This window comes from Pelodiscus sinensis, chromosome 1, assembly GCF_052426305.1.
Source record: "Pelodiscus sinensis isolate ZL-2025 chromosome 1, ASM5242630v1, whole genome shotgun sequence".
Classification (NCBI taxonomy): Eukaryota; Metazoa; Chordata; order Testudines; family Trionychidae; genus Pelodiscus; species Pelodiscus sinensis.
In genome coordinates this window covers 345,665,245-345,809,423 of record NC_143052.1, presented here as the reverse complement: position 1 = coordinate 345,809,423, position 144,179 = coordinate 345,665,245, and the positions used below count along the sequence as shown (strand labels likewise).

Below are 144,179 nucleotides of genomic sequence, written 5' to 3'. Positions count from 1 at the left end.
GACAGCTGTTGGAAAACAGAATACAGGACCCTGGGTCTGACCCAACCACATCTATGAGCAAAGAAAATCCTCCCCAGTTGCTTCATCATTCCTTCCCTGTATGTTGATTCAGAACACTCAATCGCCTATTTCTAACTTAAGAAAACAATCTTTTTTGCCAGTTGCACTATTATCTGTGGTATTCCCAAATCCCTGGAACACCTCTCTGATCTAAATAGACTATTTTCATCCATCTCCCAGCAAATGAGGAAAAACCCCATCTAGGGAATAAATCCTTTGTTCAGCAGCATTTCCAGCAGTGCCTCAGCCGGAGTTGGACCACCACAAAAAATTATATCTGATGCGTTCTTCCCCTCCCCCACTCCAACTCAGGCTGAATTTGCTCACATGCCCTTTCAATTCCACATTAAACCATTGTAGCGATCACATCTCTGCAGCACATCCTTGCTTCTGTTTCCATGGAGATAGGAGGCACTGAGTGCAGAGAAATGTGATGGTTTCAGTGCAGGAAGCCGCAATTGCTGTTTATGAGCTGTACAGGGAAACAAAAGCCTGACCTGGTAATGTCATTCTAGGACTGGTTGAAATTAAGGGAGATAAAAACAGTGGGGATATCACAGTTGTGGGTGTAAGAAATTCATGTGTGGGGGTGGGGCGAGAGACAGAGTAGGAAGAAAAGAGAATTGATCAATGCAGGGTGGGTGGAAGAAAGGAACAGGACAAAAGGAATGTGAAAGCCAACAACTGAAATGTGAGGCAGGCAGCTTCAGTTAAATAATATGCACCAAGATAACAGCAGAGGCTATTTAAAAGCTTAAGGTATAGCAGAGAGCTAGCCATCCCATGAAAAATGTTGAACTAATTTTACAGTGGTTTCCATAAGTCTCAAGAATTTTGAGTCAGCTTCCTGAGACGCCCTGTTTTCTGGCCTCAAGCACACAACTAATTCCCATTTCAGGCAATGAGAGTTGGTACCCTATGGCAATGGAGGCAGGCCTGAGGATTTTGGTCAGCTGAAGTTATGAATCCGGGGGAAGTCACCACACACAGCCTACAACCAACTTGACAACACTCAGGCTGCTGGAGTGCTGAGACCATTGCCTGTCATTCTGACTCCTTGTGCTCCCCATCTGTTGTCTCCTGTCTTGTACTTGGACTGTGAGTTCTTTGAGGGACAAGGACTTTCTTTTTATTTTGCCTACTACAATGGGGCCCTAGTATATGACTAGGACTCCTAGGAGCTACAATAATATTAATAACAATTAATAATATAATAATTACAGGTTGCACCTTTAAAATCTGGGATTCTCTGGTACAGCAACATCCATGGCATGACCATAGATGTTCCAAGACCAGAGAGTCCCCTCCTGCAGCAGGATGGGGGCCTGGGAGCTGGTGTGCAGCTCAGTTGGGCTGCGAGGGGGGAGCCAGGAGCTGGTGTGGGCTCAGCAGGGCTGCCAGAGGGGCAGAGAGCCCACGCATGGGCTCAGCTGGGCTGCTGGGGGTGGGAGGAAGCTGGTGTGGGGAGAGGAGGGTAAGGGAAGGCCCTGAAATGACCTCCCCTGGTCTGGAAAAATCCCTCATTCGGGACCAGTCTGGTCCTGAAAGTGCCATACCAGGGAGATGAGTTAATAAAAATACAACTGTAGGAAACTCCAGAAATCTAGACTATCTCCCTTGATTTCTTGCTCACAGAGCCCAGGGTGACATATCTACACGTGACAGTCACCTAGAAAACAGAATGTCATTTATACATAAAATAACTAAGTGGAAGAGGAAAACTCTGATTTATTTTTAATTGCTCTGTGGACATCTGGGTCTCACAGCACTTACCAATAGCAGCCACAGCATCTAGGGTCATGTCTGGAATTCATGGGAGCCGCTCAAGTCTATCCAATGCTTGAACATGGCCTTTGGCATTGTTAACAGAGCAGTGGTTTCTTTCAAGAGAGCTTTGGTTAGGCTGCATGGGAAGTGCTGTGCACAGTTTGGGGCTCATTGGTAGCAAACAGATGAAAGCTGCCTGGAGGGACTCCAGAGCAGGGCAATAAATACAAGGATTACAGGCTGTAGCACTTGTAAGGGATTAAAGGGATTTTATATGTTCAAGAGAAAATAAGACAATGTGGGATATGACAACTGACCCACTATACATCACACTTCATGGCACAAAAAGCAAGGAGGAATTGATGAAGTTGGTTAAGAGGAGTCATACAAAGAAGCTAACCTAAAGCCAGATTGCATCTGGCCCTATGTAGATGTGCAAGAGAGACAGAAGATGTAGCATTCCCATTGTCTGGCTTGTGCTGCACAAGAGCCAGACACAGTCTCAGTCCTTGCACTCAGAATAAGGACTGCCTCAGGGACAGTGACTATATTGATATTAGCCTCCCCAAACAGAGAAGAGACATCCCTAACCGGACCCCATTCAGGGCAGTGTATTCTGGGTGACTGTCACATCTTGTGAAAAGGTGTAGTAGAGGCAGCCTGCATGTTCTGGGGGAGGGGTCAGTCAGAGGAGAGTAGTGCTGCCCAAAACGGGTGATGCTGGCCAGATAGGGTATTCAGCTGAGAGGGCTGGGATCATGTTAAAACAGTATATCTCTGCCAGGCCCACACACATGTGTCGGGTGTGTGTGCTTTTTTTGTAAATGTGGACTGCAAGGGTGTGAATGTACCCCTTATGGTCACCCAAGTAAGCAGGGAAATTAGCCCTAGCCTTCCCCTGGCCAGCCAGAGCATGTTTACTCGAGGAACCATGGGGGGGGGGGTGCACCTCCTCCCCCCTATGCAGGCCTGACAGCTACAGCCTCAACCACTGGAGTTTCAGTAAAGAAAAGCTCCTTGCCCTATCCCCTGTGTGGTGCATGCAGTCAGTGGTGCAGAGAGATGCAACTGGCTCTCATTTTAACCCAGTGTTACAAACTCTCGTAATTTTACCAGGAAAGGATAAACACTAAATATTCAGAAACAAAAAGGCAAATAAAAAGAGCTCAACTTTTGTTATTTCTGTAAATCTGATGGGGTTTAATCTAATCTGACCATTTTTTGAGTCAGGGGCGTTGTTCTGAATGTCTAACATCAGCAATCCTATAAACCTGTAAAACTGACTCCAAGCCTAAGAGGAAAATGTAACAGTAAAGTCCATTGTCCAATGGGGCAATTAGCTGATAAAGGCCAAGAGTGCAACATCACTGGAAATCATGAACAGACTAATAGGTGTGAAAAGGCTTGTATGGTCTTGCCTGATGGTTAGAAAGTAAAGGTTAATTGACTCTCTGTCCCAGAGCAGAATATAGAGCTGTCAACTCTCATTCACCTGGGATTGCCAAGGAGCAAAAGCCACAGGGGGTATGTGACTGAGTTTAGCTAGAGTGAATTACTCTAATGCTCCAAGGAATTGTAAAAAAAAATGTGTGTGAGAGGTTTTGTTTTCTGTGAGTTTGGATTACTTTGGTACCAAGCACCCTATTGCTAGCTACTCTGGTAAAAAGGGAGACTGACTTATTGAAAGAAGCCTTGTCAGGATGCGCAACACCACTGAAAATTAAGCTGCAAGTATTTTGTAATGAACTGATTTTGTGTGTATATCTGTGTGAGTACGTCTTCCTTCTAGTGGATGGAATCAGAACTGCTTGACTGTGTAACATAGACCCTATATTGGTAGCAGCTCAAGGAGCTTTTCTATCCACTTGAGTGGCAAGTGGCTTGCATTTTTGGAATAGGTGCATGTGAGTTCTGTCTTTGTTGTCATGAAACTAGGAGTGGCCATGATGTGTAGCATAATGACAGTTGCAGAGGGGTAGGTGACCACTAGGCCAAAAAACTTGTTTTAAAATACAGAGAAAATAATATCTTTTGGCAAATGAAAGCTAACAAGTGGTTTAAAATAATAAACTTCAAGGTTTGCAAGTATATAATCTAGTGAACAGGAGCCCACCACTGGTCCTAGGTCAATGGGAATTTTATCATGACTTCAGTGGGACTACAATTAGGCTACAAGGTATCAGAATCATAAACATACGAATTCTGAGAGATGATGATTTTAACTCTCTTTTTAATAAGTGTAATACATATTAAATACTCAGCAATATGGTCACTGTCAAAATATAGCTGTACATACCGTAATCCTGCAAATCAGTATTATCGGCTGGCTCCCTACCTCATCTGGTGTAAAGAGGCTAGCACCATTGACTTTAATGAAGCTTATTATGGGTTACATTAGAGGGGTCCCTTTGGGACTGTCACCTGATATCACGGTTATGCCACTAAGCCTTCCTTCCTGCCACTTGGGACATTCCCACCACCCTGTCCTGCTGGGCCAGAAGCTCTGGTCTCCCCCACCCAAGGCACAGAGTTGAGGTAACCACCCCCCAGCAGAGCAACACAGAAGCTGAACCAGCTCAGCTCTGGGCAAGCTCACGTAATGGTATAAGGCCACTGACAGTACCCAGGAATACCACCCCAAATAGGGCCAAAACCCCAGATCAATATGTCTTACCCCATGTGCAAGGTTTAGAACATAAGACTATAAGAACAGCCATATAGGGTCAGACCAAAAATCCATCTAGCCCAATATCCTATCCTGTCTTCCAACTTTGGCCAAAGCCAGATGCCCCAGAGGGAGTGAACAGAACAGGTCATCGTCAAGGCTACGTCTACACTGGCATGATCTTGCACAAAAACTCTTTAGCGCAAGAGTTCTTGCGTTAAAGTAGTTGTGCAAGAGAGTGTACACTGGCATGTGCTTTTGCGCAAGAGATGTGCTTTTGCCAGTGTAGACGCTCTCTTGCGCAAGAAAGCTCTGATGGCCATTTTAACCATAGGGCTTTATTGTGCAAGAAATTCATGTTGACTGTCTACACTGGCCTCTTGTGCAAGAACAGTTGCGCAAAAGGGCTTATTCCTGAGCGGGAGCATCATAATTCTTGTGCAAGAAGCCCTGATTTCATACAGTAGAATGTCAGCTTACTTGTGCAAGAACACACGGCTAGTGTAGACAGGCAGCAAATTTTTGTGCAAGAGCAGCCGCTTTGGCACAAGATCGCGCCAGTGTAGACACAGTCCAGTGATCCTGTAACAGGGCATCTGCCCTGCACTAGCCTTTTAAGGACAAAACCTAGTGAAGTCCCAGCTGAGGCAGTTATTGCTAATTAAGGCCCAGCTGGGGGCTATATAAAGAAGGGCTCCTTATCTCTTACCCTAACCCAAGATCAAGTGGCTTTATGGAGATGGAGCAAGGGTAGTGAAGGCCAGGCTAATGCCCAGGCTGAAGGGCCTAGGGCTAGACCCAAGTACAGGAGGGCTACAGAGAGCCACCCAGGGTAGGCAAAGGCAGCAGGTCCACACACCCTTGCCAATGATGAGTGGCTATTATGGACTGCAGTTTTCTCTGGAATGGGCTAGATGAAGACTGGCAGTGGGTAACCAAGACAAGGAGGGTAGAAGGGAGCTGGATGTTCCCTGGGAGGAGCGGGCCCTGGAGCACTCAGACTGACAAACCCTGCAGAAGGGGGTTGAGACACACTGGAGTGGGCACTGCTGGAGGACAGTGTCTGGAAGAGAATGCTGTGGTTTGGAAGCATATGGGGTGAGGACATAGGGAGATGCCAGCCAGAGGAGGGGGCCCTGTGTGCATGTGAGCTAATTCCCCGTGCTACTGGAAGGAGGTGCTGTGGCAGTGAGTCTGCCCTGGGACAGATCCCGCTCCTGTCATCCATTTCCAACCCCTGACAAACAGAAGCTAGGGACACCATTCCTGCCCACCCTGGCTAATAAGCAGGGCTTGCCAAACCGCGGTGAGCCCCACTCGCCAGCTGCGCTGTCTGGTGATCTGTGCATGCACAGATCACCTGAACCCAGCTCTTCCGGGTTGCAATCTACTCGCCACGGGCAAGTAGATTGTATTATTTGTTAAGCCCTTCTAATAAGTATTGATGGACCTAACCTCTATGAATGTATCCAGTTCTTTGTTGAACCCTGTTAAAATCCTGGTCCTCATAACATCTGCTGGCAAGGAGTTCCACATGTTGACAGTGTGCTGTGTGATGAAAAACTTCCTTTTGTCTGTTTTAAACCTGCTACCTATTTTACCCAGAAAGCTCATAAAGTCTGCCCCCTTTATCAAAGGAAGAGAGATCCATAATGGTTACTCCCTCCCCCAGCTAAGGCAATACTGGATTGAGGATAATAGTGTTTTATTAAGTATATAAAGTAGGATTGAAGTGGTTGCAAGTGAAAATAGATCAAAGTATGTTAGTAAGCTAAAATAAAACACACTAGCTAATCCTAATACACCAGGGGTGTCCAAACTTTTTTCAAAGAGGGCCAGATTTGGTGAAGTGAACATGCATGAGGGCCGACCATTTTGCCTGACATTCTTTGAACCATTACAATTAAATGCAAATTAACTATTTTATGCAAAGTTTATTGCAAACGGCATACTTTTCATTTCGTCACATGGATGACAAATCTAAACAGGTGTTAAATCACTCTGCCTTTCATATCTGAAGGCCAGATGAAAAAAAAAATCCAGGAAGCTGAAATATGTCAGGAACATTGTAAAGTACATTACATATTATTGGTAATAAAGGTTGTCTGTCAACTTTTAAGTTCAAAAAATATGAACAGGAACATAACACCAAGTATACATGTTGTGTCCAAATATATTCATAGCTGATTTAGACCAACTGACATTAACTGAGATTTTACAATGTATTCATCTCAATACATATGGATTCGTTGGGGGCCATAAAAGATAGATATTGCCAAATTACCTGGGGGGCCGTATTAAACCGGAACACGGGCCGCAATTGGCCCGCGGGCCGGACTTTGGACATGCCTGTAATACACTAAAACTTGTTACATGCAAATTCTTATCCTACCAGTTCTAATAATCTCTTTCACAAGCTAGAATACTCCTTGTTTAGACCCAATATTTTCTCTTGTTCAGTCTTAGATGTTTCCAGCAGGCATCTTTGGTGATAATGGGGGGTGGGGCATGTTTCCTGGAGTCTGGCCACTCTATTGTTTGGTTTCCCTCCTTTATATCCCCTTTGTCCAAGGTGGGAATTCTTTGTGTTCAGTTAAAACTTCTCACCTTGAGTGGAAAAGTACCAGCTCCAAAATGGGTTCCAGTATCAGGTTTCCCTGGCCACATGTCTTTGCAGAACCAACCACAGTTTGGGTTTACAGGAAAAACAAACTCACCTACAGAGCACCAGGCCATTATATGTCTGGGATATTACGAATGGACCTCATTAGCACATCAAGCATTGCAAATGGATTCACATTTCATATATCTAACTTCACATATAAGAATGACGCATGCCCAAAAGCAGAAAGTGCACAGTCAACAGATCTTAATTTTAAAAATTATGTTACATGATGCCTTTAACCTAAAGTGTCTTTGAGTTATGCACGTTCATAAGCCAATTTTCGTTAAGCACAAGGGGCATGACAAAGCTGCTCTGACTTAAGCTGAAAATCTGGTTCTGAATTTACCGGGTACTATTTTAGTGTTTTTATTAGAGTTGCACTGCATGTAATTTATTCCAAATCATCTTTAAATCTTGCTCACTACTGGGCTCCCAGAATGTTTCCATTTACTGTCCTTCCCATCTTCTAATTTTCTTAGCAATCAATATTATGCAAAATGAGCACAGCAGGAGAGAGATTACATGGCAGCAGAGTCAGCAGAACTATACATATCCATACCCTTGTTCTGCAGTGCTTTTTTGTCTCATCATTATTTATTTAACATGTGTGCCCCCTGCGCATTCTGTGCCTCTCAGTTTACATGGTAGTGATACTGTGGTAACACATTTCCATTCTTTGTCTTACAGGAATTCATTTTCAGAAACCCAGTGCAACATTAACCCACAGTAACAGCATCTCAGCCAAATGATTAGCATGCTGCAGGGAGGAAAGAGGTCATTTGGTTTCTGAATGAAGCTTCTAATCTGATCTGGGCATACATCATCAGGGCTTTGTCAGAATGAACCAGTGACTGCCTGCAGGGTGCATCACAAAAAAAAGGAACAGGCAGGGAAATGTGAAGGACTCTACAGAAACAGGAAGAGGAATTAGGAAATAGCTTTAGAATGCTGCAGTTTAATTCTGATTGGCTATTGATGATGTCAGCCTAGTAAAGACCTAATCCTGCCTCTGCAGTGAAGCTCATGACAAAACACTCAGTGACTTTGCCAAAAGCAGGATCGGGCCCTAAATGCACCAATCCAGCAAAATAAGCGAGGTGCTGTTTTGGCCCACCAGTTAATGTTATGTCACCAGATTGCAAGAAGGGTTGGGGTGATTTCCCTGCTTCTAAGTCACTTGCATCTGTTTTCTAGATACTGATAATCACTGTCCCATAGATGATATCACCTGGCAGCTCATATCAATGCTTCTCAAGCTAATGTGAGTGGGGAGGAGGGGTTTGCTTTTCTTCAGGTGATTTGCCACAGAGACGACATCATGTGTCCCATTCTGCTCTTGTGTGCTGACCTGCCAACAGAAGAATGTGGCCCTGACTCAGCAAGTGAAGGAAATTTAGAACTCAGGGTCCTACTGCTTTTTAACCCTTTGCTCTAACCATTAGGCTCAATGACATTCTAAAGGCTAGCAGGACTGAATACTTAACCTAGGGTTTAATCAGTAGCTGCATATATGGGCTAGAAGTATTTACAGGGATCTAACTAGTGCAGTAGGCAAATGTTCATCTCTGGAAACCTCAATGAAGGCTTAGTTTTGGTAAAAAATGAGTCCCGCTGTTACTAGCCACCTAGTTCTTAATGGCTGTTTGTCCACATCACAGACACCACACAATTCAGCATGAGACCTCATCTCTGCTGAAGAGACTGAGGACTGGAAGGGCAGGGACTAATGTAGGTTATATGAGCAAAGTGGATTGGCAAAGCAAGGTGGTAATTCAGAGCTGGGTGTTGCAGAGCTTGGCAGGTGACACAATACTTCCGTTTCCTTCCTACTCAGTTTTTCATCTTCCCCTCTCTTTGCTTTGTGCCTTTTATCAGGTTGCCTCTGGGCACAGAGCAGTCTCCTTGCAGAGCTGCACTGGTGAGATGGTAAAAGGCAGAATTGCTTGGAGCCAAATTTCCCCGCACTGCCCAACTCAACAGGGGCAAAAAATGCTACTGAGAAAGCAGGCTCTGCTTCAGCATAGCCAGTCCTCAGCAGCATCGACTTCCTGAGGAAGCCTGCTACATTCTGTATCTTTGACAGCTGTAGATGCCAGAAGGAATGCTCTGTCAGGCATGTCCAGCATCCCTAGTTTCCCAGTACAGGCTATTGCCTGGGCTAGCTTCTGGTGATGTTACAGACTGGGGGTGGGAAGAAGAGACACCTCTCTCATACAGGCATAAGCAGCTTAGTTTTCATAATTGTTTACCATCAAGCATTTAGAAACACTTTGACAGCCCTGGCTATGATGTGGCTTGACCAGATTAGTGCAAGTTTGGGCCCTGGTTTAGAAGGCAAGGAGAATGTTCAATGTCCTGGAAACTCTCATGAAGACTAACTGAAAACACTGAAAGGAGAAAGGAGACTACAAAAAAAGGATATGACAAATGTCTGTTAACTAATGAATAGCCTAATGGATGTAGGGACTTCTTTTCTCCCTATCTCATAACATAAGGATCAGGGAACATTTAATGAAACTAAAAGATGGGTAGCCTAAAGCTGTGTGATTGGACTGTGGAACTCATTGCCACAAGAAGTCACTGAAGTCCAGAATTTAGCAGAATAAAAAAAAATGGATTGGACATTTCTATGGATCTCACAAGAATAGCCAGAATATTTTGGAAGAGATTGCAAACTTCATGACTCAGGGTTTAAAGCAATCTCTATTGGAGACCAAGACCAGGCCCAATCTGAGGGACAGATTATCCCATAGTAGGGATTGTATTCACTCTTGTAATCACTGTATTCACTCTGCTTGCTTTGTTGTGTTGTATGTGATTCTACTGTCTGGATGTTCTGTAGTAACTGAGTTTGTGCCTCAGTTTCCCTGGGCACTGCAACACTATCTGGATGAGGAGGGAAAGGTTGGGCATGACTCACTGTGGAAGTATGGTGATAGAAATGTAGCCGTGTTAGTCTGGTGTAGCTGAAACAAAAAACAGGACTATGTAGCACTTTAAAGACTAACAAGATGGTTTACTAGATGATGAGCTTTTGTGGGCCAGACCCACTTCCTCAGATCAAATAGTGGAAGAATATGGTTGTGACAATTTTCTTCCACTATTTGATCTGAGGAAGTGGGTCTGGCCCACGAAAGCTCATCATCTAATAAACCATCTTGTTAGTCTTTAAAGTGCTACATAGTATTTTGTGGAAGTATGTTCAGTCTCCCACACACTGAGGACCAGGTGACAGCAGATAACACCTTTGGCCTGGGAAGGAGAACAAAGGGGTAAACAGGGCTGACTCCAGGCTGGGCACTAGGGTCTGGGGGGATGAGTCAGTCTCAATGGGCTGAGAGAGGAGGCTTAGAGCAGGACGGGGGGGAACAGGGCCCAGAGCCCCCTCTCCCCGAGAGGGATGGTATTGAGTGCTCCAGGTCCATGTGTTAACAACAATCCTGTGCTACGCGGTGTCCCTGTGAATCAATAATCCTTTTGTACTACCTGCTGGCTGAGAGTCACGTCTGGCTGCACATGGGGGTACAGGGCCCAGTGACTCCCACTCTCCACTCCTTGGTGACATGGGGTTCTTAGGTCTTTCACTGACGTATCTGATGCTGAGTCATGATATTAGGCAAGCCTTGAGTCCGATCAAGTCTGGCATTCCTGTGTCTCATAGGTTCCTATTGATTATTTATATTTATAAAGCACTTTTCTCTTGTATCAAAGTGCTGCCCAGGGAGTAGTGACACCAAGCAAATATCTATCACCCACATGACAAATGACATGGAAAAAAGAAGCTGTTTCCAAAGAAGCTTGGACTGCAGAGACAGGAGTGCTGGTGTGAATGTTGTACCGTGTTGACAGCGGAGCGCCAACGCCTGGTCTCTAAATCTTGCAGAGGGCACAGATGGTAGAGAGCACTGTCAAGAAATCAGCTGTGGGACACAAAGTGCTGGCTGGAACAGACAGTGAATGAAATTTTGCACACAAGGAAAGGCCAGAGTACGACACAATTCCAAACAAATGCTACTGAATTAAACTAATCCCCAGGTGCCCTGGGAATCCAGGCAACTGCCTGAGTAAACACTTAAATCATGTCTACACAGCAGGACTTAACTCAAAATAAGCTACGCAAATTGAGCTACATCAATTGCGCAGCTTATTTTGAAACAAATTGGGAGCGTCTACACAGCACTTACTTTGAAATAGAGCACTCTTCCTCTGACTTCCCTTACTCCTTGTACAATCAGGTTACAGGAGTCAGAATAAGAAGTACTCTAGCTTGACAAATATCTAAAAGGGTGTCATAAGGAGGAGGGAGAAAACTTGTTCATCTTGGCCTCTGGGGATAGAACAAGAAGCAATGGGCTTAAACTGCAGCAAGGGAGGTTTAGGTTGGACATTAGGAAAAAGTTCCTAACTGTCAGGGTGGTCAAACACTGGAATAAATTGCCCAGGGAGGTTGTGGAATCTCCATCTCAGGAGATATTTAAGAGTAGGTTAGATAAACGTCTATCAGGGATGGTCTAGACAGCATTTGGTCCTGCCATGAGGGCCGAGGACTGGATTTGATGACCTCTAAAGGTCCCTTCCAGTCCTAGTATTCTATGATTCTATAACTTAGTCTGCATCTACACAGCAGGCAGTTATTTCAAAATAATGCTATTTATTTCAAAATAATGTTGCTGTGTAGATGTACTTAATGAGAGTGATAAGGTGTGGGGGAGATTAGATGCTAGACCATAAACTATCAAGAGATAATGAGGAATGTGAACCACAAAGCTGCTTACCCTAGATCTGCCTCCTTCACACAAAAGGCTGGATTCTCTCCTAATTTAAAATGAGGTAAATCTAGAGTAACTTTACTGTCCTCTCACACAAGTGGGATTCCATTGACTTTAATCGGGCCTCTTGAGTAGTATCTTACTCTGGGCCTGATCCAAAGACCATTCAAATTATCAAGAGCCTTTCCAGTTACTTCAATGGACTTTGGACCAGGCCCCCAACATTCCAGCAGGATCTCTTGCAAAGTAATTTATTGCTTAATTTAGTGAATCAGTGTAACAGATGTAGTAAAGGGTGACAGAATTAGGCCCTTTTGTGAGATAATAAAAGCCCTGATATGAGCAATAAATGATACAGAGAAAAAATATACTTAAAGCCTAATAATAATAAATAATAATAATAGACCACATATCCAGCATCAATGGAAAAATATTGATATAAAGAAATAAGTCCTAATCTCCTAGACAGGGACATGCCTTTTTTGCAGGTGTTTCTTCGGTGTCTGGTACATTGAAGGGGCTACCAGGCACAGCATGTCAGACATATCCATATGCCCTGAGTGTTGTGTGCTTTTCCAGCAACACAAAGCAGCTGTAAAACTGGTTTTAACTAGCCACTTGAAGGTTCTCCCTGTGTATGGGGAACATTTGGATTGGACATAGGGACCATAGTGGCCTCTAATTCTATGCTCAGTGTACTGGAGTAGGCTGACCCCCTAAGACTGCCCTCCTGGGTAAACAGGCTGCTCTTCCCACAGCAGGTTTGACAAATCCCAAGTTTGTTGGGGTACACACTGCTTCAAGGCTCGTCTGTTTTCTAATTGCAGTTATTTCCTGGAGGTGATAGTGATCGGAGTAACGGATCTTACTGAGACCTTTATTGGCTTTATTGGCAGATTTTATTGAGATCTTTATTGGCTTTCTAGACGAGTCCTTTAGCTGACATCGGATCAACTTGCTAATTGCTACTTTAGCTAACGAGTTTCAGTTTTTCCCTCTCAGAAGTCTAAGTGCATTTTATCAACCCATATAAATAAACAAAAGGACAGGATGTTGGGATGAATTCGTTGCAACAAATTGAAAACTGGGTATTATTAATATTGTTACACGATCGCTGGGCCTAGCCTTTTCAAGAGGTGCAGGACTGATTTAAAGGGCCAACCAGACAAGCTGGCATCATAATCAATTCATCCAAGACAAAATATCAACCAGCATCAAGAAAGAAGAGGGCAGGCACTTCAGGGCTGAGAGACTTCAGAAAAACAGCAAGAGTGCAGGAGCAAGAAGGAGGAGGAGAAGCAAGTGCTGTGACTAGGGAGAAACTTTAATCTTGACAATTAACATGATTCCACCTGAGGTGTGGGAGGCTGGGTCTGAGCAAGAAATTAAAACTATGAAACACTTGCACTGAGATAAGGCCTGAATTCTCAGCCAAAGAGAAATAAAGCTGCTATCAAGGAGGCCACTTGTGCCGCTTTTCCAATGATATCATCTCACTAAACGAATAGACTTGTAATGAGGTGCTAATCCAGAGACTCCATGATGTCTTCTAGGGACTCTGCCATTGCTATTGATTTACATGGAAGCCACTCAGATATGAAAGTGATGGGCCTCAGTATAAAATCAACAGACCATAGAATCATAGAATACTAGGATTGGAAGGGACCTCAAGAGGTCATCAAGTCCAGTCCCCAGCCCTCATGGCAGGACCAAATACTGTCTAGACCATCCCTGATAGACATTTATCTAATCTAATCTTAAATATCTCCAGAGATATATCACCCCTCTGATATATGGCCTGTATTGCCATATATCTCCAATGGGATGCATGTGTGTGTAATGGACAGGAGGAGTGCTGAACAGCACCTTGTGACAAAGGGTACATCTAGACTACATGGCTCCATTGATTGAGCCATGTAAAGTAGTTTACTCTGCATAGTCAAAGAAGCGGGGATTTAAATAATCCCCGCTGCATTAAAATAAAAATGGCTGCCGCGCTGTGCCAACGATCAGCTGATCCAACACAGCGCAGAAGTCTAGACGTGGTGCGGTCGACAAGAGAAGCCTTTGTCAACCACTCCGGTATGCCTTGTGAGCTTCTGAAAGACAAAAGCTGAAGCCTTGGTTTCTCTGCAAACAGATTTTTGCATCCACTGGGACATGCTGCGTCTCCACATGCCAACTGCAGATATGGGGGGCGGAGAAGAGCTTCACCCCCAGCCCATGCAGGGGGATGAGAGTGGGTGTAGAAGGGCAGGAAATGAGTGAAATCTTTGTGTTGCTTCTTACCCGCAATACAAAATGCTTAATTATGTGCTTCATTATCTTTCTGGCCACTGAAGTTAAGATGGCCTCTGCAGTGGGGATAGTGGGGTTACATTTTTCTCTGAGCAAAGCTTGTACTTCACCATGTCTTCCAGAGAAGTATGCAGCTCCATCAAATGCCCTAGCAGCCATCTGCTTGAGGTCCAATTTACAAGCATTTAACTCTCCTAAGATGTGGGTTGTCACAGATGCAGCCGACATGTCTCCTGTAAAAGGAACATCTAGAAATGCATCTGTGGCCTACCCCTCACATCAAAATATCATACACAGTAACTTAAAACTTGATGCCCAGTGCATTCCTCAGCCATGTGGTGAGAGTTTCTTGCTTTTTCAACTGCTGAGTCTGTCACTGTTGCATCGCGTGATTCTAACCAGTCTGCTGAGTTTCTTGCAGAAAGATAGTGAGCATTTGCCAGTCTAGTTTGGAATCAGTTTCCAACATCAGTTTCCAACATCCACTTAACATTGGTCTCCAGTTTGTAGTGGGTGGTATCTTACTTAATAGAAAGTACGATGTGCCAGCATGTTTGTTCCCATAAACTGCATTGTATTTCCAGCATCCTCAGCCTCATTAAGCTACCAGAGGAGAAGCTGTTCTGGATTTGGTTTTAACAAATAGGGAGGAACTAGTTGAGAACTTGAAAGTGGAAGACAGTATAGGGGACAGTGATCATGAAATAATAGAGTTCATGATCTTAAGCAAAGGTAGAAGGGAAACCAGCACAATTGAGGTAATGGATTTCAGGAAGGCAGATTTTGATAAGCTCAGAGAATTTGTAGGTAAGGTCCCATGGGAAGCAAGACTGAAGGGAAAAACAACTGAGGAGAGTTGGAAGTATTTCAAAGGGACGTTGTTAAGGGCCCAAAAGCAAACAATTCCGCTGTGTAGGAAAGATAGAAAATATGGCAAAAGACCAGCTTGGCTTAACAAGGAGATCTTGCATGATCTCAAAATAAAAAAGGAGTCATATAAAAAATGGAAACTAGGACAACTAACAAAGGATGAATATAGGCAAGCAACACGGGAATGCAGGGGCAAGATTAGAAAGGCAAAGGCACAAAATGAGATCAAACTAGCTACAGGCATAAAGGGAAACAAGAAGACCTTTTATAAATACATTAAAAGCAAGAGGAAGACCAAGGACAGGGTAGGCCCACTGCTTAGTGAGGAGGGAGAAGCAGTAACAGGAAACTTGGAAATGGCAGAGATGCTCAATGACTTCTTTGTTTCGGTCTTCACCGAGAAATCTGGAGGTGTGCCTAACGTAGTGAATACAAGCAGAGAGAGGGTAAGTTTAGAAGATAGGATACACAAAGAACAAGTTAAAAATCACTTAGGAAAGTTAGATGTCAGCAAGTCACCAGGTCCTGATGAAATGCATCCCAGGATACTCAAGGAGCTGATAGAGGAGGTATCTGAGCCTTTAGCTATGATTTTTGAAAAATCATGGCAGACAGGGGAGATTCCAGAAGACTGGAAAAGGGCAAATATTGTGCCCATCTATAAAAGGGGGAATAAGAACAACTCAGGAAACTACAGACCAGTGAGTTTAACGTCTGTCCCAGGGAAGATAATGGAGCAGGTAATTAAGGAAATCATATGCAAACACTTGGAAGGTAATAAAGTGATAGGGAATAGCCAGCATGGGTTTGTGAAGAACAAGTCATGCCAAACTAATCTGATAGCTTTCTTTGATAGGATAACGAGCCTTGTGGATAAGGGAGAAGCGGTGGATGTCATATACCTAGACTTTAGTAAGGCATTTGATACGGTCTCGCATGATATTCTTATTGATAAACTAGGCAAATATAACTTAGATAGGGCCACAATAAGGTGGGTGCATAATTGGCTGGATAACCGTAGTCAGAGAGTTGTTGTTAACGGTGCTAAATCCTGCTGGAAAGGGATAACAAGTGGAGTTCCGCAAGGGTCTGTTTTGGGACCCTTACTGTTCAATATCTTCATCAATGATGTAGATATTGGGATAGAGAGTACGCTTATTAAGTTTGCAGATGATACCAAACTGGGTGGGGTTGCAACTTCTTTGGAGGATAGGGACATAATTCAAAATGACCTTAGCAAGTTAGAGAAATGGTCAGAGGTAAACTGGATGAAGTTTAATAAAGAGTGCTCCACTTAGGAAGGAACAATCAGTTCCATACATACAAGATGGGAAGCGACTGTCTAGGAAGGAGCATGGCGGAAAGGGATCTAGGGGTCATAGTGGACCACAAGTTGAATATGAGTCAACAGTGTGATGCTGTTGCAAAAAAAGCAAATATGATTCTAGGTTGTATCAACAGGTATGTTGTAAGCAAAACTCGTGAAGTCATTCTGCCGCTCTACTCTGCGCCCGTTAGGCCTCAGCTGGAGTACTGTGTCCAGTTCTGGGTGCCACATTTCAAGAAAGATGTGGAGAAATTGGAAAGGGTACAGAGAAGAGCGACAAGAATGATTAAAGGTCTAGAGAACATGACCTATGAAACCAGGCTTCATGAACTGGGCTTGTTTAGTTTGGAAAAAAGAAGATTAAGGGGGGACATGATAGCGGTTTTCAAATATCTAAAAGGGTGTCACAAGGAGAAAGGAGAAAATTTGTTCCTCTTGGTTACTGAGGACAGGACAAGGAGTAATGGGCTTAAAGTGCAGCAGGGGAGGTTTAGATTGGACATTAGGAAAAAATTCCTAACTGTCAGGGTGGTCAAATATTGGAATAAATTGCCAAGGGAGGTGGTGGAATCTCCCTCTCTGGAGATATTTAAGAACAGGTTAGATAGACATCTGTCAGGGATGGTGTAGACGGAGCTTGGTCCTGCCTTGAGGGCGGGGGGCTGGACTCGATGACCTCTCAAGGTCCCTTCCAGTCCTATTATTCTATGATTCTATGATTCTAAGTGCGTTTGACAGTGATGGGCTTATAAGGATTTCTGCAGTCTTGGTGTTTTGCAGCCTTTTCACGCCGTTTGTCAGCACTGGCTTTGCGGATTGGTCTGGCACACCAAGCTCCTCCAGTTTTACCAACTGTGGCAGTGAGAAGTTTTCCTCCTTTGTGAGCTTTTTTGCATGAGTGACCATCTTTTGTAACTTCAGTAAATGGGAGGAGTTTGACTGACAAACATCAGGAATTGCCGTTGGCTTGCAAAGACGGTAGGTAGCTGTGGCAGTGCTCTGGGCTGTTGGAGGGAGACCTGTTGGTCTGAGTTCTAGGCATGTTCTTAATCTCGGTTGGTTTGCTGCTTGGGAGGATGATGGGGGAGTTCAGGAATGGGGAATAGGGAAATCCCCGGCGTGCCTGGAGAGAATGTGGAAGCCACAGGAGAACATTGATATTTATGCTTCCAAGCGAGAGCAGCTCCAGAACTGTGCAGATTGATACGGATGGAGTAATGCTGGATTCTATGAGGAAGAAAGTGGGATGAGGAGGGTGATGTGATTCCAGGGGAGCCAGATTCTCTGAGTTTGGTGCATCCAGCCAACAGGGAGCCTGGGTAGCTGAGTTACAACATGTCCTGCCTGCAGCAGGAGGAGGATTAACTCAACACTTACAGCAGCTAGAAGAGGGAGTGACTCAACTAGCTTCACCAGCTGATGCTGTTTCAATTCCCCAGCAACCACAGGGACCATGGGGGGTTGGGGAGGAAGAAGTGTCTCACAATATATGACTGTTATCTCTTATAAACACAAGTATCAAATATTGTACTTATAAAACAGTGCACCATTGCTATGTCAGAGCTTGAGTGATAGTATTTATTTCACAATGTGGAGCATTGTTGTGTGTGTAAATACAGCTAAAATGTGTTGCGACATTCCTTCAAAAGAGCATCATCTGCATTTGCTGCCTGGGGGTTGTCTCTGGCAGTTCAGTCATTCTCAGTAGCCCAGTGTGGGCCAGTCTCACAGTTGTCAGTTTTGCTTGTTGCTTAGTGAAGGTCTCTCAGCAACCTGCAACAGCTGTTCTGCTGTGTTACAAACTGTGATCCCGAAGAGGCAGACCCCACAAAGAATCTGTATTGTGTTGGACTGGAAAAATGTGGTGAGAGGTTTTAACACGACTGTAAAAGAAGAATCACAAGTACTTGTAAGATTAAGATTGTGTATTTATTGTAGCCTATTACTGTTAAAGTAATAGTAAAGCCCTGATTTTCAAACATCTACATGTTTACACAAATTGATGGCCTGTGTGAAAAGGTTATGACTCAAACCAGACTTCACTCAGTATCAAGGAATAAAGATTTTCATAGCTTCCCAAAAATCAGTGCATTTCTTCTCTATTGAATGTGCGGGATGAGGGGAGTGCCAAAGTCATGGCTCACCTGGAGTGTCAAATACCCTGGAGCCAGCCCTGATGACAGGAGAAACAGTTCCTAATACTGAACCAGTTTTGTAATACACTAGAGTTGAGGTCCCTCCACCCCAGTATGAACACAACACTGACAAGCCCCGGTATAAACAGGAGAACCAGGTGACTGTCACACCCTTGTATTTCTAAAGCTCTCCTGTGATGGTGGAGGTCATGATGCCCTCAGAGCCTGTATTCCTCTGGGAATCTCTGGCTGCTGGAAGAGGAATGGCAGCTTCCATTTCTCTCTACCACACGATGCTCCCCCTTCTGCTTCTTAGACTGTAGTGAAATCATTGCTTGGAGCGGGCAGAACAATCCAACACTAGGGATAACTGACTGACTAGCCCACTCCCCAATGGGAGTTGTATTTCTGGATCCTAGAGCTTGGTTCTCATTACAATAAGGCCTCTTTCCACTACTCTGCCAGGCATGCATCTTTCTGACTCCATAAGAATGGAGAGGGGTTAAAATGGGACCCAGCTGTGGTCATCCCTCTGTACCCATAATTGTGCAAAGGAGACACCCCACAGCCATACTCTAGGCCCATCTGGGGTTTCTCCAAAATAGGGCTCTGCTCTTGGTGGGATCATAGGCATTATACTAATAAAAATGTTAAAGTCACAGCAAGGACTTACACTTTTTAAAATGTAAGCTTAGATTCTGCAGACGTCAATATGCCAGACCACCATAGCCCACCCCATCCTGTGCCCTGGTTTTGTCCCATCGAGTTTTAAGTGTCTTGAGCCACTGAGACTCACACTATGACTCACAGTGAGTCATTAGCCCCAGGGGATTACACAGGGCAGGGTCGAGAGACATTGGAAATTGTATTATAGCCTAAAGCAAAATTAATCTTGCCCCCACTCCTCCCTGCACACGGTTGCCCTTGAAGGTCAACTATTCTCAGAACACACGTGCAGATGAATTCTGCAGGGCTATCAGTGTTAGCAATGACACATTTATAACTCGTATAGAAAGTGTAAAGGGGATCATCTTTGACTTTCAGTACGAGGTGCCCAATCTGAAAAGTACGAAGAACACAGATTTAAGGAATGGAGCTACCACCGCTTCCCTTGCCGGAATTATCTGGTTCTTCCACTCATCATGAGCTCCTAGCTGCTTCCCCATGCTGCTGCCAGCAGCAAAACAGGATCTGTGACCTGAATCCTAATTGCAAGAGCACCAGCCAGTACTATTCAGCCATATATGGCTGGCTGATGTTCATGCTATTGGACAAATCTATTATTTGGTTGGCCCCACATAGTACAGTGAGCCCTGGTATTTCTTGAGGCCTGTGCTCATTCATTTTCAATCCGAGGGCACAAGATGTTTATTGTGTAATGAGTCAATAACATTATGCAAGAAAGAAAGGGGGCAGAGGAGGTGACTGGAGTCAGAACTATCTTCTATTCCCTGTTTTGCCAATGACCAGTTGTGTGACTGGGCAGCTACTTCAGCTCTCTGTGCTGGGGTTTCTATAGCAATAAGCATGGTACTAGTCATTTGGAGATCCTCAGCTGAAAAACTCCATAGAAGTGCAAAGCAGTCGGATTCAGAGTCTCTCTCTAGTCTTGTTTTTTAAGGAATCCCCAATTTGATTCTGAATTCTGATTTGTATCACACCAATCTCCCTGACATTGGGTGTTGGTGGCTTATTTCTCCACATCACAGTTTCCTTCATTGAATCATAGAGCTGGCAGAGACCTCAGAAGGTCATTGAGGCCAACCCCCTGCCCAAAGCAGGACCTACCCTAACTAAATTATCCCAGCCAGGGCTTTGTCAAGCCAGGACTTAAAAACCTCTCAGGATGGAGATTCCACCACTTTACTAGGTAACCTGTTCCAGTGCTTCACCACCCTGGGTATGTCTACACTACAACGTTAATTCGAACTAACTTAGTTCGAATTAGTTAATTCGAACTAAGCTAATTTGAACTAACGGATCCAGACTAAAAAACTAGTTCGAATTAGTGTTTTGCTAATTCGAACTAGCATGTCCACATTAAGTGGACCCTGAACCGGGCTTAAGGATGGCCAGAAGCAGTGCCGGCAGGGCATCAGAGGAGGACTTAGAGCGTGGAGCTGCTGTCTCAGGCTAGCCGAGGGCTGTGCTTAAAGGGTCCTGCCCCGTACCCCGGACAGACAGTTCTCAGGGGTGCCTCGCTTGCAAAGCAGTCCTGGCTTGGAGTGCCCAGACTACCCACACTGGGCACATCACAGCACTCGGCCATCAGCCCGGCTGCACTTGCCGCAGGCTGCCATCTGGGGAGAAGGGGCAATTGGGGGGCTGCAGGAGAGCTTCCACCCCCAGAAGCCCGCAGAGCCAGCCCAGTCCTCCCCATCGGGGGCTCGTGCCCCATTCCTCCCTCACCTCCTTCCACTTGCCCTTCCCTAGCCCCTCTTCTTGATGTACAAAATAAAGATAACGTGTCTTCCAAAATGGAATCTGTCTTTATTGAATAAAACTGGGGGAGATTGGGAAAAGGAGGTGGGAGAGGGGAAGAGAGAGGCTGGGAGAGGGGAGGGCAACTAAAATGATCAGGGGTTGGGAACAGGTCCCATATGAAGAGACGCTAAAGAGACTGGGACTTTTCAGCTTTGAAAAGAGGAGACGGAGGGGGGACAGGATAGAGGTCTCTAAAAGCAGGAGTTGGGTGGAAAGGGTGCATACAGAAAAGTTCTTCATTAGTTCCCATAAAGAAGGACTAGAGGACACCAAAGGACAGGAATGGGTAGCAGGCTTCAAACTAGTAACAGAAAGTTCTTCTTCACAAAGCAAAGAGTCAACCTGTGGAACTCCTTGCTGCAGGAGGCTGTGAAGGCTAGAACTAGAAAAGAGTAAGCTCAGGGCTCAGGGTCGGCGGTCCCAGTGGACCCCCTTGATTCTCTTGCACACCTGCTCCTGGGTGGCCAGGCTGGCAGCTCTCCTGCCCTAGACGGCCACTTTCCTGTGCCTAGTGCGGAGATCGTGGACGAGGTCCATGATGTCTGCACTAGCCCAGGCGGGTGCCCGCCTCTTGCGGTCCCGGGCAAGCTCCCGGGAGCCGCCAGCCTGGTTCCAGGAAGAGGGGGAGGGCTGGGAGGCATCGGGTGGGTGGCTCGATCCGTGCCAGGTGCAGGGTCTGCTGGCTGGGTGCTGGCAGGCTTGCACCTGGCATGGGCACCATAGCCAGCCCGTGCCCCTTTAAGGGGTCTGGGGCCGGGAGGGGGGCAGACGAGTTTCCCTGGTGTTGGCCAGAGTGGCCACCAGGGCAAGCTGGGGAGGGCTAGCCTCCCACTAGTTCGAATTAAGGGGCTACACACCCCTTAATTCGAACTAGCTAGTTCGAACTAGGCTTAATCCTCGTAAAATGAGGTTTTCCTAGTTCGAACTAAGCGCTCCGCTAGTTTGGATTAAGTTCGAACTAGCAGAGCGCTAGTGTAGCGCCTATGAAAGTTAATTCGAACTAACGTCCGTTAGTTCGAATTAACTTTATAGTGTAGATATACCCCCTCCTAGTGAAATAGTTTTTCCTAATAGCCAACCTAGACCTCCCCCATGTAACTTAAGACCATTGCTCCTTGTTCTGCCATCCATCACTACTGAGAACAGCCTCTCTCCATCCTCTTTGGAACCTCCTTTCAGGAAGTTGAAGGCTGTTATCAAATCCCCCCTCACTATTCTCTTCTGCAGACTAAATAACCCCAAATCCCTCGGCCTCTCCTCATAGGTCATGTGCTCCAGCCCCCTAATCATTTTGGTTGCCCTCTGCTGGACCCTCGCCAATGCGTCCATATCCTTTCTATAGTAAGGGGCTCAGAACTGGATGCAATACTCCAGATGTGGCCTCACCAAAGCCGAATAAAGGGGAATAATCACTTCTCTAGATCTGCTGTCAATGCTCCTCCTAATACACCCTATTATGCCATTACCCTTCTTGGCTACAAGGACACACTGTTGACTCATATCCAGCTTCTCATCCACTGGAATCCCCAGGTCCTTTTCTGCTGAACTGCTACTAAGCCAGTTGGTCCCCAGCCTGTAACAGTGCTTGGGATTCTTCCGTCCCAAATCCAGGACTCTGCACTTTTTCTTGTTGAACCTCATCCGATTTCTTCAACTCTCCCCTAATCAAGGATCAAGATATAGATTTCCAGCCCTACCCAAAACAAACCATGGGAATCGAACCCAATCAAGCCAACAAAAGGTAACTCTACCCAGAATACAGATACTTTAGTCCAAAAAGGGAGACATGCCAGTGTTTCCAGGGATTCCACCTGGAACTTTGCCATTGCTCTTCAGTTTTAGGTGGAAGGAGCTCAGATACAATGTTGATGGGCAGCAGCATACAACCCTATGAGAGACAGGCCATGTCTTTACTTTGGTTTAAATGAACTGTGTTTTGGGCACCAGCCAGCCCATGGGTGACATCTCAGGGTATGTTTGTTCCTCTTTCACCAGCAATGACAGTAATTTCTGTCTGTCTGTCTGTCTGTCTGTCTTTCTAGTCCCAGATATCTCAAGCATGGAGTCTCATAGGGAACATAAGAACGGCCATACTGGGTCAGACCAAAGGTCCATCTAGCCCAGTATCCTGTCTACCGACAGTAACTAGTATCAGATGCCCCAGAGGGAGGGATCACAACAGGTAATTCTCACGTGATCCTTCCCCTGTCTTCCACTTCCAGAGAAACAGAGGCTAGGGGCACCATTCCTACCCATCCTGGCTAATAGTCATTGATGGACCTAACATCCATGTATCTATCTAGTTCTTTTTTCGAACCCTGTTAAAGTTCTAGCCTTCACCACATCCTCTGGCAAGGAGTTCCACAGGTTGACCATGCACCGAGGCTATGTCTACACTGGGCCACTTATTCCGGAAAATCAGCCGCTTTTCCGGAATAAGCTGCGAGCTGTCTACACTGGCCCTTGAATTTCCGGAAAAGCAACGATGCTCTACTGTACAAAATCAGCCGCTATTCCAGAAAAACTATTCTGCTCCCACTCGGGCATAAGTCCTTATTCCGGAACACTGTTCCGGAAAAGGGCCAGTGTAGACAGCCCAGTAGTCTTTTCCGGAAAAAAGCCCCGATCGCGAAAATGGCGATCGGGGCTCTTTTCCGGAAAAGCGCGTCTACATTGGCCACAGACACTTTTCCGGAAAAAGGGCTTTTCCGGAAAAGCAGCCTGCCAATGTAGACGCTCCTTTTCCGGAAAAACTGAAAACGGAATAGTATTCCGTTTTAAGCAGTTCCGGAAATTCATGCCAGTGTAGACACAGCCCGAGTGAAGAAAAACTTCCTTTGGTTTGTTTTAAACCTGCTGCCTATTAATTTCATTTGGTGACCCCTAGTTCTTATATTGTAGGAATAAGTAAATAATTTTCCTTATTCCCTTTGTCCATACCAGTCATGATTTTATAGACCTCTATCATATCCCCTCTTAGTCTCCTCTTTTCTAAGTTGAAAAGTCCATGTCTTTTTAATCTCTCTTCATATGGGACCTGTTCCAAACACCTAATCATTTTTGTTGCCCTTTTCTGAACCTTTTCCAATGCCAATATATCTTTTTTGAGATCAAATGACCAGGTGGAAGAGATGGATGAGGCCTTTTTTAAACAATTAACAAAACTATCCAAAGCCCAAGATTTGGTGGTGATGGGGGACTTCAACTATCCAGACATATGTTGGGAAACTAACACAGCGAGGCACAGGCTATCCAATAAGTTTCTGGACTGCATTGGAGACAACTTTCTGTTTCAGAAGGTTGAAAAAGCTACCAGAGGAGAAGCTGTTCTGGATTTGGTTTTAACAAATAGGGAGGAACTAGTTGAGAACTTGAAAGTGGAAGACAGTATAGGGGACAGTGATCACGAAATAATAGAGTTCATGATCTTAAGGAAAGGTAGAAGGGAGACCAGCACAATTGAGGTTATGGATTTCAGGAAGGCAGATTTTGATAAGCTCAGAGAACTTGTAGGTAAGGTCCCATGGGAAGCAAGACTGAAGGGAAAAACAACTGAGGAGAGTTGGAAGTATTTCAAAGGGACGTTGTTAAGGGCCCAAAAGCAAACAATTCCGCTGTGTAGGAAAGATAGAAAATATGGCAAAAGACCAGCTTGGCTTAACAAGGAGATCTTGCATGATCTCAAAATAAAAAAGGAGTCATATAAAAAATGGAAACTAGGACAACTAACAAAGGATGAATATAGGCAAGCAACACGGGAATGCAGGGGCAAGATTAGAAAGGCAAAGGCACAAAATGAGATCAAACTAGCTACAGGCATAAAGGGAAACAAGAAGACCTTTTATAAATACATTAAAAGCAAGAGGAAGACCAAGGACAGGGTAGGCCCACTGCTTAGCGAGGAGGGAGAAGCAGTAACAGGGAACTTGGAAATGGCGGAGATGCTCAATGACTTCTTTGTTTCGGTCTTCACCGAGAAGTCTGGAGGTGTGCCTAACGTAGTGAATACAAGCAGAGAGAGGGTAAGTTTAGAAGATAGGATACACAAAGAACAAGTTAAAAATCACTTAGGAAAGTTAGATGTCAGCAAGTCACCAGGTCCTGATGAAATGCATCCCAGGATACTCAAGGAGCTGATAGAGGAGGTATCTGAGCCTTTAGCTATGATCTTTGAAAAATCATGGCAGACAGGGGAGATTCCAGAAGACTGGAAAAGGGCAAATATTGTGCCCATCTATAAAAAGGGGAATAAGAACAACCCAGGAAATTATAGACCGGTCAGTTTAACGTCTGTCCCAGGGAAGATAATGGAGCAGGTAATTAAGGAAATCGTATGCAAACACTTGGAAAGTAATAAAGTGATAGGGAATAGCCAGCATGGGTTTGTGAAGAACAAGTCATGCCAAACTAATCTGATAGCTTTCTTTGATAAGATAACGAGCCTTGTGGATAAGGGAGAAGCGGTGGATGTCATATACCTAGACTTTAGTAAGGCATTTGATACGGTCTCGCATGATATTCTTATTGATAAACTAGGCAAATATAACTTAGATAGGGCCACAATAAGGTGGGTGCATAATTGGCTGGATAACCGTAGTCAGAGAGTTGTTGTTAACGGTTCTAAATCCTGCTGGAAAGGGATAACAAGTGGAGTTCCTCAAGGGTCTGTTTTGGGACCCGTACTGTTCAATATCTTCATCAATGATGTAGATATTGGGATAGAGAGTACTCTTATTAAGTTTGCAGATGATACCAAACTGGGTGGGGTTGCGACTTCTTTGGAGGATAGGGACATAATTCAAAATGACCTTAGCAAGTTAGAGAAATGGTCAGAGGTAAACAGGATGAGGTTTAATAAGGAGAAATGCAAAGTGCTCCACTTAGGAAGGAACAATCAGTTCCATACATACAAGATGGGAAGCGACTGTCTAGGAAGGAGCATGGCGGAAAGGGATCTAGGGGTCATAGTGGACCACAAGTTGAATATGAGTCAACAGTGTGATGCTGTTGCAAAAAAGCAAATATGATTCTAGGTTGTATCAACAGGTGTGTTGTAAGCAAAACTCGTGAAGTCATTCTGCCGCTCTATTCTGCACTAGTTAGGCCTCAGCTGGAATACTGTGTCCAGTTCTGGGCGCCACATTTCAAGAAAGATGTGGAGAAATTGGAAAGGGTACAGAGAAGAGCGACAAGAATGATTAAAGGTCTAGAGAACATGACCTATGAAGCCAGGCTTCATGAACTGGGCTTGTTTAGTTTGGAAAAAAGAAGATTAAGGGGGGACATGATAGCGGTTTTCAAATATCTAAAAGGGTGTCACAAGGAGGAAGGCGAAAATTTGTTCCTCTTGGTTTCTGAGGACAGGACAAGGAGTAATGGGCTTAAAGTGCAGCAGGGGAGGTTTAGATTGGACATTAGGAAAAAATTCCTAACTGTCAGGGTGGTCAAATATTGGAATAAATTGCCAAGGGAGGTGGTGGAATCTCCCTCTCTGGAGATATTTAAGAACAGGTTAGATAGACATCTGTCAGGGATGGTGTAGACGGAGCTTGATCCTGCCTTGAGGGCGGGGGGCTGGACTCGATGACCTCTCGAGGTCCCTTCCAGTCCTATTATTCTATGATTCTATGATTCTATGATTCTGTATGCAGTATTCAAGATGTGGATGTACCATGGTTTTATATAGCGGCAATAAGATATTTTCTGTCTTATTCTCTATCCCTTTTTTAATGACTCCTAACATTTTATTTGCTTTTTTCACTGCCGCTGCATACTGAGTGGATGTTTTCAGAGAACTATCCACAATGACTCCAAGATCTCTCTTTTGACTAGTTGTAGCCAAATTAGTCCCCATCATATTGTACATATAGTTGGGATTATGTTTTCCAATGTGCATTACTTTACATTTATCCACATTAAATTTCATTTGCCATTTTGTTGCCCAATCACTTAGTGTAGTAAGATCTTTTTGAAGCTCTTCACAGTCTGCTTTGGTCATAACTATCTTGAGGAGTTTGGTATCTGTAAAAAGGGAGGAGGATGGATATGAGTAGCATGGCTGTGCTATGGAGGAAGCCCTGCTCTTGCTGGAATTGTAGAGGAACACTATTGACTACTTCAATAGCAAGAAGGAGGTATAAACATTCTCCCTCTAATCTGTAAATGAGTGTGCCCTTGCATTGTCCATCCTAGCTGCCCTGGGTCATCCCAGGAGATTTATCACATAGGCTATGTCTAGACTGCAAGCCTCTTTCGAAAGAGGCTCTTTCGAAAGATACTTTCGAAAGAGCCTCTTTCGAAAGAGAGCATCTAGACTGCACGTTGAACTTTCGAAAAAGTGGCTTGCTTTTTCGAAAGAAAGCATCCAGTGAGTCTGGATGCTCTCTTTCAAAGAAACCCTATTTACATTGAAGAACGCCTTCTTTCGAAAGAGGAACTTTCGAAAGAAGGCGTTCTTCCTCGTGAAATGAGGTTTACCGCCATCGAAAGAAAAGCCGCGTTCTTTCGATTAAATTTCGAAAGAACGCGGCTTGAGTCTGGACGCAGGGGAAGTTTTTTCGGAAAAAGGCTATTTTCCCGAAAAAACCCCTGAGTCTGGACACAGCCATAGGGTCTGACCTCTCTTCAAACCCTTTGCTTACAGTTCTCGTCCTTTCTTCTTTCACTTCATACAGTCCAGCCTCTGGATGGTTTTCTTATTATACATATTAGGTGCCTTCTGCAGAAACATCCGACAAACTCTGTGGAGAGCTTGTGCCCCGTTTTTCCTGTGCCCTGTTTTTCTGATTTTCAGGGCTTTCCCACCACTTTGTGCTCACTTCAGTAGACTCTTGTCTGGTTCCTCCCCTGCCACACACTAGCTGTTGGGTCTCAAGAATGAAACATGTGCACTCAAAGTCTCCCCTGGTGAGCACTCCTGTCTCAGACCTTCACTGACTAAATAAATGGATCCAGCTTTGAAGTTAATACACATGGTCACACTAAATCTGGCTACTTGTCCCACAGAAAACAGGCCTTGTATGGAGTCTCATTATTGTTCTGCTTGTTTGCCTTGAGCCAACCCTTCACTGAACAAGTAGCTCACACAGTCAGGTCCTCCACAACCTATCATTCGGCTAGAAGCCATTAGAACCCTTCACAGACTGTCAACTCCTGGGCCTGCATCTGCCTTTGTTTGCAGATGGAGCCCTCTCTACTGTGGTGGTGTCAAGATACATTATCACCTTAAACTCACCCCAATTTCTGTTCCTGCCAATGCAGGGAACAGTGTGATTGTAAAGGAAAGAGTTTATTAATTGCTCTGCAACATTGTTGAGTCATCTACCAGGTGTTCCATGTAGAGAAAATTTGAACAAATGTACAGCACTCTACCTGATGATATTCTCTATCTAAGTCCTTTCCATCCTGCTGTGTTTTTTCTCCTTTGGTTCAGGATGTCATTATGGAAAAAAGTTTCTTAAGACTCTTATCTGTCCTCCACAAGACCACCGACTGGTGTAACACGGGTGAGTTTTTTATTCACACCTTTGCATCAGATACTGCAGGAGCCATAGTGCTGTGTAAATAAGATACGTTGGGTACACGTTGTTGGTTGCAAAAGACTGATGATTTCTGTAGGGAACGTCTCGCTGCTACACCCACAATGGGGTCAGTGGAATCTGGGGACTTGTAAAGAACTTTGTTGCATACACTGAAGCAATTGTTTCAATGTGTAAACCTGAGCTCAGCGCTGATTGTCTGGAATGATTAGTGTGCACGGACGGGGGGATGCTGGTCAGTGGGAAGTAGGAGATGGATGGATAGAGATGGATGAGGAAATGAGTGAATGGATTTGTGGATGAGTAGAAATGGATGAGATCTCTGTAGAGCAGTGTTTCTTAAACTGTGTTTCGTGGCACACGGGTGTGCTGTGAGGCAGTCGGAGGTGTGCCGTGGAGAACAAAAGAATTCAAAATGGCCACTTTATTTTTTGACCAATAACTTTCCCCCTGACTTTTTTTTTTTCTTTTTTGCTCAACAAAAAATTGGTGGTGTTCCCCATTAAAAAAATATATTGTTTGGTGTTCCTTGGTCTTAAAAGGTTTAAGAAACACTGCTGTAGAGATACACATTGGCTGAGTAGTTTCATGATCTGGGAGCTCCTCAGTCAGAAAGGAAGATCCTGGGTTTCAGCTGGGCACTGTGTTACTTTTGGGATGCCTGATGTTCTTTTAGCTGGGGATTTATTGGAGACTGAGGGGAAGCCTGTGGCTGATTTAAGTTTTTTGGAGGCGTCCCGAGTTAGCTGTGATGCTGGGGCTTTGTATAACCCCCTCAGTGAATGCTGTGTGGGGGAGCAGGATTGGCGCTGGGAGCACTTGAACCACTTGTACTATGTTTGCCTCCTTTGTGACTTACAGGGGATGGTTAAGAAAGAGCCCAAGAGACTCCAGCACCATCCATCTCCCGGCCATGGCTACCATTACTGACCTGAGGTAGTGTGACATCTCATTTGACTGCCCAGCCTGGCTTCTCACTCCATGCTTGGTGGGAGCAGAGCTTCCAAGTGCAGTCCCTCACCTCGTGCTTTTTTCTCTGTAGATACTGAGGGCTCTTTGGGGAGGAGCTAAGGGAACTATTACATGGCTGACTGATGATTTTCTGCCCAGTAACAACATAATCCTCTTGGTTCCAAATGCTGATCCAAGCCAAGAGTCTCTGTAAACATTGGAGATGATTTTTTTTCCGGCGGCGCCAACTGAGTCATTTCCTTCACTCTTTTGTGTAGTGTTTCTAAACTGGATTTACTATTCGGATCTCCTGTCCCTGCCTTCCCACACTGCTCCTGTATCCTGTTAGTCTTTGCCGGAGTCTGACTGTCCTACATTGTTACTGTTCACATGGTCTTATTCTCCGCATCATCTCAATGTCTCTTTCAGATCATCTCAATCAGCTCAATGTCTTCTCTTCCTGCCCTCAGCTTCTGTGTCCCCATTATAGCCCCTCAAAGTCCAAACCCTGCTTCTTTCCTTTTACCAGCAAAAAGCATGTAGTGGAGGCCTTGAGCTCCCACAAGGGAAGGATCCTACTGAGAACACTCTTCAGCTGTGTCTACACTGGCATGAATTTCCGGAACTGCTTAAAACGGAATACTATTCCATTTTCAGTTTTTCCGGAAAAGGAGCGTCTACATTGTCAGGCTGCTTTTCCGGAAAAGCCCTTTTTCCGGAAAAGCGTCTGTGGCCAATGTAGACGCGCTTTTCCGGAAAAGAGCCCCAATCGCCATTTTCGCGATAGGGGCTTTTTTCCGGAAAAGACTACTGGGCTGTCTACACTGGCCCTTTTCCGGAACAGTGTTCCGGAATAAGGACTTATGCCCAAGCGGGAGCAGAATAGTTTTTCTGGAATAGCGGCTGATTTTGTACAGTAGAGCGTCGTTGCTTTTCCAGAAATTCAAGGGCCAGTGTAGACAGCTCGCAGCTTATTCCGGAAAAGCGGCTGATTTTCCGGAATACGTGGCCCAGTGTAGACACAGCCTTCAAGAGCACATTTTGCCTGCCACTTCTAACAATACTGCAGGTACAAGTAGTAAGTGCCCTGAACCCAAAGGTAATTTAAGAAAGGTTTCCCATTACCAACTTTTGGCCCAAGGTTGGTGATATGTGATTCTTTCATCAGCAAAATTTCTCATGGAACAACATTGTGGAGTATCAGTTGGGGACTTCAGCCCCTGGAGATGTGGCCCTGGTCATTTATCCCCTACATACAGAAAATAGTGGCCACTGTCCCGATTATGAAAATAATCCCTCAGTTTTCAATTGACTAGGGAACACTTTAGGATTCCATGCTGAGTGGTGAAGCTAGAATGAGGCATGTTGAAAGAGGAAAGCATACTTGGTACTTGCTCTAGAAGGGTATGTCTACACTAGCCCCCTAGTTCAAACTAGGGAGGCTAATGTAGGCATTCGAAGTTGCAAATGAAGCCCGGGATTTAAAAATCCCAGGCTTTATTTGCATCTTCCCGTCTGGGCGCCATTTTAAAATCCCCTTAGTCTGAACTAACTGCCTGCGGCTACACATGGCAGTCAAATGTTAACTCAAACTAAATTCAGACTAAGGGGATTTAAAAATGGCACCCGGATGGGAAGATGCAAATGAAGCCCGGAATATTTAAATCCCGGGCTTCATTTGCAACTTCGAATGCCTACATTAGCCTCCCTAGTTCGAACTAGGGGTATGTCTACACTACAATGTTAGTTAGAACTAACGGACGTTAGTTTGAACTAACATTCATAGCCGCTACACTAGCGCTCCGCTAGTTCGAATTTGAATCAAACTAGTGAAGCGCTTAGTTCGAACTAGGAAAACCTCATTTTACAAGGATTAAGCCTAGTTCGAACTTACTAGTTCGAATTAAGGGGTGTGTAGCCCCTTAATTCGAACTAGTGGGAGGCTAGCCCTCCCCAGGTTTCCCTGGTGGCCACTCTGGCCAACACCAGGGAAACTCGTCTGCCCCCCTCCCGGCCCCGGACCCCTTAAAGGGGCACGGGCTGGCTACGGTGCCCGTGCCAGGTGCAAGCCTGCCAGCACCCAGCCAGCAGACCCTGCACCTGGCACGGCACAGAGCCACCCACCCGATGTCCCCCAGCCCACCCGCTCTTCCCGGGACCAGGCTGGCGGCTCCCGGGAGCTTGCCCTGGACCGCAAGAGGCGGGCACCTTCCTGGGCTAGTGCGGACATCGTGGACCTCGTTCACGATCTCCGCACTAGGCACAGGAAAGTGGCTGTCTAGGGCAGGAGAGCTGCCAGCCTGGCCACCCAGGAGCTGGTCTGCATGAAAATCAAGGGGGTCCACTGAGACCCCCGACCCTGAGCCCTGAGCTTACAATGGCCGTCCTGGGTCAGACCAAAGGTCCATCTAGCCCAGTAGCCTGTCTGCCGACAGCGGCCAACCCTAGGGACCCTGGAGGGGATGGACCGAAGACAGTGACCAAGCCATTTGTCTCATGCCATCCCTCTCCAGCCTTCCACAAACTTTGGGCAGGGACACCACTCCTCCCCCCTAGCTAAGACTACTCCATGGACCCAACCTCCATGACTTGATCTCACTTCCCTTTAAACTCTGTTCTAGTTGTAGCCTTCACATCCTCCTGCAGCAAGGAGTTCCACAGGTTAACTATTTGCTTTGGGAAGAAGAACAACTTTCTCTTACTAGTTTCAAGCCTGATACCCATTCCTTTCCTTTGGTGTCCTCTAGTCCTTCTTTATGGGAACTCAGGAAGAACTTTTCTGAATGCACCCTCTCCACCCAACCCCTGCTTTTAGAGACCTCTTTCCTGTCCCCGCTCCATCTCCTCTTTTCTAAGCTGAACAGTCCCAGTCTCTGTAGCCTCTCTTCATCTGGGACCTGTTCCCAACCCCTGATCATGTTAGTTGCCCTCCCCTCTCCCAGCCTTTCTCTTCCTCTCTCCCACCTCCTTTTCCCAGTCTCCCCCAGTTTTGTTCAATAAAGAGAGAGGCAATGTTGGAAGAAACGTTATCTTTATTTTGTACATCAATAAGAAGGGGGGTAAGGAGGGGTAAGTGGAAGGAGGTGAGGGAGGAATGGGGTACGAGCCCCCGATGGGGAGGACTGGGCTGGCTCTGCGGGCTTCTGGGGGTGGAAGCTCTCCTGCAGCCCCCCGATTGCCCCCTCTCCCCAGATGGCAGCCTGCGGCAAGTGCAGCCGGGCTGATGGCTGAGTGCTGTGATGTGCCCAGTGTGGGTACTCCGGGCAATCCAAGCCAGGACTGCTTTGCACCCCTTAGAACTGTCTGTCCGGGGTGGGGGTCGGGACTCTTTAAGCGCAGCCCTCGGCTAGCCTGAGACAGCATCTCCACGCTCTAAGTCCTCCTCTGATGCCCTGCCGTCACTGCTTCCGGCAATCCTTAAGCCCTGTTCAGGGTCCACTCAATGTGGACTTGCTAGTTCGAATTAGCAAAACGCTAATTCGAACTAGTTTTTAGTTCTAGACGCGTTAGTTCGAATTAGCTTAGTTCGAATTAACTAATTCGAACTAAGTTAGTTCGAATTAACGTTGTAGTGTAGACGTACCCTCGGAGGCTAGTGTAGACATACCCAAAATGAGCTTGGCTATTGAAGATGTGTGGCACAACAATCAAGGGCACCAGTTTTGGAGGTTAGGGGGGCAGTAGTCCCCCCCTCCCCGTTTCTGAGTTTGAACCCCCTGCATTTCATACTTCAGGTTTGCTTAAAGTTGCATGGCCTGACTCCAGAGGCAGTTCTTAAATGTAACAGGTTTTGAGTTGCTTGCAGCTTTGCCTTTGGGGCAGATAATTTGTTACAAAAAGAGGAAGGCAGGGTGATTAAGAATAACAAAAGGCTGGGCATTCTAGTAATGGAAGAATCATTAGATCATCATGAAAACATTTCCAGTGAATTAAGTGTTAAGTGCAAAGTAATGCATATGGAAAAATATTATCCTAACTATAGATACAGAAAGCAGTTTTACTCAAGAAAGTATCAGAGGGATAGCCATATTTGTCTGAATCTGCAAAAGCGGCGAGGAGTCCTTTGGCAACTTATAGACTAACTGAAGTGTTGGAGAAGTGATCTTGGAATCCTGGTGGATAGGTCCCTGAAAATATCTGTTCAATGCTCAGTGGCAGTCTCAAAACTAAAAAGCTAACAGAATATTGGGAATCATTAGGAAAGGAATAGATAATAAGACAAAATATCATATTGCCTCTACATAAAGTCATTGTATGCCTGCATCTTGAATACCGAATGCAGATCTGGTCAGTCCATCCAAAAAAGATATTGTATTGAAAAGGTACAGAAAAGGCAACAGAAATTATTAGGGGTAAGGAACAGCTTCCATAAAGATTAACAAGACTGGGACTTCAGCTTGGAAAAGAAATGATCAAAAGGTAGGGGGATATGTTAGAGGTCTAGAAAATCATGAACAGTGTGGAAAAATAGAATAAGGAAATGTTATTAATTCCTTCACTTAACATAAACCAAGAAGCTGACCCAATTAAATGTTCAGGCAATGGATTTAAAATAAACAAAATCAATTATTTTTTCAGAATCAACTTGTGGAACTCTTTGCCAAGAGACGGTGAAAAGGCCCAAACAATAACAGGGTTCCAATAAAAACAAAATAAGTTCAAGGGGGACAGGTCCATCAATGGCTATTAGCCAAAATGGGCAGGAATAGCGTTCCTAGCTTCTCTTTGCCAGAAGCTGGGAATTGGCATCAGGGGATGAATCATGATGATTGCCTCTTCCGTTTATTCAGGAGTGGGCAATAATTTTTGGTGGGGGGCTACTCCAAGATTTTGGAAAGTGCTCAAGGGCTACACCTTTCTGTGGAAGGGTGCGGTGTCTAGGATGGAGGTTGGGCGGAGAAGGCTGTACGGGATAAGGGACTGGGGTGCAGGAGATTGTGCGAGGTCTGAGAGGAAGTTTGGGCAAAGGAGGGGGTTGTGACCTGGGTCAGGGGATAGGGGTGTACGGTCAGGGAGGGGATATGAATGCCGGACAGGATTCTGGCCTGGGAGAGGGTCACGAGGGTATGTCTACACAGCAAAGTTATTTTGAAATAACGGCCGTGATTTCAAAATAACTATCCTAGCGTCTACACAACCATTCCATTATTTCGAAATTAATTCAAAATAGCGGAGGGCTTATTTTGAAATTGGTAAACCTCATTCCACGAGGAATGGCGCCAATTTTGAAACTGCTATTTCAAAATAAGTGCTGTGTAGATACTTATATCGAAATAAGGGGCCTCCAGCCCTTACCAGGGTGCCCTGCTGGCCTCCCTGGCCACAAGGTAACTTCTGACCTGATGCCCTTCTGGAACCAGTTCCAGCTGGCCTCCTGGAATGAGGTTTAACAGCTAATTTGAGTTAAGGGCTTTATTTCGTACTCCTGTTTCACTGCCGCTTGTAGACGCGGGCAGTTATTCCGGACTAGTTAATTTCCAAAACGGTGACTATCTGGGACCATGGTAATGCAGCACGGGATATTTAAATCCCACGCTTCATTTGCAATTTTGGTCGCCCTCATTAGCCTCCCTAGTTCGAACTAGGGGGCTACTGTAGACATACCCCCAGCTCCTATTGACTGGTTGTTTCCAGCCAATCGGAGCTGAGAGATTGGCTGAGGTCAGTTCTTTTTGGCTGGTTGTTTCTGGCCACTACGAGCTAAGAGCTGGTCTGGGGAGATTGTACGTAGCTTCCCCCCTCCCTGCAAAGGAGAGAGCCGCAGAGGCTGAGCTTTAAACTGTACAGCAGCTGAGGGTCCCAGCAGTGTGATTTGTGGGCCGGATGCAGTGGCTTGGCAGGCTAGATCTGGACCCCAGGCTGTATTTTATCCAACCCTGTGTTTATTCCTTCTCGAGCACCCGGCATTGGCCACTGTTGGAAGACAGGCTACTGGGCTAGAAGGACCTTTGATCTGACCCAGTATGGCCATTCTAATGTTCTTATATAGAGCTGAAATAGAGTTAGTAACAAAGTAAGAATATACATTAAAATGTTAAGGCTAACCAATGTCCCTTAAGTGACTTGTCACAAGATGTCAGAATATGCTAGTGTTAGAGCTGAGTGAACCTGATATTTATTTAATTGTATTTCATAGTAGACTAGGACTGGAAGGGACCTCGAGAGGTCATCGAGTCCAGTCCGCTGCCCTCATGGCAGGACCAAACACTGTCTAGACCATCCCTGATAGACATTTATCTAACCTACTCTTAAGTATCTCCAGAGATAGGGATTCCACAACCTCCCTGGGCAATTTATTCCAGTGTTTGACCACCTTGACAGTTAGGAACTTTTTCCTAATGTCCAACCTAAACCTCCCTTGCTGCAGTTTAAGCCCATTGCTTCTTGTTCTATCCTCAGAGGCCAAGATGAACAAGTTTTCTCCCTCCTCCTTATGATACCCTTTTAGATACCTGAAAACGGCTATCATGTCCCCCCTCAATCTTCTCTTTTCTAAACTAAACAAACCCAGTTCCTTCAGCCTTCCCTCATAGGTCATGTTCTCTAGACCTTTAATCATTCTCATTGCTCTTCTCTGGACCCTCTCCAATTTTTCCACTTCTTTCTTGAAACGCGGTGCCCAGAACTGGACACAATACTCCTATTGAGGCCTAACCAGCGCAGAGTAGAGTGGAAGAATGACTTCTCGTGTCTTGCTCACAACACAGCTGTTAATGCATCCCAGAATCATGTTTGCTTTCTTTGAAACAGCATCACACTGCTGAGTCATATTTAACTTGTGGTCCACTATAACCCCTAGATCCCTTTCTGCCTTAATCCTTCCCAGAGAATCACTTCGCATTCTGTATGTGTGAAGCTGATTGTTCCTTCCTAAGTGGAGCACTTTGCATTTGTCTTTATTAAACCTCATCCTGTTTACCTCTGACCATTTCTCTATTAAACTTTATCCTATTTATCTCATACCATTTCTCCAATTTGTCCAGGTCATTTTGAATTATGACCCTATCCTCCAGATTAGTCGCAATTCCTCCCAGCTTGGTATCTTCTTCACACAGCGTGTAGTCAACCTGTGGAAGTCCTTGCCAGAGGAGGCTGTGAAGGCTAGGACTATAATAGAGTTTAAAGAGAAGCTAGATAATTTCATGGAGGTTAGGTCCATAAAAGGCTGTTAGCCAGGGGATAAAATGGTGTCTTTGGCCTCTGTTTGTCAGAGGCTGGAGAGGGATGGCAGGAGACAAATCGCTTGATCGTTGTCTTCGGTCCACCCTCTCTGGGGTACCTGGTGCTGGCCACTGTCGGCAGACAGGATACTGGGCTAGATGGACCATTTGTCTGACCCAGTATGGCCGTTCTTATGTTCTTATGTTCTTATATCATCTGCAAACTTAATAAGCGTACTTTCTATACCAATATCTAAATCATTGATGAAGATATTGAAGAGAGCCGGTCCCAAAACAGACCCCTGAGGAACCCGACTTATTATGCCTTTCCAGCAGGATTGTGAACCATTAATAACTACTCTCTGAGTACAATTATCCAGCCAGTTATGCACCCGCCTTATAGTAGCCCCATCTAAGTTGTATTTACTTAGTTTATTGATAAGAATATCATGCGAGACCGTATCAAACGCCTTACTAAAGTCTAGGTATACACCATCCACCGCTTCTCCCTTATCCACAAGACTCGTTATCCTATTAAAAAAAGCTATCAAATTGGTTTGACATGATTTGTTCTTTACAAATCCATGCTGCTGTTCCCTATCATGTCCGCTCATTCGGGTTTGTCCGGGGTCCCTGAGGTTCGTTTACAGGCGTCTCGCCCACTCTCGTCAATCGTCTCCAGGTTCCGGCTCACAGGCCCTGGCTATTACTCATGCCACATTACCCCAGAGTGGCTGAGGTAGGTACAGGGGCTCGGGCCCACCCTCATTCCGAGCCCCGACCCAGGGCCCCAAGGACTGGAGTCTGTGACCCTCGTCTGGTTGATGGGGGAAGCCTCCCTCAATACACCAATCCACAGATCTTTCCATCGGCCGTGCCCTGGGTCACTTCCTACCTCCTCACTGAATCGGTGTTTGCCCCGGGGTGTGCCCCCAGTATCCTCACTGAATCGGTGTTTGTCCGGAGGTGCGCCCCCCGGTATCGGTGTCCTGGGAGCAGGAGAAGCCTGTCTCCGCTGCCTCCATGCTCTCCCCCTTCTGGCATTGGCAGCACCTTCTTTAAACATCCCGCCGTGCCTGTGCAGAAGTCGCCGAGGCTGCCCTGCTGGTGCTTCGACCCTGCCACCACCTTCCTCTGCTGGGCGGAGCAGAAACTGGAGCCAGCTGACAGCCACCGAGCAGGCTCCGCAAAGCTGTCCTGGCTCATGCAGCGGCTTTTCACCCCAGTACGCCAGGGTCGGCGCCGCGCGAGTGCGGGACCCAGCGGGGTCCCCGTCACAAGGAGGAAAAGACAAAGACAGAGAGATATATTTATGACATAAATGGTTTTCATTTCTAATGTTAAACGAATCATTTCATTGTAGGATTTTCTTTAGCTATAAAATGTTCCTCGTTCTCTTATAATGGCTTTGCTTCATGGTATCTTCCCAAGGGAGGCAATGATCAATTGAACAACGAGAAATCCTGTGGCACCTTGTAGACTAACAGATTTATTGGAGCATCAGCTTTTGTGGGCAAAGACCCACTTCATTACATGCATCTGTTGTTTATGCAGGACTTCTCATTGTTTATGCAGATTTAGACTAACACAGCTACCCCTTTGATAATGATCAATTAATTACATAAGAACATAAGAATGGCCATACTGGGTCAGACCAAGCCCAGTATCCTGTCTTCTGACAGCAGCCAATACCAGATGCTCCTGAGGGAGGGAACACAACAGATAATCCTCACATGATCCCTCCCCTGTAACCCACCTCCAGAGAAACAGAGACCAGGGACACCATTCTTACCCATCCTGGCTAATAGCCATTGATGGACCTAACCTCCATGAATCTATCTAACTCTTTTTTGAACTCTGTTAAAGTTCTGGCCTTCACCACATCCTCTGGCAAGGAGTTCCAGAGGTTGACTGTGCACCTAGTGAAGAAAAACTTCCTTTTGTTTGTTTTAAACCTGCTGCCTATTAATTTCATTTGGTGACCCCTAGTTCTTATATTGTGGGAATAAGTAAATAACTTTTCCTTATTCACTTTTTCCACACCATTACATGAGATTTGGGGGATGATTTGGAAGACTGATTATAATAAAAGTGTCATTTACACTGCAAATGTCATTCTGTTATCGGTCCCCTTTGGTTTATAATGGAAATGATGCTATTGCACGGATGCAGCTGGCTTTTTGGGTCATTGTCAAGAGCACAGCTGTAAATCTGATCAGACCAATATCAGTTGAAAGATGAGGCCTGTTTTTCTCCAGACTCATGAAGGATTCATTGCCCAGAACAAATCTACACATGAATTCTCTTCTGTTCATGGCACCCACAGTATTAAATAAGTGAAGTAGCTAATTATGTAGCCATTATTGTTACAAGAGATATGGGCCAGACCTTTCGCTCCTATGAATTAGAGTAGCTTCACTCAGGTTCATGAAGCTATGTCAAGACATACCTTTTGAGAATCTGTCCTTATTACTATAGACATTGTCCTAAGACATAGTCTGAACTTTTGAACCTATTTGTCTATGTCTTGGAAGCCAAAAAGGACCATTAGCTCATATAGCCTGATTTGTTGTATTATACAAGCCAGAGAATTTCACTCTCTGATTCTTGTCTCTAGCCCATAAGATACATTCTTTGTATAATCCTGGTTCTGTGGCACTAAGCATGGTGGTTCCCCTCTTTTCAGGCTCTCTTCATGAGAACATTGCAGACCCTCAGTGAGATGCTCCAGAGTCTGATTGTGGAAAATCCAGTTTTGTCTGAGCTGGAGAGGATCTTGCAGGATCCAGAGATGCAGGTTGGAGGATGAGAAGGTAGAGGAGAGGCACGAGGACTGGCCCAAAGTCTGCAATACTGAAAGAACAGAGATTTTCCTCCAACTACTCTTGAATGAAATGCTGGATTGTGTAGCTTTTCCAGAGAAGACTTGGTCCTTTCCCTTCCTTACATAGGATCCTATCCTACACCCCTTAAGGACTTGACTCAATGCCCATCGAAATCAATGAGGGCCTTTCTGTTGACTTCAATAGATGTTAGATCCATTCCTAGATTATTGTCACAACTTTCATCAACTTTAGTTGATCCGGGGCAGGAGAGTGGGTACAGAAGTCCTCTGTGCATATGAGTCCAGTTTCACAAATTAGGGTGAAACTGGAACCAAACATTGTGGCTGGATGGAGTCTCATGTATGAAGGAGACCCCTGTTCTGAATGTAAAGTGAAGAATTCCATGTGTGCTTTGAGCCTGCACAGAGCAGAGGTAGCAGGTGTCATAAGAGTAAGATGATTCAGCCAGAATAAAGACCATCCTCTAGGGATCACTTCTACCTGTATCTGAGCACCATTCTGATATGCTGTGCAGCCTGGCAGTTTGCTTGGGACAGGAACAGACCAACTTGCAGAGTAGTTCTACAGTCCTCTATGCTCTGGCTCCCACCCCCAATGAGGTTCCCACCCCAGACCCCTGTACACACAACCCAGGGCGATTCTGGGGACACCCCTTGTTTCAGAACAACAGCTTCAGGAAGCCGTCAAAGCTCAGAGAACGACAGAGCCAGCTGTGGCCATAACGTTTTCAGCCCATCAGCGTATTGGATTGAAACTAATTCTCAGGTTGAGCTCTGTTTATAACTGGTACCTTCATCCCCTCCAGCGCTAACATAACTCTGCTTTGGGGGAGAGTAAGGACAAAGGCCACTGATCCCTAATGATTAGAGATCTTTGGGAGGTCTGTCTGGGTGACATTCTCTTACTGTGGGGTTCTTATAACTTCCTTCTGTCCATCTGGTGCTGGCTACCATCAGAGACAGGGTCCTGGACTATCTGGAACTCAGTTCTGATCCAGTTTGGTAATGCCAGTCGATATTCCTCCCCAAGTCAGTTCCAGGCTCCCTGAACCAGCTCCTCGGATGGTGCAAATTGGCTTAGTGCCATGAAAGGCAATGGGGCTCTGAGGATTCACAACAGCGGAGGCTTTAATGACTGTGCCTGAAGAGGCTTTGGAATTGCAAAGGAAGGCACTAATCACGCCCCTCCGATGGAGATTCTCCAGGGGCTCACTGCAAGGGGCACACTGTTCCCACTTAGGACTGTATTGCTCTTCCAAAAATTTGTGCTCATTAGACGCTACTCCTCCATCCCCTTCCCACCCAGACCCCCCACTCCCACTTCGTTCCTGCATCCCCTCCTGCCCAGACCCTGCACCTCCCCCTTCACTCCTTGCATCCTAACTCCAGTCCAGACCCTACAGCGCAAGCACACTTCATGGCAGCTCCCTCCCCCACACTAAACTCCTCATTGTTGGCCCCACCCCAAAGCTTAGGGAGACCCGCAAAATCTATTAGCCCGGGCCCCTCTAGGTGTGTGAGGGGATTGTGGGGAGTGTCTTTGCTTATCCTTTGGGGGACACATCAGTGAAGTGGGTTTTTTTGCTTCTCACTTTTGTGTGGCCCCCGTACTGATTTTTCTGTGGGTCAGTGGCCTCCGACCCAAAAAACATTCCCCACCCTTGCTTTAGAACAGTGTTTCCCAAATGGTGATCCGCGAAACCCCGGGGTTCCATGAAGTGAAAATAAGGATTCCGCGAGAAAATTCCATTACAATAACATTTTATGATTTTTTTAAAAATTAATATTATGTGATTTTTATTTTTAAATCTGTGCAGTTCAACTAAATATTGATCTCATGACCTGGTTTAGCATTTGTTTATTATTATCCTTACTTATTTGTGGTCTACTTTTTCAGCTCCGTATATAAGACTGTTATTAGGGGTTCCGCAAAATTCTTTCAAGTTTAAAAAAGTTCCATGGGCAAATAAAATGGGGAAAAGTAAGGCTGAAAATCGTCATGGAAGCTACTCACCACTCGGTGGCACTCATGCTTTGCCTGCCATCAACTTTGCTCCTAGTTCTCTTTGCAGCAGTTCAGCTGCTATTTTCTGGGCGGGTAATTTTAAATATTCCATAGGTGTGGAAGAAAATATATTAAAACAAGGGATAGTTAACAAGGAGCAATGTTTATGATGTAATTTAATATGAAATCAAATAAGAGCCCCAGGACTGCTTTGCAAGCGGGGAACCCCTAAGAACTGGGTGGGAATCGGGTCCCTTTAAGCACAGCCCTCAGCTAGCCTGAGACAGCAGCTCCATGCTCTAAATCCTAATCTGATGCCCTGCCGGCACTGCTTCCAGCCATCCTTAACCTCGGTTCAGGGTCCACTCAGTGTGGACATGCTAGTTCGAATTAGCAAAATGCTAATTCGAACTAGTTTTTAGATCTAGATGCACTAGTTCGAATTAGCTTAGTTTGAATTAACTAATTTGAACTAAGTTAGTTCGAATTAGTGCTGTAGTGTAGACATACCCTCAGATACTATGCCCATCTGGATATTGAACAGTGTAAGTGCATAGCCAGCGATATCCGGTTGTGGCTGTCCCTTACATAGATTATCCAAGTGTATATGTAGGTGTGTAGGCATGTGTGTCCCTCCCTCACTGTAAATCTCTGAGGAAGACCACATATCATTACTGTAATGCCCCTATGAGAACAGTTTAAGACAATAGGGAAGTTAGCAGTCTTGGCTTGGAGTGCCCTAAGTGCCCACATTCGGCACATCACAGCACTCGGCCATCAGCCTTGCTGCACTTGCCACAGACTGCCATCCGGGGGGGGAGCACTCGGAGGGCTGCAGGAGAGCTTCCACCCCAAGGAGCCCGCAGAGCCACCCCAGTCCTCCCAATCGGGGGCTCATACCCCATTCCTCCCTCACCTCCTTCCACTTACCCCTCCCTAGCCCCCCTTCCTGATGTACAAAATGAAGGACACGTGTGTTCAAAAATAGAAACTCTCTTTATTGAACAGAACTCGGGGAGACTGGGAAAAGGAGGTGGGAGAGGGGAAGAGAGAGGGTGGGAGAGGGGAGGGCAACTAAAATGATCAGGGGTTTGGAACAGGTCCCATATGAAGAGAGGCTAAAGAGACTGGGACTTCTCAGCTTAGAAAAGAGGATACTGAGGGGGGATATGATAGAGGTCTATAAAAGCATGAGTGGTGTGGAGAGGGTGAAAAGTTCTTCATTAGTTCCCATAATAGAAGGACTAGAGGACACCAAATGAAATGAATGGGTAGCAGGCTTCAAACTAATAACAGAAAGTTCTTCTTCACAAAGCAAATAGTCAACCTGTGGAACTCCTTGCTGCAGGAGGATGTGAAGGCTAGAACTAGAACAGAGTTTAAAAAGAAGTGAGATAAAGTCATGGACGTTGGGTCCATGGAGTGCTATTAGCCAGGGGGTAGAAATGGTGTCCCTGGCCTCTGTTTGTGGAAGGCTGGAGATGGATGGCACAAGACAAATGGCTTGGTCATTGTCTTTGGTCCATCCCCTCCAGGGCACCTAATGTTGGCCGCTGTTGGCAGACAGGCTACTGGGCTAAATGGACCTTTGGTCTGACCCAGTATGGCCATTCTAAGCTCAGGGCTCAGGGTCGGGGGTCTCACTGGACCACCTTGATTTTCATGCAAACCTGCTCCTGGGTGGCCACTTTCCTGTGCCTAGTGCGGAGGTCGTGGATGAGGTCCATGATGTCTGCACTAGACCAGGTGGGCGCCCGCCTCTTGCGGACCTGGGCAGGCTCCCGGGAGCCGCCAGTCTGGTCTCGGGAAAAGGCAGAGGGCTGGGTGGCAGCGGGTGGCTGGCTTATGCCATGCCAGGTGCAGGGTCTGCTGGCTGGGTGCTGGCAGGCTTGCACTTGGCACGGGCACCGTAGCCAGCCCATGTACCTTTAAGGGCTCCGGGGCGGGGAGGGGGGCAGACGAGTTTCCCTGGTGGTGCCCAGAGTGGCCACCAGGGCAAGCTGGGGAGGGCTAGCCTCCCACTAGTTCGAATTAAGTGGCTACACAGCCCTTAATTCGAACTAGTTAATTCGAACTAGGCGTTAGTCCTCGTGGAATGAGGTTTACCTAGTTCGAATTAAGCGCTCCGCTAGTTCGAATTAAGTTCAAACTAGCGGTTTGCTAGTGTAGCGCCTATCAAAGTTAATTCGAACTAACGTCTGTTAGTTCGAATTAACTTTGTAGTGTAGACATACCCTGACTGGCCAATACCAAGTGTGATTAGTGAACAGAACTGGTAATCATCAAGTGATCCATCTGCAGTTAACAAGTTCATAGCTTCTGCCAAACAGAGGCTAGGGACATCATCCCTGCCCACTCTTGACTAATAGCCATCGATGGATCTAACCTCTCTGAATTTATCTAGCTGTTTTTTGAACGCTGTGATAGTCTTGGCCTTCACAGCATAGTCTGGCAAGGAGTTCCGCAAGCTGATGGTGTTTTGTGAAGAAATCCTTCCTTTTGTTTGTTTTAAACCTGCTACATATTGATTTCATTTGGTGACCCCTAGTCCTTGTATTCTGACAAGGGAGTAAATAACACTTCCTTATTCACTTTCTCCATCCCATTCATCATATACCTTCATAGTCACCTCTTTTCCAAGCAGAAAAGTCCCAGTCTTACTGATCTCTCCTCTTATGAAAGCCGTTCCATACTCCTAATAATTGTTGTTGCCCTTTTCTGAACCTTTCCCAATTCCAATATACATTTTGAGATAGGCTGATCATATCTGTACACAGCATTCAAGATCAGGGTGTAACATGGATTTATATAGAGGCAATTTGTTATTTTCTATTTTATTCTCTATCCCTTTCTTAATGATTCCCAACATTCTGTTCCCTTTTTTGACTGCTGTTGCACATTGAATGGATGTTTTCAGAGAAAATGGATTATTCTTAGCCTTTCCAACCTGCACATTTCCAGCATTTTTCTAAATTCTGCAGTCACCTCCTCCAGCGGTGTTTTATCATGAGCCTCCCCATCGTTGGGGGATTGCTAAAGATCCACCTGCTGGAATCGAGAGATTATATGACAATTTAACTTTCTTGTTTTCTTTTAAAAAATAGCTTCTATCCCCCCTGATTGTGGAGAAAAAGATGAAAAGATGAAGCATGTCTCACCTACAAGCCAGAAACTAGAAGGCAAATAAAAAGAACCTGAACTTTGTAAAAAAAAATTTAAATTGCTTGGTTGGTGCTATAAATGCCTCCCTGCTGACCCAGAGGCGAATCTCAGGATTTTGGGGACTTGTGATTTTGAAATGCCGGAGGGTGGCTATTGTTGGTAATCATGTTTTTTACGTAATGCCTAAGGATAACCCAGAATCAGAGCTCCATGGTTCCAGGCATTGTGCAGGCATAGAGCAGTAGACAGCCCCGGCCCCAAATGTAAATTATACTGAGCTCTCTAACCAAGTTCTCTTCCGGATGGAGAGATTTAAGTGACTTCATTTTTGCCAAAGATTAAGTTTACTCCTTATTCTGTGCATCACAACCCCACGTTTCCTACACCGTAAGCTTGGATAACTGCTGCCACCACTAAGCTTGGCACTTGGGGCTGGGGCCAAAAATGAGGGGGTCAGTGGGCTGCCAGGAAGCAAGCTTGGCGTGTGGGGTCCAGGCGATGGTGGGGCACTTACCTCACACAGCTCCCCAGGGATGCACATGGCTCTGTGTCCCCTGCAGCTCCCAGACACCAGCTTCCCTTGGCCATGTCCCTTTTGCGTGAGGCCCTGCCCCTTCAAGGAGCTCAGCACTGCCCCCCCCCCCCCCAGCCTTGCCAAGGGACCTGGATATAGCTGTCGGTTGACGCAGATGACGACTGTACGCTTTATGTACTTCCTGCCTGTGTCACACACCATGAAGTTATACTTCTGTCACATGGCCAGACTCAGTATCATTTGACATCAGTAGTGTCTTTTGCAGTGGAGAGCCAGAATAACTGTATTGTCTCGGACTTCAGATATGATCAGTTCTCTTCTCTCTAAGGGTACGTCTAGACCCTAGACACGTCTCGCATGACCTCCTTATCAATAAACTAGGGAAATACAACCTAGATGGGGCTCCTGTAAGGTGGGTGCATAACTGGCTGGATAACCATTCTCAGAGGGTAGTTATTAACGGTTCACAAACATGCTGGAAGGGCATAACAAGTGGGGTTCTGCAGGGGTCTGTTTTGGGTTCTGTTCTGTTCAATATCTTCATCAATGATTTAGATGATGGCATAGAAAATACGATTATTAAGTTTGCAGATGATACCATGCTGGGAGGGGTTACAAGTGCTTTGGAGGACAGGGTCAAAATTCAAAATGATCTGGAACTAGGGTTTTTCAAAAGTGAAAGCGCCATCTAGACATACTGAGGAGATGTTTTTCGAAAACAGGTTGTTGGTTTTTTTGAAAGAACTGCATCTAGACGGCGCTTTAACTTTTGAAAAATCGTTTTTCTAAAAAGCGCTCAGACGCCATTATGAAGTGCAGGATATTTAAATCCCCACTTCATCTGCACTTTCAATTTGCCTAATTTATATCCCTCTTTCGACAGAGGGATGCAGTTTAGACATACCCTAAAAGTGCTGTCATAGGGATGGAAATCGGGTAAATATTGCATTTTATTAATATCAGAATAACTGACTTAAATGGGGACTGTGTGTTGTGTAGTCTTGTCTTAATTTTTTTATTCATGCTCGTCAGTGTGAAAGAAGCTATTTGCATATATTTGCATGTATATGCAACCGCACTTAAATTGCGGCCCTTGGCATGTGCTGTGAGTATCATTGTGTCCCAGGGCTTCCAAAGTTGAGTAGCCCTGATCTAGACAGTTCTTGGTCCTGCCATGAGGGCAGGGGACTAGACTTGACCTCCCGAGGCCCCTTCCAGTTTTATGACCCTATGAGTCTAGACTGCGGCACTATTTCGGGATACCGGAAGTATAACAAAATAGCAGTGCTGAGTCTTTAAACACTCCTGCTATTTTCCAAAATAGTGGGTGTGCTATTCCGGCATCCCTCTAACCATCGTTCTAGGAGGGTTACGGGATTTGTCGGAATAGTACCTTATTTAGAAAATAAGCTCTTTCAACCCAGACTCAGAATAAGCTATGCAATTTGCATAGCGCAATTTGCATAGTGAAAATTGCGTAGCTTATTCCGATAGAAGGGTGCTGTCTAGACGCACCCTGAGATACATATTTTCATAACCTTGTCAGCAGAGAGATGCACTTTTATAAATGTTTTCAAATATTAGTGCTGCCTTCTTTAGGAATACAGCTCAGAGGGTCTCTCTTGTGCAATTCCAAGTTTTTTCTTGACCCAAAGCCTTTCAATATCATTAATATCATCAACTATCTGGAAGAAATTATTGAATCATTTCTGGAAACATTTCTAGATGACAGAAACATTGGTAGAATGGTAAATACAAATGACAGTTCAGTTATTTGTAATGATTTGGATCACTTGAACAATACAGGCTGACCCTCTCCAGTCCGGCACTCTCTGTTCTGGCAACATCAGTGGTCCAGCATGATTTCAGTTAGCTGGATATCCACATATCATGACTGTCGCCAAGTTTCCCATGGTCCCACAAAGTTTGTTTACAACCACCATCCTGGATCCTAGTGTTCTGTGCTGTTATTTAGCTCTAATTTACCCCTAAATGTCTTGTAAGAGTCTAGTAAGCAGTGGAAGTGCTGGGAATAATGCTGAACAATATTTTCTTCCCATGGTTCTGCAAATTATCTGGTTCAGTGCCAGTCTGGACTAGAAAGGTTCAACCTATGTATGTTTTTATACAGTCAACTGAAATGACTTATATGTACGAATAAAGCATGTACAGCCGCTCCCCGAGTTGCGAACGGTCAAGTTACTACCATTTGCACTTACGATCAAAGCTCCCATGGAGCGGTTGTAAAAGGCAGTCCCCGAGTTATGAACGTGACCCACTCTTACAAACAGCGCGGTCGTGTGTAACTCAATGGAGTCCGAGTTACAAACAGATCGAGTTATGGCCAAGTGTTTGGTCCGTAACTCGTTCGTAACTCAGGGAGAGGCTGTAGTCATGCTTTTAGGATGAGGGCCCATATCCTGGAAAGCAATTACTTTGAAAATGACATAAGGTTCATGGTGAATAATCAACTAAACATGAACTCCCAGTGCAAAGCTGGTCTGAAAATGACTAATGCTCTCTTTGGATAGATAAGCAAGATAATAAGATTAAGGAGGTGGTATTACCTTGATACATGGCATTAATGAGTAGAGCCCTGCAAATCTAGATATCCACTTTATATCTGCATGTGTCTACATCCGTGGATGTGGATATCTGTGGATCATTTTTGCAGATGTGGATGCTAATTTTTTATCCATGCAGAGTTCTATTAATGAGACCATTAATTCTGGAAGTCTGTTGTCTATACTTCAGAAAGGTTGTCAAAACACTGGAGCGGGGTCAGAAAAGACATAAAATTTATTCGAGGGCTCCTAAATCAAGCCCACAAAGGCATCCGAAGATCAAATACTAGAAGCTGAAGTTCAGATTAGAAATAAGGAACTTTATTTTAAATGAAGGTGCTTAATCATTGGAACAACTTTACCTAGAGACAGGGTGGATTCTCCATCACCTGAAGTATTTAAAGCATGACTAGATGTGTTTCTAAGGCCACCTCTATACTTACCAGTGGATCAACACTCCAGAAATCGATCAATTTAGTGGGTCTAGTAAAGACCCACTAAATCAAACTCTGAGGGTATGTCTACACTACAAGCAGTTGTTTTGACATGATGTCAAAATAATGTCGAGTTGGAGGAGTTCTTACTCCGACTCCTGTAACCCTCATTTTACGAGGTCTACGGAAAGTCGAAGGAAGAGGGCTCTTCCTTGGACTTCCTGCTGTGTAGACCGGGGCAAAAGCTGAAATAAGCTATTTTGACTTAAGCTACACAATTTACGTTGCTGAAGTTGCATTGCTTATTTCGGCTTTAGCCCTTCTGTGTAGATGTGCCCTGAGGCTGACCCCATTGGTGCCAGTACTCTGACTCATCGTGAGGAGTAAGGGAATGCTCCTCAACAGGAGCATTTCTCCCGTTGGCCTCCCACGGTGGGGACAGCGCCAAAATTCGAATCAAGGTACATTGGCTCCAGCTATGGAATTCACGTAGCTGAAGTTGCACATCTTGAGTCAAACTTCCGGTAAGTACAGACATGGCCTAAAAGACACTTACCTCTTTTATCCTGAGTGTTTAGACAGTGTTAGGAGTCTTACAGGTTATTTCAGTGAAGAGGAGAGATTGATCGAGTTGGGTATTTCTTTGATGCAATCCTGAATATTTACAAAGAATGTGCAAAATTCTGTTTCCCTGAGCACAATAGGAATCAAACAGCTAGATACAGATTCTTTGCTCACAGTTCCAAGCCTCTTTCTCTCTAGGCTTTCCCTTAGATCCCTGCTCCCTATGCTTGTTCTGGCTGTCCCCTTGGATTTCTGCTGCTTCTCTCTTACATGCACAATCACATAGTTGCAGTGAAATCAATCCCCAACCCCAACATTTGTTAACAGACTCCAAGGAAAACACTTGGCACACATAACAGAGCTGCTGCCCTAGGCTGCATGTGCTCCAATTCTTGGGTGGTGGTTTTGCATTGTTTCATCTATCATTAAACAAAGGGGCATTTTTAATTGCTCTGTCGTTTAGCATGAATGGAAGGCCGCTATCCTGCCCAGCTGTTCCAACAAGGTGGTGGTGTGGCTGTCCAACCCCCCCAGCACAACAATATGCTCTAGCTTAACCAGAATATTTGGGCTTGATACAGGAACTACTGAGTTAAATTTTGGCCTCTTTTATATAAAACATCAGATTAAACCTTCATGGCGGTTGTTAGAGCTGTTCCCCACTCTGGCACTCTGAGTGCAAACGATGGGAGCCCGCAAGAGGCCTTAAATACTTTGCCTCTATAGGCTCTGCTTACAAACCTCCACAGACTTTGGGAGGTAGCTGCCACCATCAAGTGATTTAAACCCTGAAAAACAGGAAGAAACACTTGAATTCCTTCCCTAGGGGTATCCCAAGCTCTTTTGCCACAAGAGAGCTTGAAAAAACATCAAAAACACAGAAAAAACCCCTGTTTCTCTGATAGCTGACTTGTCAGGCTAGCAGGCATACACACACAGAGTCCTCCTGTTACCTTCCAGGACACAAGAATCAAATCATCGCCTTTAAAAAGGGTGATTTTATTAACAAAACAAAAAGATATCCTTAATAAAGCATACTTGTTTGCTAGGTGTTACAGAACAACTGAGAAAAATTAAAAACACAAAGTACATAGTGTTTCTCGGTGCAGCTTAGATAGTGAATGCGGGGGGCAGAAGGGAGAGCACATAGATTTTGCACAGAGAAGCTTTGCGCAATCCTTCATGGTCCAGTCCACTCACATGCCCAATATTCCTTGTAGGCATGGTAATTCTGATTACTGCATGTTGTTCCTTCAAGCCCTGAACTTAGAAGTCACACAAAGAAAGAGCAGACCAGGTATCTATATCCAATTCAGATTTCAGCGCTGTATCCCGTTCATTCTTCTGGCCCCCTGCCAACTACCTGAATTTAACCCTTTAGTCACCGAGTGCGGGTCAGCACTCCTCCTGTCCATCACAGTGGTGCCTCCTGCCTTTGAATCTATGAAACTTGGATTGTAAACCCTTTGGAGCAAGGGCCTTGATGCACATCCTCTGAGGTGAATGAACTACTCTGAGTATAGTACTGAGACAGTGATACATGAATGGTGGCTTTAAGATACCACTCTGCTCCCCTGACACTGGGCAGTGCAGGGTCCTGGACTGATCTCCGGCATAAGTCAGAGAGACCAGCACATATAAATGCTCCATCAGTCCTCCCTTTGCCTGGCTGTGTTCCTTGTATTGGAAGCTGGGGTAGCAGAGAAGTAGAGGCCGAGGAATGCAAAGCAGCTGGCGTGCCCACCAGGATCTCACCCTAAGTCCTTCTCTATTCTTCTGTGCCAGGCACATGGAGTATGTGGTAGAAGTAATAGCATTGACTTGGCCACCATTGACTCCCCAAAGCATTCCAGCAGCCTTGGGAGAAAGGACAACATTATCCATATTTCACAGGAGAGGAAACTGAGCCACAGAGTGCTATGTGATTTCCAGAAGGGCAAACAGGGTATTTGTGCCTAAGCCAGGAATGAAACTCACTCTCTGGACTTTCAGTGCACAGGCCCCATCTTTGATAGGAACAAAGCAACTAGTGATGAAAAGACCTAGTAGAGCATTGATTTCCTCTTGGTGTGCTGAGCCACAAATATTGTGGTTTATTGTGTGGGCAGGCTATGGCTTCCTCATAGGGTCCCAGGAAAGACAGGCAAGTTCTCCCACAATGGGAAACAATTTCAAGAGTGGCACATCTCAGTGCAGCAGCAAGAACCAAGCCCCAGAAATCCAAGCACCTGAGAGGTTAATGCAGCACCAGCATGGGTGCAGCTACCCAGCTGTGATTTGAGCTTGGCTTAGCAGAGTCGACATTCACACCCAGGGTTGGCTCGGCTGGGTGCATGTACTTGGGTAAACTGCAATGAAGACAATCTTGAAAGCAGGATATGTTTCCCCTGCTGTGGACACATCAGATGTGAAACTGACCGTACAGCCTTTGGTGCGTTGTAAGAAACTTTCCATATATATTTTTCACCCACCAAAGGGATAAGGTATTTGGGGGGAAGGGAGAAAACTGCACGGGTGGGGAAAAAAATCCTAGGAATGTTATTTACCATGACGGGGTGGGGGGAGATATCCCTGGGAAGGCTGCAGAAAGGGAGGGGTTAAAATGTTTCAACTCTTTCCAAATCCTCCTCACTGAAACCACTCCCCTAATGCAACCAAGAAGCAGAGGAATTTCACCAAACTTGAAAAAAATTGTGGGAAATAAAAAAAAAGTGCTGATTTTTTTTTAAAGTAGCAACTCATAAAGTTCCTCACTTTCCCCAAAAGGAGGCGCCTTTGATGAGACTAAAATAAACTGCTGCTGGGAGCTGTGTGTAAAGAAGGAATTAGCCGTGTCCTGCGTGTGTCTCATATGCTGACTCTGTGGTTGCTTGCTGCTGCTCTTAAGTAGCTTTTTGGATATTGAATCCATTTTAAACTTTCTGCAAAGCAAGTGTTTGGGGTTTTGGTTTTTCCCCCCCTCCACTCCCCTGAAAGGAAGAATGATTCCTGAAATCAGAGAGCTTTCCTTTTGCCTGGGATTTTTGCTGCTTTTTATTGCCTCTGAGATTGAAGCCAGAGCTCGTAAGTAAAGAGTGATTAAAAAAAAAATATCAAGGAATGATGAGAGATATGGGAGGGGAGGAATTGAATGATGGGGACCAGGGGATGCAGTTGTCTGCTGGAGGGATTTTTCACCAAGAGATTCTGTGTCTGGAAGGAATGATCATAATTGATAAGTAGGAAAGGCTGCATTTGGCAGGAATAAGTGCAGAGATGCATGTATTACTAGCATGTGATCTCCCTTATGCTGACAGCAGAAGGTACCAGGTAGGAAAGCATAGGGTCAGATTATAATCTGGATCCCACCTGTGAAACTTCTCTTTGCTGGCTCTACTGCTGCTCTCCATTGGGGTGGCTGAGATCAGAACCTGAGTCACGAGGTTGTGAACAGTTCAGTTACTAGAAAGTCTCCAAGGGGTAGCCAAGTTGCTAGTGACAGCTTTGCCATAGAGAGTGTGAATTTTTGACTGATGCACCAGCTCATACTGATCTGGCATCCCTCTTCAGGGGATGGAATGCAATGTCAGCTTTGTGTCTCCCCCTAGAGAAGACTTCCAGGTGCGGGGAGTTAGGATTTTTGAGCTATCCATTTTGGCATGGATAGTGTTCCCAAGAGACACAAGCAACACCACAGCAGCCCTGCTTGTGACAAGGCAGCAATCAGGAACTCAGAGCATAGTGGTCAAATGGATTGAAGCTGGGAGGCTTGTCCGTACAGCCATGGAGAAAAAGAGAGAGGTGAAGGTCTTCTGATTCGTTTGCATTATTAGCACACAGGAGATCTGATTCCTATTTTCAGTGCTGCTGAAAGCTTTCTACATGTGGCCGTGGGTAAGTCTCTTAATCCCTCTTTTTCCCCATCTGTGAAATGGGTCCAACAACACAGTGGTGTTCAGTGTTGGAGGTATAAGTCATTACAGTCTCTGAAATGCTTAGAGAGGCTGTCATTAGAGGATTGGCTTCATACTTGTCTGTAGAGTGCCTTGCATGCAGGCATCAGTGATCATCGTAAAGGTGCTAACCAAGTGCATAGGGTTGTTAATAAACAGATAGAAGCATTTGATGCATTCTCTTCTGCCTAGCTCCTCAGGGAGTTGTTACCGGTAATACATTTGTTTATCATTTCTTTGCTCTCCCTCTCGTCCGAAGTGAGGATGGTCCAGGTTCTCATTAAGTGCAGTGAACCACTGAGGCTGCTTTGAGAGTCTCATTTTCAGAACCCATGTGCATCTGGTCCACCTTCAAGCATTAGCTCTCCTAGGATAGCCTCCTACTCAGCCTCCATGTCGGCATCTTCCTCTCATGGCAGATACAGGGTGGTCAGAAAAGTTTGCCAGGCAAGCCCAGGTAACTAAGTCTCATTCCACTTTGTGGCAGAGCTAATCAGAAAGTAAAGTATCACTAACAACTCAGAGAACCAATTCCTAGCATTGTGATCGTTGGTGCTAACCAAGGGGTTTGAGAAGAGATTCAAAGCCTCCTGCTTAAAACAGTCCTTCTCTGTCAGGAATTGGGATAAGAGTTGCATGAGAAGCAGATTCTCCCATATCTGCCCACTGTGGGGTTTCTTGCACCTTCCTCGGACACATCAGATGCTAGCCACTGTCAGAGGCAGGATCTGGTCCAGCTACACTTCAGCACTGATCCAGTCTGGCAGTCCCTACCTTGCTCTTCCTTCTAGGTGGCAGGTAGGAGCCACCAATTTCTGCTGACTGACCGGTATCCTTTAGAAACAATTGTCCAAATTTCTCCAGGGAGCAACACCACAGAGATCAGTCATTAAAGATGAGTTTGTTACCAGGCACAGGTAAGATTCTGTTACTTACTTTGCAGATCTTCCTATCCCCAGTTGGTACCTCCCTAGGAGATATTTTCTCGGAGCAATTGTTCCAACTAGAAGTGTATGTCTCAGCCTCGTTAATTGCCTATCTGTCCTTTACTACTAACAAGCTGATTTAGGAACAAGGGCAGGGCTGACTTCTTTTTCTAGTTTGCCCATCTTCACCTTTCCTCATAGCTCTCTTTGTACTGCAAGCCTATTCTGTGCCTTTTTCTTAAGCCCATCGGGAAGGCTGCTTTGCAGTGGGACATATGCACAGGCATCTCTCTGCTGGCCATGAAGCAGGAGGAGCTGCTTTGGCATCTTACTGTTCAGAGAGTTGCTCTGGCGTGGGAAAGCTCTATACGCCAATCTCAGCAGCTCCTCGCATTGCCTCTGAGTTTCAGTGAGTCAGGCAGCGTTGCTGGTTAGGAATGCTTCTGGCTAGGGAGTAAGGAGATTATTTCATTCACGGGTATTTAAAACATTTTCTGTCAGAAAACACCTTAATAACAACAATTCTGGAGACATACACCCCATTGCAGAAAGGATGTGGACACGTTGAAAGTCCAGTGGAGGGCAACAAAAATGATTAGGGGGATGGAGCACATGAATTATGAGGAGAGGCTGAGGGATTTAAGCTTATTTAGTCTACAGAAGAGAAGAGTGAGGGGGGATTTGACAGCAGCCTTCAACTTCCTGAAGGGGGTTTCCAGAGAGGATGGAAAGCGGCTGTTCTCAGTGGCGACAGATGACAGAACAAGGAGCAATGGTCTCAAGTTGCACTGAGGGAGGTCTAGGTTAAATACTAGGAAAAACTGTTTCACTAGGAGTGTGGTGAACACTGGAATGCTTCACCTAGGGAGATGGTGAAATCTCTATTCCTAGAGGATTTTAAGTCCTGGCTTGACAAAGCCCTGGCTGGGATGATTTAGTTGGGGTTGGTCCTGCTCTTAGCAGGGGGCTGGACTTGATGACTCCTGAGTCTCTTTCAGCCCTAGGATTCTATGATCCCAACATGCTATTTGGAAATTGGTGTACTACAGGTAATGCAGCTTATCCTATTGAAATGAACACAGGGAGTTTTGTGGGCCAAGTCTATGGCTTCATCTGTTTCTTCTTCTTACTGTTCCCCAGCATATAACTTGCCAGGGCTTAATCCTGATCTGAAGTGTGTGAGTGGCCGTGACTCAAATCAGTCACTGTGCTGGGCCACTTCACACATGCCTTCCAGCTGGTTTTGCAAGGCACTGGGCAAGTCTCTGAGATCTGTGCTAAGTCAACTGAGAGCCTGATAACGGTGATTTAAAGGGCTGGGAAGATAGAGGGTAGCTGGAGTCGCAGCCCTTAGCTGGAGAGCTAAAAGAAAGCAGGGCTGATGTTGGCATAACTCTCCTCTCTTGGACCAGTAGAGGTCTCTCTTATACGCAGCTAGACAGCAGCTACTCCAGCTTCTGCACCTGTTAACTTGTCTGCTTTTCACTGTCAGCAGCGAACACGCTCTAGAAGGCATCCTAGCCAAGGGCTTCGAAAGTGATTCAATGGCAGCACAGGCTGAGAGATTTGAGTTCGAGGGGAGACACGCCAAAGGCACCAGTTCTGATTGTTTTTAAGTGCACTGTGTGGCCAGATTCTGCTGCTCTTCCTCCCACCGAACTCAGTGGCTTGGATTATTCCCTCCCAGATGAAGCGGGTGAAGGGGATTCCTTGGGAGGAAGCCTGCACAGGAATGTCTGAGATGAGATTTTTCCTGCATCATCCTTTCATGGGGCAGTAGGGTTTGCTCCCTTGTGGAAAAGCAGCCCCTAGGATCTGCATGAAGCATTGTACCTCTGTGGTAGCTCTGTCCCCTGCCTCCCTGCAAACATGGCATTGCTACCATCAGATAACAAATGGGCAGGGATAGGGTCCAGAGTGAACTGGACAGATTAGAGGATTGGGCCACAAGAAATCTGATGAGGTTCAACAAGGACAAGTGTAGAGTCCTGCACTTGGGACAGAAGAATCCCAAGCATTGTTACAGGCTAGGGACTGACCGGCTAAGTAGCAGTTCAGCAGAAAAGGACCTGGGGATTTCAGTGGATGAAAAGCTGGATATGAGTCAACAGTGTGCCCTTGTAGTCAAGAAGGATAATGGCATATTAGGGTGCATTAGGAGGAGCATTTCCAGCAGATCCAGAGAAGTGATTATTCCCTTTTATTTGGCTCTGGTGAGGCCACATCTGGAATATTATGTCCAGTTCTGGGCCCCCCACCATAGAAGGAATGTGGACGCATTGGAGAGGATCCAGCGGAGGGCAACCAAAATGATTAGGGGGCTGGAGCACATGACCTATGAGGATAGACTGGGGGATTTGGGTTTATTCAGTCTGGAGGAGAGAAGAGAAGAGAAGAGAAGAGAAGAGAAGAGAAGAGAAGAGAAGAGAAGAGAAGAGAAGAGAAGAGAAGAGAAGAGAAGAGAAGAGAAGAGAAGAGAAGAGAAGAGAAGAGAAGAGAAGAGAAGAGAAGAGAAGAGAAGAGTGAGGGGGGATTTGATAGCAGCCTTCAGCTTCCTGAAGGGACGTTCCAAAGAGGATGGAGAAAGGCTGTTCACAGTAGTGACGGATGGCAGAACAAGGAGCAATGGTCTCAAGTTACAATGGGAGAGGTCTAGGTTGGATAGTAGAAAAACTATTTCACTAGGAATGGGTTAACTGGGGAAGTGGTGGAATCTCCATCCCCATAGGTGTTTAAGTCTCAGCTTGACAAAGCCCTGGCTGGGTTGATTTAGTTGGGATTGGTCCTGCCTTGGGCAGGGGGCTGGACTTGATGACCTTCTGAGGTCTCTTCCAGCTCTATGATTCTTCCAGTGATTAATGCCCGGCTGCAGCAGCTCTCCAGGATCCGCAGTAGGACCCATGAACAAACATGGCAGTGTATTGACTTTTGATCATCGATCTGTGGGATTGGAATGTGGGCTATCCCCTCCCTCCCCCCGCCCCCATCCTCCACAAATTCTGTCCCTGGCCCATTCCCCAGTCTGCCCTGACTCCACCTCCTCCCCTGCAAGGATCCCAATCAGCAAGGGGGGTTTCTGTGTGTGGAGTGCTATGCACTAGAGGCCTGGAGACCCTCTTCTGAGAAGAAGGATGGTCCAGAGGATGGTACTAGACTGGGATGCATCAAGTCCATGATCTGCCATGTTCTGTGTCACTTAGTTTCTCAGTTCCTCATCTGCACAGTGGGGACAACAGCACTGAGAGGACAAATACACTAAAGACAGAAAGGTGCTCAGTTATTGCAGTGTTGGGGCCATATAAGCACCTTAGCTAGATTGATTCCATGTGAAGGAAGAAGGCTCAGCATATATCTGATTAGGCCTCAACTGGAGTATTGTGTCCAGTTCTGGGCACCACATTTCAAGAAAGATATGGAGAAATTGAAGAAGGTCTGGAGAAGAGCGACAAGAATGATTAAAAGTCTAGAAGACGTGAGTAATGAGGGAAGACTGAAAAAACTGGGCTTGTTTAGTTTAGAAAAGAGAAGACTAAGAGGGGACATTGTTCTCCTTGACCTCTGAGGATAGGACAAGAAGCAATGGGCTTAAACTGCAGCAAGAGAGGTTTAGGTTGGACATTAGGAAAAACTTCCTTACTGTCAGGGTGGTTATAAATTGCCTAGGGAGGTTGTGGAATCTCCATCACCTCTGATATTTTAACAGCAGATTAGATAAACATCTGTCAGGGATTATCTAGACGGTGCCTGGTCCTGCTGTGAGGACAGGGGACTGGACTTGATGACCCCTCAAGGTCCCTTCCAGTTTTAGTGTTCCGTGATTCCACTGATCTAGCAGGGATGATCTGGAACAGTAGTCATGGAAAGGGAGGTGTTACTCAGAGGAAGGGTGGCGGGTCTGGCAATGATGACATGGCAGCCCAGCCCAATGCATTGCGCACCGCACACCATGTAAACCCCACGCCAACCCAAACCCAGCAATAGCAAAGTCAACTAGATGTGTGTGTTAACGAGCAAATCTACAAAGAGCTTGGCTGAAGCTGGCCTCACAGAGACCCATTTTTCAGGGCACGGCTGTGGCGCCTCGAACTGGAATGTGCAGATTTCGCCAAGCCAGGAAACATTCGATTGACTGCAATGGAGGTTCATGGTGGGTCCTGAGAGCCCTCCGAGCTCACACATGTAGCCTGGCAATGCGCACAGAAGAGGAGGGATGAGCCAGGCTTTATGATGCTGGCTTGGGCCTGGGGCCAGAGGGGTGTAGTTAGTTCCCTGTTACACGACACAGTGTTGCAGCCAAAGTGGGCAGGGCTGGCCAGCCTGTGGCTGTAGCTGGCATCTCAGACGGTACGTCCTCGGGGCAGCCTGCCTCTGCAGTTATAAACCAGTCAGAACTAGCTCCTCCAGCCAGAATTGACCCCTCCGGCCCATGCCCTTAGGCCTGCTTTACCCCTCAAACTGACCCAGCTACATGGCTCAGGCATGAGGAATCCTGAGAGACATAGTTAAGCCAACCAAAGCCTCAGGCCGAGCACTTAGATCCGATGGCCTCAGGGGCCCAGAGAGGTAAATACAGGCCATCGTGCACCTGTCAGCTCCGGCACCCTGCAGCACGCGGCACAGAACACAGTGCAGTGACTTGCCCATCACCGAAATGGGGTTCACGCACAGTAATTCATCGCAAACACGGCCGTTCAGGGCAAGAACTGAAGAGCGGCATAGTCATTAGTGCTAAGGACAGGCCCGCCGAGGGGGGAGCAAAGGGGCAAGTGCTCTGGGGCTTGGTGATTCAGAAGGGCCCCAAGCTCTGGCTACTGGCAGTGCCATTGGAGCCCTGTGTGGCATGCTCCAGACCCCTGTGTGGCATGCTCCAGACCCCTGTGTGGCATGCTCCAGACCCCTGTGTGGCATGCTTTGGGCAGCACTGAGGGCTGCCTGGGGTATGCACAGCATACTCTGGGCAGTGCAAGGGCTGCCTGGGGGGAGCTAGCTCCAGCCCTGCCTCTTCCATCCAAGGCCCTGCTCCTCCAGGCGGTGCATAGCCTAGTTACCCCCTGCCTTGGCCAGGGGCCTGGTGAGTCTGCCAGCCCCACTGAATGAAGGCAGTAGGTGAGCGGAGTGCAGTCACCCGCAGTGAGGTGAGACCGGGCCACCAAGGTTTGTACCCTTGCTGTTACAGAATATGCCACAAGATTTATAATGACCACATGTGGCCACAGCCACCATTTCAGCCCTGCTTTGAAACGGGATATCTCCCCAGTACATGGCGCCCCCTGGCACCACCCCAAGCTGCTGCTTCAGTGTTGACTCAAGGAAGAAAGTGTCCACTCATGAAACTCTAGCGTTGCTTCCTGCACTGCTCTGGGTTACCTTAGTCATCTTCTCACTGGTACAAATCCAGGCCACACTATCGTAGTGTAACAGAACCGACAAGCTCACACCTCTGTGTGCATTGTCATCAAAGTAGTGCTCACACTATTGTAGTGACCGGTTGCGTGGCATGAGAATGTTAATCTATGCTGGCACAAGTCGTGGCTGGAACACATAGCAAACCGAGACTTGGTCCAACGAAAAGCAAGACAAGATGTGGAAAGATTCCCACATGGGGAGAGGTAACATTGTTGAGGGAGGTTCAGAATAGCAAGGCAATGTGAATGAGGTACATGAAAAAGAAGAGGCAAAGTGCTCCAGGACAAGGTGCTAGACTGCACGTTAGCAGGTCTGGGTTGTGTTGTCTGCTCTGTCACAGCCCTGCGGGGTGACCTTATGCAGGTTACTTCCTCGCTGGCTCCCTTTGTCTTGTCTAGTTACATTATAAGGTCTACATTATAAGGTCTAATAAGATGCTGTTGCAAAAAAAGCAAATATGATTCTAGGTTGTATCAACAGGTGTGTTGTAAGCAAAACTCGTGAAGTCATTCTGCCGCTCTACTCTGCACTAGTTAGGCCTCAGCTGGAGTACTGTGTCCAGTTCTGGGCACCACATTTCAAGAAAGATGTGGAGAAATTGGAAAGGGAACAGAGAAGAGCGACAAGAACGATTAAAGGTCTAGAGAACATGACCTATGAAGCCAGGCTTCATGAACTGGGCTTGTTTAGTTTGGAAAAAAGAAGATTAAGGGGGGACATGATAGCGGTTTTCAAATATCTAAAAGGGTGTCACAAGGAGGAAGGAGAAAATGTGTTCCTCTTGGTTTCTGAGGACAGGACAAGGAGTAATGGGCTTAAAGTGCAGCAAGGGAGGTTTAGATTGGACATTAGGAAAAAATTCCTAACTGTCAGGGTGGTCAAATATTGGAATAAATTGCCAAGGGAGGTGGTGGAATCTCCCTCCCTGGAGATATTTAAGAACAGGTTAGATAGACATCTGTCAGGGATGGTGTAGACGGAGCTTGGTCCTGCCTTGAGGGCGGGGGGCTGGACTCGATGACCTCTCGAGGTCCCTTCCAGTCCTATGATTCTATGATTCTACAGGCCTGGAACTGTCTGTTTCTACAGCGCACCTAGCACAGCGGGGCTGGAATTCTGCTGGGGCTTCTAACTGCTACTGTGCTAAAATAAGGTTTGGCAGGGGCACTGGGAGAAGACCCACAGCTCCCTCAGTTTTTACCTGCTGTAAGGACGAGCAACGTCGGGGGGAGGCAAGATCTTGGTGAAGGGGTGGTGTGAGGGTGGGTCTTGGGGAGGAATAGTGGCACGAGAGCAGGAGCTAAGGGAAAGGGAACAGTCATGAGAGGCCAAGCCATGGGGAGCCAGGCCACAGTTCAGGTCCCTGTGGCCCCTCCCCCTCTTTTAGGGTACTTCCACCATTCCTGTCTGGACTAGAGGAGCTCAAAGGGGAGCTCTGTTTTAGCCTTCCTCAATCCACAATATCAAGGGGGCATCCAGTGAAACTGAAAGTCAACACACTACAGTCTGATACTGTTCGCAAAGAGCAGGATTAACCTGTGGAACTCCCTGCCCAGGGATATCACTGAGGCCACAAACTCAACCAGAATGTTACTGTGCTCACAGGCACTGTGCTAAGGTAGAGAGAAACAGGACCTGTTGGGCATCAGTGTAACTGGATGGGAGAATCTGGGAACTATGATTTTATCGGCAGCCTTGAAGTCATCCTGGCATGGTTTTTTTAAGGGCCCCTTCCCATAAGATCTGATCCAGCTTCATTGAAGTCAACATCAAAATTCCCAATGACTGCCATAGGTACAGTTCAGGCCATCAGCTGTCCACTGGAATGCTCCAGTTACAAAGATTTCACTTTACACGAACACATCCATGTCTGGGGGTGCAGGTTGTGAGGCCTCATTAGTGTGCTGTAAGATCCTCCCATGAGAGGGGCTGTGTACAAGTTCAAAGGGAAATTATTTCCAGGCATATGCAATAGCTCCAACCCTCTAAAAACCCTGGAGATGTTCAGCACCACCAGGACTTAATGCATGTGGAGAAGTCCGCCCTGATGTGAGGAGCTAAGATGCAGCAAAACAAGATTCCGGGCTGTTTTAACACATCTCATTCATAGCTTTTTCTCTTCTTTTTCTCTGAAGCCGTCCATACACACAGGGCTGTCAGAGCAGCTCCTGGACTTTCTGTCCTGGACATTGTTCTTGACTTTATATTTACAACCGCTCTTGAAGTACGGATGCTCATTGACACACACGGAATAATGTTAGCTGGTGAGGGTGTGAAACTGATCAAAGCCTGAAGCCCTGCTTGGAAAAGCAAAGACCCATCTGGCATGAATCCACCACTTATGGGCCGAACAAGGATTGACACGAAAGGTTGAAAAGGCCCAGAGGAGGAGGGATTCTATGTGAACCAGTGACTATAAGGCCCGATCCAGTACAGTCAGTTGAAATGTATCCATTGATTTCAATGGGAGCAGGATCTGGTCCATAGTTAGTTACTCTGGATTTACTCCAGTGTCACTGAACTTGCTCCATTGATCAGATGAGTGTTACTTTTATGATTCTTAGAGATTCCATAGCACATTTCACAGGACTCTGAACCCCAGCTGAAGTCTGTTAGCCTGCTTACCTAGAATTCTTTCCCATTGGATATAGTATTTTTCTTCTACACAGGTTGAGTTGCTGCCCACTGCCTAAAGGCTGCTGTGATTCCCCCCAGAAGTGTGGAGGGGAAAGTGAATCATGTAGCTATAGTAGCTTGTAAGCTGTAAAGCACTTCAGGATGAATGGGGCAAGAAAAATGTAAGATTGTTGCTACCCTCTATTTGAGAAGTTGGAGGTAGAGGAGGTAACCCCCTTCTCCCCAGCTAGGAATTCCCCTGTATCCTAATGGGTCTAATCCCTTTGCAAGAGCAAGAAGAAAGTGTGTGGATGTGGTGGTCCTGGTGTGGACAATAGATTTAATGGGCAGTTATCTTTTCCCTCACACCAATGTGATCCTGGAGGGGGAAGAGAATCAGGCCCCCGTTATCTGCGAGTGAGCAAGAAAATTCTACAGTCGGATACTGGAGAGGCTGGGAATGTAATACAGTATTTCACATATCCCAGCCAGCCCTCTTGCCAGTGCTTGGAGGAGGCAGAGTCAAGGGGTTGTGCAAGTGTGTGGGTATGTGTGGGTGACGTGGGCCTTCTGTAAATTGTATGCTTGATCATTTAATATGCCCAGACAGAAGTAAAATGAAAACACGGCTCACCCTGAATAGGTTGACTCTTTTTATAGCCATAACATTATGTTTCAATAACAGTCACACACACTTTTTTTGTTAATAACCTGGCATGTGGGCTTGGGAACCTGCCCAACAGGGCCTCTCCCCTAACCGCCTGGCTGTGTCTAAGGGCTTTCAGTCCAGCCATGCCACTGTCAACTCAGCACTTACTACAATGACAGACAAGTACACAGGCTGACCAATAAATGCACATTCTTAGACAGTCACTTTCATTTGGCTGGCCCGGGCCATACGTCGCTGGATACAGGAGCCACATTGGAAATGGAGACACTGCATTGGGTCTACTGGAACCCCTGGAGCTAGGCCATTTAGACCAGCTAAAAGTCTGGTCCATTATGCAGGACTGTTGGATTGCTGCCCCGCCATTAGCTGGGTCCTCACATTACAGACTGTTGAGGGTCTGATTGGCAGGCCTTAGCCTCACAGACATGTAGGCCTGGAAGAGACCTCAGTGAGTTATCCACGGCCTTCCCCTGCACTGAAACAGAACTAAATAGTATCCAGAGCAGGGATATTCAAACTTCATTGCACCTCAACCCCCTTCTGGCAACAAAGACACAACCCCAGGAGGGGGTCTTAGCCCAGGTGTGGGAGGGACAAAACTAAAGCCAAGGGCTTCAGCCCGAGGCAGGGGGCCTGTAACCTAAGCCCCCACAGTGGTGAAAGGAAGCTGGTGCACCACACTGTGATGCACCGGTAAGAGAGTGGCCGGCTGGGGGGGGGGCCTTTGAATGTTGTCAGCCACCATGCTGCTGCTGCTGTTGGCCCACCCCTCCCGTTTTGGCCCCCATCCTCCACAGTCCAAACTACTCCCCCTCAGCCCCAGCCCTACTGGGCCTGAGCCAGCACCCACAGCCCCTGGGCAGCAAGGCCACTGCTCACCCAGGCTGCAGCCCCAAAGCTCAGGTGGCCGGGGATCTAGCAGAGCATGGTGGCCATGCTCCCAGCCCCAAGACTCCCCACAGTCCTTGCCCTGAGGCCCCCACCCAGCCCCAACCTCCTCCCCTGACTCTTGCACCCCCCATATTTCTGCCCTGAGCCCTCACCCCTGCCCTGAGCCCCCCATACCTCTCACCCCCCTTCCCTGACTCCTGTGTCTTCCACACTCTGCCCTGAACTCCCCCACACCCACCACAACACTCTGCCTGAGCCCCCAGCACTCCAACCTACACTTAAAATTGCTTACAAGTACTGTGGTATCACAGCCCCTCCAGCCGCCTGCCCACCCACTCTGGGGATGGGGTTTGGGCTTCCCCTTCGGTCCTGGGCCCAGCACGTCTAAGCCAACCCTGGTGACCCCACACAAAATGGGGTTATAAACCTCTTTGGGGTCCCAACCCGGTTTGAGAACCTCAGATCTAGACCATCCCTGACAGGCATTTGTCTAATCTGTTCTTAAAACTCTCCAGTGACTGAGATTCTACAACCTCCCTAAGCAATGTGCTTAACTACCCTGACAGGGTTTTTTGAGGCGCTAACCTAAGGTTCCCTTGTTGCACTTTAAGTCCATTACTTCTTTTCCTATCTTCAGTGATTAAGGAGAACAATTTATCCTCCTCCTCTTTGTAACAACCTTTCACCTACTTGAAGACTTTTATCATGGCCCACCTCAGTCTTTCCTTCTCCAGACTAAACAAACAAAAGTTTATCAGTCTTGCAGGTCGTGTTTTCTAGACCTTTAATCATTTTTGTTGCTCTCCTCTGAACTTTTTCCATTTTGTCCACATCTTTCCTGAAATGTAGTGCCCGGCACTGGGAACAAGACTCCTGTTGAGGCCTTTTAAGCTATGTCTAGACTGCTTTCTTCTGCAGAAAGAAGATATGCAAATTCAGAACTAATTTGCATATCTTCTCAGAAGGGGTTTTGTGAAAGAGAAAGCAGTTTAGATGCAGCTCTTTTGGGGAAAAAACTCTTTTTCAAAAGAACCCTTCTTCCTAAAAAAATGAGGTGTGCAGGTTTCTTTCAAAAAAGGGGTGGTTTTTTCAAAAGAACCGCATCTAAACTGCTTTCTTTTTCGACAAAATCTCTGCCGATAACGCAATCAGAAGATATGCAAATTAGCTCTGAATTTGCATATCTTCTTTCAGCAGAAGAAAACAGTCTAGACGTAGCCCCAGTGCTGAGCAGACTGGAATAATCTCTTCTTGTGTCTTGCTTGCAACTCTCCTACTAATACATCACAGAATTTTGTTCCCCCCCTTTTTTTTTGCAACATTACTTGATTAACTCATATTTAGTTTGTGATCCATTATAACCCCTAGGTTTTTTTCTCTGCAGCACTCCTTCCTAGGTAGGCATTTCCCGTTTTGTATTTGTGCCAATTATTTATTCCTTCCTAAGGCTAGGACGTGGCCATTTTTGTGACTTAATTTTGTCCTGTTTAGTTCAGATCATTTCTCCAGTTTGTCCAGATCGTTCTGAATTCTATCCCCTACTCCAAAATGCTTGTAACCCCTCCCAGCTTGATATCATCCACAAACATTATAAGGAGACTTGCTGTGCCATTATCCAAACCATTTATGAAGATACTGAACAGAGCTGGACCCAGGACAGATCCCTGCGGGACCCCACTCAATATGCCCTTCCAGCTTGACCAGGAACGGTTGGTGACTACTCTGTGAGGATGCTCTTTCAATCCATTATGCACTCCTCTTACAGTAGGCTCATCTCTAGGCTGCATTTCCCCACTTTGTGTAGGAGGCAGTCGTGTGAGATAGTATCAAAAGCCTTACTAAAGCCAGGAGATCTGTTCTAATGGGCCGGCAAAGCTGAGCTCAGAGTTAATCTGTTGCCTCCACCTCAAGTCAGGGGTAAGGTGACCAGTGTTCCTTTGAATAGTTCGGACTCGTATGCGGAATGAATGCTGTGATGTGCACCAACATGGTGGTGATGGGTGACGAATCACTTCTGTATTGGTGCATGTAACAAGCTTAATGGGACGAGGCCAAGGGGTTTGGGTTGTGGGAGGGGGCTCGGTGCTGGGTCGGAGGATTGGGGTGCGGGGGCATGAGAGCTCTGGCTGGGGGTGCGGACTTTGGGGTGGGGCTGGGGGTAAGAGGTTGGGGTGTGGGAGAGGCAGAGGGTTGGGAGGTGAGAGCTCTGGCTGGGGGTGTGGACTCTAGGGTGGGGCTGTGGATGAGGAATTTGGGATGCAGGCAGGTTGCCTGGAGCTGGAGCCAGAGGACTCCCCTCAGCTCTCTCCCCTCTGGCAGCATGGAACTTGGGGGTGAAGCAACCAGCTCCAGGCTTGGGGGAGAGGTCCACAGCAGCCTTGCATGCCCCAACTTGATCCCCTTCCTCAGTTCCCACCCATCCCCCTCTCTCTTCCCCAAGCCCCTGTTGCACGGCTCTGGATTGCTGCTGCTGACCTTGCAGCTTAGAAGGAACTGAGAACGTTACACAAATGTCCAATCTTCAGAGAGTTGGTGCGGAGACACGGCTGAGAGCTGGGATCAGGGCTTTGCTAACCTAGATGTACCTCATGGCAGAGGCCAGACCAGGCAGGACCAGCTGTGGGATGGTTCCCACTAACTTCCCTGCTAGCCGCACTGCCTTGGAACTGATGGTTCTGGGGGCGCTGACTGGCAGCCCTGCCAATAAGCTTGTTCTCCACTCCAGACCAGGTGCTGCTTGACTGCAGGTCATGCACCTCATGCTGCTTGCCCTTGTTCCACTCCCTGCTCTTCTGCAGCCTCAGCCTCCTGGCTCGGCCGCTGGCTTATGACTCTAGCTGCCCATCTAGTTCTGGCCTTTGGTTTTGGTATCTCCAAGGGAGATCCCTGGCTCATCCTTTGCTTTGCGACTGGTTTAACCCCCAGCTCTGGCATTTGGCCTTAGTCACTCCAGTACTGGCCCTCGGCTTGTTTCCTAAACACTGACTGGTAACCAAATTCACTTCCATCGCTAGGCCTAGCCATCAGGGCTCAGCCTGCAGCATCGAGCTCTTTGGGATCAGCTCGTATTTCAGAGGCAAAAGCGAGGCTGAGATTCACCTGCAGGGAATGGTTTAGGGGATGAAATGCAGAGGGTCCATGGCTTCGTAGGTTGTTGCTCCTGAAAGACAGGCAACAGCGCAGGCCAGACCTTCAGCTCCGGGGAAGTCAAGGAATCCTGCCCATTTGTATCATCTGCAGATCTGATGATCATGCAACCTTCAGCTGCCCAAAAAAGCAAGGCATGGAACCCAAGCCTGCTCTAGAGAGAAGAGAAAATCAAAGTAGATTCTTTCCGTGTCAGGAATATGAACATCCTATTGGTGGCTGAGGGACAGTTTAAGCTTAGGGAAAGCTCCGTTCTACCACTGCCTTTGAAGGGCTTGTCCCGGAGAAGATCCCTTGGTGCATTAAGCAGTCTTTCCCAACACAGTCTGTGATTATGCAACAAGGACTCTGCCAATGCAGCAGCACCAGGATAGCTCTGGAGACACAACCCTTCGTGTAGATACAATGTGTGCCAACAGGAATAGTAGTAACACCATCTCCCTGAAGGACGGTCGCTACCCGACAGATGCAACCATCTAGTGAGCGAACCTCCCTTGGGTGGAGTGCTTTGCCCTAGGGTGCTAAAACCAGTGGTAGACATTTGGGCTCTCAACCCTAGGGAGAGGTGCGGGCTTCAGAGCCTGATCTCCAGCCCCAGCCCAACATCTGCAGAGCTATTTATTGTGCAGTGGCGCAAGCCTAAGTCACTTGACCCAAGCTCTGAGGCGTCCTGTTGCTCACAGTGTAAATGCACCCTTCATGGCTAGGATAGCAAGGGTCGATCAGACACACTGAGTTGAACTCTCAAGTGGCACAGACTCGTTCTGCTTGCTGTAGCTGTCCGTCATGCAAGTGGAAAACAGCAGTGGGAGCCCCCCACCTTGTTTCAGACTTCACAGGCTCTGGATACATTCACTGCAGGAGGGACTTTTAGTGGTACTTTCCTGACAGTTTTACCTGGGTGTAGAGGGAGGCCATTGCTTGCTCTGCAGATCTCAAGTGCCTTCTCTTTGAAGATGAAAAGCACTTCAGCGAGGCTCAGGAATGAGGATTTTCACCTCCCCTGCTTTAGAGCTGGGGGACTGAGGCTGTGAGTCACATGAGATTACGCAGAGCTGGGATTAAAAGCCAGGGCTCTTAATGTGTAGGGCTGGGCTTGAACCACAAGAGCAGTCTTCCTCCCGTAGAAAGCAATGAATAGTCTAGTAGCACCTTAAAGACTAACAAGACATGTAGCTGCTATCATGAGCTTTCGTGGGACAAACCCACTTCTTCAGATGACTGGAGTATTGGAAGTCCTTTGCCCATTAAAGTTCATGATACCATCTACAGCTGTGTCTAGATGGCATGATTTTACGGAAATGCTTTTAATGGAAAAGTTTTCCGTTAAAACATTTTCGGAAAAGAGCATCTAGATTGGCATGGACGCTTTTCCGCAAAAGCACTTTTTGCGGAAGAGCGTCTGTGCCAATCTAGACGTGCTTTTCCGCAAAAAAGCTCCAATCGCCATTTTCGCGATCAGGGCTTTTTTGTGGAAAACAAATCTGAGCTGTCTACACTGGCCGTTTTGCGCAAAAGTTTTGCGCAAAAGGACTTTTGCCTGAACGGGAGCAGCATAGTATTTCCGCAAGAAGCACTGATTTCTTACAGTAGAAAGTCACTGCTTTTGCGGAAATTCAAGCAGCCAGTGTAGACAGCTGGCAAGTTTTTCCGGAAAAGCGGCTGATTTTCCGGAAAAACTGGCCAGTCTAGACACAGCCCAGATGTTTTGTTCATCTTTAAGGTGCTACTAGACTATTCGTTGTTTTTTAAGTTTTTCCTGTTACAGACTATCTCAGCTCCCCCGCTGAAGCTTTTGGTTTTATTTAATCAGCCCTTTCTCCAGGAAGCCTGGGTCTAAAATAGCAGGGGTTATAGTGTCTTTGTTTTCCCCCTAGGGTTAATTATCTTTCCTTGGAGGGCACAGGGACAAGCATGGGCATGATGGAGCTCTGGGAATGGCTCATTTGACTTAGGATGTTTAAAACATGGGGATACATGGGAGCACGTTGGTGGCAGTTCTCTTGGTCTGAGAGAAGGGTTCATCCAGCGCAGTCCTCCAAAGCAATGCCCCTCTCAAGCTGGCCAGTCAGGCTGTGTTCTGACCAAGAACTCGCCCAGTCTGGTGGCAGCTAAAATTCCACCTAGAGAGAACCAAAGGCGCCCATCTTACAAGCTACCACAGGATGATTAAAAGGGCCAGCTTGTGCATACTGTTCCTGGGATGACCATCACGAGGAGCCCTGAGCCACTCCCAGTGAAATCAGTGGCCTCAGTGAGCTCACCAACGGGCTAGTAAAGGAATGCACTACCCCTTAAAGGACAGGCTGATGCACGCCAACATGACTGCTTGGGGTGGAATGGAGGATGCCCTGCCTTGTTCTGCCCTGCCCTAGGGCTGAGCTATAGAAGAAGCAACTGAGTGAGAGACGCACATGTGGATGGTGGGTTCTCTCTCAGGCTCCCAGAAACCAAGCTGATCTAACTCAGAGACTTCGTTTGGTGGGTGTTAAGTGTAAACTCCCTGAGACGAACTGTGTATTGTGATGGATTGCTCCTGTCCAGAATCCTCATTAGAAGGGGACCAGTTGTTTTGTTGGTATGTGGTGGCTTCTCCTTACCTTTGGGTAAGGAGTGCTAAAATGAACCCATCGCCGCCCAATCTGGGGAAACTGAAGTGGAGCACACTCATAGCACCACACTGAGACACAAAGGGGCATGCAGGGATGTTACGTGACTTTACGTGGCTCCGAAGTGTCACTCTCAAAAAAACACAAAACCCGATTAAAAAGACAATTGAAGGACCTAGGACTCGTAGGCCTAGTCTACACTACCCTGCCCCCCCGCTCCGGCACTTACTTCAGCTACTCAAAAAGTGTAGCTGTAGTCAACACACTACTCACAGTGTCTTGCATGCAGTATAGTCAGCAGGGGTTGCTCTTCCGTCAATGCTGCTGGCTACTCTTCTCAACCTGACAGAGTACCGGTGTCGATGGGAGAGAGCTCTGAGATTGATTTATCATGTCTACACAGACATTATACATTGACGGATCAATTGCTGATAGCCTGCCCTGGGCAAGGTGGGCGGGATGTTCCACACCCCGGGAGGAGCAGGGCCTCAGGCAGCAGGGTTGGGGCCAGGACTAGGCAGTCCTCAGTGCTGCCCAGAGAATGTAGCACAGTGGTCCCCAACACGGTGCCTGCGGGGCCATTTGTGTGTGCCCGCCAAATGCTCGGGGCTGGCCTGACCCCGGGCACGTGGTACATGCATGGTGCCGGAGCCGGCCCGGGCGCATGGTAAGCGCCAGCCCCGGGAGCGGCGCGAATTGGCCGCTCATGCCCCGGGCGCACGGCGCTTGCAGGGGGGGCGCACGGCGCTTGCAGGGGGGGGCGCGCGGCGCTTGCAGGGGGGGGCGCCGGCTCCAGGCGCGCGGCATTTGGAGGGGGCGCCGGCGTGCAGTGCTTGGGAGGAGCGCTGGCCCTGGGAGCACGGCGCTTGCATGGGGGGGCCCGGCTCCAGGCGCGCTGCGCTTGGGGGACGGCGCCAGCCCCGGGCCTGCGGCATTTGGAGGGGGTGCCAGCCCTGGGCGCGCGGCGCTTGGGGGGGGCGCACCCCTGAGCACGTGGCTATGGGGGGCCCCGCCCCCGAGCACATGGCTATGGGGGGCCCCACCCCCAAGCACGCGGCTATGAGGGGGGGCTGCCCCCGGGCATGCATGTGTCCCCGCCCTCTGGCGCCCGGCAGGCGAACAGTCACGCCCCCTGGCGCCCGGCAGCCTCTAAAGGTTGGGGACCACTGATGTAGCACCTCTTCCAGGCAGCCTTAGCACTTCCCAGAGAACACTGAATGTAGCCCTGGCTGCACGTTAACGAGCCCAGGGATCTAGCTACCGCTGCTGCAGCTCCAGGCCCCTTTGCATCACCAGACCCCAGGGGTAGTTGCCCCCTTTGATTCCCCACATGGGCAGGCCTGTACAGTATGGAAGGGATCGGATGCACGTAAGGTGATCTGTAAATGCTAAGGGCCTGATTCTGCTGTCTCTTACCACTGATGTAAATCCAGAGTAACTCCACTGAGCAATACCCTGTGAAGCTGATGTAAATGAAAGAAGGCAAGTCAGTTGTACCCTTACCTTTTGACAAGGGGGCTTGACAGACATTGCTTAGAACCTTGTGTTGCGTAGTTTACATTGGCACAAAATGCTCCCTTATATAATGTGGCTGCTGTGTGGCTCTCCATGGTGCTACTCAACAGGAACACGGGGAGGAGAATCTGGCCCAAACTCTTTGTTTTTCATAAAGATCTGTCCTCCTCCCAGCTCCGGTTTGTTTGCGGCTGGACTCTGACCTCCTAGCATAATCCTTCCGGGAGGGGGGGTCAGCAAACAGATGCCAGTCTGGGCACACCACAGCTGTGGCATTGGGACTTCTCTGCAGGAGGATGCTGGGGCATGACCATATGTGAACATTAGCCACACAGGGAATTAGAATCCCTTAGGTTCCACGCTACCTTCCTACAAAAGCATAACACAGCAAGGTAGCAGGTATCACGTAAAGACACAGGTTCTCCTTGCTGGTGAGGAGGGAGGATTTGTGCCAGTTATACCAATGAATGTGCTGAGAAGTCCCCATAGAGCAACCTGGACCCTGGCACACCACTGGGGGAGAGTCCCTGACCCTCACTTCACCATGAGGGGCTGGGATTTGGGAGACGGAATCATGAGTCTTCAGTGTGTGAGTTTGGGCAAGTCACTTAACTCTTCTGCGTCTCAGTTTCCCTATCTGTAAAATGGGGCTAGCGATGCTCCTTTGCTAAGTGCTTTGAGATCTATGAGTGCTAAATATTATTCTTGTTCTTCTTGCTGCACAGTCCTATTGGCTTTGGCTTCCGTGACTGTTCCATTCTACCCTTTCTCCCAGCTGTGCTGTGAGCATAGAGGGGAGACGTCCACATCTGCAAAAGGGAGCTTTGCCTGTCCAACTATGCTCTGCAGCTCTAGAACTTACGTGTCACCTCCACACTGATGCAGTCCCACAGTGGTGCTCCTACTTGTGTAGATTTAGGGGATGAAGGCTTCCCGGTTTTCTCCTCCTTCAGAGGAGAACACATGGGCCACCATCAGGAAAACCAGTGAAAGCCGTTGGAATGAGAAACCAGGTTACGGTTTTTCATTTGGTACTTAATATCCAAAAGTCTTCACCGTGCAAATCCTCTTTTTAGAAAACAACATGACTTTTGTGAGCGTGTTATTGCTGAAGACGGCAATAAATAAGGAGACTGGAGCTCAAGTGGCAATTTAAAGCTACAAATGGCTTTTCGCTCAGAGCAAATTGGGAAGATCTCCAACATTTGACCTATGAAAATGAAATTATTATACTGGCATGGGAAAAAATGATCTGCATTCTGATGCTTCTAAGCCTTCTCCTTCATTACATCTCTGGATCACCTTTAACCAAATAGCCATCTGCTTGGTGCCAACTATGCACCACAGTGCTGCTGAGATGTGGACAAGTGTCTACGGGTGCCTTAAACTACCAGGTCTTTGTAATTTTAATGGCAGAACATTTGCAGACATTAATCAGCTTGCTTTCTAGGGCTGGATTCAAACCAGGGTTCCACTTGTGAAAGACAAGTGATTAAACATTGAAACCACCCAGCCAACTGGCATGGGGAAGTGTGCTAGCTTAGCAAAGCTCTGTCATATTAAGGTAACTATATTTCTTCATCTTCAGCATAATTCATTAAGCAGGGAAAAATGAAGTCATTATTCTCCCTTTTGAAAGTTATTATTTTTTCACTCATTTCCTGCAATTGCGTAGATAAACACAGTCCTTGCGCGACTGGCCATTTGCTCTAAGCCTTGGTCATTCCGAACCATCAGGGGCGGGAACAGATGAGTTTGTTGATTTGTCTACTTTGGAGTGATTTATATGAGTGGCTTGGGGAATTGAGCGACCACAGACTTGGAGAGAATGGAGACCCCCATGGATCCACCCAGAATGCCGTGCAAACGCCTGCATCGACACTGAATGCCATTCTGTCTGTAATGGAATTTTCTGCTGCGATTGACAATGCTGCCATTGTGTCACATTAACCATGGAACGTAAGGCCTGTGCTTTGCGCAGTCACTTAAGGGACTAACAAAAGGTGGCCTTAGCACAGAGGTGGGTTTAATCCTCAGGAAGCTCTTAAATCCACGGTGGCTCCCGCGGAGACGCATTCAGATGGCAACAGAGACAGACGTGGGGTTTTTAAATGGATCTACAAGCCGAGCATCACCCTCTTGCACCACACTGAATTGCAGCTCTGTTTGGTTCTGCTCTTGCCTGTGTAACTACAGGGCTGTATATACCAGCTATTCCCATTGCCCTGTGGAGTTCAAGGAATCGGCGGCAATGGCAGCTCTCTTTCTAGGGTGCGGTGCCATGGATAGAGTCATCCACTTTTACCCTTCACTAGCGTCAGGTCTCAGGAGCCGGTCAGAGGGGGAATCGCACCATTTTACTAGCAGGCCGCTATTGTGCGTCCCAGCAGTGTCTGGAGGCCCCATGGCGATGGCAGCCATCATAGACGTGCTGAGAGACAGTCCAGGCGTGAAGAGCTCAGACAAAGGGTGAGAAGAGAGGCAGAGGTAAAGTGAGTTGGCCAAGGCCGTAGCTGGGAGAAGAACCAAGTCCTTCCTAGCACCAAACCAGCAGCCTCTCCACTACGTTACCTGGCCTTCCACAGCTGAAATGCAATTCATAGTCTCATAGGCCTGGAAGGGATACCGAGCGGTCATTGAGTCCAGTCCCCTGCCCCCACAGCAGGACTAGAGCCCCAAATTGTGGGACACACCCTCTGGGGAGCATGGAGGAACATTTGGGGGGACACATCGTGGGGCCTGGGCCAGCCCCCACACCAGGCAAGTAGGCAGTGCCACCCAGTCCTGCTCTAGCCCCATGCTCAGCCCAGATCTGCCCTGATTCCCTCTCTGCCCCCAGGTCAGCTCTGCCTCTTACCTCAGCTTCTTCCCCATCCTCAGCTCTGCCTTCAGATCAAGCTCCCTTGCTGAGCCAACTGTGCAGTAATGGAGAGGGGGGGTCAGACAGATCCCATTACTGATGGGGGGGGCGATAGGAAAAGTTTGTGCACCACTGATCTACACCAGTGGCTCCCAACCTTTCCAGACTCCTATCCCCCTTTAAGGAGTCTGATTGTCTTGTGTACCCCCAAGATTCACTCACTTCCAGCCTACAACATTAGGCATAAGTATACAGATACATCACAGCACACTATTCCTGAAAATGTGCCCACTTTCTCCTTTTTACCATTTAATTATAAAATGAAGCAACTGGAGTATAAATATTGTACTCACATTTCAGGGAATAGTGTGTAGAGTAGTATAAACAAGTCATTGTATGAAATTTTAGTGTATACTGACTTCGCTAGGGCTGTTGTAAAACTAGGCATATAGCTAGCTGAGTGAATGTGTCCCTTGGCAGACCTCTGTGTACCCCCGGGGTATGCGTACCCCTAGTTGAGAATCACCGATCTACATCATCCCTGATAGATGTCTGTCTAACCTGCTCTTAAATATCTCCAGTGATGGAGATTCCTCAACCTCCCTAGGCAATTTATTCCAGTGTTTAACCCCCCTGACAGTTAGGAAGTTTTTTCTAATGTCGAACATAAACCTCCCTTGCTGCAATGCTCTCTTGCATTGCTTCTTGTCCTATCCTCAGAGGCCAAGGAGTAACACCCTTTTATGTACTTGAAAGCTGTTCTCATGTCCCCTCTTAGTCTTCCCCAGACTAAACAAACTCCGTTTTTTCCAACCTTCTCTCACACAATCCTCTCTTGTCCCACCTTCTTCTTCATCCTTCATCTGTAACCGCAGCAGCTTCCCTTTCTCCAAGACACTGGTTTTTGGGGGAGTCCCATGGAGAGAAATAATTATCCGTTTTATGCTGAAGGTGGCAAGACATGAGCTCATCTTGCTCTCTGCAGGTAGAGGACTGTGTCTACAAGGTCTGACACACCTCTCCATGTTCAGGGCAGCGATGCTGGCTCAGCTCCCTGGACTCCCAAGGGAAGACGTAGAGGCTGTTGGGGGTTAGGTTACCTAGGGAAGTAGTGGAGTCTCCATCCCTAGAGGGTCTATGATTCTATGATGTTTTACGAGAAACAGCAGCCAGGAAGGTCACCTCTGTTCCCCAAAAGGGAGGCCAGCTTCTGTGCAATGAGGCTTTAGGGCCAGATCTGAACCACGTGTATTTCTCCAAAGGTCCCTGCCGCAGCTTAAGGGTGAGATCTTGGCGAAGTCCATGGTCGAGAATTTCAACCCAAGTGCGGAAAGGGCAGATTTCCAAAGGCACCCAGGTCCCACGACAGTCAGTCGGTGTTGGTCATTGTGCCTTTGAGGGTAAAGACTTGTCAGGACCTCCTGAAACCATTAGCCAGCCCCAGACTGGGATAAGATTTGAAAGTACTCTAAATCCTTAAGGTGGCATAGGTGTCAGAGGGGTAGCAGGGTCAGTCTTTTTCAACAAAAACAATGAGGAGTCCTAGGGCACCTTAAAGACTAATCAATTTATTAGTGCATAAGCTTTCATGGGCTGGTGCCCAGATTGTCAGATGCCTAAAGTGGAAACTTAAATTAAGCAGGTATATGCACCATGCAAAGATGGGTATGTGACCTTAATAATAAAGACATTTAAAGAAAGGTTTAAAAAACTGGACCTGGTTAGTCTTGAGAAAAGAAGACTGAGAGGGGACTTGATAACAATCTTCAACTCCGATAAGGGGTGTTATTACACAGATGGGTGATTGATTGTTCTCCATGGGCACGAAGGTAGGACTGAATCGGCAGCAAGGGAGATTTCGGTTAACTGAATTCTAGAAATGGTTTCCATGGGAGGTTGTGGAATCCCCTTCCCTGGAGGTTTTTAAGAACAGCTGTCAAGGATGGTCTGAGAGTACTGGGTAGTCAGGAGGGATGGACTAGATGACCTCTCAAGATCACTTGCAACACTACATGTCTATATGACTCAACTACACTCAATACAGTCATTTACCTGTGTACATTTTGGGACTGATTCTGATCTCATTTACATCCACCCAGCTCCCTTGGCTTCAGTGGAGTTACTCCTCATTTAGGGCCTTTCCCCTTCCATGTCCTCTCCATCTTTTGCTTTATTTCATTCTGTTTCACTCATCACTTCCATGTGTGCTTTTTATAGTGATAGAAATGTAGCCGTGTTAGTCTGGTGTAGCTGAAACAAAAAACAGGACTATGTAGCACTTTAAAGACTAACAGGATGGTTTAATAGGTGATGAGCTTTCGTGGGCCAGACCAACTTCCTCAGATCAAATAGTAGAAGAAAATTGTCACAACCATATATACCAAAGGATATACCAATTATCTTACCCATTACAAAGATAGCTTCCCCAATTATCACCTCTAATATCATTAGCTCACAGACATTTACCTCCCCCCTTCTGTTCTGAAATTTGATTTGTCCTTTTCATATGTGTTCATTTTTTTTAATTGTATCCTTTGGTATATATGGTTGTGACAATTTTCTTCCACTATTTGATCTGAGGAAGTGGGTTTGGCCCACGAAAGCTCATCACCTGTTAAACCATCTTGTTAGTCTTTAAACTGCTACATAGTCCTGGTTTTTTATAGTCCAGCTTCCTCCCAACGGGCTTGATGCTGAGTGGTTCCTGCAAGGGGCCCAGCCACCTCCACTGGAGTCAGCCAGGCCTGAGGGTACGAAGCACCTTGCAGGGTGGGGCCAAGATGGACCAAGAGGTCACTTGTTGCTCGCACTGTAACTTTCTTCTCCCAAGATCAGCCTTCATCTGTCCGTGCTCAGCTTGTTTTGTAGCTCAGTTCTTCAGCAAGATCATGGCCTGCCTTGCTTGCAGTTGGCCCACCCAGCCTTATCAGACTCACTGAATTCTCTTGAGAATGACTTTTCACGTCTATTTTCTCAGCCGGCTCTAACAGGGCGAGAGCTAAGGATGCAAAAAAGGGAATGCCATGCAAGGCGGTGGGATCCATCCAAACGGAATCTTTAGGGCTGCCTACCCAGAAACCAGACAATTCTCTGGGCTGGGTGGATTCACCCCAGGGTTTCGCCAGCCTCCCTCAGCCTCGGTTATGGCAGAGGGCCCTGATGGCAGAATGTCAAACAGGGGAAGAAGCCTGTGGGTGTGGAAAGTGATTGCAACTTCCTTGCACTGAAAAGGAAGGGGAATAGCAGGCAGCCTATAATAATATAATACAATAATAGATACGGTGTTCTTTTTATTTGCCTTTTGCTTTTTGAATCCTGGGTTGTGTTTTGAAGCATTCTCCACAGCTGCAAGGCCTGGGAACTTACTTTTTCTTTAAGAACAAAGGCTGAAATCATCACATGTCCACTTGGCTCCAGGATCTGGGGCTTTAAGGAAAACAATCATTACCACGAGTCTCATGACAAAATCATGACAGTTGACAGCTCTGCATGTGACTCGCTGCCTGGATCAAACCTTGCGTGCCCTGCAACCTAGGATATTGTGAAAGTGACTCTGTTCTGGCCCAGTGTGTCCCAGACTGCAGCACCACTGGCCCATACATATTGCCAACTCAGATCTCTCTGACCGACACCTAATCTTGGTGGTGTTAGTGGCAACACAGCATGGGGTGTCCAAGATGATATAGGGTGAAAGACAGAGCTGGTTGGAACTTGGCCAGTGAAATGAAATTCCGCCACCAGATGTTTCACTGAAGCCTATACAGTGTCCACAGATGTTAGCGGGACAGGGTGGGTGATGTAACATCTTCTATTGAACTGGCTTCTGTTGGTGAGGTAAAAGAGATTACCTCAGCCGCTGTGACGCTCTAATATTTTGGGACCGACATGGCTGCCACAGGACTGCATATGTCTAGGAGATGTATAATGGGTTTCAACGGTTTCAGGTAAAAAAGGCTGATGTTGCATGGCTGGGGGTTAAGGCTCTGACCTGGGTTGTGGGAGACCCAAGACCTGGCTGTGCCTGATTTAGAGCAATCTGGGATGGAAAACGTTGTTCTGAAGCAGGCAGAGCAGGGACATGAATGTGGGCATCCCATGGGTGGATCAGACACTGAATTAAAAAGCTTGGATGTGGATCTAAACGCAGAAACTAGGACGTCTTGGCTCAGCCCTGCCAATTGACGGGGGAAGAAAATGCATTTCCAAGAGTGTTCCCTACACGTGCATAACTTCCACCGGTTTGATTTTCAGGTGCAGATATGTTCTGTGATTTTAATGGCAAGAAGTACGGTCCAGGAGAGAGCTGGCATCCCTACTTGGAACCTCAGGGGCTGATGTACTGCATCCGATGCACCTGTCTGGAGGTATATCTCATCTGTTGTGTTTGTAGCATGCCGCTGGGCATGAACACTGCGTTGGCAGCCTCTAACCAGTCCAGTTTACGGTGGCAAAACTCTGTCAAAGCGAGGGAGCTGGCAGATGCCTGAAGGGTGAGCAGCTGCTGGATGAGCTTACTCCTTTTGTATTAGGCTCATCCAGCACTGAATCCGAATCTCCTTGATGCGGGAGCTTTGTCTTTGGCGCTCACAGCTGCATTGTCCCAGCAGCGGGAAGCCATGTTGACAGGTGGAGAAGCGGTGGGGTCTTGACCCATTGATGGCTTTGATGTTCAGGGACAGGGCCCTGGACAAGCAATGGAAGTGGCCTGGGAGTTAACGGAGGGACTGGAGCACAAGGGGCGATGGCCCTTGCAGAACCCATCTGGCTGTGTACAGAACAAGCTGGAGCTTCTTCCTTTCCCCCCTTGGTCAGTCCTCCAAGACACAGGGAGCACCATTCGTCCAGTCTAGAGTTACAAACATGTGAATCTGCAAGGCTGGGGCCAGGCACATAGGACAATGTTCCCCAGAGAAGTCTGAGGCTCCGTTGTGCTCAGCCCTGCACAAACACATAGAAAGAGTCCCATAAATCTGACAAAAGGTGAGAGGGAAGCAGTGCCACAGAGAGGGAAAGTGCCTTGCCCTAGGTTATAGGCAGAGAGTAGGCCTCAGGCTTTCTGACCTACAGCAGTGTCCCAGACCACTGACTCTATTGGATCAGATCAACTTAATAAAGAGAGAAGCAGCCCTGAGGGGGAATATGATACAGGTCTAAAATCAGGACTGGTATGGAAAAAGTGAATAAAGAAGAGTTATTTACTCCTTCCCCTAACACAAGAACTAGGGGTCACCTAATGACATTAATAGGCAGCAGGTTTTAAACAAACCAAAGGAAGGATTTCTTCACACAATGCATAGTCTATCTGTGGAACTCCTTGCCAGAGGATGTTGTGAAGGCAAAAACTATAACAGTGTTAAAAAAAAGCTAGACATGTTCATGGAGGATAGGTCCATCAATGGCTATTAGCCAGGGTGGGCAGGGATAGTGTTCCTAACCTCTGTTCGTCAAAAGCTGAAAATGAGCAACAGGGGATGGATCAGTCAATAATTGCCTGTTCTGTTCACTCCCTCTGGGGCACTTGGCACTGGCCACTGTCAGAAGACAGGATACTGGGCTAGATGGACTTTTGGTCTGACCCAGAATAGTTATTTTTATGTCCCTGAACAGCTCTGTTCTCTCTCCCTGCAAACAGAATGTGAACGTGAGCTGTTATCAAATCCAGTGCCCAGCCCTGCATTGTATGAATCTCATCACTGACCCTCAGCAGTGCTGCCCTCGCTGTGCAGGTGAGTGGATGTAGGGAGCAGATTTCTTTGGTCACCGTTTCTGTGTCTGGGAGCTCAGTTTCTACAGATGATTTTGCTTTTGGGCAGTCAGGACATGAGGAAAACAGGAAGCGAAGCGACGCTCTACACTTATAGAACATGGGTCTTCACACCAACTATTTATATTAGGAGGGAGTCCAAAAGCCCAGTCAGGAATGGGCTCCTGTGTGCCGGGAGCTGTACAAACCCCAAAGAGACAATGCTCAATAGAGCCAGATCACAGACACCTCTCAGTCAGCACAGGACTTTCATGGAGCTGTGCCAATGACACCAACGAACGGGCTGGTCCCCAGAGTCCCCGTTGTTCTCAGCGATGTCAAACACTTGGGCAAAGGGCGTTGTTCCCATTTCACAGCAGCACAGCTGGCCCCAAGACCTGCTCAGTGCCTCGTGGCAAGGCAGGGCAGTGCTGGAAATAGCGCCTGGGTCACATGATTTTTTTGTGGGGAGGCAGCGGGGACACGCCCACCCAGGCAAGGCTGAGGGCGCACAGACCCAAGTGCCGGTCGCCCACTTGAACTCTGCAATGAAAAATTAGTCAGGGGCTGCACATAAATGAGAAGAAAAACCAAAACCTCTCACTGATGTGGCCCCTGACTAAGAAGCAAATAGACACTCGCCACATTCCCTTCACACACCAGAGCCTGGTGGGGTCCAAACTGTGGGGCAGCAGAGGGGCTGGAGCACCAGTGTAGGTTCTCCAAAGCTAGGATGGAGCCCTGAGCCTTGGGGGCTGGATCCAGGTAAGGTGGGAGCCGCATCCAGTGTGCAGGCCTGAGGTTCCCTACCCCAACTTATAGTGCTGCACTGTCGCTTAGATGCATTCAGAATCTTCCTTACCAGTGTGCCTTGTAAGCTGTGCGCTGGGGCATCCATCCAGGAGAGATTCAAATGCTGCCCAGCTGATTAGCAGACTGCTCACCACACCCACAGACAGCAGCATGTGTTCCTCCTGGTGGTGCACATCCACATTTGTCTCAGTGCACAGAGCAACATTTATTCCACACACATGGAAAAAAATTAGAGGGAACATTGTCCCTTACCTCCCCAGCACAGGCTATCCAGGGAAGGTGGGCCATGTCTGGTGCAATGATGGGGGTAAGAGGCAGAATCAAAATTGATGGGGGTAAAGTGCAGAATCAAAGTTCCCCCTCCCCCCCACTTTCTATCTCCCACAACGCAGGAAGAGGAAGACTGAGCTGTTGGAGCAGGGCAGTAGCCATTCCCTACCTGCTGGTGAAAAGGGGAGAAAAGGAAGAAATGTGGCTTCCTTATCCATAAATTCTTCCCTTTTACTATGGGCCTGTCCTGGGAGCTCTCATACTGATTTTCAGATTAATCATAATTTCACAGAGAGGCAGCACAAACTGTCTTATGGGCTCCCTTCCAGACGGAGATGGCCCTAGCCAGGCTGGACCCAGAGCCGGATAAGCTGATAACAGTGTGCCATGTTTACATTTCCCCTGGAAGATGGTCCCAGCTTCCCATGAATCAGAGCAGGATCAGTGGCGTGGATCTGTGTAGCGTCAGTCTGCCGGGCCCTGAAGGCCGGGGCTGGTAAGCAACGAGACTCAGCGCGGCTGTTGCTGTTCCTCCTCTCCCCCTGTAGAGCCGCACACGCCGTCTGGCCTCCGGGCGCCTGAGAAGTCTTGCCAGTACAACGGGACAACCTACCAACCAGGGGAGATGTTTACCACCAGCGAACTCTTCCCTTCCCGGCAGCCAAATCAGTGTGTACAGTGCAGCTGCTCCGTAAGCTACTTTTGAATCCACGGGGTGTTTTCTCTGTCAGGTGTGCCTGGGGATTCCAGGGGAGGACATGGTCAGGGAGTGTCAATCTTTGTGTTTTAATCTGTACGGGACTTCAGCAATACAGTTCATGCCCTAGTATTGCAGGTAACCTGACCAGTTTTATTCCGGCTCTGCTCCTCTCCCATGGGGCGTGTTATTCCCTGTGAGCTGATCGCATGCGGAACAGTGCCTGGCTCTATGGATAGTTCTGCTGGCATCCACAGGACTATTCAGTGGTGGGAGGTTGTGTATCAGAGCCAGCTCTTTGGGGTATGATTCCCGTCTTACACTGGTGTAACCTGATAATCATCCCACTGCAGTACATGGGGTCACCATGGAGCAAAACCTTCCTAAGGGAGAGGAGAATCGGATCCTTCCCTGTTCCCTGGGAATGGTCCGACTTGATGCGAGACAGATCTCTCACTGACCATCTGGATTCTGATCTTTTACACTGGTGTCAATATAGAGTAATCCAGTGGCTGAGTCTGAATGACAACCCTTGGCTTCCAAGCAGTAAGGGCTAATGATCAGGGTCAATGGGGTGCGCTCCCTCACAGGGCTGTGTGGCCCAATGGCTAGAGTCAATATAGCTACCCTCTTCATTAGAACTATGTGACATAGTGTCCAGAATCAATAGAATAGCCTTTTCTTGCAGGGCTGTGGGGCCTAATGGCCATAGTCAATACAGCAGCCCTTTCTTGCAGGGCAGTATGGCCTAGTGGGCAGAGCCAGTAGGGCTACCCTTGAACAGCAAGGCAGCAGGGCCGGGTGGCATGAGTGGCTGGAGAGGTGGGCTGCTGCCTTGGGGTGGGTGGCAGTCAGGGTAGGGTGATATCGCACCAGGTCTCAACCCAGGGTCCTGGCGGTGGCATGGTTGCCTGCCACCTGTTCAGTGGGGACCCTGCTGAAACACGCCAAGTCAAGCCCCTATGACCAGTTCCCCATTCAATTCTTCCTGTTCCTCCATGACTAGTCAGCCTGGGGATCCTGCGGCCTCTTCTCTCTCTGTAGTATCAGGTGCGTGACGGTTCTTGGTCATTGCTGTCTGGCCAGCCTCCACCTCCTAGAGCGTGTCCGTCTGCAGGAGCTGAGTTGCTCCCTTTTGTATCCAGATTCTGGCTGGAGCATGCCCAGCAAAGATGAGGGGTGTGGCCTCTTCAGCCCACAGAGTCTTGTTCCCCCTGCTGAACCAATAAGGGATTGGTACACTCCTTAACAGCCCAGGATATCAAAAAGAACCCAAAACTCCAGGATGAAGACCATGGCTGACAAGTTCACTGTGGCTCAATGGAATTAGCTGCAATAGGAGTAAAGTTCATCTATTTAGGAGACAAAATTTCTCAGGCCTGGGACTCTGAGATGAACCTGCCCAGGATCTGAAAGTGATTACAAACCTCACCCCCTCCTGCTCCCAGTGCAAGATGCATTTCTTCCATCGCCCTCTGACGTAAACACAGAGCAGCATGGACTTTCCAAAAAATGCCCCCCAAACACACCCCAAACAAAACAGTGCCCTGCACACTCTATCCTCCCAATGGAGAGAGTTTGAGCGAGCAAGCGAGAGAGAACGAGTCACACATGTCACAATACGTGACATCATGTATTGTAATGCATGACTGGAAAGTGCTCAGACACTACAGAGACCAAGGAGGCAGAATCCAGATGGAACAGAATAGAAATAGAATAGGAATCAAGATCAGAAAGTAGCCATTGAGTCTGCAGACTGCGTTAGAACCAGATTTTAGCCACCCTGATTAAGCCGAGTATTTCCTTTCGCAAGCTGTCACTATTGATTTCAATGGGACTACTCCTGGAATAAGACGCCACTCAGAGTAAGGATGGCAGAATGTTGGCAGCAAGACTTTTCACCTGGGAGGATGAAGGGCCCTCCAAAAACTGAACTTTAGATCCAACTCAGTGGCTTCTGACCACATGCTAAATTACTAAAAGCTTCCTAGAAGATACAAAAGACCCACCCTGCCACCAGTGCCAGATTGGTCCCCATTGTCTGTTTTCTTCATGCAACTAGTTGTAGCCATCCACAGTTAAGACCAACAGGCGGCATGCCCAATTGGAGTTCGCCCCAAATACCTTGCTGGGGAAGAAGCATTAGCATTAGTGTGGAGATGGAAGTCCCTGGAAGAGGAGATGTGATGGGGCAGACAGGCCCCGTCCTGAAGGGCAGAGAGTAGCCTGGGCCCAGCTGGCTGAGAGAGCCCCGCCAGGCATGCTCCCAGTGGAGCCAGAGTATAAGGGCTCCAGGAGCCCTGCAGTGGGAGAAAGCAGCTGGGGAAGGAGGAGGTCAGGCCGCACCCCCCTCATCCCCCAGTGTTCCTGCAGCAGCAGCAGCAGCAGCAGCCAACGCCACAGCCATCTCAGGAGCAATGCCAGCAGTCGCCACCGCTTGGGGAGCAGCGCCCGCAACCCCCGCGTCAGCCTCAGCCACGGACCGGACCCGGAGGCAAGCAGACTACAGGGGCGCCAGGGAGTGGTAGGAAGCAGCCCAGGGCAGGGAGTAATCCTCGCCAAGCAGGCAGGAGCGATCGTCTCTGCCTATAGGGCCCTGGGCTGGGACCCGGTGGAGAGGAGGACCCGGGTTCCCCTACCACTCTTTTCCCTATCATGGCCAAATCACTCCCTGGCCAGGAGAGGCTTGCCTGCCAATAGGCCTGAAGGGCCGTATATACCTGAAGAGAGGAACACGTACTTTGGGACTGGGCCTGAAGGGCCGTATATACCTGATAGGGGGGTATGTGCCCCTCAACAGGGGGCTTGGCCGTACACTGACACTTTTGCAACACAGCACATAGAAACCCACTGGAGCCATTCTGTTACCACACTAAGGTGCAGATTCAGCCAGAAGCAAGTTTCTGACATCCAGAGCAGCACGTCAAACATTAGTAAGTCACATTGCTACCTAGGGCATCCTGTACAGCCAGGAGTTTGGGACCATTTGTGGCAGAAAACGCAAGAGACTGTATCGTGCACTTGCAAGGCAGATTCTGTAGTTAGATAATGTGATTCCCCTTATCTGGTGCCCCACAGTGTCATGACCCTCTGTCATTATAAGGTCTTGGCTTTGAACACATGCCTGTCACCAGAGAAAGTCTAGGTACTTCGTGCGAGCTCTTTTTAGCTGCTGAGGAGCAAATCCGTAATGGATCATCTTGTCTTTCACCTATTTGCGAACATGGCCAATGGGTATTTGATAAATATTTTTCTTCCCAGAAAGCCTGGCAGCACACCCAGAGAACGACTTGGCTCGGCTAGCTGCCTGCCACAGCGTCTTGCCCTGCGTTTTGCAACAGATAGTGTTAACGGCCTGTGGAAAACCACAACCCAACTCCAGTTTGCTTTTTGAACTCTTTACTAGACTGGCGAACGCACAGTTTGTCCATTGTAAAGGCCAAAGATGGATGTCTAAGGTGTGATGACTCCAGGGCTCGAGATGCCAGTAAGCTGAGTGTCTGAGGATAGATTGAGTGGCTTCTCCTCGTCTTTCCCATTTCTCCAGGAGGAGAACATAAAACTGCAGAGCCACGACCACTCTAAACTTGGAAGGCGTATGGTAACATTCCAAGCATCAATAATCTCTCTCTGCATGTCCCAAAACCATAAAAAGGAGAGCTCTGTACAGAGATTGCTTTCATTCCATTTATTATATAAAGATATTAAAGGGGGCCAGATGGCTTGTGGGGTTGGGTGGAGCCTTTCAACTCCAGATCAAGTTCAGCATGAGAGCCTCCAGAAGTCGTTACTACCTGAAGCTTCTTTGAAAGACTAAACAGAATGAATTAGGGGTCTCAGACCAGTGGCTGGGCATCCTCATCGCAATGGACAGTGGCCTTCTTGTGGACCATCTCCAGGGACAAACCAAAGATTGAGTCAGCCATGGAAAGCAAACGCTGCTTTTGCTCCTAGAGGTGGCCTTTCCATGGTAGACGGTATTAGCGGGGATGGAAAACTAGAGCTAGTACTGAAGTGTTGCAGCTGTGTAGATAAATAGAAGGGACCTTAGTCTTCAGGTCTGTTGATTTCACATCAATCAGCTTCACAGCAGTCACTCAAAATGAACTGGAAAAGATATGAGGAAGGGATCCATTGTCATTTTGCCTCATGTAGTCACGTACCTCTGTGTCAAGAGGGCCAGGTTCATGGTCCACACAAAGGTGCCTTATGCTAAAACCGACTTATTCAGTATGAATAAGGGTGGCCAAATCTGGCTAGGAGACATAGCTAAACTAGGTGAAAGTTACGTAACTGATTAAGCTGGTTCTTCTCCTGTTTACACCAATTTTAGATCAGCATAGCTCCTACTTGATGCCCATGCTGGGGACAGAAGAACCAGACCCAAAGGCGGTGTGTGCGTGTGCATGTGCGTGTAGTATAGACTATAAGCTGGCTGGCTGAGTCCTGGGTCCCAGACCTGTGCTCTGGCCTGTAAATAAATGCCCAGTGGTCCCCTTTAAACCCTGACCCAGAGTACAGGATGGGCTCAGTAAACAAAGACAAAACAAATAGTAGTTCAACAGCTGGTAAGGCCCAGGCCCTGGTTCAGGGCAGGGCAGCAACACAAACACTGTCCTCTAGGCAAGAGAGGGGAGGGGAGCAGGGGGGACGTGGGCCCTCCCATGTCCTGGCCTAGGGTCCTAGCAGTGGCAGCCCTGGCTGTCACTGGGGTCAGCAGGGATCCAACCCGCAACACACTGACCACTCTAAAGTTCTATTAGAGCAGCCTGACAGTTGTCGGCTTCCCCTGGGCCACTTTCTGACTCCCCCTCAGCATCTACCTGGTCCCACACAGGCTGCCAGCTCTCCAAGTCATCATAGTCACTCCCAGTTTGCACCCTCTGGCAGGGTAAAGAAGGTCTCCTCTTCAGAGCACAGGCCTGGCAGTCCAGACTGGTCCTCAGGGCCCTCCTGACTTGGGAGCTCAGGGGAGGCCTCTGCTTCCTTCCGCAGCTGGGGCCTTACTGAGCTCCTACGCTCGGCTGAGCTGGGCTTTTATCCTACCTGCCTCGCCCCGGTTTCCAGGGAGTTAAAGGAGCAGGACCCGGCTTGGGCCACCTGGGCTGGGAGAATGGTTCTTCCTCCTTGGCGTTAGTGAGTGGCCACCCCTGCTCAGTACAGACATATAGGCTGTGTCTAGACTGACCAGTTTTTCTGGAAAATCAGCCCCTTTTCCGGAAAAACTTGCCAGCTGTCTACACTGGCCGCTTGAATTTCCGCAAAAGCACTGACTTCCTACTGTAAGAAATCAGTGCTTTTTGCGGAAATACTATGCTGCTCCCATTCGGGCAAAAGTCCCTTTTGCGCAGAAGGGCCAGTGTATACAGCTCAGATTTGTTTTGTGCAAAAAAGCCCCGATCGCAAAAATGGCAATCAGGGCTTTTTTGCAGAAAAGCGCATCTACATTGGCCACGGATGCAATGCTATACCACAGGGCTACATCTACACTGGCATGATTTTCCAGAAATGCTTTTAACGGAAAAGTTTTTCGTTAAAAGCATTTTCGGAAAAGAGCATCTAGATTGGCACGGATGCTTTTCCACAAAAGCACTTTTTGCGGAAAAGCATCCATGCCAATCTAGTGTGCTTTTGTGCAAAAAAGCCCCGATCGCCATTTTAGCCATCAGGGCTTTTTTGCACAAAACAGTACTGTGCTGTCTACACTGGCCCTCTTGCGCAAATGATTTGCGCAAGAGGGCTTTTGCCCGAACGGGAGCAGCACAGTATTTCCGCAAGAACACTGACGATCTTCCATGAGATTTCAGTGTTCTTGCGGAAATTCAAGCGGCCAGTGTAGACAGCTGGCAAGTTTTTCTGCAAAAGCAGATGATTTTGCGGAAAAACTTGCCAGTCTAGACACAGCCCAGCAGAATTTGGTTTTAATGTCTCATTTGCTTTGTGACTCTGCTGATCAAGAACTCCCAGGTTTGTACATACTTGCTAGAGGCTCTTCTCTGGTTCTCTGTTTATTCAGTGGGGATAATGTCTTGGCCGCTAAGGAAAAAATAAAAGGATCACAATGAGGTCAGACCTTGGTAGGCTTGTGATTGGTCATGTCTCATGTTGCCAGTTGCTGAAACAGCTGCACGAACAGCTGGTCTAACTAACCTCTTTGAAAACTTCACCAAGTGCATGGCCTTTGGCATAAATTCTTTTATTTATGGCATCTGCCTCTCTTCCACTTGGCCTGTTCACACACAGCTCTAAGCAGCACCCTGACATTCCCAAGGGGAAATAAGGAAACAGTCATCCATGAAATAAAAACAAGCAAGGACCAAACTCCAACACAGGATAGTGGGGATTTACACCCCTGACACTCAGAGCACCATTTCACTCCAGCTTGGTGAGTGGGGTCCCAAGATATTAGAGAGATAAGAGGGGGGAGGTCAGATCTTTTATTGGACTAACTTCTGTTGAGAAGACAGACAAGCTTTGGCACCACGCAGAGCTCTTTCTCAGGTTTGGGAAAGGTACTCCGGGCGGCACAGGTACATGAAAGGTAGAACAAATTGTTTAGCATAGGTAGCCAGTGCTGACAACAGACTTTGCCAGGCCATGGACAATGTGGGAGGGGCTCAGCTCTGGGCCCCTGGAGAGGCGGGGCCTCAGGTGAAAGGGGCGGGACTAGATGCAGCCAGCCGTCAATGCTACCTGGACTGTGCTGTGCCTTCTCAGCCAGCCCCCAGCACTGCCTGGACCACCCCACGCACGGCTCCGGTGGTGATTTAAAGGGCGCGTGGGCTGCAGCAGGGGCCTACAGACCCTTTTAAATTATCAGGGCAACTGACCACTACACCACCGTAAGATCACTCATGTAGCCACATTGTGCTGACCGGAGAGAGCTCACCTGTTGACATAAGACCACCGCCACAAGCGGTGGTAGCTGTGTACCTGCCAACATAGCGCCGTGCCCGCGAGTGCTTATGACGGTGAAATTATGTCACACTGGAGTGTGGCTTTTTTCACATCTGCAAGTGACAAACGTTTTGCTGACACAACTGCTAATGTAGACAGAGCCTAAAAATCCTGGACTGAACACTGGATTCATGGCTAATTACAACAGTCTAATCCTAACTGGATATTTCACACCCTTGAGCAAGGTAGTTATACTGAGTTAGGTTTGCAGTGTAGACAAAACCTGGAACTCCAAAGCTCGTCTTTCCCACCAACAGATGTTGAGCCAATAAAACATACGACCACACTCACCTTGTCTTGGGTGAGGCCTGGCCTACAGGACAGAAGGAAGCTTCTGTAGACGTAACTCTGTCTGGGTCTACATTACAACGTTGCTCCCGCTGATTTAAGTCACGCTCTAAACCGACTTCATAAGTCCATTTCCATGAGAGGCAAAGTGGTTAGGTGGGTGTAGTTAGATCAACGCACTGTCAGAGCAGACACTGTGTTGACTTTTCTGGCTTTCAGTCTATGGCAGCTGACAGTCGGAGCCTGGGGCTGACAGCTGGAGCCCTATCACCAAGGGCTGACAGCCAGAACTAGGTAGCAGGGCTCCAGCTCCAGGTATCAGCCTGAGGGACTGATGGTCCATCCTGGGATGGTGGGGCTCTGGCTGTCAATGCCCCACACTGATGGTCGGTGCCTGAACCACCAATAGAAGGAGCTAGATTTAATTACTGATTTAATTACTGTGGGGGCCATACAGCAACATAACTTAAGTCAATTTAATTTTGTAGTATGGTTCACTTCAGAGTGGTTCACTTCAAATCCATTGATTCACAAGACTGACTTACTTCTTATCCTCTTTCCCTTGCACACAACACCCTGCTATTTTCTCACCTGGCAGTGGAAAAAGCTGTCAAAAGATCTCATGGAATTGCCTTATCTAGAGACAGCTGCAGTTAAACTATCCTCATCTGAGATGCTATAGGTACCATATAAAACATTCCTAACCCAATGCAAGGGGGAGAGGTGTCTTACACCCCTGGGCTTGGATAGTGCAAGAGCCTCATAACATCTGATTTCTAATGGGCCAAATGGATGTGACTCCATTGTCTGCAGTGGAATTTTACTTGCTTACACCATCATTGAGATTACCCATTTACTGCTGATATTTTCCAGGCCACCTCCCTACCAGTAATACGCATAAACCACAAAACCCATCTCTGGATCCAGATTGCAGATTGCTGGAAGTGCTTGGTTCTGGGGATTTGGATAGACCCATTATAGAGATAGAGCAGAGCTGTGAAATTTGGATCCAGATCTTGCCTCAGATTCCAAACTCCATTTCCCATCTGGTTTCTCCATGAATTTGGAGGTGAATGAATATGGAATGAGAACTTGGCTGGCTCTCGTGCTGGTTAAACATGGTTGTGGCTAGCAGGATTCCAGCAGGGTTTCCTTAGTCAACTGGACAGAGAATCGTGCTGCTCAAAACTGGTCATAATCACTTCTCCTCTTAATCAATAATGCAGTTTTTGTAGCCTTGTTCAAGATCTGACCACACTCATCAGACAACTGTACCAGGGTCCTGGTAATGAAATCTGTTTATAAGGTCGCATGGCAGCAATTGTGATGGCAGCGCTATAAGTACACTTTGTATTCACACCCAAAGATCAACCCAAAGAGTTTCCCCTTTGAGAGCAGGCAGGGCCCTACCACTCACATTCATTAGAGCATGTGCTATATAATACGACACAACACTGCTTGACTCTAGTCCTGTCTGATGGCTGGGGACTGGCCATGATTTCTTTCCTTAGTGGGCAAACACTGCAGAGACCAATCCTTAAGTGGTGTCGTTCAGTAAAGCTCCATTGAAGTCAATGAGGTGCTATCAATTTACACCTGCTGAGGATCTAGCCCCGGGAGTGTACATTTAGGGTATGTCTACATAGCAGGGCTAAAGCTGAATTAAGCTACATAATTTGAGCTACGTCACTTGCGTAGCTTAAATCAAAATAGCTTAACTTGGCTTTTGGCACTGTCTGCACTGCAGGAAGTCGAAGGAAGAACACTCTTCCACTGACTATCCTTACTCCTCATGAAATGAGGATTACAGGAGTCGGAGTAAGAAGTCCTCTAGCTCACCATTATTTCAAAATAAAAGCTTGTAATGTAGACACTCGCTATGTTATTTGGGAATAACATGAGTTATTCCTAAATAACGCTGTTGTGTAGACGTACCCTTAGGCTATGTCTACACTGGCATGATCTTGCACCAGAGCTATGCAAATGAAGCTAAGTGTGGAATATCGCCGAGCTTCATTTGCATATCTAATGAGCCGCCATTTTGCGGAAGAGGCTCTTGCACAAGAAGGAGCTCTCTACACTGCCCCTTCTTGCTCAAGAAAAACCCTCTTGCGCAATGCTGTTATGCTGATTATTTTCAGGCATAACGGCATTGCGCAAGAGGGTTTTTCTTGTGCAAGAAGGGGCAGTGTAGACAGCTCCTTCTTGCTCAAGAGACTCTTCCGCAAAAATGGTGGCTCATTAGATATGCAAATGAGACAGTGATATTCCACGCTTACCTCATTTGTATAGCTCTGGCGCAAGATCGCGCCAGTGTAGACAAAGCCTTAGAGACAGAGCTGGTGCAGCTAGGGAAGGGTGCTCCAATATTACAGAGATACCTAGCATGTCTATAACATATTTAACCAACAGCTCTTCAGGAGCTTGGTCCCATTATCCCCATTTTACAGGTGGAGAAACCAAGGCACAGAGTGAGAAGTAGCTTGCCTAAGGTCACCCAGCAGGCCAGTGCCAGAACTGGGAACAGAATGCTGTCTTTCTGGGTCCCAGTTCACTAGGCTGTATAAACTGAAGCTGGAATGGAGTAAATGCAAATTATACAATAGCTGCCATTATTAGCAAATTGAGGGCCCATTTTTAGAACTTCCCACTGAAATCAAATAGTGAATCTGTTTAAAAATCAATGGCACAATTTGTCCCTGGCTATGAAACTCTGAGGATTGCTGTACTTGTCAGGACATTGTTACTGCCAACGATGATGCCTCAGGGTTTTTTTGTTTCTGTTTTTGTTTTTATTTTGTGCTTCCTAGGAAGGCCAGATTTACTGCGGCTTGGTGACGTGCCCTGATCTGTTGTGCTCCTCCCCTCTAAATGTGCCAGACTCCTGCTGCCAAGTCTGCCAAGGTAATATGGGACCCCATCCCTGGTGCTCAATAAGGTCTGCTGGCAGGTCAGTGGATGGGAATCACTGCCCTGGCCATCAGACAGGCGGAGGAATATTGAGCTTATTAAATGTGACTTTGAAAATCCCTGCTGTAAATTGCCTACAACACTGTCTCACCCACAATGGCAAGAGAATCTGAAGCATAAAAAGCCACGTAGGACAAATTCTTTTCTATTCTCCCCGCCCTGTATTTGTGTGGCATGTAAGTAGGGATGTTAAATACCAGTTAATTGATTAATCAGTTAACCTCATGAATTCTTATTGGTTAGTCGACTATTCTCTAGACCTGGGGGCAGGGCTAGCAGCCAGTGTGCTCTGGCATCACTCTCGAAGAGCCCTCTGCCACTCCGTGCAGTGCAGGGTGCCAGGCGGGAGCTGATCCACAAGGGGAGCCAGTTTAAAAACTAGCTCCCCTCACGGACCAGCTGCCTGTTGCCCCATGCTGCTGCCTCTGATAAAGAGGAAGCAGCGCGGAGTGGCAGTAGCCCCTGTCTAGGGGAAGGCTGAGATCACAGACCCAGCATGACTTGGAACTGAGCCAAGCTGCCTGCCCGCCCGGCTCCTAATACACTTTTAATGCAGAGCTGCAGCTGGGGTAGGTCCCAAGCCCAATGTGAGCCAGGACTGAGCAGGACTGCTGGCCAGCCTGCTAGAAAATGTACTGGCAAGGGGGGGGGGAGGGAAACGCACGTAGTCTATGGCATTAAACGATACGCTTTTGCTTATCAGTCAATTGGTAAATCGACTACACTATTACTTCCCTCAAAGAACTAGGATCGGTGTTTCAGCCCAAGCCGTACTCCTTGTTTTATGGGCGCTGTTCCATTGTATTAGTGACATGAAAGCCACAAGGACAGTTAGTCTGAAGTTCATTTGTCAGGCTTGAGAGAGGCTGCTTTGAAGGTGGAAGTAAGTCTGTCTATGGCTGTTCTTGTCATTTCTCTGATTAACTGGGGAAAAGGCCGCAGTGGCACAGCCAGTCTTAGGGAAGGACACTCTGACGTAACTAAGAACCTTAACAGCGTTTTGTGCTCGATTCACCTCTGTCTCGATTCTCCATGGTGCACCTCTACTGGGTGAGTGGGAAGATAATCAAACCTTGTATTTACTGTATATGTAAAATTCAGAGCAAGGAATCAGGCCAGCAGTTTCACATCATTCTGTTGGCCTTTTCCTAAAATGCTAAATCATTACAGGCCCACATTTTGCTCTATCACACCAGGGTAAATGTGGAGTCAGTGGAGTTGCTCCATATTTACAGCAGCCCAACTGAGGCCACATCACCACTTGCGGGAAAATTGACGCTGCGGCAGTCAACTTTCCAGCGTTCAATTTAATGCAGTGTTTCTTAAACAGTGTTCCGCGGCAGAGGCAGTCAGTGGTGTGCCGCAGAGAACAACAGAATTCAAAATGGCCACTCTTAAAGTGGCAGGCGACTTTTTTTTTTTTTAGCCCAATAACTTTCCCCAAACCCTCCCCCCCCCCCCCCCCCCCCCGCACCACCACCTTTTTTTTCTCAACAAAAAGTCCTTGGGGTTCCTCATTAAAAAAAATGATTGTTTGGTGTTCCTCAGTCTTAAAATGTTTAAGAAACACTGATTTAGTGGGTCTAGGAAAGACCCACTAAATCAAACATTCAGGATGCCCCTGGCAGTACTGGCAGTCCTACTCCTTGCAAGGAGTAAGGGAAGTTGATGGGAGCATTTCTCCAATTGACTTCCCACTGTGAGGATGGCGCCAGAGCTCAGCTTATGGTACATCAACTCAGCTATGTTCTTTCCATAGCTGGAATTGTGTACCTCAGCCAACCTTCCCCTGTAGTGTGGACTTTTCCTGAGAGCTGAAGCTAGCAGCCACCAGCAGTGGGCGAGAGACAAGTAGGGTTTGAGACAAAGAGTGCCACTGCCCCCATTTCAGCTGTAATCATCGGGGTTCCTCGGCACCCCAAACTCTTAAAGAGCCAGTAGCATGCCCAGTAGAGCATGTCTTGGAAGCAAGCGCTGTAGGTGCTTCAGCTTGGCCATGTAGGCACAAGCACTGGAGATCCCTCCCCTACCCACTCAGATACCCGGCTCAGGGAAAGGTTTTGGGTGGATGGGGCTGGCAGGGAGAAGGTTGTAAGTCCCTGGGAGCAGAGGTTTAATGTTACCGTCCCAAGTGAGCAATAATGGCTCCTGTCTGGGTCCCTGGGCTGTCCAATTGAATGAGGGCCTGGGTTCTTCAGCCTCGTGCCCGGGGAACCCTCTCCTATCCAGTCTCTGTTCGAGCATTTGTGGGTTTCTAAGCCAGGCTCTGTTACTGTCTCTCGCTGGGACCCCTTTCAGCTCCCTCTCCAGCTGCTTCTGCTCCCCAGTGGTGGCCCGTCAATACAGGCGACTTAGGCGGTCACCGAGGACGCCAAGATAAACTGTTGTTGAGGGCTTTGGAGGCGGGGGTGCCGATCGCGCACCAATCGCGAGTTTCGCCTAGGGTGCCAGTTGCCGGCAGCTCGTCTAGGGCCACTCCTGCTGCTCCCCCATAAGTCCCAGCCAGACCTGCTTCAGCCATGATGTCTGGCAGCCACAGCCTGTTCCATATGTGACTTTGTCCACAGTTCCTGGAGTCTCTCTCCAGCACCCTATTACCATGCAGCTTCCACTCCCAGCCACTAAGGGTCTGTCTGCTTCCTGCTACAGGATCTTTCCTGTCCCTGTCCAGGGGAAGGGCCAGTGCTATGGGCGGGGGGCTAATGGGAACAAAAAGCAAGGCAGCAAAAAGGGGATGTATCATGGGAGGGGGCTGCAGTGCCCTGCTTTGCAGATCCGTCACACAGGCTTTGCTGCGCTCCTGTGATGTTTCCACTAAAGTGACTGTATTTGTAGAATGTTCTCTTCAAACAGGCCTCTGACAATCATACAAATCATAATAATTTGATAATGTCTAATGGTAGAGGCTGGCCACGCTATTCTGTTGCTCAAAGTGTACTTGATCCTTGGTCGACGCTTCATGAAAAACTCATTCAACGCCTTTTTTTTTTTTTTTTAATTTCAAATCCCATTCATCACATTGCTTACTCGTTCCAATGAACTGTTTGTTCCTTGTAAACACCCAGCTAAGTTTTCTCACTATAGCAATATGTTTGGAATCGTCTTTATAGCTAGAAAGAAAAAAACGCAACAAGTTTGGATTGATGAAAGAGACAGAACCAGGACATTTCAGGAATTCTTGGGATGTGGTGACACAAGGACTGTCCCCATATAACTAGACTATATGGGGACTTTAGTGGCAACTAATATATCATCCTATTGATGCTCACATTGTATCTGTGCCCTGTGGCCTCCTTTAGTGATTAGATCTTATGGTTTTTTTAGGGAGCATCTGACATCAGAAGCCATGTACTCACTGAAAGTAATTCTCATCTTAACCTCCTAAGTTTCCGGTTGTCCCTTTGTGTTTTACAGATGGTTCCTATGAGAAGTCCGTGGAAGAGGAGCCCCTGCAGTTAAACAGAGGTGTTGTACGTGATGTTTACATTTTCATAATCAGCCTGTCCCTTCTAAAATAAACCACATTGCCAGTTTCATGGAAATTCATGTCCCTGCAACATTTGCCCTGGCAGCCATTCATCTACCAAAAACCAAACCAACCCCAAACAATTACAACACATAAAGATGTTGGATGGAGATGGATCCTGAAAAGGGAGATGGTTTTGAGACTCCATGAAATCTGCTAGAGACTCTATTAGGCTATTTATTTTACATGGAAGTTGCTTGGCTACTGTGGAAAGGGGCGACAGGATACAGCCTGGAACAAACAGTGGCCTTCACACTTCAGACGTGGCTGAAAGCTCTTCTTGAATGCAAATAAAAAGCCCCAACTCGAACTACCTGTTAAACCTCATTCCAGGAGGAATAACAGGTAATTCAAACTAGGGCTTTATTTTGAACTACCGGGTCCCTGCCACGTGTAGACGTGGGCAGTTAGTCTGGACTTGTAAATTTTAAAAATGGCGACCGGCCAGAAAGATGCAAATCAAGCGCGGGATATTTAAATCCCGGGCTTGATTTGCAACTTTGAATGCCTACATTAGCCTCCCTAGTTCAAACTAGGGGGCTAGTGTAGACATATCCTGTTATATTTTCAGTACCAAAGTAGGAGCAGAGAGAGGTGTGTGGTTGCACACTTGGTCCATAGGCAGATGTGAGGCCAGATCTCCTGACTCCCCAGTTCGGTGCCTTAACCACTAGACCCCACTGCTGATGTAACTAGAAAAAGTGCGGCCGGCCGCTGATACAGTCACTGTAGCTCTGAGCAAGTTTACATTATCTGGTGGCTTAAATCTAGTGGCACTGGGAGCCTTGTCTACACGTGTGCCTCCCACTGGTGCTGCCCCTGGAGGAGTGGCACTGGGATTTAGCTACAGAGAACAGCCAGGGTGAGCACAGCCTTGGTCCGGTGCAGCGGTAGCAAGTGTTCTTGCTCAGAAGATTGGTTTCTCCCTTTTCCCTCTTCCAAAGGTAGCCCATTCCTCCCAGAGCCCCTCTCGAGCAGCAGCCAGAGTCTGAACTGGCTAGAAGCATTTTTTCTGACCACCTCACTCTATCCACGCTATTGGGAAGCAACAAGTGAGCTCCTGACCCTGCTAGGTTGACTTATTGCTACATTCGGGGTTGACTGCCCAATGCCAGCTTTGTGGGACGAGGTCACCGAGGGTGCATCTACACCACACCGTAGGTCGAAATAAGATAGGCAATTTGAGCTACGCGGGTTGTGTAGCTTATTTCGACCTTATTCTGAAATAGCTTATTTCAAAATTTGGCGCTGTCTACACAGCACTTATTCTGAAATAAAGCGCTATTCCAAAACTTCCCTTACTCCTGGTGGAATGAAGTTTACAGGGACGTTGGAATAGCACGCACGTTAGATTTCAAAATAATGGGCGCACTCAAAACATGTGCAGGACTAGCTATTTTGGGATACCGGAGGTGTAGTGTAGATGTAGCCTGCCAGTGTCTTATCCTTACTCTTTCCAAAGCCTTGTGGACACAATGCCAGGACCACTCTCCAAAGATGATACTCCAGAAATAGCCACCAGGAGACCCTGTGGACTATCTGTCAGGTCTAATGCCAGGAGCCAGGCATTCCCATGCACTGCAGGAACTCCAGTCTCGAGAGTGTAGCCCTTCCTGCTGGCCCACAGCATACATTAACCGTGGGGATGGGGTGGGAGCTGTCCTGCTGCAAACATAGGTGGTCCCGGGACTCCGTTCAAGACAGGCATGTCTAATGTCAGACATGGTATCTGACATGACATATGTCCTTTGGGAGTGGGACCGAGTGGCAGGAATTGAGGAAGGGTAGCAAACTTCTACTCTACCAATATTGTGAGTGTTACAGTAGCACCTTGCGGACCCACCTGAAATCAGGGCTTCATTGTGCAGAGTGCTGCACACACATAGCCCCCACCCCAGTGGCCCAGCCATCAAGCAGACAAGACAGAAGGGGAAACGGAGGCACACAGCAGTGACATGACTTGCTCCAAGTCACCCAGAAGCAGAGGCAGGAATAGCACCTCGCTCCCCTGCTCTCTATCCACTAGACCGTGCTGCCTCTTGGCTAAGCATATGCCCTTCCCAGCAAAGTTGTGTGTGACTTGGAGCAAGTGTTTCCCATGAAGCGCTGCAGATGGAGCAGCCACACTGCCTGGGACTCAGCAGCGTTCTTGTTTCTGCAGAGACACTCTCAAGAGCAGTGCTCGGGGGAGATGGGGAGCCAGAGATCGCTTGGCGCGACTGCTTCCAGCGGGATCCGTTCCTCGCTGGAGTTCCTTCCCAGGGGCTTCAAGCCAAAGGGCGGGGGAGGCGGCACCACCGTCAAAATCATCTTGAAGGACAAGCCCAAGAAAGGTAACCACAGGGCGCGGTGCCTGCCTGGTGCTGGGGCAGAGGGGATCTGCCCTTGGAATCGGAAGTTGCGCATCTGCCGGTGACAAGTCAGCTCAAAAGCCATGCCTGGGGTGGCCCCGTAATGGGGTCACCTCATTACGGGCCCAGCTCATGCCTCCCCAAGGCATGCCTCTTCCCAGGCAAAAGGAGCATGTGGGGAGAGATTCTGCTTCTGTGGCCACCTTGCAGTGGGGCGGGGCTGATGTGGGACACAAGGTTGGGGCGTTACAGTAGCACCTGAAAGCACCACCTGAGATCAAGGCTTCATTGTGCAGGGTGCTGCACACACACAGTGAGAGACAGCCCTTACCCCAGGGACCCGCAGTCCAACCAGACAAGACAGAAGGGGAAACTGAGGCATGGAGCAGTGAAACGATTTGCTCCAGGTCACCCAGAAGCAGAGGCAGGGATAACACAACGCTCTCCTGATCTCTATCCACTAGACTGTGCTGCCCTTGGAAAACCTGCCAAAACATTTACACAGCCCGGGCTGGGCCTGTGGTCACTTTTCTATGGAGCTGCCCCTCGCGTCAGCAGCAGAAGTGGGCTAGTCTCTGCCAGCATGGCACTGCTTGGGTACCCTCCTCCGGATGGATCTCAGGGGTGCTAGAAAACGGGGAGGAGCAAGACAAACCTGGCAGACAGAGCCATGTGGGAAAACTCAAGTAACTTGGGGTTGCTTTCTTCCTCCAGCTCCCTCCTGGGGATTTGTCCCTAGGATGGGACATTCTGACCGCTGGATGGGAGCCCTCCAAGGAAAATCAGAGCCCACAGCTACTTGGGCTGCCTTTCAGTAGGTGGCGCTCTTCCCCCGGAGTCCATGCTGAACCGATGCTTGTTATTGAGGAGCCCAGTGTTCATGGAGAGGCTTTTTTTCAGATCTAGTCTTGGCAGCTCACATTCATTAAAGATCTCAGTGCAATGTATGCAGGAGTAGGCCTGTGAACCCGACCATCCTGGCCAAAATCCAGCTCTCGTAGCTCCATTCTCCTGCTTCAGTCCCCCTGGGGGTTTCAAGTGGCTCTCGTTTGCATACTCACCTTCTGGCCTGCAATATTCTGTAGTATTGCTGCTGCCGTGTTGTGCCCCAGAAGGGGCTGCGTGGCAGTGGTGGGTGCTGCAGCTTCCTGATAGCTTTGCAAAGTGCTTTGAGATCCATCCGGACGAAGGGCGCCATACAGATGTACATTACAATGATTATTTGTATTGCCCTTTTCCCTTTCCCGTCAGCTTGCATGTACAGTGGGAAGACCTACTCCCATGGAGAAGTTTGGCATCCCATCTTCCGTCTCTATGGAGTCCTACCATGCATCCTGTGTACCTGCAGGGACGGGATCCAGGACTGCCAGAAGATTACGTGTCCCAAGGAATATCCCTGTGAATATCCTGAGAAAGTAGAAGGGAAATGTTGTAAAACGTGCCCAGGTAGGTGGGAAAACAGATCGTCTCTCTTTGCCAGCATTCGCTGCTCTCTCCTGAGGTTTTGCCTTCATTTCCTGCTGGGGTTTCTTTCCTTTGCCTTGTTTTAACACCCCAGTCCTAGGTATGCACTAGCTGAACTTCAAACACCAGTTAGTTCATGGAGTGCGCTGCCTTCTGGTCAATGCCTGGCCCATTGCCCACTCTCCTGTCTCCACTTTCTGGCTGTGGACCCACATCATTTCCTGGGTCCGTGGCATCTGCTTCAGGACACTGCCCTGCATCAGTGCCTGCCACTCCGTTCTCCCCCGTTCTGGGGGTTTCAGTAGTCCTTAGTCCATGCACCAGCCGCCATGGCCAATTGGAGCCCCACACTTTAGCCCCTTGCCTCAGGGGCAAGACGCTGTCTCTATAGGGCCACACTCTTCCACAGCCAGGAGTGGCGTAAGGGGAGAGTGGAGGGACCCAGGCCCTCCCACTATCCTGGGCCCAACCCAGGGACCCTCTGGTAGCTGCCATGTCCTGCCCTCTGTCTCTCCCTTCTACTGCCCACGCTCCCTGGGCCACTTCCCCAGGACCCTTGCACCCACTCAGCCTTTATTTCAAGGCCTGAACTCTGGCAGTGACTAGCCAGAGATCTCCTTGCCCTGTTACCGTACCCAGCACTGCTTTGTCCCCAGTTCAGCCCTTCTTCTCAAAGAGCCTGCCTTTCTTCCTTCCTGGTCAAAGCGAGAGTGAGCACCTCTCACTCCTCCAGCCTTTTATAGGGCCCAGCCTGGCCCCGATTGGCTGACTTCTCCCTTCCTCTGATTGGCCAGGTTTGTGCCAACTCCCTCCTGCCTGCTTTTAACCCTTTCCCTGCTGCAGTGGGGCAGTTGCCCCACTACACGAGTCATGTGATGCTAGTGGGCTAAGCACATGTATGTGTTAGCAAATTTAGGGTCCAGCTGTATACATTAACATGGATTTATCTGTCTCCTGATTGGATTCTGGTCTTTTTGTGAAAACTTTCTCGTTTGAATCATAGAAATTAGAGATGGAAATATGCCCTACCCCCTTCAAATGAAGAACTGTTTCTTACATTATGTCCCTCTGTACTTCATTTAGCTTCAGTTTAGACAGTGAAACTTCTACTACTGCCTTAGGATTCTACTCAAGGGGCAGGAATTGCTACATGAAATTGTATGGGCCGTGTGCTACATGAAGTCTGAATAGATGATCACCGTGGCCCCTTCTGACATTGAAATCTATGAATCTCACTGCTAGGAACTTTTTCCTAGTGTACATTGACTGTAACTTAAATACTTTGGTGCAGCCTAAATGATTCCCCCTCACTCCTTCCATTCCTCGTAGGCCGTTATCGCACCTCCCCTACTTCGGCATTGATAAGCCACGTCACATCATTTTGTTATTGACGTCAGCAGAATAAGGGGTTGGCCCAAATTCTTTTCCAAGCAGTTTCCAAGGCTGTTGTCCTCTCACCTTCCATGCAGGGAGAGGGTCTTTGAACCCAGTAGCTCTGATAGAGGAGCTGGCTGGTTTTAATCAGTGTACACATCCAAGTGGGGAGGGGCCAGGGATCCTGGTCGCAGAGGAACTGTTACGATGCAGAGGTGCTTTTTTTTTCAACGTGTATTGTTTATCTAGCACTGGTGTGTCTTCTGCTCAGAGGAGAGGTTGGCTGCTGAGGTTTGTGAGTTCTAGACCCACCTCTACCACTGATTCGTTGTGTTGTCTGGGGGCAAGTCACATAATTATTCAGTGCCGTACGTGCTCCCATTGGTACCTCCAAGGGGTGTTGGAAGGCTTATTGGGCAAATGCTCTGAAAGGTGCAAAGAGGTGCAATTTGCTCTTGCTAGAATCCGTGCAGTATGGCTAGTGGTGCTATACATCCTCTGTTGGGCCATCTTGGTCTGAAAGGCTATGTCTACACTACAGAGTTTTTGTGCAAAAACTCGCAGAGCGTCCACACCTCAAGCACGTTTTTGTGCAAGTATAACGAAAGAACAGAGGGGGTTTTCTGGCGTAGGTATTCCTCTTTCTACGAGGAATAACTCCTTTTTGCGCAATAATTCTTTCTCAAAAAGGTGTGTGTGGATAGGCAACAGGGGGGTTTGCACAAAAACAGGAAAGAGGAAAAAGAACAGAGGCGTTGGTGGCCATTCTGTGGATAGCTATCAGTCCTCTCTTTCAAGAGAGCATCCATGCAGTCTGGATGCTCTCTTGCGCAAAAGCACATTGCTTTTTCGATGCACTCTTGCAGTGCGGACACTCTCTTGCACATGAAGTCTGTAGTGTAGACTTATCCTAATGGGGGTTTTGCCTGCTTTAGGACTATTAAGGCCAGTGTTGGCAAAGGAGGAGGAGGGTAGGCTAGGTACACCTCTGTCAGCATCCTGATAAATCCTAAATCCAGACAGCTCTGTGAATGCTCACGTTATGGTCATTGCAAAACACCACTCTTTTTCTCTCTCTCTCAGGATTCTGAGGTCGTTTACATCAGTGTAAAATAGGAGGTGCAGTAACGGGAGACCCACCACTGTAGAACTGGTTTGAGAACAGAATCAGACCCCGTACTCTCACTCCTAAAATAAACTCCCTTTACTTATTTATTACCACACTTTCTCTGGAGTAGTGTGAAAAGCTTACCGGCCAAAAGGGTGAGAAAACAAGGCTAAATTCAGCCGTGGGAGGGAGCTTCGCGGAGTTCCAGGAACCTCAACCAAATGCAACAAACCCGCTTCCAACTCTGAAAGCTAATTCTTAATTACTCCCAAAGCCAAAAATCGACCGCACGTTCACTTGGGAGTGTTAAACATTGCCCAAGGTTGTAAATATCCCTCCAGCCCATCCTCCCCACTGACACGGCAGGCCAGAGTCCACGGGCTCATGTCAAGGTGGGTGGGTGATACCTCAATAAGTGCGGGCGAATGATTATAAAGGGGGCTGATTCTGATCTTGCTTCTCCCTCGGGCCCGATCTTGAAGCTACAGGGACGTGCACCAGCCACAGATCTAGTGGCCAGTTTACTTTGGTGCCCTCCCCTTGACTTAATTGCAACTATCCCTGTTTGTTTGGGAAAAGTGAGATCACAAGCAAGCCCAGTAAGTTTGCACTGGTGTAAATGACATGCCAATGGGCCACAAGAGTGGGGTGCAGCTGGAAGGGCCCCTAGCAGGCAGATGTCAGGAGGTGCCAACTCAGGATTCTTCTCTAGGATGCATCTGTTTTAATCAGGAGTCACCACTCTGAAGACAATGGGTTTACCCATGTCAAGCCACAGGGAGGATCAGGCCCCCAGTTCTTTAATACACATCTTGTGAGACTTTCCTCTCAGTCACTGCTCAGGACAGGAAGTTTTGCTTTGTTTTCCTGGAGCCCACTCCTGAAAAGCATGAGTTGCCCCAGTAATAACACTGTACCGAGCACTTCCCTACTAGAGTCTCCACAGCCCTCAGCCTTCCCCTGGAGGGAGGTCCGGCAGGTGATCCACGGGTGAGGTTGATCAGTCCCACATGGTAGGCCCGTGTGTTACATACACACGCGAATTAAAGCCTCCACTAGCATAGCCTCAGTGGAGCTGTGCAGAGCTACAGCAGCTGAGGAACTGAGCCAAAGACTGGAAAATCATCCCCCAAATTCAGGTGTGTTCACATGCCAGGACGATGTGGTTTAAGCCCTGTTTTATCCCCACCAAAGCCAATGTGCGGGTATCAACACAGCATTTTAGAGCAAGCCCCCAGCTCAGGTTGACACACTTGGGCTAATGGGGCTTGTGCTGGTGTGTTAAAAATAGCGGTGTAGACCAGTGTTTCTCAATCTTTTTTATAAAGTACCCCCTTTAAAAAAAATTATAAGTACCCCCAGTACCTACAGTTTTCAGACACACAACATTTATTTCTACCATTGCAACACATTTGTTTCAACAACTTAATCGTAGCCGGGTGAGTGATGAAATTTTTGGGTGTAAAAAGTACAAAAATAATATAGCACTGTAAAACTTAAACAACAATTCAGTCATCTCAAAATTTCAGTTGTGTTGACGTACCCCTCAGACTTCTCTCAAGTACCCCTAAGGGTACTCGTACCACTGGTTGAGAAACACTGATCATGGCAAGCCCTGTAGACAGTGCTTGGAAGTTGCAGTTTGAGCTCTGAAGTCTCCGCCTCTTCCCCCCCCCCCTTCCCTAGATGTGCCCCTAAGAGAGCCTCATGCGTAGGGGGGACAAATCAAGTTGAGATCCACCAGCAGGACCTGAGATGAGAATTTTGCCTAGTTTTGATTTGGGAAGGTTTTCAGTTGGAGGCTATTTGAAGCCTGTTGCTTTCTATGAACATCACGGAGGTGGTGAATGGGAAAAATAATATTTTCCCCACAATCTATATGACCAATAGGGAGGATAGGGTCATGCATCTAGATATACTGTCATTAGAAAAGGTTCAGAGAAGGGCAGCTAAAATAATTAGGGGTTTGCAACTGGTCCCATATGGGGAGAGATTAAAGAGACTAGGACTTTTCAGCTTGGAAAGGAGGATATTAAGGGGGGATATGATAGAGGTCTATAAAATAATGAGTGGTGTGGAGAAAGTGAATAAGGAAAATTTATTTACTTATTCCCATAATATAAGAACTAGGGGCCACCAAATGAAATTAATGGGCAGCAGGTTTAAAACAAATACAAGGAAGTTCTTCTTCACACAGCGCACAGTCAACCTGTAGAACTCCTTGCCTGAGGAGGTTGTAAAGGCTAGAACTATAACAGGGGTTAAAACAGAACTAGATAAATTCATGGAGGTTAAGTCCATTAATGGCTATTAGCCAAGATGGGTAAGGAATGGTGTCCCTAGCCTCTGTTTGTCAGAGGGTGGTGAGGGATGGCAAGAGAGAAATCGCTTGATTATTACCTGTTTGGTTCACTCCCTCTGGGGCACCTGTCATTGGCCACTGTTGGCAGACAGGATACTGGGCTGGATGGATCTTTTGTCTGACCCAGCATGGCCATTCTTATGTTCTTATGATTCAAAAAGATCTGGATAAACTGGAGAAATGGTCTGAGATAAATAGGATGAAGTTTAATAAGGACAAATGCAAAGAACTCCACTTAGGAGGGAACAATCAGTTTCACACATAGGCTATGGCTACACTATGGGTATGGCTACACTAGCCACCCTAGTTCAAACTAGGGTGGCTAATGTAGTCATTTGAACTTGCAAATGAAGCCCGGGATTTAAATATCCCAGGCTTCATTTGCATGTTCCCGGGTGCCGCCATTTTTAAATGCCCGATAGCTTGAACTACCTGCCCGCGGCTACACGTGGCACGGGCTAGGTAGTTCGAATTAACACTTTTAATTCGAACTACCATTACTCCTGATTGCAGCGTGTAGCCGCGGGCAGGTAGTTCTAGCTACCAGGCATTTAAAAATGGCGGCGCCCGGGAACATGCAAATGAAACCCGGGATATTTAAATCCCGGTCTTCATTTGCAAGTTCGAATGACTACATTTGCCACCCTCGTTCAAACTAGGGTGGATAGTGTAGCCATACCCTAAGAGTTTTGCTGCAAGAGCCAATGCAAATAAAGTGTGGATTAGTATTTTCTCGCACTTCATTTGCATACTCTCTTACATTCCGTTTTTGCGCTAGAGGTTTTTGTGCAAAAACAGGCAGTGTGGCCATGGCCGTTTTGTGCAAAATACCCTTTTTCGACAAGATCCTTATGCCTTGAAAATATGACCTATGAGGGAAGACTAAAGTTTTTCCTAATGTCCAACTTAAAACTCCTTTGCTGCAATTTAAGCCCATTGCTTCTTGTCCAATTCTCAGAGGCCAAGAAGAAGAATTTTTTCTCTCTCCTCCCTATAACACCCTTTTAGATACTTGAAAACTGCTATCATGTCCCCTCTTAGTCTTGTCTTTTCTAAATTAAACAAACTCAGTTCCTTCAGCCTTCCCTCATAGCTCATGTTTTCTAGACCTTTCATTATTTTTGTTGCTCTTCTCTGGACCTTCTTCAATTTCTCCACGTCTTTCTTGAAATATAGTGCCCAGAACTGGACACAATATTCCAACTGAGGCTTAATCAGTGCAGAGTGGAGCAGAAGAGTGACTTATCGTGTCTTGCTCACTGCACTCTTCGTCATGCTGCTCTTCTTGGCTACGTATCTGGGAAACAACTAATGGTGACTTTGTTTGTGCCTAGATGCCAAAGTCAAGCCCACTGATGAAATAAATACCTCCCGATGTGCCAAGAATCTGAACCGGGTCTTGGTCTACATGTTTGTGCCACCCAGCTCTGAGAGCCCAAAGGAAAATCTGAGAAAAATAGCAGTCGTGAAAGACTCTTCTGAGGAGGTGGAAATGTACAGCTGGAAACTGGTAAAAGGTTAGTCTAGTAAATTATATCAGCAGAGGATTTGTAAGGTTTATTTGAAGGGTCATTGGACATACCTGTTTAGTCGTCTCTCCAGCTTTAGCAGGAGAATCACATTTTTTGGCTTCTTCCTGTGGTGCTTCCACCTAGGAACCTTAGTCTGAGGATTTGGAGAGCTATGGGGATGCTTTCTAGCAGGGGTGGGCAATAATTTTTGATAGGGTCCACTCCAAGATTTTGTAAGTAGTCAAGAGACACCGTTTTCTATGGCTGGGCTGTGGAGTCTGAGATGCAGGTTGGGTGCAGAAGGGAGCTGGGGTAGGGAATTGGGTTGTAGGAGAGGATGTGGGGTCTGGGAAGGAGTTTGGGTGAAGGAGGAGGTTGTAACATGGGTCAGGGCACTGAGGTGCAGGAGGGGGTCTGGGTAAGGGTGAAGGAGAGGATTATGACCTGCAGGAGAGGTGTAGGGAGGGAGTTATGACCTGGGACAGGGGTGCAGGAGTAGGTGCAGGGATTTGGGTTGTGACGTGGGACAGGTGCTTGGGGTGCTGGGTCTGTGAGGGGGTACAGGTGCATGAGCAGGGTTACAGAGGGTTTGGGCTACATGAGGTAGCGTGTGCGGGGGGGTGGAAGAGGGTTGGAAAGAGGGAAGGGCTGGGGTGCCAGAGGCAGGCTCTGGCCAGGAGACACTTATCTAGATGTCTCCTGTCCTGCCCTTCTCCCCCTCCCCCACACACGCTGCATAGAGCAGCCGGCTGTGGGGTCCATGTGCTACTCTGAGTACTGCAAGCCCCAGGAGGGTGGGGGAGAGTATTTTGCACACTGCCTGCCTTGCAAACAGGCAGCTCCCGTTGGCAAGTTTGTGCTGGGGTAGGGGCAGCATAGACCACCTCTCTCCCTCTCCACCCTCCTCCCTCCCCCCTGCCCAGCGGTGCTCAGAGGGGCACATGGCCCCTGAAGATGGCCACTTTGAGCGGCACACTGAGATTGGGCAGGATCCTGCTGGGCCGTGGGATGGATCTGACGACTTGGCGGGCTGTATTTTGCCTGCCCCTGCTCTAGACACATCCATGTAACCCAAGTCAGATCCATGTAACCCGGGGACTGCCTGTAGTTAAAGGGCCTGATCCTGGGCCCGGGGAAATCAGTGCAAACTTTGCTACTGATTTCAGAGAAGGCAAGAGGACACTCTTCATGCATTTCGTCTGAGGATCTCAAAGCACATTGAAAATATAGAATGAGAGAAAAATTGACCTGGATGGGAAGGGAACATCTAATCCAGCCCCCGTACACTTAGACCTAACATCATCTTCATTTAGTAAGAACAGCAATCCCCTTTGAGACATTATAAAGCACTGGCATTGATTGTTAATTCTGTTTCAATGCACTGGGCACTGGCACGGGGCTGGGGGCTGGGGGCTGGGGACAGGGAGCAGGAGGAAATAAGTTTTGAGGAGACAGTTGCAGGAGCAGGGGAATGGAATTGGCATGGTAAAGAGGATCTGTCTTTGCCTTAGCCCCCGGCCTCTATCTGCTGTCATCCCCTAACTGTAGTCACGTCACAGGGTGGAGCACACATACTGGGGTTGTTTTTTTCCGTCCCTGTCTATTTTTAGTCAGGCAGTCGATAAGACAGTTTTATGGGAGCATTTTTCATGTTGGGTTTTAAATAGCAGCACTCTAAAAACAGACATTAAAGGCCATTATTAGTACTGAAAAGAAAGAGCTGGCATTAGCAGATTCTCTCTCTCTCTTTCTCACACACACACACACACGCATGTGTGCACACATGCTACACACACTCATCAGAACACACCAGGAAATATTGGATGAGGTTCTATGGCCTTGATAAGGCCAGAATAGCTGATCAAAAGGGTACGTTTTGGCTTTTCTATGAAAAGGCGCAATATTCACTGTCTCAGAGACAGACACGTGTACCTTGTGGGCCAGGCCTGGGTCAGCTGAAATGCTTTCTCTCACACACACACATCTATGCTGCTGCCAGCACTGTGTAGCACTCTACATAGACACGATCGGGGCTATGTTAGTTCGCACATGGACACGCAGGGTACGTCTACACTGCACCCTTATTTTGAAATAAGCTATTCCAGAAGAAATACTCCAAAATAGCTTATTTCGAAATAGCACGTCTACTCAACAGGGAAGCTTCAAAATTAGTCTGAGGCAGACTTCCCTAAGGTGAAAGTGCTAGCTTGAATTAGGGCCCCAGGAGGCACTGGGGAGAAATTAGTTAGAATGGCCTTAGAGAGGAGCTATTTCGAAATAGCAGCCGTGGAGCGTCCACACTACTGCTATTCCAAAATAGCTATTTTGGAATAGGCGTTATTCCTCATGGAATGAGATTTACAGAAGTCGAAATAAGCCATCCGTTATTTTGAATTTATTTTGAACTAACAAAATTGCTGTGTAGACACTCCCATTGTTATTTCGAAATAACTGACGTTATTTTGAAGTAACTGTGCTGTGTAGACGCCCTCGCAAATTGTCAGGGCTTCCCTGAGGAGGTTTTCTCACATGGCTCTGACTGTTGCTGGACTCAGAAGGGCAGCGATGGGCCCTTTGCCCACGAGGCAAGGTGAATGAAGGAGAAAAGCAGTAGCCACTGGGCTCCTTCAGGGGTCAGGACATCTGTCTCTCTCCCCCTATCTGCCCCTTCAAACAGAAGACTGCTCTGGGAACCCCCTATGGGTCCTACTGAAATGGATTGTCCAGCGTGATCCACACGCCACTTTGATCTTTCGCAGCTAAGGAAGTTAAATGTTTTCTAGTCATTTAACTAAGGTACTTATATGGCCCCCATCACCAGAGTATCCAAGCCCCTTTGTTCTCCCAACATATTTCTCCTCACAGCACCCCGTGAGGTAAGACAGAGCTGTTATCCTTCTTCCACAGATGAGGAGCTAAGGCCCAAAGTGACTAGGTGACTTACGCAGGGTCATATGCGGTGTTTGTGTCAGAAGAGGAATCAAGCACAGGTGTCCCACAACTCAGACGGGCACCTTATTCACTGGCATACTTCAGCCTTCCTCATTAGATCATTAATGAAGCCTCTAAGCACCGCAGTAAGGGGGGCATTATATCCATCTTATACACAGGCTGCCCAAAGCCACAGATCGGCTCAGGAACAGAGCCAGAAATGGAGCCCCGGAGTCAGGATTAAGGCAGAGTGACACTTTTTGGCGACTAGTAAACTTACCAAAAAAGTATTTCTCTGGGCGCCAAAACAATGTATGAGGTTGGGTCAAATTTGGCTGAAAAACCCCTGCAAACAAACATTTTGGAAATATCAGTCTGAAATGACATTTTTTAAATGCGACATTCGACCTGAAGGAAAATGTTCAGTGTTTTTTTTTTTTATTTCTTTGAGAAGAACTGAAAAAGCTCATAGACTCATAAACTCATAGACTTTAAGGTCTGAAGGAACCATTTTGATCATCTAGTCTGACCCCCTGCACAATGCAGGCCACAGAATCTCACCCACCCACTGCTAGAATAATCCTCTCACCTATATCTCAGATATTGAAGTCCTTGAAACAATGATTCAAAGACCCCAAGATGCAGAGAATCCTCCTGCTAGTGACCCGTGCCCCATGCTACAGAGGAAGGCAAAAAACCTCCAGGGCCTCTGCCAATCTACCCTGGAGGAAAATTCCTTCCCGACCCCAAATATGGCGATCAGCTGAAATCAGCTCAATTTGAGTTTGAAATGAACCGCTTTTTCAAATATTTCGATTTGGTCAAAAAATCAATGATTCCCTCAGCTCTAGTCATGCCTTTGAGTCCTCTGATTTAACCACTAAATGACACTTCCTCTCACGTCCCAAATCAGTGGACACAGAGACAATTTGCGTATCTTTTTCAGCTTTTCTTTCAAAGGAGGCTTTTCCGAAATCTGGCACGTCCACACAGCACCAAATTTCAGAAAAACCTTCTCTTTCGAGACATCCCTTCTTCCTTGTGAAACGAGGTTTACAGGGATGGTGAAAGAACGTGTCCGCTTTTCCGAAATTTTTCTGGTATCCCGGAAAAGAGCTGCAGTCTAGACATAGCCTAAGTGGGTGGATGAGAAAGGATGTTCCAGGCACATACCTGGCACATTTGTCAGCTCTTCGCTACTCAGTATGAATGTTACAATACCCAATCCATTTTAAAGGTCATCTCCATTGCTAAATACGTGTTCTGGTTCTCTTGAATTAAACAATTGACTCAGCCACCCCCACTCCCATTGTGACTCGGTACCGAAGAAGCATAAATCTATGTTGAAATATTTTTTTATGTATTTCCTATTCAAGCTACATTTCTCAGCTGGGGGATTTAGAAAAAGTTGGCTGCTGCTTATCTAGAAAAATGAAATATGAATCACCAGCCCCATGGATGCAGGAAAGAGGGGCTCTGAAAGGAAGACTGTGCAGATGAGGCCGGAGGTCTTTGTCAGGAGGGCAGTGAGATAGTGAGGGATGTCTTGTTATTGCCATTGCCTGTGTTATGGTAGCAGCTAATGTCTGCAGCTGAGAACAGGGACCCATTGTACTAGATGCTGTAGCTGGGGTGTCCAAGGGCTACTGTTATTGGTTATTACTGTGATTCCAGAGTTCTTTTGAAATAATGATGTTTCAGTGCAAGGTTTTTGCATCTTCCTTTGAAGTATCTGGTGCTGTGGCACTTGGACACAGAATAATGAACTAGCTAATGGGTGGCAAGGCATTGCAGAGGGATCGCTCCAAACGGGCTGACGGGGCCACAAAATGGTAGCTGAATGCAGTGCTGATATGTGCAAAGTAATGCACACTGGAACAAATAATGCCAACTCTCTGTATATAATGATGATTTGGAAGGGTACATCTACACTACATGGCTATTTGGGGATACCGGAGGTATCCTGAAAGAGCTACTCTGCGTCTACACAAGCTGTATGCTATTTCACCATCACTGTAAACCCCATTGCATGAGGGTTAAGGGATGGCTCAAAATAGCACATTATTTCGAAATTTGGCACTGTGTAGATGTGCCAAATTTCAAAATAAGCAATTTTGAAAGTCATTGTGTAGACACCCTAAAAAAGAGCTGTTACCATCTCCCAAAGGGTGCGTCTACACTGCAGGGCTTAACTCGAAATAAGCTATGCAAATTGAGCTATGTCAATTGTGTAGCTTATTTCAAAATAGGGAGCGTCTATACAGCATTTATTTAGAAATTGAGCTCTCTTCCTCCGACTTCTCTTATTCCTCGTACAATGAGAGTTACAGGAGTCGGAGTAAGAAGTCCTCCAGCTTGACAGCATTTTGACACTATTTTGAAATAACTGCCTGCTGTGTAGACGTGAACTAAGTTATTTTGGTACAGCGCTAGTTATTTCAAAATAGTGTTGCAGTGTAGACATACCCTTTAAAGAGATCTTGGAGTCACCATAGATCATTCTCTGAAAATTTCTGCTCGGTGCACAGCAGCAGTCAAAACGGCTAACAATAAGTTAGGGTCTACTGGGAAAGGGATAGATAATAAGCCAGGGTATGTCTACACTACCCCGCTAGTTTGAACTAGCAGGGTAGTGTAGACATACCCCCAGAAAATATCATGATGCCCCTATACAAGTCCCTGTGCACCCACATCTTGAATACTGCATGCAGTTCTGGTTGCCCTATCTCAAAAAGGATACAGTGGAAATGGAAGAGGTTCAGAGAAGGAAGGGCAAGAAAGATGATCAAGAGTATGTACGGGTTTCCATATGAGCAGCAACTGAGAAGATTAGGGATGTTCAGCTTTGACAAGAGAGGGCTTGGGGGGATATGACAGAGGTCTATAACATGAATGGTGGAGAAAGTGAATAAGGAAGTTTTATTTACTTTTTCCTGTAATAGAAAAACAAGAACCTGCCCCATGAAATTAATAGGCTGTGGGTTTAATACAAGCAAGAGGAAGTACTTTTCCCCACAATTCACAACTAGCCTGTGGAACTCATTGCCACAGGATGTCATGAAGGCCAAAATATGCCTAAGTTCAGAAAAGAGCTGGTAAGTTCATGGAGATAGGTCCATCAATGGCTACTAGCCAATATGGTCAGGGATGCAACCCCATGGATGTGGTGACCCTAAACCTCTGACTATCTGAAGCCAGGGTTAGAAGCCGGGATGGATCTCTCCATAATTGCTCTGTTCTATACACTCTCCTTGACTCTCTGGTACAGGCCACTGTTGGAGTAGGATACTAGGTAAGATTGACCATGATCTGACATGGCAGCTCTTGTATACTTAGATGGGCAACAGGTCTGATCCAGCCTGTCACTTCCACTGTTCCTATGTTTTTTCTTTCTAATTAGCTAATGAAAGAGAAGGGGGGGGGGGGGGAGTGGCGTATTTTTTTGGCTGGAGATGGGGTTGTTGTTTTTTTAAACAGACATGATCAGTAAACTACAACTGGCTGTAAGATGCTCATACCAATTGTCTTTGTCCCCAGGAATATTTCATTTGATACAGATCAAGAAGATCAGGAAACAGGAGTTCAGCCCAGAAGCACAGAACTTTAGGCTGATCACCAGAACAAATGAAGGTATAAATAAAAATATATAAATCTTTCTCCTGTAAACTCTGGGGCTACATCTACACTGGCCCCTTTTCCGGAAGGGGCATGTAAATTTCACTAGTCGTCGTAGGGAAATCCGCGGGGGATTTAAATATCCCCCGCGGCATTTAAATAAAAATGTCCGACGCTTTTTTCCGGCTTTTAAAAAAGCCGGAAAAGAGCGTCTAGACTGGCCCCGATCCTCCAGAAAAAGTGCCCTTTTCCGGAGGGTCTTATTCCTACTTCAAAGGGCACTTTTTCCGGAGGATCGGGGCCAGTCTAGACGCTCTTTTCCGGCTTTTTTAAAAGCCGGAAAAGCGGCGGACATTTTTATTTAAATGCCGCGGGGGATATTTAAATCCCCCGCGGATTTCCCTACGACGACTAGTGAAATTTACATGCCCCTTCCGGAAAAGGGGCCAGTGTAGACGTAGCCTGGGTTTACTGGAGACTGGGTTCTACCAGTATTAGTCCTGGGATCAATAGTCGTTCCATAAAGATCTTTTTTACCCCACTGAGCAAAGGTGGGGAAATGAAATACAGTGCGAGCAAGCTGACTTGTTCACATTTAACAAAAGGACACAACCTAAGTGTCTTCCAACACATTCACAGTCCGCTTTGTTACCAGTCACATCTTTACTTTATAATATTTGAAAGGGCTGCCAAGGTCCTTAAAATGGACACATGATTATGCAACCCAAAGGTTACATCCCTCCAAAGTCCGTAAAACTGTTTGATTTTTTTATATCTAATCCATCTGGCATTACTGGAAAAAGTGAGGCAATGGATTTGAGAAAAAAAAACCACTCACTGAAATATTAAAATCCTCTTTAAGGTTCCTGGAAGTGTGTAAATGTTGTAAGAATCTGTCGTCACCAGAGCCCATGCCGACAGAGAGTGGTTGTGGAGGACCTCATCCATACAGTCATTCACCTCTAGGTTGCCTGTTCTAGTTTAGCCCGTGCCAACACTGACTATGTTGTTCAGCAATTTATGTAACGTGAGCATGAGGGTCTCAGCCAGGCCCACTGATAGGGGGGGGACAAAGGGGTCAACTGCCCCGGGGCCAGCCAGCGGCACTGCCACCATGGCAGCAACAGCGCACGGAGCCAAAGTGCTGTGTGGCATGTCCTAACACCAGGCTGCCCCACGGATGGACCTGGCTCCCACATTCAGAAAGCAGGATAAGGGACCTCTGAAATCAGGGAGGTGGAGTGGGATCCACCAGGAAACTTGGGGAAAGGGCATCAGCCTCTAGAGCACAGGGTGGCGGGCTCAATCCTACCCCCCTCCGCCCACCCAGGCAGCGGCTGGGCAGGCAACACTGGCACCCCCACGAATCAATACACCTGCATTAGGAAGCAGGATAAGGAACACCTGGTAGGTAGGTAGGTGAGGTGGCTTCCCAAGTGCCCTAGGAGATAGGGCATTTGTATGGAGACCACAGGCTGGTGGGCTTGAGTCCTACCACCCACCCTGGGAGCAGGCAAACAGCCAACACAGGCTCCCCCATAGCAGGAGCTGGCTCTAGCACACGGAAGGCAGAATTAGGTAAACCCAAAGGCTATGCCTAGACTGCCCCCTCTTATGCAAAAAAATATGCAAATGAGGCAAAGCATAGACTATCACCACACCTCATTTGCATAATTAATCAGGCTCTCTTCTTGTGCAAAAACTCCCTTTTGCTCAAGAGCCGTTCTTCCTGAAAAAAAAGAGAATGAATGGCTCTTGAGCAAAAGCCTCTTGCGCAAAAACGGAGCCTCATTAATTATGCAAATGAGGCACAACGCTATTCCACATTTCACCTCATCAGCATATTTTTTGCACAAGAGGGGGCAGTCTAGACATAGCCAAAAGGTACAGCAATGGGGTGGGTTGTGGAGTGGCCTAAGGGACAGGGCATTTGTCTGGGGACAGCAAGGTGGGGCGCTCAAGTTCTGCCCCTTCTCCACTGGGCCTGGAGCCCTCCTCATACCCCATCTCCCTGGGAAGGAGATGAAGTGTATATCAGGCCATTGATTTCAAAGGGCCCTGAACCAGGGTTGTATTAAGTTACTTGCTATCTATTTGGTGGATAATTAGAGGACTTTGGTCTCTGAGTCCATATTTCCCTTCCTGATTATTTCATGCATCCAGGTTCCTCTATGCAGTAAACACTGACTCCGTGAACTTCATTGCAGAGCAGTGTGTGCTGTCTGGAGAGCTTGTTTTTAACCTTTGACTCTTGCTTCTGTCCCCGATTTTCATTTTTTGTCTCCTCTGTGCACTTAGATCCTGGGTGGTGTGGTCTGTCCGTCCCCTCAAGAGACAGGGTCTCTGGAGGGTCTGCTCAGAATCTCTGGATTTTCAATAGAGCGGTCCCATTTGTGAGCACTCACATTCCTGAGTCATGCACAGTACAACACTGTTGAAAGTTATGCACAGTGGAGATTTCAAGAACAAAAATTAATTGGGCTGAAAAACAGCCAAGGCAGAAATGCCTAAAATGGCTGTTTAAAATTCCTTTTGTTCATCCTTATTTCGCCCCCACATGGATTAACACCGTGTCACTGTGATCCTGTTTTTCCTGATGAAGCTTCCGATGACCTAAGCACCCTGCCCTCTGCGATTTCACAAGTGTGCCGCTTTGAAAGGCATTGTGGTGTGAAAAAAATGGCTGCGTTGTGCAATCATCAATTAGAGTTACTGAGATTTCTAGGAAAGCATTGGCCAGCGATTGCTTAGTGACAGGAGACTAATTCAGCTAGAAAATATTCTTCCCACATATGATGGGATGCAGAATCCTTCCTGGGATTAATGGGGCTGAGATCAGCTGCCGTCAGAAGAAGGAAGGTTTCAAAGAATACTGGAATTAGGAACTCACTAGTAATACAAAAGACAGCCTCCCCAGTAGGGATGTAAAAAATTAACCGGTTACCCGGTGATCATTAGCTTTATTGGTGGGCTTACCCAGTAACCAATAAATCAGAGGGCTCTGCTTGCAGCGGACCTCCTAGCAGGACTCCGGCTGGGGGAGACCCTCCCTGGAGCAGTCCCTGCTGCAGAATCCCAGCTGCTCTGCACCAGCCATCCACACTTAACCAGTTATATGATTACAATGATAGCATTGAAGCACTTAACTTTTTAAATGGGTATTTACATCCCTACACCCCAGTACCTTTTGTGGCTGATTCTGAGACAGGGTAGAATGTCTATTGTGACGTTTCTCAGTAAAATACATCCGAACCAATATACAACAGCACTTCTTCGTGACAGTGTGTCCTACCCATTCGAAATAGATACATGGCCCCACAACCATAGCATCTGAGCAGATCATCATTTTAATATATTTATCCCCTTAGCACTCCCGTGAGGTAGGAATCATAGAATCACAGAAGTGGAAGGGACCTCAGGAGGTCATCAAGTCCAGTCCCCTGCACTCATAGCAGGACTAAGCACCATCTAGATCAGGGTAGGCAAATGCCAGCCTATAGGCTGGATCCAGATCCAGCCCCCACTGCTATATTTACCTGCAGTCTCAGGTACCAACAATCGCTGCTCCCATTGGCCACAGATCCCCATTCCCAGCCAATGGGAGCTACAGGAAGGGGGGTCCCAGTCTGTGCCACTTCCCACGGCTCCCATTGTCTGGGAACAGTGATCCACGGTCAACAGGAGCTGAGATCACTGGTACCTGTAGCCGGGCAAGTAAATATAGCAGCTGCGACCCGCCCAGGGTGAACTGATGCATGTTATTGCCCACCCCTGATCTAGATCAACCCTGACAGGTGTTTGTCTGTCTCTTACATATCTCTAGTGATGGAGATTCCACAACCTCCCTGGGCAATTTATTCCAGTGTTTAACCACCCTGACAGTTAGGAAGTTTTTCCTAATGTCCACTCTAAACATACCTTGCTGCAATTTAAGCCCATTGCTTCTTGTCCTATCCTTGTTAAGCATAATAATTTTTCTCCCTCCTCCTTGAAACACCCTTTTAGGTACCTGAAAGCTCTTACCATGTCCCCCCTCAGTCTTCTCTTTTCCAAAATAAACAAAGCCAGTTCTTTCAGTCTAACCTCATAGGTCATGTTTTCTAGACCTTTAATCATTTTTGGTGCTCTTCTCTGGACCCTCTCCAATTTGTCCACATCTTTCCTGAAATATGGTGCCCAGAACTGGACACAACACTCCAGTTGAGGCCTAATCAGTACAGAGTAAAGCAGAAGAATGACTTCTCGTGTCTTGCTTAGAAGACATTAAACTGTTAATTCATCCAAGAATTATGTTTGCTTTTTTTTTTTTTTTTTTGCAATAGTGTCACACCATTAACTCATATATAGCTTGTGGTCTACTCTGATCCCTAGATCCCTTTCTGCAGTACTCCTTCCTAGACAGTTACTTCCCATTCTTTATGTGTGAAAGTGATTGTTTCTCCCAATGTGGAGTACTTTGCATTCATCCTATTTACCTCAGATTATTTCTTCAGTTTGTCCAGATCATTTTGAATTAGAACCCTATCTTCCAAAACAGTTGGGATTGGTCCTGCCTAGGGCAGAGGGCTGGACTTGATGACCTCCTGAGGTCTCTTACAGCTCTATTATTCTGTGATTCTATGAATAGTGTTTCTCAACTTTTTTTTATAAAGTACCCCTTTTTTCAGAAAAAAAAATTATAAGTACCCCCTGTACCTTCAGTTTTCAGACACACACATTTTTTTCTACCATTGCAACACATTGGTTTAAACATCTTAATCGTAGCCGGGCGGGTGATGAAATTTTTGGGTGTAAAAAGTACAAAAATAATAAAACGTAAAACTTAACTGGAATTTGGAGAAAACTGAATTTTTCTTGTGTTAATGTACCCCTCAGACTTCTCTCGAGTACCCCTAAGGGTACTCATATCACTGGTTGAGAAACACTGCTCCAAAACACTTACAATCCTTTCCAGTTTGGTATCATCCACAAACTTTATCAGCATATTCTTTATGCCATTATCTAAATTGTCGATGAAGATATTGAACAGTCCCAAAACCGATCCTTGTGAAACACCACTATTTATGCCCTTCCAGCATGACTGTGAATCATTGATAACTACTGTCTCAGAATGAGGGTATGTCTACACTACCCCGCTAGTTCGAACTAGCGGGGTAATGTATGCATACCGAACGTGCAAATGAAGCCCGGGATTTGAATTTCCCGGGCTTCATTTGCATAAGCGGGGAGCCACCATTTTTAAATCCCTGCTGGTTCGAACCCCGTGTAGCGCGGCTACACGGGGCTCGAACTAGGTAGTTCGGACTAGGCTTCCTAGTTCGAACTACCGTTACTCCTCATGGAACGAGTATATATGGCTCCATTATGCTAGGCACAGTATATATGCATGTTAAGAGAGTCCCTGCCCCTAAGGTCTTATAGTCTAGTTAGACAAGTCAGAACTAAAAGAAGTAGGAGAAAGAAGCACTGAGATATGAACTGAGTTGACCAAGGCCGCACAGAAAATCTGTGGCAGAGCCTTGAGTCTGCCCTCCATCCCAAAGTCATGGGGTAGGTTGGAGTAACTGCATGGAAGGGTTTAAACTGGAGTGAGTGTGGAGCTGCTGGAGGGCTGGTGACGGGGGTTATGTAGTTGTTTCTTGTTGTATTTGAGGGCAGCAGCTTTCTATCTATGTTTGAATCTAGAGACTTGGGATTTAGGCAGCCTAGGGTGGGAGGAGTCTATGCACAGCAATCTTGTTTTTGGGACAGTCGTGCATAGCTTCCATTGTTCTAAAATGGGAAGAAAAAGGTAACCACACAAGGACTCCTGGGGTGCTGGTTTTCCATCCATCTCTTCCCTTATCTAACCCTTTGCTTCAGGCCTTTAGCTTTTTGGGCAGGGGGGCTAAGGTCTCTTTCTATTTGGGGGCTGTGGGTCCTACTCAAAAGCATAAGGGAAAACTGATGTGGAAAACCCCTAACATCACCCAGCAGGGATGGTTTCAGCCTCTGAAATCTTCACGCTCTGTGGAAAATCAATATGGAGTCAGACTTAATGGGGCACTACGCTAATGCAAATATAGAAGTAATAATAATAGTGTGAGCTCACTACCTGCAGCTCTACCTGGTGAGATCTTACAGACTTAAACACAGATAAGTAAAGACCCCAGGGCACAGACCAGGGAGTTAGCTCTGGTTTTCCTGAGCCACCTTTCTCCCAACACAGGCTTTGGAATGCCACCCTCTGCCCCATGGATGGCTGAATGTCAGAGGTGAGGCGATCCCGGGAGATATTTGACTTCACTCAGACACCACTCCCATTGAAGTCTGGGGGTTTGCCCGAGCACAGACTGCAGGATCAAGTCCATAACTTGACAGATTTTAGGACCCATCAGCATCATCATGATAACCCTACTATGTCCTATGCAAAACAGATCACTGAATTTCACTCTGCAGTGAAGTATTATTCTATAATCCACCCTTTGCAAAGTCCTGTATTTTCGGATTTTTCAGGATGGGAAGTGTGATATCAATGGTCTCTTTGTTTCATTCTGCTTCCCCATCTGTCTCTTGTCTTATCCTGCGATTGTAAGTATAGGATAACGCTCTCTTTGGGTATGTCGACACAGCAACATTATTTCGAAATAACTAGAGTTATATGAAAATAACTTAGTCCACGTCTACACAGCAGGCAGTTATTTCACAATAATGTCAAAATACTGTCCATCTGGAGGACTTCTTACTCTGACTCCTGTAACCCTCATTGTACAAGGAGTAAGGGAAGTTGGAGGAGGAGGGCTCTATTTCAAAATAAGAGCTGTGTAGATGCTCCCAATTTCGAAATAAGCTACACAATTGATGTAGCTCAATTTGCGTTTTTTATTTTGAGTTAAGCCCTGCTGTGTAGATGCACCCTCAGTGTCCTGAGTTTGTACAGCACCTAGCACATGGAGTCTTGGTCCATGAGTAAGGATCCTGGCACCATGGTAATACAAATAATAATTATTTATTACTATTACATTCCCAATAAGGCAAGTTTCAGAGAGTCATCTGTAGTGAATATGTCTTCTGTTCTCATTTAGGTCACTGGAACATTTTCAGAGCCCAAACATCAGGGCTTCAGATGACAGAGAGTCCAGAGAAAGAAACAAAGAACTTGTAAAAAAAAAACAAATTTTATATATTAAATATATATGAAAAAAGTTGCATTATTAAATAAACTTGCACAGCAATAAAAGGAAAGAAAGACAGCTATCAACAAAAAACGTAAGCAATTAAAGCAACGAGGACAACAGATCTGCGTCGGAAACACGGCTACAACCATGGAGGGACATCCTTTGGAATGTTCCAAGAGATGGGTTGGGGGAGTCAGACCCTCGTCTCCTACTCATCCAAGATTTCAGATGTGCAAAAAAAGAAGACGACAGGAGGGAGGCAACACACCTCATGCACTGTGAAGAGAGAAAATACAGGCTGTGGTTCCCAGCTTTGTATCTCTAACCAGTATCATGGACTACCCGTGAAACAGCACAGGAGACTTGTTCCTTCTACCATTATCATCTTAAAGGAGACCTGCTAAGAGAGAAAATCTCCATTGTTTCCTTTTTAATATGCAGAGCATTTGTTTTGTCTACAAACTCTATTGCTTTAGAAATATCAGCTCTTCAACTGTTTTAGCTGTAAGACTCTTTGGAGGACTGGAGAACTAGTGATGTTATAATCCCACATAACATCATCACGGCAAGTCTCCAAGAGATGGAGCCCCTCTGCAGACTAGCGTAGGCCCTAATTCAGCCAGACATTCAAGTACAGGCCAAACATTAATCCTATGAATAGTTGCACATTCTTCAGTAGAACTATTCATATTCATAAAGTTAGGTGACATGCTTAGGTTCCTGGCTGAATCAGGGTCCTAAATAGGGACAACTCCAAGGGTATATCTAGACTACATGCCTCTGTCGCCAGAAGCATGTAAATTAGACTACCTGACATAGTCAATGAATCCGGGATTTAAATATCCCCGGCTTCATTAAAATAAAAATGGCTGCTGCACTCTGCCGACTCAGCTGATCATCAGCACAGTGTGGCAGTCAAGACGCGGATTGGTTGACAGGGAACACCTTTGTCGACTGCTCCTGTAAACCTCATTTCATGAAGCATAAGGGAGCAGTTGACAAAGACGTTCCCTGTCGACCAATCTGCGTCTTGACTGCTGCGCTGTGCCGACGATCAGCTGAGCCGGCATAGCACGGCGGCCATTTTATTTTAATGAAGCTGGGGATATTTAAATCCCGGCTTCATTGACTATGTCGGGTAGTCTAATTTACATGCCTCTGACAACAGAGGCATGTAGTCTAGACATACCCCAAGAGATTAATCCAATTGTTTACAAAACTTTATATTCCCTTTGATTTACTGACTGCCTATTTAACTCATATGCCCAACAAAGAGGAAGGAGAAAAATTCTTCTTGAGAAAGATTCAAACATCCTTCACCCTCTACCTAATAGATAAAAAAGCTCCCATTCCAGTTATTTTTTCCTCAAAGGAGGCCTCCAGCAACAAACAGAGATGACACAATTTGATATTCTTGATATTTCTAAGGTGGAAAAGGAGCATGCTTTTTTTTTAAACACAGAGGCTATGTCTACACTGGCGCGATCTTGCACCAGAGCTATGCAAATGAGGCTAAGTGTGGAATATCGCTGAGCTTCATTTGCATATCTAATGAGCCGCTATTTGTGCGGAAGAGGCTCTTGCGCAAGAAGGAGCGTCTACACTGCCCCTTCTTGCGCAAGAAAAACCCTCTTGTGCAATGTTGTTATTCCTGAAAATAATCAGCATGACAGCATTGCACAAGAGGGTTTTTCTTGCACAAGAAGGGGCAGTGTAGACGCTCCTTCTTGCGCAAGAGCCTCTTCCGCAAAATTGGCGGCTCATTAGATATGCAAATGAGGCTCGGCGATATTCCACGCTTAGCCTCATTTGCATAGCTCTGGCTCAAGATCGTGCCACTGTAGACATAGCCTAAGGGAGAGAAATGGTTAGTCCTCCTTTATGCATCATAAAGAAAAAAAATGCAGAACCAACAGATAATGTTTTCTCTTTGCAGGTCACCTATGTTTACTTTTCAGGGCCACATGCTGATGTAGAGCATCATGCTCTAAAACTTAAAAAAAGTTAACTACAGTGCTTAGAAATCCCCATGAAATGCAAGGGCCCAATTCATCCCTACTGTAACTGCACCACCTTCAACAGAGTTACTTCAGGTTTGAATTTGGTCCAAGATGTAAATTTCCAACCCTCCATATTTTTTTTTCTTGCCCTACCATATCTGGATCAGTTTCAGCCACTGGCAAATGTTAGGGAGGAGGAGTTATCTGGACGCTCTGAAATCTGGTTTTCCAACCAGAATTGGAAGGGAAGCTACTCTCTGTAAAGCCAAAAACATGAAGCCAAAAGTCGAGTGCCCAAAACCTTGTGTAGTCAGTAAGGATACATCTACACTGCAGTTTTTCTGGTAAAACTATACTTACGTCAACACTGCTATTGCATTCTTTCAACAGAAAGTCAAATGAACAGAAGGGTAAACACCTTTCTACGAGGAAAAAGCCTTTTTCTGTGTGTGTGGATGTGGAAGAGGGAGTTTTTTGGAAAGAAGAGGCCTCCAGGAAAAAGCACACATGCCCTGGTGACCACTCCTTCCACAGTTATCACAACTTAAATGTGAGATAGCATCCAATCAATGTGGATGCCATCTTTCGAAAAAGCACATTGCTTTTTCGTTGAGCTTTTGCTGTGTGGACACTCTCTTTCCAAATAAGCTTTTCCAGAAGATCTCTTCCAGAAAAGCTTCTTCCGAAAGAAGCCTGCCAACTAGACATAGCCTAAGTGGCCTGGTTTTCAGGCACACACAGAATCCCAGCTTCCTATGGCACCCACATGCGAGCTGCAGGAGTTAGCACTGCATCTGTCCTGTCAGGCAGGCTCCTAGGCTACTGAGTATGTCTCAACTCACCAAATCCATTGCAGGGCAGTTCTGATCCTGACTTCAAATTTGGGGGAACCCAAGTGCACCAAAGTAATAAATGGCTCAGCGTCTCCTGGAAAAGTCCTGCAGCATTTGCCAATGCTAGTATAATTGCCACCAGGTAGATTTGTACCTGGGACTTCAGCACAGGAGTCTCTACAGCTTGAGCTACAAGCCAGCTACAGTCTGACTTAGGCTGCAGAGACTCTTGTTCTTATCTCTTGCTTTAAGTGCCATTTCATGGGCTGGCGAACCACACTACTTATGTGGGTTACACTAGCACTTGCTGCTGCTCTCTCTCACACTAGGCTAAACTCTGAGGCACAGCTGATGCAGCTGGGTGGTCACTGGTGGCTTCCAACCACAATACCCCTGAGTGGGTAATGACCATTAAAGCACCGTCTCAGGTTCTTGCTGGCAAATGTTTGCGAATGAGACGAACTGCCCCAGCCCCACCTTTCACCCAGTCCGAGGAAGAGAATCTCTGTGGGCAGAGCCAGATTATCCATTAGGCAACATAGGCATGCTGCCTCGGGCCCACGAAAATATTTAGGGCCTGCAAAAAAATTCAGGCCTAAAAAAAATCATAATTGACTTGAAAGTAAGAAAAGAAAGCTGCTAAATCAACTTAATAATTTGCTATCTTTAGTCAACAAACAACATACAAATCCAACATTCAATTAAATATTAGGCATATAGGCAATAGGGCATGTCTCCCTTATCTATTTATATATATTCTACTTTAAAGGCCTATAATTATGAGAGTGCCCCTATAAAGACCTTAATCTGGGGGTCCAGTCCCTGCTTCCTCCTTGCTCCATGGGAGGAATAAACTAGACCAGCCTTTCTCCCAGTGTAGGCTACTTTTGTCCCTCCAGGCTGGCTCAGCTGTTGGCCATTGCCCTGGGCAGGAGGAGTTACAGCTCCACCCACTCCTGGGAGATGGGGAACTGGGAACCATCCATAGCTGCCCTCCTCTCTTGCAGAGTCTGGGGATGCATCTAGGTTCCTCCCATGAAGGGGCTCACAGCCAGAGGCATGCCAGTTTGCAAGTGGAAGGAGGCAGTGCTTTGCCTGGCAGGCATGAAGTGATTTTTCCTTGTGACCGACGCCCTGGGGCACAAAGAGGACAGGGCGCCAGGGTGCTTCATGGGACAGGGACAGAGAACAAAACACAGCAGCTGGGCACGTTTGCAAGCGGCTCCCTTGCTTCCCATCCCCAGTTCCCTCCCATCCCAGGCACAATGACCTGGAGGTCCCTGCTGCTCTGTTATTTCTTAAGAAATGCCAAGAAACTTTAAGCGAGATGATTTGGGGGGGCAGGGAAATCCATCCTATCAAGATGCCCGAACTGATGCGTGTCATAAAACGGGGCCCTCAGCCGCACTCTCCCGGTGGCGGCTGAGTGAGGACTAAGTCCACCAACTGCAGGTTTACCCTGCTGATGGCCCCCTCAACCAGCAATTTCCCGTCCTTGATCCAGGCTGATCGGGGCAAACACTGTGGTTGTACTTATTTGCAATTCAAACTGCATGTTAATTTATAGACAATTTGGGGGGCAGAACCTGCTCTTACAGAAATCAGTGGCTAAGCTCCCATTGAGTTCAAAATGGCAGAGGGGCTGAGCCCGACGTGTGGCACCTGGGAGCCTGGTAAAATGCCACAGCCCTCGGTGCCACACAGATTGGACATCCTCTCTTGGCTTATACTTACATGGCAATGAAAGAAGTATTTCCTTGCTAACGTAGCCTGCGAAGATGTAACCTCTGGAGTTCTCAGCTGTTGGGGGCTGAGAGCTAAACAATGCACTAAGGTATCTCTTTAGCACATTATTATGCCGGCATAAATAAATATATATACATCTCTCTATACATATATCTTACATAATATCTACTGACTATATTCACAGGAGGGAGCATCTCCCAAAGGGAAAACGGAACCATTTCTTCTATGAGCATACAAGGGCGGTACGTGGTAGCACTGACATGTACACTGACCGGAAATAGCTTTGGGGGATTTTCAGATTGTTCGGTAGCGGTATTTATCTGTGGGTTTTGTTTGGTTTAATCTATTTATTTGGAGATCCATATCTATCTGATGAATCTAATTAAAGTGTTTCAGAATCCACCTGCCTGGCACCTTCTTTTATTTTCTAGCGTTGTGATGGTATTTTGCATACCTATGTATCATAGACCCCCACTCAGCTTATATTGAGCTAGGCTACCATTGCTGCAGTGTCTGAGCGACTCCCAATCTATCCCCATTGTCCAGATGGGGAACTGAGGCACAGAGAGCCTAAAGCCCAAATCCCCAAAGGTCTGTAGGTGTCTACGATCACTGAATTTAGTGAGAGTTGGGAGGCTAAATGACTCACCCAAAGTTGCACAAGGGATCCTATACTAGCGCCCTGCTCCTCTTCCCCTTTATAAAATGTAACAGAGTCTTCTTTGCGACATATGGTGGGGACTTGGTCTCAGAGTGGTGGATTCACATTTCCTCCTCCCCCACCACCCGCTTCTGCTGTGGAGTCGAGAGTGGCCTGCATGTCACAGTGCAACATCAGTGAAGCTCTAGGGCACCATGGCTTTGCTGCAGTGTTCTTAGTAAAGAATAAAGCAGGCTCACCAGCCACTTGGCCTCAATCCTTTGGCCCAGCCAACTCAGAGCAGGCTGTGACATGGGACTAGGGATCAGTTGGGCTTTCATCAAGACTAATGGCAGCAGCTAAGTATTCCACCCAAGGTGTGGTCCCTGAAAAGTGTGGGAACCCTCCAGTGGCTACCTGGAATCAAATTATTACTACTGCATGGAAAAGCTGACTCCATGTATTTTACCAAACGAAGCCAGTAGGACTCCACACCCTTTAGGATACGTCATCTGGGACCGTATTATTCATGTTCCAGAATTAAATCTTGGAAAACATGGTCCTATTCAGCTCCCATAAAAGCCTATTGCTGTTCGCCTTCTTTGGAGAATAGTAATAGAGATGTAGCCGTGTTAGTCTGGTCTTGCTGAAACAAAGACAGGACTATGCAGCACTTTAAAGACTATCAGGATGGTTTGTTACGTGATGAGCTTTTGTGGACCAGTCCCACTTCCGTATGATCATGCCCATTTTTTTCCACAATTTGATCTGAGGAAGAAGGTCTGGCCCACGAAAGCTCATCACCTAATAAACCATCTTGTTAGTCTTTAAAGTGCTGCATAGTCCTGTCTTTTTGGAGAAGTGTCTGCTCAGGAGTTTCTGAGCGCATGGTCCCATCCCACAGATCAGGTGGTGTTTTGCGTCTAGACAGGGAGGTGATTGGCTACATTTGGCCCAATGCAAGATGGGTAGGTGCCAACAGAAACAACGTACCAAGGATTCAGATTGCCATGTGCTTTGCTCAGTGGATCAGAACTAACTGCTGGAAGCTGGCATGGGGAAGAAGGGTCATATGATGCAAAATCCACTCCAGGAAAATCAAAGATTTCATGTGCTGGAAAACAAGCCTTCAAACATAACATCAGAACATAAGAACAGCCATGCTGGGTCAGACCAAAGGTCCATCTAGCCCAGTATCCTGTCTGCCGACAGTGGCCGATGTCAGATTCCCCAGAAGGAGTAAACAGAGCAGGTAATCATGGAAGGATCCCTCTTGTCACCCATTTGCAGCCTCTGACAAACAGAGGTTAGAGACACGATTCCTACCCATCCTGGCTACTAAGTATCGATGGACCTATCCTCCATGACTTTATCTAGTTCTTTTTTTAATCCTGTTAAAGTCCTGGTCTTCACAACATCCTCTGGCAAAGAGTTCCACAGGTTGACTGTGCGCTGCGTGAAGAAACACTTTTATTTGTTTTAAACCTACTACCTATTAATTTCATTTGGTGACCCCTTGTTCTTGTGTTATGGGAACAAGTAAATAACTTTTCCTTATTCACTTTCTCCATACCAGTCATGGTTTTATAGACCTCTGTCCTATCCTCCTTTAGTCTCCTCTTTTCTAAGCCAAAAAACACTCTGTATAAGTGCTCTAAAATTATGTATTAGTATTATTAATTAATTAATATTATTTCCTCCTCCTTGTCTCCTGGGAGGTCCACGGATTCCCATGACCTTTTTCAACATCATCAGTGACCTTGGGTCAAGGCTTGCTCCCACCAGAGCACAGGGGGTGGGGCTGCCTGAAGTCCCTTCCAGCCCTATGTTTCTATGATCCCATGATGCTTCTACACGCTTGGCACCAGAATTCAAATCCAGAACTGAAAGTGCCCGAAGATCCAGGAGTTTGGAAATCCTTTCCGGGGACACCAAGCCCCAGAGATTCATCAGCCTTTTAGCCATTCTGGGAGCTAGTGAAGTCAGAGGCTGTTTTGTTCTGGGTGAACAGCTCTTGGGTCTGAGCACCTGGATCAGCCTGGTCCTGTAAGATCAAGTAAACTGCAACGCCTTGCCCAAGTTACTTCAGCCTCTCTGGGGCTGCACTCATCTATGCCAGTGTTTCTCAACCCGTGGTACGATACCCTTAGGGGTACTCGAGAGAAGTCTGGGGGGGTACGTCAACACAACAGAAATTTAGAGAAAATGGAATTTTTGTTGGAAGTTTTACAGCGCTTTATTGGTTTTGTACTTTTTATACCCAAGCATTTCATCGCCCTCCCGGCTACGATTAAGTTGTTTAAACAAACGTGTTGCAATGGTAGAAAAAAAATGTGTGTGTCTGAAAACTGTAGGTACTGGAGATATTTATAATTTTTTTAAAGGGGTACTTTATAAAAAAAGGTTGAGAACACTGCTTTACGAAATGCCATTGGCCATTGCACTGCACTTGGCTGAGTTGCTCTATGAGTCTATGAATGGCAGGAGTTCTTTTGGGGCAGCCGGGAGGAACTGTGGAAAGGCATAAAGGGTGTATCAGTCCTTGAGGGGCTTAGCCTATGTTCTCACTCCAAAGTGGACGGGTTACCAGCCTGAGCAGCCGCAGCACCCATGCAGTAAGCCTGTCCCAGCTAGCCCCAGATGCGGGTGAGAGGATTTTGTGTGTGGACAGGACGGGGGTTATGGGCAATACTTGAATCACAGCCCAGGTTAACTCTGCAGTGAAGATAGATCCTCATGTAGAACAGCTGGAATTTAGACATTCCAAGGCTGGAAGAGAGCATGCTGACAATCTAGACAAACCTCCGGCATAACTCAGACTCTTTCACCTTGTGCCTCAAACTCATTAACTTGTGTGAAACCAGAGTGGCTTTTAGAAAGTCACCCAAGCTTGATGTAAAGGCTTCCAAGTGACTGGGAATCCACTCCCCCCCCTCTCCACCTCCCACCTCCGCCCCATGGTTAATTACCACGAAATCTGTGAGCTTTGGAACTGTACCACGCTGGCTGAGGGCTTCTCTACACTGACAGCGCTGCACACTCCTGAGCGATGGAGTTCTACTGACGTCCGTCTGTAGCGTGGACCAGGCCAGAGTGAAGCGTTTGTTTGCCAAGAGCTGTGTGTGAGGCTGAGGCCCCAGGGCAGGAACTCGACAGCTCTCTATGCAAAGAGGGCGTCTCACTAGAAAATCGACTCTAACTCTCAGACTGGACACGTCAGTAATTGACATGGAAGCACATGCCAGTTCAGACGTATTTTCCATAGGCGCTGACAGTTGAAAACGGGTTCCCCATTTGGTTCCCAGGTGTAGTCTTGTTGCTAGAGGAAAGTTAGTACAAACATTTCACTGTCTGATCTAAAAGAGGTATCCAGGGCTGCCACACAGCACCTACTCAAATCCTGTACTTGAGAAGCAGAGAGCTCTTTCTCCTTTACAGGATGAGCCTTCAGTGCACACATTTTACTCACAGCTTCTGAGGTAGCTTTGCAGGGTACAGAGCAAAACACATGGGAAGTGCCACATGCAAACTCCAGGTCGTCTCGTATTCTCATCCGCTCAACAAGTCCAAGCTAACAGCCCCCTGATCCAGAATCCAATATTGTCCACTATTGCTATTTAATGTCTAAGCACATGCTCCCTTGCATGGAACTACAATGCCCCCATCTGGTGTATTCAGTTGGCGATACAATAGAAGCCTTGGAATTACTAGACCAAATCTCTGGTCTTGTAATTCCTCTGAGTCTTGTATCTCTGACAGTGACGGGTAACCCACAGGAAGTTTCCAAGAACCTCTGCAGTGAAAAAATTGTAGAATATGTGTCCATGGAGGAAATTTCTTCATAACCTCCAACACTGAGTGTCTAGTTTATCCCTTCAAACACATGACTTTATGTTCCTTCTAAAGAAAAACATTGTATCCTGTCTAGTGTAACAGTGGAGTCTCATTAGCTGTATAAATGGCGATTCCTTTTCAGACTTCTGCTACACTTCTGCCATTGTTGGTAGCATGTGGCGGTGAGTTCCCCAGGTTAATTGTGGGGAATACAGTAAAATATTGCCTTCTGTCCATTTGAAATGTCCTGTCTTTCGGTTTGGTTTGGTTTGCCACGCTCTTATTCTTGCATTATAAGAAAGGATAAAAAGGAATAGGCAATTTACTTTCTCTATCCCATTCATTAGTTTCTCTTGGGTATGTCTACACAGCAAGGCTATTTCGAAATAACAGCCGTTATTCCAAAATAACTTTGCTAGCATCTACACAGCCAAACCACTATTTCAAAATTAATTCAAAATAGCGAAGCACTTATTTCGAATTTGGTAAACCTCATTCCACGAGGAATAACGCCAAATTCAAAATAGCTATTTTGAAATAAGTGCTGGGTAGACACTTATATCGAAATAGGGGGCCTCCAGCCTCCCCAGGGTGCCCTGGTGGCCGCTCCAGCCTCAACCAAAAACACTCTTCTCCCTTCCCCCCTTCCCCCCCACCCGGAGCCCTTAAAGGGATTGATTCTGGCCACAGTGCCTGTGCCAGCTCCAAGCCTGCCAGCCCAGAGCCAACAGTCACTGCCCCTGACCCAGTGACCCCAAAACATGAGCCAGCAAGACACTGGCAGCCAGCCCTCCACCGCTCCCCAGGAGCAGTCTGCCAGCTCCCAGGAGCCTGACAGGGCCCGGAGAAGGCGGGTGCCTTCCTGGTCCAGGGTGGAGATCATGGACCTTATTCAGGTTTGGGGGGATGCCCCCAACATCCATGATCTCCACACTAGACAGAGGAACATGGCCGTCTATGGCAGGATAGCTGCCAGCCTGGCCACCAAAGGCCACATGCGAACCCAGGAACAGGTTTGCATGAAAATCAAGTTGGTCTGGTGAGACCCCCAACCCTGAGCCCTGAGCTTCCCTTCCCCCTTCTTCCCCTTGCTTCCCTCTTCCAGCTCCCTCCTCACAGATTTCCCCCTCCCCTCTCCCACCCTCTCTTCTCCCCTCTCCTGCCTCCTTTCCCCAGTCTCACCAGAGTTTCATTCCCCCACCCCCAGTTTTGTTAAATAAAGAGAATCTGTATTCATGAAAATACATGTATTTTATTTGATATCAGGAAGGGGGGTTAGGGAGGGATAAGTAGAAGGACGTAAAGGAGCAATGAGGCACAAGCCCTCAGTGGGGCAGACCAGGGAGGCTCTTAGTTCTCCTCAGGGTAGAAGCTCTCCTGCAGGGCCCCCTGGATACTGACAGCCCCCCAATGGACCTTCCGGATGGCAGCCTGCAGAAAGTGCAGCCAGGCTCACAGCAACACGCCCAAGAGAAGCACCAGAATAGTCAGGGGCATCTCTGGCTCCATGCAGCAGAGTGCTTTGGTGTCCCGATTGCGGGTAACCAGAGAACGTGGAGACAAAATGCTTTGCTGTCCCTCCAGGGTATGTCTACACTACAAAGTTAATTCGAACTAACAGCCGTTAGTTCGAATTAACTTTAATAGGCACTACACATACAAACCGCTAGTTCGAACTTAATTCGAACTAGTGGAGCGCTTAATTCGAACTAGGTAAACCTCATTCAACGAGGACTAATGCCTAGTTCGAATTAAGTAGTTCAAATTAAGGGCTGTGTAGCTAGTTGGAAGCTAGCCCTTCCCAGCTTGCCCTGGTGGCTGGGCCAAGCCAGGGAAACTCTTCTGCCCCCCTCCCATCCCCGGAGTCCTTAAAAGGCCACGGTCTGGCTACGGTGACCGTGCCAGGTGCAAGCCTGCAGGCACCCAGCCAGCAGACCTTGCACCTGGCACGGCATGAGCCAGCCACCTGCTGCCACCCAGCCTTCCATCTCTTCCCAGGACCAGGCTGATGGCTCCCAGGAGCTTGCCCAGGGCTGCAAGAGGCGGGTGCCTGCCTGGTCTAGAGCGGAGATTGTGGACTTCATCCTGGTTTGGGGGGGGAGGCCTCCAACATCCACAATCTCCACACTAGGCACAGGAAAGTGGCTGTCTAGGACAGGATAGCTGCCAGCCTGGCCACCAAAGGCCACATGTGAACCCAGGAGCAGGTTTGCATGAAACTCAAGTTGGTCCAGTGAGACCCCCGACCCTAAGCTTAGTACATAAGAACATATGATCGGCTGTACTGGGTCAAACCAAAGGTCCAGCCAGCCCAGTATCCTGTCTGCCGACAGCGGCCAACATCAGCTACCCTGGAGGGGATGGACCGAAGACAATGACCAAGCCATTTGTCTCATGCCATCCCTCTCCAGCCTTCCACAAACTTTGGGCAGGGACACCACTCCTACCCCCTGGCTAATACCACTCCATGGACCCAACCTCCATCACTTCTCTTTAAACTCTGTTCTAGTTCTAGCCTTCACAGCCTCCTGCAGCAAGGAGTTCCACAGGTTGACTCTTTGCTTTGTGAAGAACAACTTTCTGTTACTAGTTTGAAGCCTGCTACCCATTCCTTTCCTTTGGTGTCCTCTAGTCCTTCTATTATGGGAACTAATGAAGAACTTTTCTTGATGCACTCTCTCCACCCCACTCATGCTTTTATAGATCTCTATCCTATCCAGTTTCCTCTTTTCTAAACTGAAAAGTCCCAGTCTCTTTAGCCTCTCTTCATATGGGACCTCTTCCAAACCTCTGATCATTTTAGTTGCCCTCCCCTCTCCCACCCTCTCTCTTCCCCTCTCCCACCTCCTTTTCCCAGTCTCCCCCAGTTTTGTTCAATAAAGAGAGATTCTATTTTTGACCACACGTTTTCTTTATTTTGTACATCAGGAAGTGGGGCTAGGGAAGGGTAAGTGGAAGGAGGTGAGGGAGGAATGGGGTACGAGCCCCCGATGGAGAGGACTGGGCTGGCTTTGTGGGTTTCTGGAGGTGGAAGCTCTCCTGCAGCCCCCCAATTGCCCCCTCTCCCCAGATGGCAGCCTGCGGCAAGTGCAGCCGGTCTGATGGCCGAGTGCTGTGATGAGCCCAGTGTAGGCACTCAGGGCACTCCGAGCCAGGACTGCTTTGCAAGCGGGGTACCTCTGAGAACTGTCTGTCCGGGGTGGGGGTCGGGACCCTTTAAGCACAGCCCTCGGCTAGCCTGAGGCAGCAGCTCCACACTCTAAGTCCTCATCTGATGCCCTGTTGGCACTGCTTCCGGCCATCCTTAACCCCGGTTCAGGGTCCACTTAATGTGGACATGCTAGTTCGAATTAGCAAAACGCTAATTCGAACTAGTTTTTTAGTCTGGATCCGTTAGTTCGAATTAGCTTAGTTCGAATTAACTAATTCGAACTAAGTTAGTTCGAATTAGCGCTGTAGTGTAGACATACCCTGTTCTAGTTCTAGCCTTCACAGCCTCCTTTGGGAAGGAGTTCCACAGGTTGACTATTTGCTTTGTGAAGAAGAACTTTCGCTTATTAGTTTGAAGCCTGCTACTTATTCATATCATTTGGTGTCCTCTAGTTCTTATATTATGGGAACTAATGAAGAACTTTTCTTTATGCACCCTCTCCACACCACTCATGCTTTTATAGACCTTTATCATATCCCCCCTCAGTCTCCTCTTTTCTAAGCTGAGAAGTCCCAGTCTCTTTAGCCTCTCTTCATATGGGACCTGTTCCAAACCCCTGATCATTTTAGATGCCCTTTTCTGAACCTTTTCCAAGGCCAAAACACCTTTTTTGAGGTGAGGTGACAATGTCTGTACACTGTACTGAAGATATGGCGTACCATAGTTTTATACTTCTTCTCCTCCTTCTTCCCCTGGCTTCCCCCTTCCAGCTCCCTCCTCCCAGGTTTCCCTCTCCCACCCTCTCTCTTCCCCTCTCCCACCTCCTTTTCCCAGTCTCCCCAGAGGTTAACCCCTCCCTCCCCAGTTTTGTTAAATAAACAGAGATTCTATTTTTGAACACACGTGTCCTTTATTTTTTACATCAGGAAGGGGGGCTAGGGAGGGGTAAGTGGAAGGAGGTGAGGGAGGAATGGGGCACGAGCCTCCGATGGGGAGGACTGGGGTGGCTCTGTGGGCTCCTGGGGGTGGAAGCTCTCCTGCAGGGCCTCCTGGATCCTGACAGCCCCCAATTGACCCCCCCCCCGGATGGCAGCGTGCAGCAAGTGCAGTCGGGCTGATGGCCAAGTGCTGTGATGTGCCGAGTGTGGGCATTCAGGACACTCCAAGACAGGACTGCTTAGCTGTCCCTCATCGAGTTAGACAAGCAAGCGGGGAACCCTGAGAACTGTCTGTCCGGGGTGGGGGTCGGGTCCCTTTAAGCACAGCCCTCGGCTAGCCAGAGGCAGCAGCTCCACACTCTAAGACCTAACCTGAGGCCCTGCCGGCACTGGTTCCAGCCAGCCTTAACTTCGGTTCAGGATCCACTCAAAGTGGACATGCTAGTTCGAATTAGCAAAATGCTAATTCGAACTAGTTTTTAGGTCTAGATGCAGTAGTTTGAATTAGCTTAGTTCGGATTAACTAATTCGAATTAAGTTAGTTCGAATTAGGGGTGTAGTGTAGACATACCCTCATTGAGTTAGGCAAGCAAACAGGAAAAGCTGAGAACCGACAGTCTGGGGTGGGGGTCCCTTTTAGCACAGGCCTCAGATAGCCTCAGGCAGAAACCACACAAAGTAGCTCCTGACCTGATGCCATGCCGCACCTGGTTCCGGCCAGCCTTAAATGCGATTCAGCGTCCACTCAGTGTGGATGCGCTATTTCGAAATGCATGTTGTGTGTAGACACATTATTTCGAAATAACTTATTTCAAATTAACTATTTGAATAATAAGAATAATTAAATAAGATATTTGAAATAAGATATTTCGAAATAACGCTATAGTGTAGACATACCCTCTTGATATTTATTTTGCTCCTCTCTTTACTAAGCAGTGCCCTGATGAAGCACAGAAACTGCCCGCCTGGGCAGCTGAAGAGAGCCTTTGAGCCCAGCTTGCTCTGCCAGTAATATCTGCAGCCAAAGCCGGGTGTGGAGAGGGGGAGAAAGGAGAGAGCAGGGCTCCTTTTGTGGCTGACTGGTGAAGAGGCAGGAGCTACCTGCCTTCCTACCCGACGGGAGGGAACGCTAGCCTGCTGGCCAAGGCAGGCCCTGGGAGGAAGCGCTGTCTCCCAAGAGGCAGAGGGAGAACGAGCAGTCTCTGACAGCAACTTGCCTTACTCCAAAGAACCTGGCACCATGGCAGGGCACTGCCCAAGATCTGTGAGAGGGCGCTATGGGAGTCCAGCCATCCAGAGAGTGGGACCAGAGGCGCCATACCCCAAACTGAACAGACACTGGTGGGAGCTAGGCCAGGGCAGTGGATTTAGACTCCCTGCTGGGTCACACCATGTTTGGGCATTGACTCAGGGCCTGGAGGAGAGGGATGTCCCAAGTCAAGGCAGGGGCTTCATAACCAAGCACTCTAACCACCAGGCCACCCAGCCCACCAAGTTCCCTGTCATAAGTCCCAGTCTTTTCAGTCTCTTCAGAGGCCAGACACCTGCATGGAATATCAGTGTCACTCCACGGAAAGAGAAGGCCCCTTGACGTTCTATGCCATGGACACAGATACTGTTACTGCTGTTGCTGTTCATCTGTTACTGCGAGACGTACTGCGGTCTGTTTAGTCTGCAGAAGCGAAGAGTGAGGGGGGACTTGATAGCAGCCTTCAACTTCCTGAAGGGAGGTTCCAAAGAGGATGGAGAGAGGCTGTTCTCAGTAGTGACAGATGGCAGAACAAGGAGCAATGGTCTCAAGTTGTGGTGGGAGAGGTCCAGATTGGATATTAGGAAAAACTATTTTACTAGGAGGGTAGTGAAGCATTGGAATGGGTTACCTAGGGAAGTAGTGGAGTCTCCATCCCTAGAGGTGTTTAAGTCTCGGCTTGACAAAGCCCTGGCCGGGTTGATTTAGATGGGATTGGTCCTGCCTAGAGCGGAGGGCTGGACTTGACGACCTTCTGAGGTCTCTTCCAGTTCTGATTCTATGATAAGGGGATGGTTGGATGAAATAACATGATCTTGGTAACTAATTGACCATTCATTTCCAGTTGGAAATAGGTCAATGGAGGGATGATAGGAGTTGCTATAGGGAACTTTCTGGGTGTCTGGCTGGTGAGTCTTGCCCACATGCTCAGGGTTTAGCTGATCGCCATATTTGGGGTCAGGAAGGAATTTTCCTCCAGGGTAGATTGGCAGAGGCCCTGGAGGTTTTTCGCCTTCCTCTGTAGCATTGGGCACAGATCACAGCTGAAGGACTCTCTGCATGTTGGGGCCTTCAAAGTATTGGAAGGCTTCAATATCTGAGACATAGGTGAGAGGATTATTCTAAGAGGGGTGGGCGAGATTCTGTGGCCTGCACTGTGCAGGGGGTCAGACTAGATGATCATAATGGTCCCTTCTGACCTTAAAGTCTATGAGTCTATGAGTACCCGGCATTACTCGTGTCCTTAACTCAATTAACTTTTGTTTTTCTTCATTTAAATCATTGCTCTGGGGTGGGGCTGGGGATGAAGGGTGCAGTATGCAGCTGCCGGGCATCCCCAGCCCTCTCTCACCACAGCAGCTTGGGGGCCAGGTGAGCAGTGACTCACCGTGGGTACAGCCAGGGGAGGAGTGAATGTCCCCAGCCAGAGTGAGGAATCAGCAAACTGTGCACTTTCCCCTTGCTCCCTGATGAAGGGAAACAGTCAGCAATGTCCCTGTATAAAAAGGGGGGGGAGCAGCAACCCCCCCCCCAAGCACACCTGGGGGTGAGGCTCGGGGCTGAGACAGTCCCAGTTGGGGGGTGGTGTTTGCACGCAGACAGCCCCTTTCACCTGCCTGGCAATTCTGTTTCTTTTCTGTATGGTTGTATGTGTCCTGTAAGAATCGGCTTCAGCCCCCTCCCCACTACCGCAACCAACCCCTGACCTTGCTTTAAATTCTGCTAGGAGGAAGCTGTGTACTGAATTTGGGGGTCCTAGCTCTTGCCATTTAGGAGGAGTTCTTGAACAAACAGATGGATGGACAGACAGAGAGACTCAGTTGCTCACTCACAGACAGAAAAACACTCTCAAATATATAGTAGATTATTATTGTTATTGTTATTACAGCCCCAGCCATAGATCAGGGCCACACTGTGCAAGACCCTGCACAAGCACAGAACAGTAAGAAGGCCTATGAAGACTCTAACCATGACAATTACACTATGTAACTGACATTGTAACTAGTCCATGTTCCCTTTCTTTATTTGCTAGCATCACTGCATGACTATTTCTGACTATCCCAAAATTGCCCGGTGCTTTCTTAGCTGCCGGTGTGTCCCCTGCTATCAGAAACCTGCCTTTGGGCCCTTACAATGCTGCCACTCGATCTCTGTTGCCTTTACCTCAGCCTCTATGATGTGTTTTATTTATCCTTTTATTGCAGCCATACCTTGGGATGCTGTCATAAAAGGCACCCCGTAAATTTTATATGGAACAGTAAAACACTTTCCTTTTGGCTGCCATTCCCACCGTTTGCACAGGCCAATGAGCCTGAGTTGCAGTGCACACATTAATCATGGGCCCGTGGTCACCCTTGTAAAGTGCTGTAGTTTTGCTACTTAACAGTTGGCTGATTGTCTTGTGCCTCTGCTCACGCTGCACTTGCACGAATGAAAAATCCCAAGGTGACATCTATGGCTTTTTAGGAACAATCCTGACAGCTGGCACCGGGCAGCTATGAAATGGAAAGGCAATGCAGGGGATCACCTTGCTGCACCAGTAGAGTTATGGACTGCATTTAGAGACGTACACAGATCAGTTGTTATTCCCTACTTGCTCCTTTTGCACTGCCTTCTTTCAATGGTGCTAGTGCTGTCCCTCATAATGTTCAGGCCATGCAGATGTACAAAGACGTCAGATTGGTATTCATTTGTCATCAGAGCACTTTTAGGCTACGTCTACACTGCAATGCTATTTCAGGATACTGGAGTATTCCGAAATAGCTATCCTGCGTCTTCACAGCAAGCCTGTTATTTCGGGCTCACTATTCCGACATCCCTGTAAACCTCATTCTACGAGGAGTAAGGGGTGTTTCAGAATAGCAGGTTATTTTGAAATTTGGTGCTGCGCAGCTCAAATTGCATATCTTATTTCAAGTTACAGTGCTGTGTAGATGCACCCTCTGTGGGTTAGAGCAGTGTTTCTCAACCTTTTATTTTATAAAGTACCCCTGTTTTTAAAAAAAAATGTATAAGTACCCACAGTACCTACAGTTTTCAGACACACCATTTTATTTTCTACCATTGCAACACATTTGTTTAAACAACTTAATCGTAGCAGGGCAGGTGATGAAATTTTTGGGTGTAAAAAGTACAAAACTAATAAAACTTAACTGAAATTTGGAGAAAATTGAATTTTTGTTTTGTGTTGATGTACCCCCCAGACATCTCTCAAGTACCCCTAAGGGTACTCATACCACTGGTTGAGAAACACTAGGTTAGAGTTATTTGGAAGAAAAATTGGTATTTCTTGAATGGGGAATGTACTAAATTAAACAAAATACTATCATCATGTGTGGTACAAGCTTTTATGTGCCTAAACAACTCTGTTTCTCAAGCTCATGGGATACTATCTTGGGGTACATCTACACAGCAGCATTATTTTGTACTAACGGATGTTATTCCAAAATAACAAAGAATGTATCTGCACTACAAACCTTTATTTCAAAATAATATTGAGTTGGAGGATTTCTTACTCCGACTCCTGATAACCCTTATTTCATGAAGAGTAAGGAAGTCGAAGGAAGAGTGTTCTTCCTTCGACTTCCAGCTGTGTAGACAGTGCCAAATGCCCAATTAAGCTATTTCAACTTCAGCCACGCAATTGACATAGCTGAAGTTGTGTAGCTTAATTCGACGTTAACCCTGCTGTGTAGACGTACCCTTAGTAACTAAATAGGTCAGATGGGCATCTGTCAGGGATGATCTGGTGCTTGGTCATGCCAGGAGGGCAGGGGACTGGACTTGGTGACCTCTCCAGGTCCCTTCCAGTTCTAATATTCTAGGATTCCATGATTCTATGAAATAGTTTAACAGGCAAAAGAATATGCAGGGCTCTGCCCTCTAGTGGATGGAGTCAGAATTGTTCATATCACAAGCTACTGGGTTCTCAGTCTTTCCCATTTGCAACCTCCTTTCACATTGAGACCCACAACTTATTACCAGAGTCACTGCTTCCTATAGAGTCCCCTATCCTGTAAGAACCTCTTACATGGTTCTTACATGGTAAGTTTTTTCTTCCTTTATTTACAGTTAGCCATATTAATTCACATATTGTTTGTTTGTGCCCAGTGTGATCCACACAGTTCGAGATCAGAGGCCTGTGCTCTTGCTTATTTACCAATAAGTATGCAAGCTTCATCATTGATGATTTCATGTTTTCTTTCAGATCATGGATTAGAAATAATAAAGAGCATAGATCCAAGAACCAATCCCTAAGCAACTCCCTGAAAACATACTCGCTCGATGAGTCCCCATTTACAGTCATATTTTGAGAGCTATCACTTAGTCAGTGTTTCCCAACCAGGGTTCTGCGGAACCCTGGGGTTCCACAGACCATCGTCAGGGGTTCCGCAAGAAATCGTGGAACAAATAAATTTAAAAAATTTCTTACAATGTAAGCTGACATATATATATATTTACAAATACATTTTCTTGACAATAATTTAGCAGTAATTGAATTGCCCTCCCTGCTGTCAACTTTTTCTGGCTGAGCAAACATTTTCATAGATAGGGGTTCCTCGGGATATGAAAAATTATTTTAGGGGTTCCTCCATGGGAAAAAGGTTGGGAATCACTGACTTAGATAATTTTAAATCCATGTAATATGTGCTGTGTTAATTTTGTATTCTTGCATTGTAATCGATATGTCAGGTGGTGCCAAGTCAACTGTCTTATAGAAATCTAATTATCTTATATCAGCGCCATTACTTGTATTCATGGAACTTGGAATCTCATCCAAATGATAATTCTATTTTCCACGGAGGAAAATGAATACCGCTACCCACAACTTTCATCTGTTTGTTGAAGGCCTTTGATATGATCAATAGGGCTTTTTTATTGTTCTGAAGATGGGATGTCCCCCAAATTATTGAACATCATTCATTCATTACAGCAAAGTATGAGGGCAACTATAGCTAAGTCCCCACCAAATTCATGGCCTTGACAAACATGTCATAGTCTGTGAAATCTGATCTCCCCCCATGAAATCTGGGCTTCTGTGTGCTTTTATCCTATACTATATCAATTTTATGGGGGAAACCAGCATTTCTCAAACTGGGGTTCCCGGTTCCAGAGGGAGTTGCAGTGGGAGTGTCACAGTTCAACTCCCCAACTTGGCACTTCCAGTGTAGATATGCGGGCTGGCTAGCAGAATAAACTCTGTAAGAATCTGTCTCTGTAACTCCAAGAGACAAACTTGTCCAGTCTCGGTTTCCCTGAGATCCAAGGGAAAAAAATCACTGCCACCACCAACTGCCAATTCAAATAAAAAAAGAAATAAAAAGAAATAAACCTTCTTACAGGGAAAAGACCACTTGGAAGCAAAGTTCTTTTCCCCCTCCCCAACCTCCATTTTGATTGGATTTGGGAAAACAAACAGGGATAATCTGCAGAGAACAATGGGGCTCTGCTTCTCTTGGATAATGTGATTTCACTTAGGTACGTAGGTTTAAGGACACAAAAATCAACTAATACCAGTTAACCAAAACAAAAAGAAAACACTTTTATTATTAAAACCAGACTAGTGTTGCAAGCATGGTAAATGACTGGCTGTTAAAAGCCAAGGATTGAAATAGAGTCAGACTCAGGGAGAATCCCTGGGCTGTAATCTTTCATTACAAAAGAACAGAGAAAAACAATTAACCAGCTCAGACATGATTTCCAAACCCCCAAACAAGTAAAATAATAAAAAACCTGATGGACTATCTATCACGTTATTGGATTGTGAGGGGAGCAGCCGGGTCACTGCTGTACCCATGGGGGAGAGGTGTTTGCCCCAAAAGTGATACAAAGGGGGCCATGTGAGGGGTCAAACAAAAGCTTATTTTCTTCTGATTCTGTATCTGCTCTTCATATATCTGTATAATGTCTGTGTGTGTAGTTAAGAATCTGTAATCTGTATGGAGACTGGAAGTCTCTCTGAATGTGGCTGAGCATTGGGCAGAGCCCGGCCTATGGACATGCTAATTAGCGAGTCCCTGTAGGACAATAGCACTCAATGGGCCAAGGACACACCTCGGAAATGGTGACTGACACCTAAGGGCTACCCGCAGGGAACACAGTGATAGGCCGTTGGCCAGGTGACCTGCTGCAGCCAAGAAAAGACCAGGAAGGATTTATAAAGATGCTGTGTGGTGGAATCCATCTTGGTACTCAGCTCAGCACTTCATCCCAAAGGCAGCAGTGCAGGGATCAAAGAGCCAGAAGAAACTGTGGACCCATCCTGATCCTAGGATGCGCAACAAGGACTTTTAAGCCAGCAGCTGTAACATCTCTGCTAGAGCCTGCATCGAGAACTGGGAGATTCGATGCATGTAAAGTACTATCCTTTAACAGACTTACTCTCATGCTTTTCTTTATCGTAGAAATAAACCTTCAGATTGTAGATTCTAAAGGATTGGCCCAGCGTGATTTGTGGGTAAGACCCAGAGAGTAAATTGGCCGGGATCTGTGGCTGGTTTCTTGGAACCGGACAGAACTTGTTCAGAGTAGGTGAGGTTGGGTTCTAAGACCCCTCACCTGTATATGAGGCCCGGGGCCACCTGGGGCACAGATATTGCTGGGGTGTCAGAAGGGTTTTGCTCGGGAGGCTTCAGGCAGGCAGCTGAAGCGCTTTGTGGGACTGATTTGTGGCCTGTTTGGAGAGGTCACCATTCTGGGGGCTGTAAGGAGCACCGAATTTGAGCAATTCGCCCTGAGCGGACGCCCTCAGTTGTGCCCAGACCAGCCTGGTCCATCACACTATCTAAACTTTTCCCTACTTACACATTTCAAGTACCACTCTTACTTCTGCACTGCCTGCAGAGCTAAGGGCGGCCGAGTGTCCATCTCTGAAGGTAGCCTGACCGTACCATGCCACCCTTATTTCTGCACTGCTGACTTCAGAGCTGGACATCCGGAGAGTTCCAGCTGCTTGCAGAGCTGAGCTCTCAGTCAGCAACAGTGCAGCATTCGGGTGGCAATACCATATCATATCTTCCTTGCTTCTATATTGTTGGTGGCAGTGGCTCTGCCTTCAGAGCTGGGCTCCCAGCCAGCACTGAAGGCAGTACTGCCGCCAGCAGCACCTCAGGACTAAGGATAATAGTACCACCCCTCAACCTTGCGACTCTCCCCTCAACTGCTTTTGGGGTCAGAACCCCTACAATTACATCACAGTGAAATTTCAGATTTAAATACCTGAAGACACGACATTTATGATTTGACCATGAAATTGACCAAAATGGACCGTGAATGTGGCAGAGCCCTAACTATAGTATATGAAAACATGGAATCAAATGGCTTTGACATTAACAATGGTGTGAAAAGGGGGCATGTCTTATCCCCTGAGCTCTTTAACCTCTACTTTTCATTCCTACTTTTTTGGACATTTAAGGACAACAATGATGGCATTTATCATTAAACCAGACTAGAGGAAAGCTTATTTTACATTGCAAGATTTAGAGTAAAAACCAAGGTGAAAGAGTTCTGAGAGATTCCTGTTTGTAACCTTCCTTGACCACAGTGAATCTGCCCTGCAAAATCTCTTAGATATATTTTCTGTGTCAAGCAAGAGTTTTGGGTTGACAATTAGTTTCAAGAAGACTATGATCGTGCACCAAAGGGTGGAAGAACCAATGACTGATATCACTCTGGAGGGTATATCTCTTGGCATTGACAACAGATTTTGGTACTTGGGGTCCAAGTTCACCTGAAGTTTTGACCTTCAAACTGGACTGGCTAACAGAATCAGAAAAGCAGGTAAGAATTTCAGGCTATTACAGAAACATAGATGGAATAACATCAAATTATTGACTAAGGTGAAGATGTAAATCTATGAGATTTATCTGTTGTCACCTTGCTTTCTGATTCAGAAATATGGACTACATTTACTAGGCACATCAGCAGACTGAATAGCTTTCTTCTGAGATGCCTGAGCAAAATCCTGAAAATAAAGTGGAGGGACACAAAATATTAAAAGCAAAGAGGCCTAAGCATGCAGGACTAATACACTCAAACTACTGTCAAGAACCGGAGGTTGTAATGGCTGGGTCATGCAGGAGAATGGGAGGAGACTGTATCCCCAAAAACATTTTGTACAGCAATAATTGAGATGGCTCTAAACTGAAGGGCTGGCCTTCACGGTGGTACATGATGTGTGTGCAAAGAGAATATGAAGTTGTTCAACATCAATATAGAAAGCTGGGAGGAGCGTTCAGTATCCTATCCAATCTGGAGGGAATATCTGGCACAGGGAGCAGCTCACCAGGAAGCAGTGTTGATCAAGAGGATGAAAGCAAGGGAGAGAGAAGAAAGCTGCATGCTGTCATCTTGGACTCCAACTCGGACAACACATGGATCTGTGAAATTTGTAACAAGCTGCGTCCCTCCGAAATCAGGCTTGTCAGCCACAAGTGGATTCATCAGGCATCTGACTAGATCATTTATGCATACACCATGGTCCAGTAGATCCATGCTTGCCTATATTTCCCATAAACCTGTGTCAATAGGCAATAATTATATGACCCACCTTTAATTTTTGTATTAATCAAGTCACACATTAGTCTCTCCATTATCTCGCCTGGGATCAAAGTCAGACTGAAAGGCTTCTAATTACTTGGGCTGTCCCATTAACGGACATGCCACCCTACGGCTTTAGCTGCAGGGAAAATCTCTCTCAGTAGTGGGGGGCCTAGCACATGCTTTGGTGCAGTTCTAATTCCATCCAGCAGAGGGTACACACTCGCCAGCTCATTGGAATATTTATTTGCAATTTGCAAGAAAGTGAAGATCAGAGTCAGAGATGAATGTTCTGTCCGTCAGAGCTACAATTTCTTACTCATGAAGAATCAGCCCCACCCTTTCGGGGGCTCTGCAATGGTGATTGTATTAGTCCCTTACTGTCATGCTTTCCCAAAGCATTTTACAGACTCTAGGGGTGCGTCTAGACTGGCATGCTGCTTTTGCGCAAAATCTTGCCACCTGTCTACACTGGCCACGAGTATTTGCACAAGAACACTGACTTTGTAATGTACAAAATCAGTGGTTCTTGCGCAAATATTCCAACGCTCCCGCTCAGGGATAAGGGCCAGTGTAGACACCCACGTTAATTTCTTGCGCAAGAAAACCCGATGGCTAAAATGGCCATCAGAGCTTTCTTGCGCAAGAGAGCGTCTACACTGGCACGGATGCTTTTGCGCAAAAGCAAATCTTTTGCGCAAAGGCACATGCCAGTATAGACTCTCTCTTGAGCAAATACTTTTAACGGAAAAACTTTTCCGTTAAAACTATTTGCGCAAAATCATGCCAGTCTAGACACAGCCTGAGGTGTAAAAATCGCAGGGTTATCGGTAAGGTTTGGTAAAATGGAATCCTAGGTCACCCTAAGTAAGCTCTGTGAGAGGAGAAGCATCCTGTCTCTCACCGCCCCAAGGCTACCCAGAGGAACAAGCAGTGCATAATTTCCTGCCTGTGAGAAGGGTTGGGACCGGTGGTCCCTGGCAGCTGTGTGCTCGGGCAGCCACTCAGGAGAGATTCAAATGCTGCCCAACTGGTTAGTAGAATGCCCACAGCTAGTTTTTTTTTTTTTGTTTGTTTCTATTGATGGTGCAAATTTGCACATGCCTCAATGCACATACAAATTATTCTGCACTTGGATAGAAAAAATCCATAGTGATAGAGATGTAGCCGTGTTAGTCTGGGGTAGCTGAAGCAAAATGCAGGACAATGTAGCACTTTAAAGACTAACAAGATGGTTTATTAGATGATGAGCTTTCGTGGGCCAGACCCACTTCCTCAGATCAAATAGTGGAAGAAAGTAGTCACAACCATATATATGGTATCCTTTGGTATATATGGTTGTGACTACTTTCTTCCACTATTTGATCTGAGGAAGTGGGTCTGGCCCACGAAAGCTCATCATCTAATAAACCATCTTGTTAGATAAAATCCAGACATGGATGGAAAAGATCAGAGGGAACTTTAGTTGGGACATCAGTAACTCCAGGACAATTCCTTTCACCTTATCTACTTAAAGAGGTTACACCACTCCGGGCCTTCCTGTGGGGTCCCCAGAACACTCTGGGATTGGTTAAGATTATAACCTCATTACCCTCCCTCTTCGGGGACATTACAATTGCTGGCGAGTGACTATGTCAAAGGAGCTTCCCTATCATCTTGCCATAGTACCTTCTACCCGGTTACTCCTCTTCCCTGAGCCCGTTCTCTCTGTGAGGCAAAGTTTTGCCACCTGATCACTAGCTGGATTCCCAGTAAGTAACATACCCCACAAGGCAGTCGCGGTAGGTTGAATAAAACTGTTAAAAGAGGCACACACACAAAACTGCAAATGAAATCCAACTAATTTCTCTTTCTCGGGAATGGCCTAAAAGTAAGAGAAAGTTTTTAAGGAAGTTTCAAAATACTCTAAGCCACTGAAGTTTTAAAGTATGCTAAGGCACCCCATGCGCCACTTCCCACACCCAAATGAAAAGACAGACTCGTCAGACGATTTACTCTAATTGTGCACATACAAAAGCCACTATAAACAGCAACAGTCTCTTCGGTGGGGGAGTGAATGCAGCACTTTGGTTTGACAATTCCAAAAGGGGTCTGATGCTGAGAAGCTGCTCAGTTTGCCACTTGGCAGTGTACCCTGGGGAGAGGGAGGATGACCCTGGGACTCAGGTATACCCTGAGGGGGGAAGGGAGGAATTAGCCCAGGGACAATGGATGGAAATCAGGTTGCACTGAGAGGTCAGCATGTTGTAGATGGCTCCCCACTGACACAGAGGCAGAACACTCTACCAATGCTAGGGCCCTGAGGCAGGATGTGGGGTGGGTCTATGGGGTGCTGGTCCCCCTCTCCCAGCTACATCACCCCTGAGGTGGTAGCATCTCCACCTTTGGCCAGAAGGCCTGTTTTGGTGCTTACCCCCAATCTGAGCCCCTGGTCTGTTTTGGTGCCCTACCCTGGGCACCTAGAATACTCCCTGCTCTGTCCTGTTTGAGCCCCACAGACAGCTAACTTCTCCTTGTGCCGACGGCCGTTCTAGGGATGTGGCCACAGAGAGGTGTAGCTGTCCTCGGAGACTGACAGCAGGGATGGCTGTGCGCACCTACACACTTACTACTCCTCTGTTTCCAGGTGGGGCTGCCTTTGCCCTCGCTGAGCCCAGCTCAGACAGGTCTTTGCCTCAGGACTGGCTGAGACATGGCGGCAGTTATCCTACAGGACTTACAGAATCGGTGTCCACATTTGGTT

The 144,179-nt window shown here is 47.1% G+C and overlaps 1 protein-coding gene across 1 annotated transcript; it reads left to right on the top strand.

Annotated features, from left to right (window-relative positions):
• The first annotated feature begins 51,598 nt into the window (after positions 1-51,598).
• Positions 51,599-119,301, top strand: CHRDL2 (chordin like 2). The gene is made up of 11 exons (XM_075919601.2): positions 51,599-51,861; positions 77,622-77,734; positions 79,003-79,096; positions 80,745-80,887; positions 90,949-91,042; positions 94,523-94,578; positions 96,796-96,967; positions 98,237-98,431; positions 104,628-104,810; positions 111,273-111,365; positions 118,415-119,301. Exons 1-11 carry the CDS (start codon positions 51,780-51,782, stop codon positions 118,492-118,494), a joined length of 1,305 nt encoding a protein of 434 aa, XP_075775716.2. The 5' UTR covers positions 51,599-51,779; the 3' UTR covers positions 118,495-119,301.
• The last annotated feature ends 24,878 nt before the right edge of the window (positions 119,302-144,179 follow it).

What these genes read in the sequence shown, in the direction of transcription:
- CHRDL2 (XM_075919601.2), top strand. Translation starts at nt 51,780, where the DNA reads ATGATTCCTGAAATCAGAGAGCTTTCCTTTTGCCTGGGATTTTTGCTG. An exon ending in CTGCTGCCAAGTCTGCCAAG is followed by an intron (nt 91,043 to 94,522) that starts GTAATATGGGAC and finishes TGTGTTTTACAG; the next exon opens with ATGGTTCCTATGAGAAGTCC. An exon ending in GAAGGACAAGCCCAAGAAAG is followed by an intron (nt 96,968 to 98,236) that starts GTAACCACAGGG and finishes CTTTCCCGTCAG; the next exon opens with CTTGCATGTACAGTGGGAAG.